Source organism: Trifolium pratense, linkage group LG3 (genome assembly GCF_020283565.1).
Source record: "Trifolium pratense cultivar HEN17-A07 linkage group LG3, ARS_RC_1.1, whole genome shotgun sequence".
Lineage (NCBI taxonomy): Eukaryota > Viridiplantae > Streptophyta > Magnoliopsida > Fabales > Fabaceae > Trifolium > Trifolium pratense.
In genome coordinates, this window is record NC_060061.1 from 43,563,816 (window position 1) to 43,707,994 (window position 144,179).

General features: G+C 32.6%; 11 protein-coding genes, 3 long non-coding RNA genes and 1 pseudogene across 25 annotated transcripts in view; 8 read left to right on the forward strand and 7 right to left on the reverse strand.

Moving 5' to 3' along the window:
- Positions 1-588, forward strand: part of LOC123912958 (cytochrome P450 71D9-like) — a 1,987-nt gene extending 1,399 nt beyond the window's left edge. Inside the window, exon 2 of the mRNA XM_045963548.1 lies at positions 1-588. This exon is cut by the window's left edge and continues 140 nt beyond it. Coding sequence (XP_045819504.1) covers positions 1-472 — 472 coding nt within the window. The 3' untranslated portion in view covers positions 473-588.
- Positions 589-3,619: 3,031 nt separating this feature from the next.
- Positions 3,620-4,174, reverse strand: LOC123912959. Its single transcript, XR_006811493.1, has 2 exons — positions 3,986-4,174; positions 3,620-3,903 (listed from the first exon to the last, which is right to left on the reverse strand). It is a non-coding gene; the product is annotated as an uncharacterized LOC123912959 (long non-coding RNA).
- A 5,414-nt stretch (positions 4,175-9,588) lies between these two features.
- LOC123912960 (cytochrome P450 71D10-like) lies at positions 9,589-18,461 on the forward strand. Its single transcript, XM_045963549.1, has 3 exons — positions 9,589-10,476; positions 16,732-16,817; positions 17,788-18,461. Exons 1-3 carry the CDS (start codon positions 9,672-9,674, stop codon positions 18,406-18,408), a joined length of 1,512 nt encoding a protein of 503 aa, XP_045819505.1. The 5' UTR covers positions 9,589-9,671; the 3' UTR covers positions 18,409-18,461.
- Positions 18,462-22,771: 4,310 nt separating this feature from the next.
- LOC123912961 (ribokinase-like) lies at positions 22,772-30,632 on the forward strand. Of its 8 annotated transcripts, none has more exons than XM_045963553.1 (13): positions 22,772-23,084; positions 23,165-23,264; positions 23,383-23,472; positions 26,024-26,101; positions 26,202-26,276; positions 27,482-27,538; positions 27,866-28,012; positions 28,161-28,271; positions 28,379-28,505; positions 28,729-28,829; positions 29,408-29,546; positions 29,822-29,874; positions 30,337-30,632. In XM_045963553.1, the coding sequence occupies exons 2-13, from the start codon at positions 23,220-23,222 to the stop codon at positions 30,418-30,420; spliced, it is 1,107 nt and encodes a 368-aa protein (XP_045819509.1). In that variant the 5' UTR covers positions 22,772-23,084; positions 23,165-23,219; the 3' UTR covers positions 30,421-30,632. The 8 variants fall into 8 exon arrangements, with proteins under 8 accessions (XP_045819509.1, XP_045819506.1, XP_045819508.1 ...); XM_045963550.1 differs by having other exon boundaries at positions 23,177-23,264; positions 27,482-27,534; positions 27,862-28,012; XM_045963552.1 differs by having other exon boundaries at positions 22,772-23,083; positions 23,158-23,264; positions 27,482-27,534; positions 27,862-28,012.
- Positions 30,633-32,523: 1,891 nt separating this feature from the next.
- LOC123915169 lies at positions 32,524-35,423 on the reverse strand. Its single transcript, XM_045966315.1, has 9 exons — positions 35,193-35,423; positions 34,529-34,783; positions 33,777-34,447; positions 33,500-33,694; positions 33,297-33,401; positions 33,129-33,195; positions 32,941-33,036; positions 32,755-32,857; positions 32,524-32,627 (listed from the first exon to the last, which is right to left on the reverse strand). Exons 2-8 carry the CDS (start codon positions 34,691-34,693, stop codon positions 32,765-32,767), a joined length of 1,392 nt encoding a protein of 463 aa, XP_045822271.1. The 5' UTR covers positions 34,694-34,783; positions 35,193-35,423; the 3' UTR covers positions 32,524-32,627; positions 32,755-32,764.
- A 579-nt stretch (positions 35,424-36,002) lies between these two features.
- Positions 36,003-40,355, reverse strand: LOC123915170. Its single transcript, XM_045966316.1, has 3 exons — positions 39,990-40,355; positions 39,442-39,596; positions 36,003-39,259 (listed from the first exon to the last, which is right to left on the reverse strand). The coding sequence occupies exon 3, from the start codon at positions 38,937-38,939 to the stop codon at positions 36,003-36,005; it is 2,937 nt and encodes a 978-aa protein (XP_045822272.1). The 5' UTR covers positions 38,940-39,259; positions 39,442-39,596; positions 39,990-40,355.
- Positions 40,356-52,723: 12,368 nt separating this feature from the next.
- LOC123912964 (cytochrome P450 71D8-like) lies at positions 52,724-53,327 on the reverse strand. Its single transcript, XM_045963559.1, has one exon. The coding sequence runs from the start codon at positions 53,241-53,243 to the stop codon at positions 52,830-52,832; it is 414 nt and encodes a 137-aa protein (XP_045819515.1). The 5' UTR covers positions 53,244-53,327; the 3' UTR covers positions 52,724-52,829.
- Positions 53,328-57,787: 4,460 nt separating this feature from the next.
- LOC123912963 lies at positions 57,788-61,196 on the reverse strand (annotated as a pseudogene).
- A 15,226-nt stretch (positions 61,197-76,422) lies between these two features.
- LOC123912965 lies at positions 76,423-78,107 on the reverse strand. The gene is made up of 4 exons (XR_006811494.1): positions 77,581-78,107; positions 77,443-77,473; positions 76,587-77,020; positions 76,423-76,540 (listed from the first exon to the last, which is right to left on the reverse strand). It is a non-coding gene; the product is annotated as an uncharacterized LOC123912965 (long non-coding RNA).
- A 2,652-nt stretch (positions 78,108-80,759) lies between these two features.
- Positions 80,760-84,616, forward strand: LOC123912966 (cytochrome P450 71D10-like). Its single transcript, XM_045963560.1, has 2 exons — positions 80,760-81,753; positions 83,703-84,616. The coding sequence occupies exons 1-2, from the start codon at positions 80,863-80,865 to the stop codon at positions 84,318-84,320; spliced, it is 1,509 nt and encodes a 502-aa protein (XP_045819516.1). The 5' UTR covers positions 80,760-80,862; the 3' UTR covers positions 84,321-84,616.
- Positions 84,617-97,386: 12,770 nt separating this feature from the next.
- LOC123915171 lies at positions 97,387-97,800 on the forward strand. The gene has a single exon (XM_045966317.1). The coding sequence runs from the start codon at positions 97,387-97,389 to the stop codon at positions 97,798-97,800; it is 414 nt and encodes a 137-aa protein (XP_045822273.1).
- A 9,492-nt stretch (positions 97,801-107,292) lies between these two features.
- On the forward strand, positions 107,293-109,262 carry LOC123912967. 3 transcript variants are annotated; one of them, XR_006811497.1, is made up of 4 exons: positions 107,293-107,585; positions 107,719-107,837; positions 107,939-108,139; positions 109,039-109,262. It is a non-coding gene; the product is annotated as an uncharacterized LOC123912967 (long non-coding RNA). The 3 variants fall into 3 exon arrangements; XR_006811495.1 differs by having other exon boundaries at positions 107,296-107,837; positions 107,935-108,139; XR_006811496.1 differs by having other exon boundaries at positions 107,299-107,837.
- A 1,492-nt stretch (positions 109,263-110,754) lies between these two features.
- LOC123912969 lies at positions 110,755-128,324 on the forward strand. The gene is made up of 5 exons (XM_045963561.1): positions 110,755-111,305; positions 111,955-112,539; positions 113,191-113,601; positions 124,711-124,965; positions 128,317-128,324. Exons 1-5 carry the CDS (start codon positions 110,837-110,839, stop codon positions 128,322-128,324), a joined length of 1,728 nt encoding a protein of 575 aa, XP_045819517.1. The 5' UTR covers positions 110,755-110,836.
- Positions 128,325-129,645: 1,321 nt separating this feature from the next.
- Positions 129,646-130,134, reverse strand: LOC123915172 (agamous-like MADS-box protein AGL80). Its single transcript, XM_045966318.1, has one exon. It carries the CDS (start codon positions 130,132-130,134, stop codon positions 129,646-129,648), a length of 489 nt encoding a protein of 162 aa, XP_045822274.1.
- A 5,153-nt stretch (positions 130,135-135,287) lies between these two features.
- On the forward strand, positions 135,288-143,446 carry LOC123912970 (ABC transporter C family member 3-like). Of its 3 annotated transcripts, XM_045963563.1 has the most exons (10): positions 135,288-137,673; positions 137,930-138,016; positions 138,098-138,736; positions 138,911-139,075; positions 139,204-139,498; positions 139,597-139,811; positions 142,305-142,518; positions 142,594-142,610; positions 142,885-143,188; positions 143,280-143,446. In XM_045963563.1, the coding sequence occupies exons 1-10, from the start codon at positions 135,331-135,333 to the stop codon at positions 143,396-143,398; spliced, it is 4,398 nt and encodes a 1,465-aa protein (XP_045819519.1). In that variant the 5' UTR covers positions 135,288-135,330; the 3' UTR covers positions 143,399-143,446. The 3 variants fall into 3 exon arrangements, with proteins under 3 accessions (XP_045819519.1, XP_045819518.1, XP_045819520.1); XM_045963562.1 differs by having other exon boundaries at positions 142,305-142,610; XM_045963564.1 differs by having other exon boundaries at positions 139,204-139,379; positions 139,730-139,811; positions 142,305-142,610.
- Positions 143,447-144,179: the final 733 nt, after the last annotated feature.

Here is a 144,179-nt window from a genome sequence, read left to right on the forward strand (position 1 = left end):
AAGTGACTTGGATAAATTAAAATATTTAAAATATGTTGTGAAAGAGACTTTGAGATTACATCCTCCGGGAGCACTTTTGCTTCCAAGAGAATGTGGACAAACATGCAAGATAAATGGTTATGACATACCTTTTAAAAGCAAAGTTATAGTGAATGCTTGGGCTATTGGAAGAGATCCAAATCATTGGGATGACCCGGACAAATTTTATCCTGAAAGATTCATTGAAAGTAGTGTAGACTATAAAGGTAATAATTTTGAGTTCATTCCATTTGGTGCTGGAAGAAGAATGTGCCCTGGGGTCACGTTTGGTTTGGTCAACGTTGAGTATCCACTTGCATTGTTGATGTATTACTTTGATTGGAAACTTTCGAATGCAAAGAAAAATGAAGATTTAGATATGAGTGAGACTTTTGGAGTAGCGGTTACTCGAAAAGATGATTTATTCCTTATTCCTATCACTTATCATCCTTAGATACCCCAAATATTAATCGGAAGTGAATAATGATAGTAATGATCATTAGTTTGATTTACGGACAATATTGTGGTGATAATGATCGTAATGCCAAAGGTATATCATTACTACACAACAAAAAAGAACCAGTTGTGTGTTTAGTTTTTTTCTTTAATCTTGATAAAAAAAAATTTTGCATTTATGTGTAAGATTTACTTATATATACATACATACATACAATATTAATGTAAAATGTTACTCATGGTTTTATCAAAAAAAAAAAATGTTACTCGTGGTGAAAACAAAAAAAATGTTTTGAAGATGTATTTAAAAATGTACGGCATATTATTTAATGAATATGATAAATCATGTGCTTTTAACTTAATAAATCATGATGTGACAACACACTACAAGAAACAAGTGTTTTAGCATCAACTAAAAATGGATGCTACAACTAAAAAATTGACGCTACCAACTACTATTTAGCGACAGCGTCAGACGCTAAAACTATTGAAATTAAACGCTAGCGTGAAGCGTCATCTTAATGTTACTTAGCGCTAGCTCTTTCATACAAATATTTTTCAGGCATATTGTCATCTTAGGGTGTGTTTGATTTGTTAAAGGGTAAGTACTGGAAAGAACAGTACAAGACAGAACAGCACAACACATGACAGAACAGTACAGAACAAACTTTTGGGATATTGAACATTTTTTTGTCTTATACGATATTTTGTTAATAAAATGGTATTTTGGCATTTTAGACAACTTGTACAGCAGACAAAAAGTTGTGCTGTGGTTTAGTGAGGTACAAAAAATTCTGTTTTTGTCCTGTCCATTGCTTCCCAGTTTGTCCAGTTCCTGAAACTGTTTTACAATCAAACACAGTACAACTACAGTTGTCCTATGCAGTCCCTTATTTTTAGCGAATCAAACGGACCCTTAATGTCACACTACATGCAAATATTGTTTAATGACACTAACGTTTACTAGCATATTTTTCTAGTCAAGCTTAAATTAATTAGTGTCAAGGTGTTGCTGACACTAGCTATTTTTGTGCTAGTGGCGGGGAGTAGCGTTTACTTTAGCGTCGACCATGTGCATGCTAATTAAAGCTAGCGTGATCAATATGTAAATGCTAATTAATTTTTCTTTTGGTATAGAGTAGGGTAACGCATCTAGTTAGGTGAAGCTAAATTTCCACAAAATCTCAATATCACAAAAGGGTAACTGACCAATAAAGGACTACAAATTGAAGCATTCAATAAAAGAACCAATTTAATTGGAAATAAGTATTAAGGTTCAAAGAAGAACTATACTCCATCTGGACATAAATATAAGCAAAAGTGTACTTTTCAGATTCATTGAATAATTAATGTATTTGGACTATAATATAGACTAGATGCACCTGTTATTCAATGAATCTAAAAGGTGCACTTTTGCTTATATTTATATCTGGAGGGAGTATATAAGTAACCAAAAAAGAAGAAAAATAAACAAAAAATATATATATATATATATATATATGGGGTTTTCTAACTTAGACCCTAGTTAGGTCTAAGTTAGCAAGGTGCACCTTTTCAATTGGACCAAAATACCCATTTTTTTTAATTAATTAACCAAAATACCCATCAATGGACGCGGATCCAGTGTCGCGCGCGTACCGAAGGACCATGGTTACAGACCGTTGATTTCCATCAGACAGTCAAGATCTGATCTCATCAAGACTGTCTGATCAATCCGACAGCCCAGATCATCCTGATCCATCAGATTCCAGCGCGTGCGCCACACTGGATTACACCTTGGAGAGAGAAAAATTTTGCTTTTTAAAAGTAGGACACGTGTCACACAATGGTTGGCTGGACGTGATTTTTGTTCATTTAATACTTTGAACTCAATTATTTCGTTGTAAATTAATTTTTTATTTTTTATTTTATACCAAAATTCATAATTTTTTTTTTCTACAAATAGAGACTTGGTTCGTTTGATTTGGACACCGAAAAAAAAATGCAATTTTTCACTACCTTAATCTCATTTTTTGTCTACTAAATACGTTACTTGTGTGTTGTAATTTAACACGCACCACTCAACCAACTCACTGAAACCATTATACCAGGAAAATAGTAGATAATATTCTAGAACTTTTGGTATATTTTATGAAATTTTTGGAGACCTGAAACTATTTTTAGTTAATTAAATGAGATAAAACGGTAATTAAAAACTAGTGTTTGCTTCTGAAACCATTTTACTGGTAGAATGGTTGCACATAGTTGTATTCTGAAACCATTTTACTGGTAGAATGGTTTCAATGAGTAATTTATTAATTGTGTTTGCTTCTGAAACCATTTATCTGGTACAATGGTTTCAGAGAGTTGTAATCTGAAACCATTTTGCTGGTAGAATGGTTTCAGTAAGTTGATTATTAGTTATTTGCTTCTGAAACCATTTAGCTTGTAGAATGGTTGCACATAGTTGTATTCTGAAACCATTTTACTGGTAGAATGGTTTCAATGAGTAATTTATTAATTGTGTTTGCTTCTGAAACCATTTATCTGGTACAATGGTTTCAGAGAGTTGTAATCTGAAACCATTTTGCTGCTAGAATGGTTTCAGTAAGTTGATGTAAGGTAGTGAAAAATGAGATTAAGGTAGTGAAAAATTGGGTTTTTTTTTCTGTGTCCAAATCAAACGAACCAAGTCTCTATTTGTAGAGAAAAAAAAATTATTAATTTTGGTATAAAAAAAAAAAAAAAAATTAATTTACAACGAAATAATTGAGTTCAAAGTATTAAATGGAAAAAAATCACGCCCAGCCGATCAGACAGCGACACGTGTCCTGCTTTTAAAAAGTAGATTCTTCTCTCTCTAGGGTGTAATCCAGTGTGGTGCACGCGCTGGAATCTGATGGATTCGGATGATCTGGACTGTCTGATTGATCAGACAGTCTTGATGAGATCAGATCTTGGCTGTCTGATGGAAATCAACGGTTTGTAACCATGGTCCTGCGGTACGCGCGCGACACTGGATCCGCGTCCATTGATGGTAATTTGGTTAATTAATTAAAAAGAATGGGTATTTTTGTCCAACTGAAAAGGTGCACCTTGCTAACTTAGACCCAACTGGGTCTAAGTTAGCAGCCCCCTATATATATATATATATTGAAGTCACACATAACCATAAAATTAGTACAAACTAAATAAACCGACAAACAACCAACATGTTGCATAAGTGGTTTTGAAATAGATCTTAGTTATATACATCTCGAGAAATTAATCCCTGCAGTTGTCCATAGTTAATACATTGGTGATTGCAAGAATTCACTCTTCAATCTAGGATCATATGGTTCTATCATTCTGTACCAATACATATACATCGGTAGTGAATACACCTCTGAACAAATTTTGGAAATCGCATATGTTTTAGACAATCAGAATCTTGATAACATTCAATAAGTACTGCAATGAAAAAAGAAAGAATGTTAATAAAGAGCATATAATATAAGATTAAGATAGAAAGTTATGATGAAAAATGACTTACTATCGTTAGCATTTGTTGCAACAAGAAATACAGAAAGAAAAATGATGATTTTATAAACAAACTTAACAATTTTAATCATATTTGTTTTCCTTATTTTGCATTCATGTTCAAAAAGGAGGTCACTTGAAAACCTCAAATATTATATGCTCATGCTGTGAAAACCTCAAATAAATAATTTTTGCACATACAAAGTTGTAAAAAATCCTTTTATTAAATTATAATCATTAATGTCTCTTAAGTATATCAATTCGTTGAACTTGTCCCTTCAACACACTTAAAAAGAGGTCACTTGAAAAACATCTCAATCATAAACTTTCATTTTCTTTTTATTAACTTTTCAGTATTTTTTAAGGGCTAGTTAATTAGTTTGGTTTTTTGTTTTCGTTTTACAACTAGTTAGTTTGGTTTGGTTTGTTGAAAAGCTATTTGTAGGAATAATGCAATATTGAGTGACAACATATTTTTGTATAAATTGAAATTAATATACGTAGAGGTGAAAAAAAATCATTTGATTAAGTTTTTGAGAGAAAATAAATTTGAACCAACGAAGAATAATTGGTTTTATTTGAATCGGTTTTTGCAGTTCTATATTAATTACGAAATCTGAATCAAATGAAACTGAAGAAGAATGAATTGGTTTGATTCAACCAAATTTTCATTTTTACAACATTAAGAAACTTATTTGAAATTCTTCAAAAAAAATATACCTTATTTGAAAAATTCAAAAAACAAAAACTTTTAATCAAACACTAGATTCTTTATACTATATAAACTTGTAAATAAGCTAAAATCATATATACTTTAAAAAAAATACATAAACAACTTATTTTTAAACCCGACATTTTTTACGGTCTGACTTGAAGTTTTTGCCTAACTCGCTTAAAAATGGGGGGAGACAGGCTTACCTGCGGGTTGTTTTAAAAACATTTTTCTTTTTCTTTTTTCATGGACTTGATATGAAAATGGAGAAAAAAATTAAACTTCACGGGCGAGTGTAATACAAAAAACATCCCTCAAATATTTATCTGTAAGGCACAAGCTCCAGACAGCTTCTTTTCTACTCAAAAGAATTACCACAATACAAACCATGTCGGTACGTGATGCTAACATGTCTAAATTTATGGGGAAGCTACACAAGTCATAAGCCCTAATTATCATTATTTTATCCTAACATTGATGTTGAAATGGTGTGTGAACGTGTTTAATATTCAATACTCATGCTTTCACCACTATCTATAAACACTTTAATTAATGTTTCTTCTTGTTAATTAAAGTTGGGATATTACAATCTACCCCCTTTAAAAAGAATTTCGTCCTCGAAATTCGGGAATCCACTTGCCAAACTAGGGTAAATTGTTCTCATTCTCATTTGAGCTCTTGAACTTTTTCTCATATTCTAGTACAGATTGCGTCTTACGAGGTCCAATATTTCTCAATTACTCTATTAATTTGCATTAAGTATTTAACTTTACTTAGTACCAAACGTCTATACACTCGAACTCGCAACTAATATGTCAGCTTTTTCATTCAACTCTTATTTGTAAGATTCTCCCAGCTAATTCCAGATAAGATCCAAATCCATCTTAGTTCAAGAGCATTGTTGATATATAGTAAGAAATCATGTAGCATCATCCTAAGTGCAATAAGAGACATCTCAACAATGGTCAGTGAGACGTGGTAACGAGACAACGAAGGAAGAAAATGTTGTAATTGGGAGGTGCATCAGGAATTTTTTCAGTAGAATTACCCTTATCCCAGGACTTGTCATGTATTCGAACTAACTCAATCACTAATCGAAGTATACTGATGAAGGAGGAACGTGATGTGGCAAATGTGAAGCGAAGAGAATTTGGAAGTGCGAGTAATGATTTAGATTGTTGTGGCGTAGACCCGTAAGATTCAAGAGAAAGAGTAAGGTATGCGGTAATGCGACTAACGTCGCGTGGTGACATAGATTCAAAAATTGAAGTGTCACAATATAATAAAAGGAGTAATGAGGTGTATAACGGAATGACTAGCAGTGTATATAACGTAATGAGAACGTGTAGCGCATGAACAAACAATATTAACTGAAGGACAAGATCTAGGAAGAGATGTATAGTTGATTTGGCAGTGACTGGAAAGGAGAATGCAAAGCAAGGGAAGGTATAATCGAACAATCATACTAGAATCAACCTAGCTAGATGGCATGGCACCACATGTTGAGAATTTGATCAACCACTTGTTGTGAAAACCAACAAGAAACAATGAAACAAATAACTATTTAATCCATTATTAATGCGTCTTAACAATAAACTCAAAATAGTTACAAGAAAATAGCTTCATGGTCCAGGTAGAGAAAACTCGATTTTTTACTATTTCGTCTTCCCAAAGAATTATAAAAGTGAGACCAAGAAATGTATCCATTGGGATCACTAAGACCATCCACAATGGTCTCAACACTCAACACCACCTTTTTCACTCCACATTATTTTCTTTTTTTTTCACCTACTCATTCAACACTCATTCAACTTTTACCCTCTCCAATAATTTTTTCATTCAACACTCTACCCCACCACTTTTTATTTAATATTCTTATTTACATTTAAATTTTTGTTTTTATGATTACATAAAATTACAATTATCGATTAAAATTAAATTAATATAATTAACACTTAACGATTTATTTTGTAGTTTTTTGTAATAAAATCAAAATTTATTTAAATAATGTATACGATACAAATCATCTTAACTTAATTTAAAATACAACACACAAGTAACGTAATTAGTGCGATACAAATAATTTAAAATGCAATCCAACACACAATCAACATAATTAGTAAGATACAAATAATTTAAAATGCAATTTAACACACAAGCAACGTAATAATTAGTAAGATACAAATTAGAAGAATTTTGGTTGTTGAAATGGTTATTGGGATCTATTTCAGCAAAAAAAAAATTCAGCCAGCCACGTGGTTGGATCTTATCAACTTCACAATCTCTCTCCGCGTGTGACACCAGCCACTCCCCCCCCCCCCCCCCCCCCCCCCCCCCCCGGTGCGTGGTGTACACGCGCCAGCTGCAAGCCAAAGAAAGCCTGCCGCGTGTCCCCTTGCGTGTCCTGCTGTTCAGTTTCAACTGTGTTGAAGATTTTCATCTTCTCTCACATCCATCTCATCTTCAACACTTAATTAAACACCCATTGGAGCATGTTTGGTAGTTGAACCCCACTTTCAACACTACCATTGCTCATGGTCTAAGAGCAATCTATAATTTATCTCATTTTCTCTCTTAACCCTTTAAACGATAATCACTATCCAAAGTATTTAGAGTGTATTTCCCAATGCCCCACTTTTTCAGCGCGGACCACTGTGTTTATTGTGTTTTTTTTTTTAACAGCCTCTATTGTGTTCTTGAACACATCATTCCAAACGTCTCACACTTTGTTGATTGAACACGATTTCGGCACGGACCACTGTCTTTATTGTGTTCTTAAACACATCACCTTTTTTCCAAACGTCTCGCACATTTTTTTTAAGCAAAAGAAAGGGGGCAGAGAAAACACCTACTGCAACACCCTCAACATAGATTAATAGAAATAAAAAGTACAAAAAGAGGGGGACTTAACCAAAACCCTCAAAGGAAAAAGAAAAGATAAAAACAGAAAAACTAGAAAAACACATAAGGAACAACTTACACCTAGATGACTAACGGTTGGAAGCACCTAAACATCTCACACTTTGTTGATTACACGAAATTATGATTTTAAGGCACATTTCACCACCATCCTCACGATAATATAATTTACTCCTTTCGGTTTTAAATATAAGCAAAAAATAATTTTTTAAGAGTTAGGATCTGTTGACTGTTAAAAAAGTTATTTTTTTCCGTCAAAAAAAAAAAGTTATTTTTTATTTATATTTAAAACTGGAGAGTATTAATCTCTAATATTTTTTAATGATAACATAATCATCATATTAGTTTTTCGAATAAATATTTGGACTTAAAGGATCTTTTGGATAAAGAAGACAAGAGATTAAAAACATAAAAGGTCACAGAAATTAACGAGGGATGTCATGGAACTAAATTAGCCATTTGGCACCCGCCACCAATATTTTGAACTTCGGATTCCTTGTATGCAATTCTTCGAAATCCATTGTGGAAAAAGACATAGTACTCCGTATTTAGTTTATTTTTCTGATCGATACCTATCAAGTGTGACAGCGTTGATATCCAACATTAACCTACAACTCAAAAAGTGGTCCAATTCTTATTTATTTTCCTTGCTTCGACACATCTTAACACTCTTTAGACATATATGCGACACGTTTACAAGGGAGAAAGACATATTAAAATTGGTCCCTGATAAAACTGTCGTAACTGGTGATCCCTAACATGTTTACTGGAGGTTGGAATGTCTCTTCAGTACGGTGATGGTGAAGAGGGAGTGTACTGCAAGAAACTTTGACCCTCAAGTTAGTAATTTCGTAGAACGAGAAGTTTAAGAGAGTAAAAATAGAATATCTTACCCTACTACATGAGAAGGGTGTATACTACCAACATGGAGCCAAAACTATTAATTTTAGGGTGTATCTTGAAGTTTCAACGTTAGTGAATGTTAGAATAATAACTGAAAAGTCATGATTGAGGTACGTTAGTGAATTGTCTATGATCCATAAGATTACATGGTGAATATTAAACCTTATGAATGATTTTCTACACCACATCCACTTGTATTTGTCATTGATGACTGGATTGGTCATAGTATCAACTGCATTCTTTGAAGTATGGACCTGTTGGGTTATGAAGGAGTTGGATTAGTTGTTTTCTCTTTAGGCCTCTCATGTATCTTTTATATCTAAAATATTTCAATTTTGTTCTTGATAAAAACTTCGGTTCGCAGAAATCAAAATTTTTTCTAGTTCAAATTCAGGAAAAATTCGGTTAACAGAAACCGAATTTTTTATTGAAGGAAACATAGTTGGATTATGGGGGATTATTCACATTGGACAAACCCCAACAATTTATCTATCAAGTGTGAATCAATCAATTTATTAGGCCCCGGAAACTTTTTATCCACATACTTTTTTTTTCCAAACTTGTAGATGATATTAAAACTTTTTCTTGGTTTTGGTTTTGGGGTCGTTTTGGCCGTAAGTCCTCTTTCTCTTTTTCTGAATGGTGTTTAAATCCTATTGTATGTCTTCAAAGCATACTATAATTTGTTTTATATTGTGAGGGATTGAGTACCCCTTTATACTCCTTTATAATATATTGTTTGCTTATAAAAAAAAAAATATACTTTTTATTGTCATAAATTATGATAAAAACATTTAATTAGTCTGTAAAATAGAAGAAAAAAAATTAAGCAAGGAAAAATAACGTTACCATACAGCGTGAATAATTTTGTGGTTCAAAAGTGACATAAATCTTGCACTATATATACAAATTTATTTTTGCACTATACAAAAATTTGTTTGCACAGTTGAATCATTAAATCCCGTTATTGAATCATATGAAAGAAAACAAACTTGTGCATGATGTAAAACTATTTTACTTCTGCACATTAAACTGAACCTTTATTTAAGTCTTTTTCTTGATATAAAAACCTTTGTGTGCCTTCCAATATTATTGGTGCCAAGATATATTCAAATAGGTTCATAATTAATTTGACATCTAAGATAGCTATTCTTCTTCAGAAATCATGGAGGTTGAACCCAAAAATATTTCATCACCTATGTTCATCATACCCTTCTTTGTATCCATAGTCTTTATCCTAATTTGGATATCAAAAAAATCAAAGCCTTCAAACTCCAAGTTACCACCAGGTCCACCAAAACTACCTCTTATAGGAAACTTACACCAACTTGGTTCATTGCTTCATCGTAGCCTAACAAAATTATCACAAAAATATGGTCCATTAATGCATATAAAACTAGGTGAAATTTCAATCATAGTTGTTTCTTCCCCTGAAATTGCCAAAGAAATAATGAAAACACATGACACAAAATTTTCAAATAGGCCACATATTCTAGCTGCTGATATTATAACCTATGGTTTAAAAGGCATGACATTTTCACCTTATGGTAGTTATTGGAGACAAATGAGAAAAATTTGCACTTTTGAACTATTAACACCAAAACGTGTTGAATCATTTAAATCAATTAGGGAACATGAGGTGTCAAATATTGTTAAGGAGATAGGTTTGAGTGAAGGGTCATCTATTAATCTTACTAAGATGATTAATTTATTTGCTTATGGCTTAACATCAAGAATTGCCTTAGGTGGAAAATCTGAAGATCAAGAAGCATTTATGGTTGCTATGAAGGATGTTTCAAGATTAGTTGGTGGTTTTTCTGTAGCTGATTTGTTTCCTTCTTTTAAAGTGCTTCATTATTTGACAGGTATAAGATCTAAAGCTGAGAAGATGCATAAAGAAATTGATAGGATTCTTGAGAAAATTCTTAGATATCATCAATTGGATACAAGTTTAGAAAAAGAAGGTGAAGACTTTGTGTTAGAATTAATTTACTAATTCATCGTATAAAACATGCTCAACAATAAAGATTAAATCCATAATCTTACTTTAGTGCGGAAGCCAAATAAACATATGAGCATGTATATAAAACAGGATCTACGACATGTTGATTTATCAAGGATTATAGGAATACCTGGATAGATGAATCCACTTAATGAACTGACCTGAAACAGAATCGGATGACGAACACCCGTTGGCTTGTGGTTCTTCCTCAACCAGGACTCCTTATGCCTTTAGGACTGTTCAGATGGGGAGAAGAGTCAATATGCAGTGTGTCCGGTATATTGGGGACCATAGCCTATATATAGTGTGATGGCCAATTAGGGTTCCCATTATTCCGAAATGGGCCATCCTGACATCCACTCATATTGAGCCCATATCCAATTAATTAATTAATTATAAATAGAAATCTAATTAGCCTTTTACTTTATTTGATCACTTAATCAATTAAGGCTCTCAATTGATAAATAGCTAATATAATTATATATAAAGATATTTGCCCACATAATATTATTGGAATATTATAAAATATTCCAACAATCTCCCACTTGGGCTACATATCGTTATAATTATATCATTGTTCCTTAGGCGCGCATCCGAATGCTATTTATCTTTAGATTTCAACCTTACAATCCGGTCCATCTCATACACCAATAATGGGACCACCGCGGCTGTCGTCACTGACGTATAACGTGACGGAACCCCGACGACCACCACATCAATGTACTTGACGACATAGATCTGATATGGATGAGTGGCATGGAAATTTCATGCAATGTGATCTCTAAATCATGCCTATTTCCAACTGGTCCAACTGAAAACTTTAGTGAGATCAAACTGAAGTTTGCAAATTCAATATTTGCACCAAAGATACATAACCGGTTATAACAATAATAACCTCAAACTTTATTTCTGCAGAAAACCTTAACAAAACATGTATCTTTATCAATACCAAAGTTAGAACATAACAAATTAGAGACTCCCACTAATCCAAGACATCCTTAGTGACAAAAATAATATGAAAGACCTTAGGTGTCACGTCTTTGATTAGTGAGTCAGCTAGCATAAACTTTATCTCTATATGTTCTATCATCCAACAACAACATTGTCCGACTAATTTGTCTTTCAAAACTTTTTACTTTATGCAACCAAGTGACATAAATACCAATAGTCATTTCTTGAGTTAGAATGTCCATTAAATATAGACATTCTAAAAGGATCGGAGTCGAACATCCTAATGATCTCCAAATTGTTAGATCTCCGATATGTGAGCACAAATTATTGTTCTCTATAACAATCTTTATGGTTGCCTCATTTTAACAATTCAAATTTTGAATTACTCAAGTATCTGCCAAATGATCTTATATACACTATTTCCGGATGCGTATAAGTAAGATCGTACATAAGTTTCTCAAAGCTGAAGCATATATGAAAATACTTTATTTTCTGAATTTTCAGATTTTTCTTTTGAACAATGATTGAGACTAGATAGTCTCCCTTTATAATTAAGGCAGTCTCTTAGCTTATTGACCTTATGTCGAATTTACTTTCAACTTTATTGATATACCTCTTTTGTGATAACCGAATGATACATTGAAAATTTCAAGTATCAAAATGCCTAATACAAAAGAGATGTGCCCAAGATCTTTTGTCACTAAACTTTTGTTAGTGATTTCTTGGTTCCGCACAATAATCGTATATCACTGTTGACTAAATAAAATAAAATCGACTCATTAAACTGTAAGAAATATAAGCATACTCCCACTGAATCTGTATAACCCACATCTCTCCAAAATATACATCTCAAAACCAAATGAGACAATCACCTTATGAGACTTTTGTGATATCAATAATGAGGCAACTTTCTTAACAAATAAATGGATTTCTTTTGTTTGCACATTATCTACTTTGTGTCTATTGACATAAAGTTTCATCTGATTGCACTTTATTGTGTTTCTTAATGTTGTCATTAAGAAACACTATCTTGATATCCATCTTATTTAGCTCCAAAAACTATAATAAGTAACAAGTGTCGTGACTGTCCTAATAGAGTTTTCAAAACAAAACGAACATGAATTCTCTTTTCAGTCAATACTTTATGACACTTCATACTTTAATTCTTGAAGGTATTGAGTTTGATCTTCATGAATTAATCTCTTAACTTAATTGAGAGAAAGAACACTAATATCCTTATGAGAACCCAATTTACTATATAAATAGTAACTATATGAATTGATTTAGAATCAATTCTTCCTCACTCAATTTTGTTCTTTTACCATATCTCTTCCCCAAACTCAATATCTTCAAGAGACTTTGCAATTTTCGTCTCATAATGTTCATTAACATGGGACCAAAGTTTATATTTCTCAAAATTTTCAACAATTCTAGATTGTCACAAGTCATAACTTAATTGACTATAATAATATTTGAATTTAAAAGACAAATTGAATCTCTCGTTTAAAATAATAATAAAAAATTTATAACATTAAAACAAAACTTAATTCACATAATGATTCACCATATTGTCTTTTAAATACAAAGTAACAACAATCTAATAAATAGTTGAAAAATCATCAATCTTCACCGACTTATTTCCCCACTAGATTGATGTGTCTTTCAACATCATTGGGCATTTGTCAGTTTAGATCACATTTTCTTATCATTCTTTACTTGCCTTTATCCTTTGAGGTATTTACATAATGAGCACTATTTTATTTTCTCTTGCTTCAACTGTTTCTTTATTGCACACTTTATGAAATGATTCTATTAAAGAATCATTTCTAACTTTAATAGTTATAAGACTAATTTGTGCAAATAGAACACTAAATACTAAACTTTCGACCAAGTGACCTGATTGTCGAAACCACAACACTTTAGCAAGATTAAGTTACATAATGTGCTCCTAATATTTTCTCTGCTTAATAATCTGAATGAAATATTATCTCTCCAATGAGAGATTATTTTTCGCCTTATTGCTTTAGAAACACTTTAATTTAAGCAAAGAAAAACATGACAAAAATTATGTCATCTCAAATAACACCTCCAATGTCACTGGAATTCGAAACTTTATAATCACACAACCTTCGTGATTCGGAGTATACTCGCCTTTTATACTGGAGTCTCACTTTAAATTCACTTTAAATTACCAAATAGTGAGAGAACTCGAGTTTCTCCATCTTTATCCAAAAAAACATAATGTTCTTATTTTATTCCTAAGAGTTAGAAAATTCTAACATGATTTTGCAGATACATAAACTATAGTAGTCTATAGAGAACAAAAAATTACTCACCAAAATACCTAGTGCACCATTGATGTCAAACTCTTAGAAAATCGCATCAATTGTTAGTGGTATTTTGTGTAAATGATCAAACACTGACGGTCAATATTGACAAACAATAAATCCTTATAATCGTCACATGTTTATCATTATAAGTGTGAATGTAATCCACTAAATACTTGTATGGATCTACACTGACACGACTTTATTAGGCATGTCAATAAATTAATATAGAGGCGTACACTTCTTTATTTGTAAATTATAAGACAAACAAGATACCAAGCGCACCATCAATCCCCAATCTTTGATTGTAAGAATTAACTGCAAGCGGTACTCTCAACGTAATGATCAAATGTTGGTAATAAGTCCTGTCAGATAATGTGCGCCTTTGACACCAACCATTATCTACATGGATAAACTTAATAATTACCACACATTTACCATCACAGGTATGTATATTATTCGGCCAAACTGCACGTCTTCCTTTTGGCCGACTGTAACAGCTCGCATGAATAATCTCATACTACATCTATTATAATTTCAATTGAATCTAGTCTACGCACCGGAGGTTGCTTTATGCAACTTTTTGTGTCGACAAACTCAATCAAAATTACTAGACAATTTAATAAATTGAATATATATGCGTGTAATTATTCGGCCGAACTGTGTCTACCTTTTGGTAGACCAAAATAGTTTGTATGAATAATTTTATACATCCTTATGTGATTCTAACTGAATCAAATCTACGCAACAGAGGTTACTTTTGCAACATGTTGTTTCAACCAACTCATTCAAAATCACCTGACAATTTATTAAATCAAATGGGAAAAGTCTAAAATTTACAAGGGACTACCCATAAAATGTAGACCATATTTCTTTATGATGTCACCTGATAATCATAAGATTAATTGACATCCCTTAATGTGAGAACAGACTCACAAGCAAATTAAGTTAGCATGAAATATATCCAAAGAGCATGATAAAAGAAAAATTATTGTGGAAGCTTAATAACAATAAACTTAAACATCATAATCATGCAATAAACCGAATATTTAATTTCAATTAAAATTAAATCCTTATATATACCAAAAAAATATTCATTCTACAATTGATTCACATATACTAAATGATTCTTTAAATAAATGAATGAAAATTCTATACTTGTGTTTTCCCAAAACAGAAGGAAACCAAAACTTTATATTCTATAAATAAACAAATAATTATAGAATCTATATTTTCCCAAAATTTTAAAGAATCAAAGCTTTAATTTATGTGCATATCAAATATGATCAAAGTATTTTGAGAATCCTTATTAATTGCTATTTAAAGGCAATTGGAAAAAAAATAATTACATATATATAAAAAACAAATATATATATTTATCAAATCTTTATATGCCTTATTTCTCAAAATACAACTTTAAGTATAAGACTAATGTGAATCAATTTATAATTTCAAATCAAATACAAATCCTTATTTTTAGACAATAAAACTTTATAAATAAGGAAAACCAAATATCTAATTTAGAAAAATTAGTCAAAAAACACTGGAAACTTTAATTTTATTTGTTAGAATAAATCAAATCAACTCTAAATCTTTATTTGCTATTATAACGTCGGCCGAATGGGTAAAACCGTATAACTATATATAGCAAGCTTTATACATAATTCAAACCGAAGTATTTGATTTGATTAAAAAAATTCACCAAAAATCACTAATGAAATCATGATGGTCACGTTTGTATTTGGACCCCAAAAAATATGTGATCAAAACAAAATTAGTGATAAAGCCAATCTATATGATTGATTTTAGGTGAATACATAGTTTGTACTTTGTATGCTGTAAGTCCCAAAACCTTATTTCTTATAACAATGGCCATATATTATAACAATATATAAGAAACTTTATAAATAAGGGCAAACTGTGGTTTGAAAACTAAACATTACCGTAATTCAAAACCCAAAATTAATGAGTAGAAAATTGAAAATCAACCGAATCAAAAATTCATACTCAGATCCGTATCCTTATTTATAAAAACAAACCTAACATGCATGTCAATCTCGTCAACTTGATTTTAACAAAATAATTAAGAACAATATCACGTTCATTGATCCAAAGGTTTTGCAAAATCATGTATAAAAAAAAAATAAAAAATTGATTGACGGACAAATAAAAAATTATTGCTATCTTAAATATACAGTGAACACATAACTCTATATGCCCTTTATCCGAATGCATACAGACCACAAATTCATGTATAACTAATATGTTAGGCTTTGTCAAATTAAACAGCAAGGAACAATCGCCAGAATTTATAAAAACATAATATATGGTTCATAAAATAGAATCCCAATAAATCAAACATGTAGACCTGCTCTGATACCACTTGTTAGAATTAATTTACTAATTCATCGTATAAAACATGCTCAACAATAAAGATTAAATCCATAATCTTACTTTAGTGCGGAAGCCAAATAAACATATGAGCATGTATATAAAACAGGATCTACGACATGTTGATTTATCAAGGATTATAGGAATACCTGGATAGATGAATCCACTTAATGAACTGACCTGAAACAGAATCGGATGACGAACACCCGTTGGCTTGTGGTTCTTCCTCAACCAGGACTCCTTATGCCTTTAGGACTGTTCAGATGGGGAGAAGAGTCAATATGCAGTGTGTCCGGTATATTGGGGACCATAGCCTATATATAGTGTGATGGCCAATTAGGGTTCCCATTATTCCGAAATGGGCCATCCTGACATCCACTCATATTGAGCCCATATCCAATTAATTAATTAATTATAAATAGAAATCTAATTAGCCTTTTACTTTATTTGATCACTTAATCAATTAAGGCTCTCAATTGATAAATAGCTAATATAATTATATATAAAGATATTTGCCCACATAATATTATTGGAATATTATAAAATATTCCAACACTTTGTTGATGTATTGTTGAGGCTTCAGAAGCAGAACAACCTTGAGCATCCTCTGTCTGATAGGATTATCAAAGCAAACATGTTGGTTAGTATTTTTTCCATTTTAAAAAAGAAATAAGTTTGGAAAAGAGAAAAATTATTGTTAACCATGTTAACCATTTTACGACCGTTCCAAATAAGTTTGAACTTCACTTATAAAGTCAAACTCTTATCGTTGAACTGATACCCTCCACTACAAGAAAACACCAATTTCGGGGGCCAAAAGCCCCCAAGAACAATCAAATTATAGTTCTCAAGAAGTAAAAACTTGTTGGCAGCCAATTGACAGCAAAAATCTGTCAACAAATAGCTTCTCGCTATATTTCTTGGCTGCTAAAGTCGCCAACAAATGAGGAAAATAATTTTTTTGAAGAAGAAATAAGAAAGAGAATTGACTACAACTTCTTGGCGGCTAAAGCCACCAATAACTTGCTGACACAATTTTGCACTTCCTAGCAAAAAAATCCGCCAACATATGGCATAAAAGTTCCTGGCGGACGAAGCCGCCAACAAATGTGGCGGGCTTGAAAAAAAAATTCCAACAAAGTGAAATCTTCTTCTCTAAACCACACAAGATGAAGATACAAATTTGTTGCAAATTCCAAAACCAAATTCTTCTATAAGCTTTAGTTTGAGTAAAAAATATTGAATTTGAATTTGCATTCTAGAATGCGAACTCTTTTTTTCATGATATTTTTCATCTAGGGGCCAACTGTTGAGTTTGACTAAAAAATATTTTCACTCGCTACTTAGAGTGCGAACAGTGCTCGCATCTAGAAAGTAATGGGGTTAGTTTGATAATTTCAGGGGGCGTGTGAAGTTTTTTGGGGGTGTGAAAAGTAAATCTCTAACAAGTTTTGTTAGGAAATTGAGTTTTTTTGTAGTGACCTTATAGACAAATATTTTGTCATACATTATGGTAACTACATAACTTTGAAAAAATAGTTCGAAGAAGACATTATCAATGATCAATATTATATTGTTGGCAATTTCTTTCATGTGAACTTCTCTTTCAGGATATCTTTAGTGCTGGAAGTGGAACGGTAGCCAAAACCTTAGAGTGGGCAATGTCAGAACTTATCAGAAACCCAAGACTGATGGAAAAAACGCAAATTGAAGTAAGAAATGTGTTTGATGCAAAAGGGCATGTCGATGAAACAAACCTTCATGAACTAAAATACTTAAAAGCAGTGATAAAAGAAACTTTGCGTTTACATGGTCCGGTTACATTGTTACTACCACGAGAATGCAGTGAAAATTGTGAAATTAATGGATATGAGATACCGGCTAAGACTAAGGTAATAGTAAACTCGTATGCGGTTGGAATGGATCCAAACTACTGGGATGAACCTGAGAAGTTTTATCCAGAAAGATTCATTGATAGCATAATTGATTACAAAGGTTTGGACTTTCAATTTATTCCGTTTGGTGCTGGAAGAAGAATGTGTCCGGGCACTACATTTGGCATTATTAATGTTGAAATCTTATTAGCAAATTTGCTTTTCCATTTTGATTGGAAAATGATTAATGGTGTGAAAGCTGAAGAACTTGACATGAGTGAGGTATTTGGTTTGTCTGTTAGAAGGAAACATGATTTGTATCTGATTCCTATTATGTATCATTCAATTGTTGAGTGATAACTAATTACTAAACTATCATTAAATAAAAGTTTGATAAGAAATCAAAATTTACAATTTTTTTTTTACTAACAAACAACAATTCATTCATTCAAATCAGTAGATTATATCGATCGAAATCATTACATATTCAAGTTCGCTAAAAACTAAAAAGGATGAATTTGCGAACAAAATCTTCATGACTGGCACCACCACCTAAATTTGTTATTTTTTTAAAAAAAACATATTTGGGCTTACCATTTGAGCTTACTCTTTGGGTTGATTTTTTTTTTTTGACACCTTTGGGTTGATTTTAAAAACTGAAAATTGAGAGGAAATTGCTTTTTAGGCCCCCTATATTACTATCAGGCCCCCGTCTTGACGATTTTGCCATTGAAACCAATTTGGGAATTATAATACGAATTTGTATGTGTACGTATTGTAACTACCGAAATCACACACTACGACATTTTCGTCCTACGGCAACACCAAACAACGTAATGTGCAAAAATCGTTCTCTTTTCCTACTTTAGTGAGCTACTTTAGAGAACACTAGAAAACCGTTGTTGTTGACTATAACATTTAAAAAAAAATAATTAGAAATTTATGGTGAGGCCCATTTCATTCATGCACATAGCTAAAAAAAAATAGACTGGTTATTTGTTGGGTAACACCTCACAAAAAGTCAATACAAATTAGAATAAATTATATAATACAATAATTCCAAAACATAAAAAGAAAACGGTCTTACACTTCCTAATGACTTGGACTGGCCTCTTCGGAGCGTTTCTTCTTCCTCGTTTTTTTCCCTTCACCCGAGTGTCTCTTCCTCTTTCGTCGCACTGAATATGTTGTGATAGGCTCCAAATCAGTGTAAGCCTTTTCGAGTACTTCTCTTACCTCTTTCAATGTAAGGTCACTATCAAGTTTTTCTCTTACCTCCTCTCTGTAAATGTCGTCAATAGCCCTCAGTCAACTTGATTGTAATTTGTCTTCAAGCGGGATCGAAGTCCACTAGCATCAACATTGTCCCAAAACCATCGTATATTAGAGGCAGGTTTCTCAAATTCGTTTATTTTTTTTCTCATTGTTCATGCACCTGAGATACCGGTCGGTACACTACAAAATTCAAATCAAACACTGCAAATTCATACTTTGCTCTACAAAAAAAAAAATACTCTAAAATTCAATATCTAAAAACATTTAGATGCTCAACTTAAAAAATATTCAATCATTTCAAAATCACTAACTATGAAAACTCCAATCACTTACAACTATAACTATTAATTCTTTTATGACCAAACCATAATCATGCTGGATCTGGATTTTCTCCATCCCCAACTCTCTCCTTCTCCAAATCTGACCCGCGAGATTAATCTAATGGATGGGAGTTACACTTGCACCAATTCAGACACAACAACTGATATTTTGCTTTGCTTCACAATAATTTTAACCACACACACAACTCAAGCAGTCTATTTTCATGGCATAAGAATCAATTAACCTACAATTTAAACTATACTAGTATACATGGCATTCAATGATAAATCATCTTAATATATGCACTCAGACTATTTTCATCACAAACATAAAGACCCTACATTCAACTAAATTTCAGACATACTCAATCTTGAACTACATTACAACAACATGTATATACACATAAATACATGTTTATCTGTAAATTTATGTTATACCCTCTCATTCAAGCATTTTCTCAAACAGTTGGTGCACATAAACCAAACTAAAAATACAAACCCTATACCCTAAATTTAATTAACATCCCAAATTCATGGAATTCAAAACCTAATCAAAACCCTTGTTCAAAACATAATCACGAAAATAATCCAAAGCAAGAAAATGAGAGATGACAGAGATTATTTTGAAATCTTACTTGTATGAGTGAAAGATTCGAAAATTTCCAACCCAAAACATTTGTTCTTGTAGCAATTTATTGAGATGAATGGATGGGAATGAATGAAACTAATTGAATGAAACCCTTGCTAACCGTTTTTGTCTGAGATTGAAACCCTAAAAATCGTCCTTCACAGTCCTAAAATTCAATTTTCTTCAAAGTGATGAAGTGTTGGGGTTTCACTAGTATAACACACCACTTCGGTTCGTAAAAACCAAAGACTATCTTTTCGTAAGGTACAATACGAAATGAAGCAAGTTCGGTTCTTAATTTACGAAGCCATGTATTTTCTTTTTTTTTTCTTTCCATTTTCGACCTCCTGTTGTGGCCATAGGACACTACTTCGGTACCTACGAAACGAACTGGAGCGTCTTGGTATCCTATAATATGAAATATTTGCGTTTTGTGATAAAAGCTCCATATTAAAAATCTTCCTCATTTGCATCCAATATGATCCATGTGGTGAAAAAGTCATGCCTTTAAATCCATAAGATATTATTTGTGGTGTAAGAAGTGGAGGTCTATTTGCAAAGTTGAGATCATGTGTTTTCATTACCTATAGCCATTTCTTGAGATGAAACAACTATGCAAGAAAGTTCACCAAGCTGCATATGCATGAGAGGTCCATATTGTTGTGCTAATTTTGCTAGGGAATGATGTGCTAAATAATTTGGAAAATGATTTTTTTGTTTTTGATTTCCATGTAATTTTGATTAGCATGAACAAGAGGAAACAAAGGATAGTTGATATGATAACTTGAAGCTCATACCCCATGGTTACTTTGGAAATGAACTCAACTCAAGTTTGTTTAAGGCTTTTATATTTGCAAGTATTTTATGCATGAGAGAGATTGAACCGTTAACCGTATATTAATTCAAGGGGTTAAATACCTTGAAACTTCAGATTCACTTCATTTCTTTAAATTCCATTTTACTCCAGAACCTTTATAGATGAATGACACGTGACAATTAAAAATTCAATAGGTGAGATTAAAACTCTCTTCATCTCAGCTATGTTCCATCTTCTCAGCTTTCATTCAACATTCAACAGTTTCTTGGTGCTAGGGGTGTACATGGGTCGGGCAAATCCGGTTGACCCGGTCAAACCCACCCAATCCAACCCAAAAAAGTGGGTTGGGTCGGGCAAGTGGGTGGGTATGGATTTCAAAAATGAAAAACCCATAAAAAAAGTTGGGTTACGGGTAAAACCGGACCCAACCCAAAAAACCCACTTACCCACTAGTGCTATGTTTTTTGAAATATTTTTTATGAAAATACTAAAGATTTTTCCATTTGATCATTAAATATTTTTTATATTGAAAATAAGTTATACTATTTTTTAAGAAAATAGAAAGATTGAATAATTTTTATAAACAAATATGATAATTTATCGCACTATTTAAAAAATAAAAAGAAAAACTTGAATAATTTTCATGAATATATATTATAATTCATCATTTAGTCATTTGATATTAAAAAAAGCAAAAAAAATTATTTGGGTAGCAAACTATCTAACCCGTAAATTAGTGGGTTTACACGAAAAATATGTGATTATTTTTTATAGTGAAAAAAGTTACACTATTTTTCAAGAAAATAATATGGTTCAGTTATTTTTATGAAAAAATAGGATGATTCGACATTTAAATATTTAATATAAAAAAATAGAAAAATAATTTGGGTAACCCACTACCCAACCCAATCCAACCCGGAAATTAGTGGATTTACCCAACCCGGCCCAATGTTATAACGGGTGGTTATTTTCCTCGACCCAATCCGGAGTATCCTATGTGGTTCGGGTTTTGGTTTTGGTCAAACCTAACCCAATCCGGCCCACGTACACCCCTACTTGGTGCCACCGTGACAGCTACCACCGCTGTGTTTTATTCTTGTCCTCTTCTTTCTCTCAAAGAGACGGCAACGGGATTAGTTAGGAATCTTGAAGCTTCTTCTTTACTTCACGTTGATTGTAAGTTCTGTTATCTGGTTACGCAATTTATAATGTTCATCCCAGATCTGATCTTTTCCGAAAACAGCGTCACCCCAATACAACGACGGATTTGGGGTGGTTCCTGACGGTGGGTTATAGATGGATGGCGGCGCTACGACGGCTGCAAAAAGGCATGGCGAAGAAGACATGAACCTTTTTTTTTACGAAGAAACCTGTTGTTAGTTCTGGTGTTGCTGTAATACTTAGATGAGATGACGTGGGTCTCTTCTAGCTTAACCAAGTCTTGGGCCTGACTTCGACATGCAGCAGTGTTAAAACTCTGCTTACTTTTAGAGAGAGTTTGTCATTCATTTGGGTCCCACAAGGCTCGATGAATTAATCTGTGCATAGAATATCTGGTTTACACCAAAAAAAAATGTCGTTGAATTAATGTTGTTAGTTCAGAATTAATCTCACCCATTGAATTTTTAATTCCCATGTGTAATTCATCTATAAAGGTACCGGAGTAAAATGGAGAATAAGAAAATCGAGTGGATCTAAACTCCACCATTATTAATAACACAGACACGGAGGTGATGTGTTGAGTCAAATCAAATCTGAAGCGAATAACACGAAACTATATTGGATTCAGAGTTCAGACAAAGTGTTTGTTCCATCCTTCCTTCCGCGTATCAAACGGGCAATTTTCACAAGTCAGTCAATTATTTCATACCAAATGACTCCTTCATAAAATAGCCTATAGCCATTGACCAATGACATACATAGTAGAAATTAACAAGTTTCTTCTTCTTCTTCTTTTATTGATTTTTTCGTCCAAATAATATACAATATTCAGGTTGGTTTGGTTTGTTGGTTTTATATATTATATATACATCAATCAATATTGAAATCATATAATTGCTTACAATTTTTCAGTTTCCCTGACAGCAACATAAACAAAAGTAGAACATACACTGAAATAGTTACCTTAATGTCTTCGGATTCTGTTCTTCCTCTGCCTGAAAATCCTGTCATTGTGAGTGTCTTCTTCTTCTTCTTCTTCTTGTTTTTTACTATACTACTGTGTTTGTGTTTTTTCTCATTGGAATTGAATGAATGAATGAAATTGTTTGGTTGGTTGGTTTTACTTACAGGTTGGATTTGGTGGGGTTGGCGTTGATCTTTTAGCAACAGTTGAATCGTTTCCAAAACCAGACACCAAGAACAGAACCACTCAATTCAAGGTTCTTTCTACTTTACTTTTTCTTGTGTTTTTATTAATTTTTTTATTATTACAATCAAGTCCCTTATAAAAATTAATGAACTCAGTCCAAAAATTTGTCAATTTTTTAAAATTACTCTTATAAGTGTTTGACTTATAATAATAATTTGAACTCCTTCCGCCAAGTCTCAAAGAGAGGCTATCACGTTTATTGGAATCGTTAATATTGAAATCAGTGATATATTAAACCGAGTTTTTCTTTATCTAATGATGACATGCTATACGATTTGAGGTTTTCAATTGAGCCAATCAAAATGATATAAACTAGTCTATCAAAATTAGCAGTTTATGTGTTTTAATTGACTATAATTAATTTTGATGGGTCTCACTAATATATAAATAATTTTTAATTTTTATCAAATTTTTTATGAATTTCAATCTAATGTGAATTTTGTAAAATTCGTATTCGTTATAGTATAATTGCTACTTTTGACACCATGCACCATTTCAAGTGATGCATGTTAGACAAAGCCTCTATCAAGACATTAATTAAATTAAAAGAGATCTTCGTCATCTCATCATTTTGCAACTGTACACTTTGCGAATAGCTAAGCTAACAAATTATTACTCCCTCCGATCATATATATAAGAAACATGTCACTTTTTAGATTAATTATGAAATTTGATGTATATAGACAATAATATAATCTAAATACATAAATTCTACAATAAATCTAGAAACTGAAATGTTTCTTATATATTTATAGTAGACTAGAGGGATTGAGAGTCACTCATCACTTTTGTGGGTCCATGGACGTTTTCAGAGGCTAACTCTTTATATCTTTAACAAATCCCTCCCTGCCTCAAAAAAAAAAAACCCATTTTTTAATTTGACACAAAAACCCCACATCAACAACTTCCTCCTTCCCAAAATAAATGACTCGATTGACCACCGTCACGTTTATCAATACATAACTTTAATCATTAATATATTAAATTAGGAGAAGGTTAACATATGCACATATATGTTAAGGAATTAAAAATAAAAATTATGCTTTAGAATTTGTGCATTTTAACTTTTCAGTCCTTAAATTTTTTGTTTCATTAAATGTTAAATTTCTATATTAAGATACCTTAACATGTGCCCTCTATGCGCATGTTAACAAAACCCATTAAATTATCTATTTATTAAAAATGACATAGTTGACCACCTTTACGTTTGTCAATACACAACTTCAACTACTCCCTCCGTCCCAAAATAAATGACTTAGTTGACTACCTTCACGTTTCTCAATACACAACTTTAGTCATTAATATATTGAATTATCTATTTATTAAAAATTATAAAAATTACTCCCCCCGGCCTTAATTATAAGCAAATATCACTTTTTAATACATTGAATAACTAATGTATATCTAGTCTAAAAAGTGGACTAAATACATTAGTTATTCAATCTATTTAAAAAGTGACATTTGCTTATAATTAAGGCCGGAGAGAGTATATATTTTGAAAATATTCTTTGAGACAAATCAAACATCTCATATGTTAATATTTGCATATACATATTAGTAGAAAAATAAAGTCAAAGAGATAATATAAATAGTAGCCAAAGTAAAAAATATGTCATTTATTTTAGGATGAAGGGAGTATTTCTTTAAGAAAATACTTATGTTAAGCATTCCTAAAAATATTTACTATTTAATTTTTTTAAAATCAAAGGTATTCTCCGTGCGCAACTGCAGAGATTAATTTTTCAAAGTAACTGAGATTCATTTAAGGAGTTAATCTCCCCCAATAAATGTTAATGTGTTTTTTTTTCTTTTCTTTTTCCGTTTAGCATTAAAATAGAGTAAAAAGTTTGTTGTCACATATTTAAAATTAAAATGATGTAATTGTAGTCAAAGTGGACCTAGCTTTTGTTTGGTTCAGATTATGGGACTAATTATTTTTTAATTGCTGTTGTTGGGCTAAATTTTTAAAAATTGCAACTCTATTTTGCGTGTCATTTTGTCCTATCCGGCAAGGGTATCTCTAATTGTGCATTCTATATTGCTTAATTTAATTGATAATGTCAAATTTATTAGATTAAAGCATTTACTCAAATTTGAATTTGGAATTGTATGTGCGAGTTTCAATAATATTTATCTTTTCGTCTAACCAAAGAAAGTTAAAGTGAGCTTCAACTTTTTACCTCACTTTAAAGAACTCATTTAGTTTTTGTTCTAATCATACAACACTTAAGAATTACCGGAAATTGTATTCAATGATATAACTCTTCAAGGACACTTTTGTGACAAGGACTTACAAAAAAAAATCCATTAAAAATATTCCAAGTGCATATATTTAAATTGACAGTGAACCATACCAATTTGTATTTTTGTCAAATGACTTTGTATTGGATTTCTCTATATTTTTATGAATTTTTGTCAAATGACTTTGTATTGGATTTCTCTATATTTTTATGTACTTTTGTCAAATGACTTTGAATTGGATTTCTCTATATTTTTAAGATCAAAATTCAAACCAACAATTTCCTAATGAATGTGTGTTTGCAATACTTGGTTCTCAATAGGTACAAGGTGGTGGAAATACCGGAAATGCTTTGACTTGTGCTGCTCGTTTGGGCTTAAAGCCTAGGATAATTTCTAAGGTATTATTTTGTTTGGCTTAATTTCTAATATAATACATTTCAACAACTTTATGGTTGGGGCTAATTTTCTAATGAATATGCAATTCGTAATGATGACTAGGTTGCCAATGACCCTCAAGGTAGGGCTTTGATGGAGGAGCTAGAAGCTGAGGGTGTAGACACTTCTTCTTTTGTGGTACGTATGTGTGTGTACATGCCAAAAAGTGTCTCAATTTTATTTTGTAAAGTCTAAAGGTATGTGAGACTTTAGCACATTTATACTATTTAATTAATAGGTTTTTATATGATAAAAATTGTTTCAATTTTCAAAGTTACTATAATATATATATATATATATATATATATATATATATATATATATATATATATATATATGATCATACCTAATTTTTTTATATCAATTATATATAAACAATTTAATATTATATTAACATCATAAATTATACTTTTGAAAAAAATAAGAATTATATGATCGTATTAGTGTTGTGGTTTTACAAATTTATGTCAAAAATAATTAAAGGCGATGGATTCTCTCCATAGAAACTATAGGAAAAAGTGAAATCTAGACCCTCCTTATTATATAGAAACAAATATAAGAGGACATTTTGTTGTTTTAAAGAACACACAATAAATCATTAGGTTTGGTCTAGTGGTGAAGAGTTTGGGTATAATACTAGAGATCATGGGTTCGATCTTTAGCTCATTGTAAACCAAAGAAAGAAAAAAAATACACAATAAATGTTGAGAAGTAGAAAATTGTGGGTTCCAACATGTGTACAATATCATACATATCAAATGTACACGATATTTTTTTTGTCAAATAGTTTACCGATCAAAATTTCACCCTTAAGGTGGAATGCTCATAGTTCGAACTCCAGCTCCGCATATAAAGTGTGATGTCCCTAACAACCGAGGTATGCTGGGATAGGAGGAAGTTTTTAATATGAAAAATAGGAGATAAAAAATTAAGATGGTATTAAAAAAAAAAAAAATCTAACTGAAGATTTTAAAATAGAATCTTTTGTATGTGTATGTGTATACCATAATGACACTCTTTTATATTTGGTCGCTTTTTTTTTTTTGGGTAAGTTAGTTGGAGGTGTTTGAAAGAGTTTATTTAAGCTCATTCCATGAAATTAGCATTTTTATTTGCATTTTACTTCACTTAGAGCATCTCCAATAAAATTATTAAAGAGAGTTTCATATGTTGATGATCCGTACTTTTTTTTTTAATAAAAATAACTTACATGCTTTTTTTTGGTACAATTCTTAGCATCCATTTTAAGTTAATATAAATAAATGTGTAAGGAAAGCAGAACCCACAATCTTAGGGTTGTCTTACATTGATGATTTGTTTCCTTTTCCATTTGTTTCTTCTAGGTTTCAAAGGAAGGGACTACTCCATTTAGCTACATTATTATTGACAACCACACGTATGTACCATTGCTTTAATGATTTTACACAAAATTTGTGTTATTTTACCTAGGTTCCTCCTAATTTCTCACTTGAGGGCTTTTTATTGAAAAGACAACTATAATTATGAAAGTTTTTGTCATTGACAATCCAAAAAATGTATGATTAACTCAATTTAAGCACTAGTACTTAAAAGGAACAACCAATACATTGTCTCTAGTGCGACATGCTCGGCCGATAATTGAATTTCTTAAGCATGTGGTTAGAGGATCGATCTCAGCTAATATGCAATCATGCACACACATATATATAATGTATAAATTAATCATATAACTTTGAATATTTAGAAAGACGCGCACTTGTATATTCACCGAAGGATATCCTCCATTGGTACCAAAAGATCTTTCGCGTACCAAATTGTTATCTGCATTGAATGGAGCTAGAGTTGCCTATTTTGATGCTAGGATGCCTGCAACTACTCTTGTCATTGCTCAAGAGGTAATTATAACATAATGCTATACATGGATCAATTCATTTTTTTGTGACTTCTATTAGTTTTCATTGTTGAAAGTAACAAAAGATCTAATTGTATTTGATATTTAAAGCGAGAACGTTAAACCAAACCAATTATATTTCGATCTTGCAGGCGTTTCGCCAGAATATATCCATCTTAGTTGATGCTGAAAGGCCAAGGGAAGGATTGAATGACCTATTGAACTTGGCTGATTATGTTGTATGCTCAGAAAAGTTTCCTCAGGCAAGTAAATTATATCATGAAGTACAATTACTAGTTATGTAAAACAAGAACATAAGTTAATTTAAGGAGAATTTCTAAAGTAACTATTTATGACAAATTTGATATAGGCATGGACAGAGGCATCATCTATACCAAGAGCATTAGTTTCAATTATTTTAAGGCTTCCAAGACTTAAATTTGTTATTGCAACTTTGGGAAAAGATGGCTGCATAATGCTTGAGAAATGTGCAGATGGTAAATGTAACTTCTTTTTTTTGTTCAAAGTAATCTAGTGGCTAAAAACACCACTTTTAAGATGGATAAATAGGTGTCCGGGGATCGAACCCCGGTCCCTACATATATAATAAAATATCCCTACCAATTGAGCTAAGCTCACGGGGACATAAATGTAACTTTAATTTATCTTTTTCATTTAATTAATATCCTTATTAAATGCAAGTGTCAATTTACTTTCTAGCAGAGGATTCTCACTTAGAAGAAGCAGACGTGGACAACTCTATGAGATCATTAACAGTGAGAAAGGATGATAGCATTGTCATGCCAACCTGCATTGCCTCGGTAATAACCTTGTACAATTTATAAACTTATGGTCTGTTTCGATTGACTTATCGACTGTTTGGGAGAGGTTATAGAAACAACTTATGACATGTTCATTAGTTGTTTTTATCATATTTCCATAAGCTCTGCAGGATAACTTATCAAAACATTTTATAAGAAAAAACTTATACATAAGCATTTATATGATAAGCACTTAATTAAGTTGTTTATCCAAACAAAGCTTGTAGCTTTTCCTTCCCAATTTTGGTTACTCTAAATTGCTACAATGACTTATTGCTATCAATAACACCATACAAGGCTTTTTTTTTTCCTTTCTAATCAAATGGTGCTAGATTTAATCAAATTGATTGATCTAGCTAATTTACTTTTTTTTTTGGTTTTCTCCCCTCCCAATCGCAGTTGTGGGGGATCGAACCATGGTCCTCCCTACCAAATTCAGTGTCAATCACCACTGAACCAACTAACAATTGGTTGATCTAGCTAATATTGTAAACATGTTTTAGGTAGATATTATCTGCAAAACATGATCTCTTGTTAAATTATACTTAAATTGATTCTTTTTTGCATAATCCTCCCAGAATGTTACAAAATTTAGAGCAGAAGGGATAGGATCTGTATGTGGGAGATTATATTTTGGAACATCTGAAAAGATTCCGCCGTCAGAGCTTATTGATACAACTGGTGCTGGGGATGCATTTGTCGGAGCAGTTTTATATGGTATGTTCTCCCTTTTTATATTCCACGCAATAAATGTGTGACATATTTATTGATCTTGATCGTCCGATCTCACATCAATAATAAATATTATTTAAAGATTGTTTAGCGAGTATTGTGAGCCAATTGATTTCAAATTGATGGCCGAGATCACTTTACAAACTATTTTTTTATCTTCTAAACTTTGATCAATTCACCAAATAACTATTTTGTGTATATTTTGTTTGATTTGATGATACAAATCATAAAATTAACAAAACCTTTTATTTTATTTGCAGCTATTTGTGCCAACTTCTCACCAGAGAAAATGTTGCCATTTGCTTCTTATGTGGTAAGTAGCATAAGATGCAACCAGAATAGTAATAAATTGTTATAATTTGGATTTATAGTCATACTAGTATACACACAAAAGATTGTTACATAAATGGACAACATTAAACTCTTAATCTTACTGTTTTTGATACCTTTCTTAAGGAAAATTTAACTAAAAGTTAGGAATAAAAATTCAATGTCATACTAAGGGTCCGTTTGACTTTGACCTAGTTTTTTTTTTGAGCTTATGCAAATAGTTTATGCAGTATAAATTAAGTTTTATGTTATTTTATAAGTTCACACTAGTGAAAATTGTAATTTTATAAGCTATTTTATCACAAACTACCTTGATAAATTTATAATAATATATAAAAATTACATAAGTTGTTTACATAAGCTCTAAATAAGAAGAAAAAAAGTCAGGTCAAACGATACATAAATATGTTTTTGTTAACAATATGCCTTTCTTGTGGTATTACAGGCAGCTACTAAATGTAGAGCTCTTGGAGCTAGGAGTGGTCTTCCATATCGCACTGATCCATCCTTAGCATCTTTTATTAACTAACATATTTCAGTTTATAAATAACTAATCATTTAGCTCAAATGCTTGTATTGCTTTCTATGTTTCTTGTTGTAAATTAAATTTCAAAGATTTTTAGTGTAATAAATTTGTAAAGCAACATAATTAATATTTTTATTTTGGTTAGTATATTTATTTTTATGTTTTACATAAAATTGCATTCACATGGAAATGATATATACACTATGTCTATTTAATCTATTACTAGCATAAAATTGCATTGTTTAGGCGGCGTATAGTATTAAATTAGTCCCGTTATAAAAATAGACATTTGTATTAATATATGAGAAGAAATATTAGTCTTTGTAGAAATTTAAAAAAAACAAAAAATGTGTATTAATTTGAGTTGAAATATAGGTCTCGTAGATTTTTTTTGTAAAAAAAAAAAAGACATGCGTATTAATATATGAATAGAAATATATATGAGTATAAATATAGGTCAGCGTAGAAATATATGAATATGAGTATAAATTTAAAATGGTTATATAATAGATAAGAAGTGAATTGTGGATTTTAAAGACATATACAATCCCGTAGAAAATATTAAAAATAAACACTTGTTTTAATATATGAGTAGATATATTGATTTTTCTTATAGGGACTAAAAACAAAATTTGAGATATCTATTTCAAAAAATATTATGAGCGATTTCTTCCATGATACACTCTTCTCTCCCCAGCAGACGCTAATTTTTTATTTTCTCAAACTCTTCTTCATTCATACTTTGAAGAGGTCGGGGTTGTTTTGGGTAATTTTTTTATCTGGAATCACCCTTCTTTATCGTTTTTTCTTCTCATATATTTAAATAAGTGTTATTGACATATATTTGAGTTATTATTTTCGGTTTTTGTCATCTATGTGCGGCGTTGTTGGTTTGTTTGTTGTCTTGTGGAACATTTTTTGGTTGTCTCGTCTTAGTGCGGTGTATTGTTTGTTCAGAGTGACGGATAAACTTTGACTAATTATAGGTTCAAACAATGATATATAAATTCAGAGGCATAAATATTATGGTTCGAGTAAGAGGCTATATATCACTAGTGCAGAAAGGGGATTCCACTACCGGCCAAATAGGGATTCCACTACTGGCCGCGGCCGGTAGTAAACACACTCGTCGTTGTAAGTCAATACTTTCCACGACGGGTCTTTTTATACCCGTCGTGGTATGTCAGGTTTCTACTGTATTATTAATTAAATTTATGAGGATTCCACGACGGTTTTTACAAATACCGGTAGTGGTATGTATGAGATTCCACTACGGGTATTTTCAATATCCGTAGTGGTATGTATGGTTTTCATTTTTTTTTTTTTAGAGTCTGGGATTCCACTACCGGTATTTGTAAATACCGGTAGTGGTATGTATAGTTTTCATTTTTTTTTTTTAGAGTCTGGGATTCCACTACCGGTATTTACAAATACCGGTAGTGGTATGTATGGTTTTCATTTTTTTTTTTTTAGAATCTGGGATTCCACTACCGGTATTTGTAAATACCGGTAGTGGTATGTATGCTATTCCATTTTTTTTTTTAGAATTGAGGATTCCACTACGGGTAATTACAAATACCCGTAGTGGTATGTTAGTTTTCACTACTGATTGTTATAAATATCAGTAGTGGTATGTTAGTTTTATTTTTTTTTTTCGTTTTTTTGTAGCATCCTGTGCCTGCATATTAGTAGTGGTGTGTAGTTTTGTAACATGACCAAATTTCATCACAGACCCCAAAGAATGAGCCATTGCTGCTAGTGCTAAAGCTATATGTTAAAAATCAGTTGCACTAGCAACCAATAACCACACAACAATTGCCTTTAAATTTCCAACATCTTGATGCAAATTAGATAAGAAAGTAGCAAGATCATTTCCATCAAACAATTCATGTGCAGTTAAACTATGCTTCTCAGCAACAGCATCATAAAATTCCATCACCTGATAAACAGTCCTAAAATACCAATTCCTAAAATACCAATCCTAAAATACCAATTCCTAAAATACCAATTCTAAAATACCAATCCTTCATAAAATACCAATTCCATCACAAAAATACCAATTCTAATACCAATTCCTTCATAAAACCATCCTAAAATAGTCCAAAATAAACAGTCCAAAATAGTGAGATGCACATCCGAGCCAAAATACCAATTCCATCACCTGATCTGCTTCCAAGACTCAAACTAAAGCTAATAACCAATTCATCACCCTGCAGAATCTCAAATTTGACAGAAACAAAGTTCAAATAAACAAGTGTAAACTAAAATTGCTGCAATGTATTGAATAGACCAATTTGCAAAAACAAAGTTCAAATAATTAACTATTCTATAACTCACCAGATAAATCTTAACCCTCCAATAACTCCAAAAAATATGTTGACCAACGTAATCGCAATTCATACATCTCCTCAGCTGTTAACTCTTTTGGGTCATTAAATACCTACAATAAGTAAATAATAATATAAAACTATTCTTGACTCGGTTATAAAAAATTATTGATGTATAAAAAATAAAAATTATTACCTCCATCCAAGAATCAGTTATCTTAGCAGTGACAATGTCCAACATATTTTTCATTACATAGTATCCACAGTCATTTGAATTATATTGTTTCCTCGCCTACAAATTATATATAGTAACATTTGATCAAAAAATACCACACTTACTTATCAAAAAAGTAAATATATATAAAGTTAGAATACCACACTTACTTGTGGATAAAGCCATACGGTATTGTTCTTTCTATTGCCATTCGCCATTTGATCAACCGTAAAAACACTAATTCATAAGAAAAAAAAGCCGCATAAAATCATATAAAATTTGTAATAATTTATGTTTATAGTATATAACCAAAACCCCTAAAGTATAAACTTAATTACCTTGAAACAATTTTCTCCATTATTGGATTAAGTTTCCAATGTAGTGAACAAATAACAACCACGGTATTTATCTTTGGACAAAGTATTATCAACTGCCAATGTCCTCTGTACGCGTGCGTGGAAGCAGTATTATATTGTTAATAACTATGAGTTATAAAAAATAAATAAGTATTAAAAAAATACACAAATTCATACAAACTTACCCATGGTTAAATGGTAATAATTGACACTCTTTCTTTTCATTTTGTAACTTATGCTGGATGTATTTCTTGCATTTACTTTGAGATATTCTCTGATCACTTTTTTTCCCAGCATCACCAACAATGTTCAGAAAAGTTGGTTCCAAAATTCCATATACATTTGTGGTGTTGTTTTCAATGCATAAACGATGAATGTACCTGAATATAATTTTAAAGTTAGGAGAGATATATAACATATTAACAGATATTGAGATAGTAGTAAATAAGAAAGTACACTTACGAGCACCAAACACTTAGAGTACTCATGTCGAGCCAAATAAAACCCACCAACAACTCTCTTATACACTTGCAAGACATGAGAAAATTAGTACACATTGAACAATGAATTAATTCTACATCCAAATGATCATCACCCCTTTTCAGAACCATCATTAACAATTTCTGAACATCGTCCATGTTATCTTGAGCCTCTGCTACCGGTGCAGGAGAACGACTTCCTTTTGCGCTTTCAGTGACAACAACCTCCTTGAGTTCATTTTGCATCTTGACCGGTGCAGGAGAACAACTCCCTTTTGCGCTTCCGGTGACAACAAGTTGTTCAGTTTGCGCTTCAGGTACCATGACTCTATTATTTGTATCAGAGGTTTGGGATAAACCCATGGACTTTAGTGTCTCCATAAGAGAATCTTGCATCATCTTACGCTCTTGCGCCAACTTTTCCTCAAACTTAGCTTCCAAATCTGCTTTAAATGCTGCTAGTTGCTCTTTGACATCTATACCTTGACTTTGACGTGAAACATTTGATCTTCCCCAGTAAGTGGTAATGTTATGTTTTTTTCCAACACCACGAACACTACCACCATGCTCAGGTGTTCCAATGGCTTCTGTTAGGACATCGTGACGTCTCGTTGGAACAAAGTCACCCTTTTTTGAGTCTTCAACAATTTTCTCCTACAACATGCACAAACAAAGTCACAATATAGTAAATAATTGTGTTACTTGAAGCAAAAGCATGATTATAATGTTACTTACAATTTTCTCAGCAACTTTTTTTACAGGCTCGGATGTGAATTCTCCCCCTTTCTTTTGTCGTGCTCTCGTCCATGTCTCATAGCGTTCCGGTGGAGATGGATGACGATCATCATCAGTTAAGCCAGAACTATCTTTCGATAAGGACAATCTCTTTTCATTGATCATCTGCTCCTCGAGCCTCTTATACCCTCCACGGGATAATACATGTGGGTAAACATTCTTTGCATGATTCTCCCTACCCTTTTGACTTTTTTCCTATTATAAACTCAAATAATTAGTAATGTAAAAATCACATTCAGCAGTTTCAGCAGTTTCAGCAGACTTAGGCAATGTTAAAGACAGTTTCAGTCAAGTTTCAGTCAAGTTTCAGTTTCAGTCAAGTTTCAGCAGACTACCAACAATGTTAAAGACAGTTTCAGTCACAGTTTCAGCAGTTTAGGCAATGTTTTAACGCAGTTTCAGCAGAATCACAGTTTTAGGCAATGTTAAAGACAGAAACAGCAGTTTCCGCGCGGTTTTAGCGCAGTTTTAGCGCGGTTTTAGCGCAGTAGCAGCAGTCAAGACATAAAAATCACAAAATCACAAATCACAAAACACAATATTTAACACAGTAGCAGCAGTAGCAGCAGTCAACACAGTTTAATGATTTTGAAATTACACTAACCTTAAAATCAGAGGTCTGTCGATACTTCACAAACTCTTCCCATATATCTTTTTTGATGTAAGGATACTTGACGTATGGAGAAACGTCATCTGGTTTGGGGTCTGTGATATAAGTTCTAGTCAACCGTGATTTAAAATCTTTCCACCGCTCCGCCGCATAGTGAAACCATATTTTCTTAAAATGATCATTCCTTTTTGCATCATCAAACTCGGGTATAACAAAAATAGCCTAAAATATTTACATTAAAAAATTTGGTGTTAGCATAAGATGTATTTGATATGATAATAAAATATAACAAAATGTTGAATTTCAAATACCTTTATATCTGTCCACATAGCATTTTTTACTCCTTCAGGTATATGTTTCCACAACTCTTTCGCAATACTGCATCTTTCTCGAGTAAGAAGTGCTACGTAACTCTTAAAATGGGAGGCATTGTTACCATAACACTCTCCAGTTTCTAGATCAAACTGGAGAGGGATCTTTATACCCGTTTTACGAACGTTTTCAATTGCTTTCAACATAGTGGGACCTCTAACACTTTTTTTATTACGTTGACTAGTTTCAGCAGAGTTGTCGGTTGAATCAGCCATATCGTATCTGTTTAAGTATTTAAACAATAATCAAAATAAAAGGAGAAAAGCAATTACATAAGCAGTAGCAGAAGTTTTTTTTTCAAAACATAAAAGCTAAAAACTAACAGTACATATTCAAAACATTACAGATGCATTACATAAACAGCACATCAAAACATAATCAAAATAAAAGGAGAAAAGCAATGATATGCTAGCATCTGCAGCTTTTTCTTCTCTAATCCCATATTCCTTCGTCATGATCTAAACGAATAGCTGCATGCACATCATCCTCTTCGTTTTCTTCAATGAAGGTAGGCACATCTGATGAGAAAGGAGGAATTTCGGAAATATCAAGCTCTTGATTTTCATAACTACCATGCACATTTTTTCCTTGTAGAACCACCGACCACCGTTCATTAGAAGGATCTTTGACATAAAACACTTGTTTTGCTTGGGATGCCATGATGAAAGGTTCGTCTTTATAAGCTAACTTGCAAAGATCAACTATTGTAAATCCTAATTCATCAATTCTCACACCATTGTTGATATCAATCCATTTACATTTGAATAAAGGCACTTTAAACACAACGTAATCAACCTCCCAGATCTCTTCAATCACCCCAAAGTAGGGTGTAGATGCCATAACCGGATTTTTATCTTTGGAACTAGAGAAGTGCATGGACTCTGCCACAATCATAACCCCACTATTTTGCATGGTACTGCGGTCATCCTTTGATTTTGTATAAAAGGAAGTTTTGTTAATATCATATGCACTCCAAGTCAATATGTTACATTTAGGCTCATAGGACAACCACTTTATTGTATCGGAAACACTATCATCTTGGCAGACCTTTTCTTTAAACCACTCTGAGAATTTCTTATTATGCTCTCTTAACACCCATTTTTCATTCATCTTATCGTGCATTTTCTTTATGATGCTTTTGTGAGCAGACAAGTAAGGTTGAACTTCATCAGTGTTATTCAATATATACAAATGCGCTTGAAGAATTATATCAATATGCATGCTCTTGACATTTAAACCTTGCGTGCCCACACCGTCACATCTTCCATCATGACGAGACTTGGGAACCCCTATAGCATCCACTTCTGACAAATAGTTTGAACAAAACTCAATAGCTTCTTCTGCAATGTACCTCTCAACAATCGAAGCTTCCGGACGGTGTGGGTTTTTTGTATACCCTTTTAGGATCTTCATGTATCGCTCTATTGGATACATCCACCGTAAATAAATTGGGCCACACAATCTAATCTCCCTTACTAGATGAACAATCAAATGAACCATAATGTCAAAAAATGAAGGAGGAAAATACATCTCCAATTGACACAAGATAACTGCAGCTTCGTTTTCCAACTCGTCTAACTTCAATGGATCAATTGCTTTACAACATATTGCATTGAAGAATAAGCACAACCTGCATATAGCTTTCCTAACATTATCGGGCAATATCCCACGAATAGCCACAGGTAGTAGTTGTTGCATCAAGACATGACAATCATGAGATTTTAAGCCGATTAATTTGAGATCTTTCATTGATACAAGGCTCTTGACATTTGACGAGTAACCATGTGGCACTTTGATACTTTGTAAACACTTGCAAAAACTTGTTTTCTCGTCTTTAGACAAAGTGTGACACGCGGGAGGCAAATATGTCTTGTCATTGATTTTTTGTGGTAATAACTCTTGTCGTATACCCATCAAATCCATATCAAGACGAGCATGTGCACCATCTTTTGTCTTGCCTTTAATGTCGAGAAGTGTTCCAATTACACTATCACATACATTTTTCTCCACGTGCATCACATCAATACAATGTCTTACATCAAGACTAGACCAATATGGAAGATCAAAGAACACTGACCTCTTTTTCCATATACTTTTCACAACAGGCTGCTTTTTCCTTTTGACACTTTCACTTTCGGCTTTTGGCACTTTCGCTTTTGGCACTCTCCCTTTTGGCTTTTGGCACTTTCCGAAGACAACATTAATGTCTCGTTGTCGTTCATAAACTTCCTCTCCAGTTAAGGGCGTTGGAGCAACACCATTCTCTTGGTCTCCGTCAAAAGCTTTTCGCAATCTACGATATGGATGATAACGATTTAGAAATTTTCGGTGGCCAAGATAAACAGTCTTCTTTCCATTTTTCAGTTGCTTATAACATGTTTTTTTTTCACATATGGGACACGCATTATGCCCTTTAACGGAATACCCAGACAAATTGCCGTATGCCGGAAAGTCGTTGATGGTGCAAAACAACATGGCACGCATGTTGAACTGTTCACCAGAATACGAATCAAAAACATCCACTCCTTCCTCCCACAACACTTTCAAATCATCAATTAGTGGACTTAGATAAACATCTATGTCATTTCCTGGTTGTCTTGGGCCTGAAATCATCATCGATAACATAATATATTTACGCTTCATGCACAACCAAGGAGATAGGTTGTAAATCATCAGGAGAACAGGCCATGAACTATGGTTAGTACTTTGATTACCAAACGGATTCATTCCATCAGTAGCAAGTCCAAGTCTAAGGTTTCTCGACTCTTTGCCAAAATTTGGAAACAAAGAGTCAATTTTCTTCCATTGCAAAGAATCAGCTACATGGCGAATTTGGCCATCACATTTTCTCTCTTCTGCATGCCATCTAAGATTCTTTGCGTCATTTGCATTAGCAAACAATCTCTTGAACCTTGAAATTATTGGTAGGTACCATACGACTTTCGCGGGAGGACCCGTTTTGGTCACCTCATCATCACTAGAATCACCATCTTTCTTTTTGTAGCGAGACGCCTTACATGTCGGACAATGATTATAGTTTACAAACTCTTTTCGGTATAATATACAATCATTAGGGCATGCATGTATCTTTTCATACTCCAAACCCATTGGACACAATACTTTTTTCGCCTCGTAATAACGATTTGGCATTACATTACCTTCTGGAAGCATTTGTATCAACAATTCAAGCAATTCAGTGAAACTTTTGTCGGTCCACCCATTTTTTGCTTTCAAATTAAACAATTTTAACACCGCAGACAAACGGGTAAAATTTGTGCATCCCGGATACAATGGTTCATCCTTGTCACTGCATAAAGTTTCATACACATGCGCCCTCTTAAACGAATCTTCTCCAATATCACGCATCATGTCTTCCAGTCGATCATCGATATCCACACTACCACTTTCTCTATGGGACACACTTGGCGTTGCAACTACTTCACCGTGTCATATCCATTGTGTATAATTTTGACAAATCCCGTCACAAATTAGATGATTCATGATTTCTTTCTTAGTACGTTTTGGTTCTTTATTTGCACAATTTATACACGGACATAGAAAAAGTGGAGGAAATTCAGGAGGAGGACGTTCTAGTTCAGCATTACTTTCCGCAAACTGTAGAAATTCCATCACTCCATGTCTGTACTCAGTACTTAATCGATTAGCTCTCATCCAACTACGGTCCATACCTACGTTTCGAAATTTATGCATTCTAAGTTAAAGGAATGACTAGGTTGTTACTATTGCGAAACATTCTCTCGCCCTATTTTAATAAAAATTCATAGCCTATAACAGAATGACTAGATTATGCATTCTATTTTAATAAAAATTCATAGCCTATAGCTTCTATGTTTTGAAATAGAATCGGTACCTGTAGATGAGACCGTGATTGAACCTTCTAACTTCAAACAAAGATGACAACACCAAAAAAGAGCAACACCAGCCCCTGCACAGCACAAGCAACACGCAGGAGCAGCAATCACCGCCTAACGCAGGAGCAGCAATCACCGCCTAACACAGCAACCCCTGCACAGCACAAGCATTACATATCATCTATGAAGTAAAAAATAATCAAAATAGCAGCAAAATAAATATCATAAACAGAAATGACCATATATCTTTTTACTTTTCATTAAATCTCATGCTAAAGTGACCTACACAGACCTACACAGACTTCCAAATCTCATGCAAATTTGTATTTTTATATTGACATTCTCATCATCAAGCCATCAAGCAGAAGAAGAATGAAAACCCACACAAAAAAACACAGACCCACACAGAAATGAACATCACAGACCCACGAAAACGACGTGAATGAAAACGAATGAAAACCCAAGCGAATGAAAACGAATGAACAAGAATGAAAATGAATGAAAACGAAAACGAATGAAATTTGGAGGAAGTTTGATTTATTCATACCTTTACCGAATAAAAACGAAGAAATTTGGAGGCGAATCAAGCATTCTAGGGTTTGGAGAATGAAACCGAATGAAATTGGAGAGATTGGAGAATGGAGAATGGAGAATGGAGAGATTGGAGAATGATTGGGAAATTGGAGTGTTTGATTTGAAGAACTTGGGACGATTTGGAAGAACTTGGGACGATTGAGAATGGAGAGTTTGCAGTGGGAGGGAGATTGAACGCGTATGAAAATTGGGAATGAAAATGACAATATGAAAAATATAATAACACTATTAGGATTCCACTACCGGTGAATCCTAGATCGGTAGTGAAAAGTGGGAATATGAAAAAAATAATAACACTATTAGGATTCCACTACCGGTGAATCCTAGATCGGTAGTGGAAGATAATTAAAACAAATTTGTACGTAATTACGACATTGCCACCGTGTCTACTTTCCACTACGGATTTAGCAAAGCCGGTAGTGAAATCCCTTGTCTCTGAACTTTCCACTACCGTTTTAAAAATATCAGTAGTGGAATCCTTTGGTCAAATGTATTTCACTACTGGTATTCACATACCGGTAGTGGTATCTCCAAACCAAAAGTCATTTTTCTACTAGTGTATGGTGGTTGTGACTAAGGTCAATTTTCTCTCAACCTCGCAAATTTCTTTTTAGTATGTGGCAAAACCAGTCATCTAGAGATCACATTTTAATAGTAGCAATTTCTCATATACGTACGTAGCCTACGAAACATAAAATTAAAAAAAAATTAATAATTTAAGCCCATTATAAATTTTTAAAGTACAATAAAGACGATTTGACATCATGAGATAAAATTTGTAGACTATAATTCATAGCATTGACGCTTATTATATCTACTTAAAGTGAGGTAAAATTACTTGTCATAATATGTTTGAAAACTATATTTGTATAATTTGGAAATAGACGGAGTAGTAATATGAATTCCTACTACATTGTACAGACTTGCAGTTATTTTAGGTATCATTGATAAATATGTGTCGTATTTAAAAATTCATATATTTTTTATATATTCCTCTTTTGATACAAATTGCCTTTAACTTGATGGAGTAAATTAGTAATTTCATTAGTATCTCATTTAACTAACTTTATTAATTATTATAACATTATTTAATTAAAATTTGGCAAAAAATATATAAAAAAGACATTGCAAAATGACACCAAACCAGAAACAATTAAAACAATAATGCAATACCACCTCACCTTCGGCACTATTGATAAATATGTGCGCAGGTACCACCTCCTCCTTCACAACGGGTACAACCGCCATCTACCAACCAACAGTGCATACCTTACCAACAACCTTATCGTGCAGATTTCAGGTCCAGATTACCTACCTTAAACATCTTCTAGAAGAGGGTATCAATTAAACTCCTCAATTTAACTAACCGGTCTTCTTCTATTCATCATTCCTTTCAAAGGCCAACCTTTTTGGTTGATATATTAGCTAAACAAGACTCAATATCCGATAAGAATTGTCCCATCAGAAATAATTTTCTTGAATAATATCTTAATTTATTTTATTGTAATTTTATTAAGAGTTTTGCTATTTAAAGCGAAATTAGATTCACGAATGCATAATTCACCAAAAAAAAATTCACGAATGCATTACGAATTAATTGTTGCCATTAGATCTTGTCCGTTTGTCAACATACATGAGGGGTTGATGAAATTAAATACTTATCTATAATATAAAGCTTCTTGTCGTGATACCGTCGTGATAAAACCATTCGTGATAAATAGCTTTTCCTTTTCTTAATGTCCTCCTTGTATTGGATTGTCAAGATTTTCTAATTCTTCATTCAAATTCAATTAGTTAATAAATGCGTAATTTATAAAATTTGTATGAATAATATGTAATGAATGTCCATTATTGTGTAGGTTTTCTTGTCCCCTAATTGTGTCCTATAAATAGGACCCTTTGTTATAATGTAATACACACCTTGAATAGAACAATACAATAGTCTATTCTCTCTTCTCTTTCTCTCCTTCATCTATTCTTCCATATTATTGTTCATGCTTAGAAATTGTTCATAACACGTTATCAGCACGATAGTCTCTCCCCTTTCAAGAAAGGTATAGCAACAAAGGGAAGTGACAATTTTATTTTATGTATGATTTTTTTTATTCTATTCTTTCAGATAATTTTTTGTCTTCTTGTTTTTTTTATATTGATTCACAAACCTTCGATCCAGAAGTATCGTGGTGAAATTTTTGAAATATGAATCCCGAAGATTCATAGTATGATAAAATTTTAAAATATGAATCTTGAAGATTCATATTATGATGAAATTTTAAAATATGAATCCTGAAGATTCATGGTGTGATAAATTTTAAAATATGAATCCTGAAGATTCATAGTATGATGAAATTTTAAAATATGAATCCTGAAGATTCATAGATATAAGTAAAATGAACATCAATCCCTGAAGGATTGGATAAATAACTGATTGAATATATATTTGATCCGTTATACAGTTCTTAAACAATTTTAAAATCAATTTGTATTACCCACGAATTCCTGAAGAATTCATTACGGATACATCTTTGAAGGATTGTACAATTAGATATATTATAATATAACGAAGAATATGGATTATTCTTATGAGGATTGCATAAAGGATTATTCTTACATTATAACAATATTATATAGTTCCTGAAGAACTTAAAAGAAAAATCAAATTATTTCTTAAGAATTCCAGAAGAATTCAATATACATATGCATCCCTAAAGGATAGTTTTACCAATTTTTATAAAATTTTGGCAATTTACAATTTTCAATGAATTTATTTATTTATTTCTATATTGTACAAAACATAAAAAATGTATATCATATGCCAATTTTGTTATCAATACGTTATATGCCAATTTATTTTAATTTTTTCAATAAGTTACTAATTAATCTTATTCATAACATAGGTTACATTATAATTATAATTAAGTTACTATTTAATTTGTATTATAAATTTTCAGTACGTTACATTACATTAGTATTAATAAAAAAAATAATTGGAATTAATTTTTGGGTAAATGATCATTTACCCCCCTACAAAATAAGCAAATTTTCGTTTACCCCCCTATGCAAATTTTTTTTCTGTTTACCCCCCTGCAAAAAATAGATTCACTCATTTTGCCCCCCGTGTGTGCAGCAGGACATGTGAATGTGCAAATCTAATGACATGGCTTGTACACGTGGAAAAAATAATTAATATTTATTTTTTAAAATTCACGTCAGATAATATATTTTTTTTAAAAAAAAAAAATTCCTACAAAATAAAAAAATGGATTTTTTTTTTCCCAAAACCAAAAAAAACCTACAAATAAATTTTTTTCCTACAAAATTTTTTAAAACAATTTCTGCAAAAAAAGTAATTTTTTTTCCTACAAAGAATTTAAAAAAATTTCCAACAAAAAAAAAATGAATTTTCTTATTTTGCTCCCAAAATAAATATTTACTCCAAAATAAAGTTTATTTTCAAAATAAAAATTTTAAAGATTTATTTTCAAATCTTTTTGAATTAAAAAAACATGATCTTTATTTTTTAAAAACAAAACATTATTTTTTTGTTAATCTCTTTGAATTAAAAAAAATAGAAAAATAAGTTTTATTCGTATTTTTCTCTTATACCAAAATCATTTGTCCTAGAACAAGAAAAATAGAAGGAAGCAGAAGACAATAACGAAGTAGAAGAAGATTCCGGTGATTGAAGAAGATGACGACGAATATGATCACGACGGTGGAAGCAAACCGGCGAAGATTCTGTTTTTTTTAAATCAAAAAGATTTGAAAATAATTTTTTAATATCTTTATTTTGAAAATAAACTTTATTTGGGAGAAAAATATGAAAATTCGTTTTTTTATTTTAGGAAAAAAATAATAATTTTGTACGAAAAAAACTATTTGTAGGAATTTTTTAAAATTTTGTAGGGAAAAAAATTTTATTTGTAGGATTTTCTTTTTATTTTGGAAAAAAATTCGTTTTATTAATTTTGTAGGAAAAAAAATAAAATTTTTTTTTTTGAAAAAAATATTATCTGACGTTGAAGTTAAAAATAAATATAAATGTTTTTTTCCACGTGTACAAGTCACGTCAGCAAATTTGCACAATCACATGTCCTGCTGTACACACAGGGGGCAAAATGAGTGAATCTATTTTTTGCAGGGGGGTAAACAGAAAAAAAATCTGCATAGGGGGTAAACGAAAATTTGCTTATTTTGCAGGGGGGTAAATGATCATTTACCCTTAATTTTTTTATTTGACCATGTTTATTTTGCTTATCTAAGTATTTGCTTAATTTTATTATTTGATGATAGTATATATCAATGATAAATGAATGAAAAATCATTCCCAGAAGTGAATGAAGTCCAACCCATTGATGTTACTCCATTCCCGGAAGTGAATGTAGCAACACACGATTACCATGGACAAAATTGTGGCCATCATTGAGGTAATAGTCATGGCCGTGTTAATTTTAAAAGTCCGGCTTCTCGCTAGAATTGAAAGAAAAAAAAGGAAAAGTAGACAAATTAGCAAAACTAATGAAAATATATGTGATATTAGCTAGTTCCCGAAGAACTAATTAAAGAATAAAAAGGGAAAACCTTAATATTGAAGCATCTTTGAATGATTTCTCAAAGAATAAAATTTTCTTGAAGAAATTATGAAGATTATTATGATCATTATATGAAGATCACTTGTGATATAGTTCTTGAAAAGCTAAAGCTTTAATATTAGCGCATCTTTGATGGATTGCTCAAAGAATATGGATTTTCTTAACCAATATTATGAAAGATTGTAAAATTGTGTTTTTCTCTAGCCATTCTGAATAGAGATTTGTTGTTGAGTTCCTGAAGAACTAATTTTTGTTTACAACATGATTAAAGTCCATATGATCTATTTGATCTTAGTATAAATTGGACCAAAATTAAAAGAACAATTATGTATGTCTCTTGAATATGCTCATGAAGTAGCAAACTTATGAAAATAATTTCAAAAAAATATTTGATTAATCATATTTTAGATTGGTACAATTTCAATAATTATCAATTGAAATGTGAAAGTTTTTACATGATAATTCGACTTTTTTCTCGATGTACAACTTAGTAAGATCTCTATCTATCTATTTTATATTTTACTATGAGGTAGACGATTATTATTCCCTATGAAATATATGCCTAAGAAAAAAGTTACATTTAGCTTTTTATACATTAAACTTTTTTTTTTTTCAAATTATAATTTTTATATATATATACGAACGATAATTACACTTGAATGGAAGGCAAACGGGCAACAAGCTGCGCCGCTAACCCTTTTTGAATGGCAAAACCATTAATTGTTAATTACTGGTGATTATGTTAATTACTGGCAACAAGCTGCACCATTAAACTTTGAATTTATTTTATGGTGATTATGTTTTCTTAAGCTTTGAATACAATTATTTTCTTAATTACTTATAATTATAATTCGGTTACAGTTTGTAAATATAAACTGATTTTAATTATTCCGGTTACATATTTAAATCAATTGATTGATTTTAATTTTAAAATCTTTTAATTGTTACTATATTTTAATTTCTAATTCTACTGAAATCCACATAAAAAATTTTTTGTTATACTTTATTTTTACTCTTTTAATTCTCATACAAATAAATTATTACTATTTTTTTATTGTGTTCCACCGAAAAGATTTTTTACTCTTATTTTTTACTCTTTTAATTCTACTGATATCTTTTTTATTGCGTCAATGCATTCTCATATTTGTTTAGCTTGAAAATATTCATCGATACTACTATTCATGAAAAATTAAATTTTATATTTGGTAGTACGAAAATTATTGAAGACTCCAGAAGAGTCAATGCATTGTTATATCGAGAAACAAAGTTGCACTTTGCTAATGTATTTTATATTTTAAGTCTTAAAGAAATTTGTTACCGAAGGATATTCACATAAATGAATATCATATTGAAACAAGAAACGACGGAGATATTTTATCTCTATATTACGAGACATATTATCAACTTTTATCTCTAGTTTGTGGTGTACTTATGATATTAGTGCAACTTAAGCACATGTTTAAGTAAACCAGAAGTTTACAATTTAAATTATATTAAGTTTGTAATTGGCATGATCGGATGGGTCATCCCGTATCTATTATGATGTGAAATATAAAATAATTTTATATGAATTGAAGGGCCTGAAATTTCTTCAATCTAATAATTTTTATGTGTTACTAGTTCCCGAATAAAGTTGATAAATTAAGTAAATGAACATCTTTTATTTTTTAGAATATATATAAGGTGATATTTGTAAATCAATACACCGATCATGTGGACCGATTAGATTCCTAAAATTTTAATTGATGCATCAACTAAATGGTCACATGTATGTTTGTTATAAACTCACAACCAGAAGTTTGTGAGATTATTTTTAAGAGATCGTTTTATATATATTATTCTAGAAAATATTTGATAAATATCATATGTTAATTGAAATTTATACCAAACATCTTGTGAAATATGTTCATACAAACAAAACAATAATGGACCTGAAGATTCATTCTAAGTTATAGTTGGGAACACTCAAACATGTATGTTGAGATATTGAATAGCATCATGCCAACAAATTATTATATACATAAGCTCTCCCCTAATTTATTTGAATTTTAGTTTATAAACCTATTTTCCCATATAATTAAACATTTTTGGATGTGTTGGGTACGTTTCAATTGCTCCAATATAATGCATTTAAATGGGTAGTAAAAGAATATTGGGAAAATAATTTTTATATGAATCTCCAAAGTGAGCCAATAATTGGAGATCTTTTTACAGCTTTATGGGCTGATTATCAATTGGTGAATTAGTTTTCCCAATATTAGGGGGAGATAATAAGCATCTAAAAATATGAACTAGAAGTTCAATTGAAATGTTTTGAAATAAATTAATAATTGTTATTTTGATCCTCTTAGAAATCAATATGAACCAGAAGTTCAAAAGATAACTCATTTGCAAAGTTTATGAAATCAATCAACAGCTGCTAATGCTCCAATAAAAATGAATGTCCCTGTTGGACAATCTAATATTGCAAATGATTCCTAACCACGCGTGAAGCATGGTAAGCAAATCGGTTCCAAAGATAAAAATCCTCAAACAAGAAAATGAGCTAAAAACAAAGATGACCCGAGTGACGATATGAAAATAGTATTTGACATAATCAGTTCCAAAAGAACTTATCAGGTACCTGTAATTTAAGAAAATATAGAGATCTCGACAAACTATGTCATGAATGGAATACGATGGAACCGAGATGAAGTCAACGTTGACAATATTTTTGCACATAATAAAGCGCTATATATGTGATAAATGAAAATGAGGATCATAAATCAAAGTCTATTAAAGATTATAGACAATGAAATGATTGACTAAATAAGATAGACGCAATGGATACAAAATTAAACTAGCTTTGCAAATCGAAATGTTTTTGGACCAGTAGTCCATTTCATCTGCAGATGGAGATAAATCGATATGAATAAGTTTTCAAGAGAAAAATAATAAAAACAAAATGTTTAGAGTTTGAATTGTTATTCAAGTATATTGATAAATGTCAATCATTGATTTCAAGAAGCATATTCACCTGAAGTGAATTCAAAAAATTAATTAAGTTGAGTAGCATCTGAAATACTCAATTCATTTGAAATATGTGTTTTAACGTATTTTACTGGCTCACTTGATAATGATGATCCCTGAAGGATTTAGTTATATTTGACAATGAATTATTTATATCTGAGGCTTAAATTAATGATAAAATATCATCTAGACTCCCGAAGAGCTTATGAGATATTCTCATTTAAATTTATAATTTAAATAAGATTATATAGCAAAAGTATTAAAACAGTTTGACATTGACAAATCTAATTTGTTGTATACTAAAAATGGTTGCAATGTCATTTGATGTGTCATGCCTCAAGAAAATGATGAACAATTTGAATTGGTCCTGAAGTACCATATCTTAATTCAATTAAGCTCACTAATATATTTGCTATAATTTCGTAGTATTTTATTTTTGCCTATTCATCCAACCCAAATATTGAAGTAAAGCAAAACATAGAATTATTTATACTTTAAAGAAACAACAATATCATCCAATCATGTGAAGATTTTAGCATTACATCAAGCAAGCTGAGAAGATGTTTTTGTTGAGGATTGTAATTCAACACATACAAGAAATTCGTTGTTTTATTACAAAATGATGGTTCCTGCAACAACTCAACATGAAGATAATTTCAGACGCAGTGCTAATTTAGAGAAGAGTATAATAAAGAAGATATGACAAAATTTTCTACAGAGTCAACTTTTAGTAAAACTTTGGAGCAGTTAGTACAGAAGATTATTTGATTTTTCATCTCATGTATAATAATTGTCTTTATGAGGGGGAGATATAAATATGTTCTGCACTCTTTTTCCCTTCACCGTGGTTTTGTCCCACTGGGTTTTCCTGGTAAGGTTTTTAATGAAGCAGTTCACACACAAATGATGATGTACTCTTTTTCCTTCACTAGGGTTTTTTTTTTTTAGAGAAAGAATACCCTTCATGGACATTCAAGGGGGAGTGTTATGAATAATATGTAATGAATGTCCATTATTGTGTAGGTTTTCTTGTCCCCTAATTGTGTCCTATAAATAGGACCCCTTTGTTACAATGTAATACACACCTTGAATAGAACAATACAATAGTCTATTCTCTCTTCTCTTTCTCTCCTTCATCTATTCTTCCATATTATTGTTCATGCTTAGAAATTGTTCATAACAGCCTATAGATTATCATCTTGTTTTTGCATGATACTCATTAAAATCACTATTATTAAACTAATAAATATATTAAATCTTTTACAATTTATTCATATATATCAGATGAAAACCATATTACAAAAGTATGAAAACTAACAAGAATTATTACATGTAAAGAAAAGTACACCTCAATCTACCTAATTGGTATTCTTCTATCATCACGGCTTTCTAGACAACTCTTTTTGGTGATATTTTAGCTAAACAATGTATTGGCAAGAATTTTTCCTACCAAAAATTCTAATTCTTCCGAATAATTTTCTTTAGGAAAAACTCATTAATCACTTGAACTCGGTGTCTTGATTTGTTTGATTGTAATTTTCTTAATGCCCTCCTTGTGTTGGATCGTCAAGGTTTTATCATTTTTCATTTAATTAGTTAATACTCCATCCGTCTCAAAATTATTGTCACAATTTGACTATGTCCACTATTCATACATGCTACTTTGACTTATATTTTTTTATTAATGTATAAAGATAAATATTAGCATATCAAATCTTGTTAGATTTGTCTTGACGAGTACTATCAAAATATCAATTTTTCAAAAATTTTAATAATACACAATTAAAAATATTAATGATAATGTGCAGTAGTAAAATGTGACAATTATTTTGGGATGGAGGGAGCCTCTGATTATATAAAAAACAAAAAGTTAAGGGAATAAATGCGTAATAATTTATAAAATTTAGCCTATAGATTATCATCTTAATTGTTTTTGCATGTTACACATTAAAATCACTATTAAATTTTGCATTTGTATTAAACTAAGAAATCTACTAAATCTTTTACAATTTATTCATATATCAGATGAAATGCATATAATAAAAGTATGAAAACTAACAAGAATTAATTATTTCACGATAACAAGGATTCTAAGCTTGGTGCGAGATAAATGTCTTTAACCTAGCTACACATCCACCCGATTTTCATGGGTTATATCCGTCAAAATAGGAGTTGTTGTTCAAATCAAGTTTAGATATAAATAAACTTGATTAGTTATGTTTCAAGGTCTATGTCTTAACAGTGACATAGCTTCTTCAATATTAGGCATGAAATCTTTTTCACCATGTCTCTTGAATCAAAACCTTGTGACATGTTTTGAGAGATTGTATTCAAGACTCTGGTCTTGAAATGTGATCCAGAAGCGTTGCACACCACTGACTTTTCATGGTCAATCCTATACTCTGTTATTTATTTATATCTAAACTTGATTTGAACAACAACTCCTATTTTGACGTATAGGAATGACCATGAAAAGCCAGAGTTATGCAACGCTTGTGGATCACAAATTTCAAGTTCAAGAGTAACTCTTGAACACAATCTCTCGAAACATGTCACATGCAAGATTTGGATTCAAGAGGCATGGTGAAAAAGATTTCATACCTAATATTGAAGAAGCTATGTCACCGTTAAGACATAGACCTTGAAAAATAACTAATCAAAGAAATCACGGTTGCTGAAATAATAAAAATTTCATGGACGGATTTATCAAACATATATGCACTAATGGCATATTGAGATTGAGTTGTTGCTGGGCTCATCGATTCATGCAAAAAAGAGCAGCTTTTGGCTACATGGAATTCAAAGGAATGTGAAGAGTATTTGTTCAAAATGTGAATGGAATGGTTGCGGCTAATGGTTGCGGCTAATGAAAGGGTTGTAGTTCTTAAACCCTAGTTGAAAAAATAGTGTATATATAGGAGTGGAGTGTCGAGTAGTTGAATTGGATGATAATGAATGAGTCAGCAACACATAAGCATCTGAATCATGGTCAATTCCACATTTAATGCTTTGGTCTTATCCAATATTTCATCTCGTACTACAATAAATCGTTTTGACCATGTTATACAAATTAAAAAATATACTTCCTTTGTCCCATTTTATAATAATCATTTTAACTAAATGTACTATTCATATGTCTTGTTTTCAACGTGCTTTTCTAAAAAAGTATAAATGTAGATATAATTATATAAAATGTTGTTTGATTTGTTTCGATGAATATTTTTAAAATATCAAATTTCTTTTTTTTTTGACACAATAAAATATCACATTTCTATAATTTTTACTAATAAAGAATTAAAGATATTCGTAATCAAAATTATGCATTGATATACGTGCAATGACAAATAAGTTCTTATATTTTGGGATGAAGGGAGTAATTAATATCGTTTGTAAAAAATTTAAGATCCTCTTCAATTTTTCTTTGTTCTTTTTAGAAGATTTTTTTAAATTTTGAAGGGAATTAATTATTTTTTTTACAATCAAGTCCCTAACTAAAGCGCATCTTTTTTTACAATCTGTAAAAAAATACTGTAGGAAAAATTATAATTCATTCTCTCTCTTGAATTGTAAAAATAACACCGATCGTCAACAAATTTAATACCACAACTCACTTTCTTAATCTCTATAATTTTCTCAATGGGGTGTTATATTTGGCGACAGAGGTAGTGGTTTACAAAATTATCCTTCATTTATTGTATGGAAAATGATAAATTAATGAATTAAAAGTATAGAGTAATAAATAGTTAATGATATAATAGAAAAAAATATCATTAACCAACATAGTGTGGCACAAGTGGTAGATACTTGGGTCCCTTAACCATTTTGGTCCTGGGTTCGATCCCCGGCCGGTGTGTATGGAGAAGTATTTGTTGGGACTGCAGTTGCGCGCGGAGGATACCTTTGGTTTACCAAAAAAAAAATCATTAATGTAAAATGTTTCATCTATAATGTAAAATGACTTATAATTTGATACAATTTTTTTTATCAAAGAGACTTATAATTAATTTGATACTTAAGGAGTAAATTTGTACTCCCTCCATCCCAAATTATAAGGGGAAAAATTCACTTTTTTTTCCTCAAATTATAGGGAAAAACACAAACATTTATCTTTTTCAAGATTTGTTTCTGCTTATTCTCATGAAATTAAATGCAAACTACAGTTAATTTACGCTCTCTCTTATCATTTTCATAACCAATAAAAATTGTTTTTATATCTTTCCATGCAACTATTTTCAAGAAAAATACAAAGAAACATATTTCAAATTATTATATTTTAGTTTTTCTTAATAAGTGTGTTTTTTATTTTTTGCATTATAATTTGGGACCGAGGAAATATTCAATTCTGATAATTATGAAATGAGTCAGCTACACGTAAGCATCTAGATCTGGGTCAAATTCACATTTATTGCTAAGATTTTATCTAAAAAATTTCTATTTAATTGTTTAATTAATTTCTAATTTTTTTCAATAAAGGTTTTTTATTTTTTTTCTTTTATTTTAATCCTCAATATTTTTCCTATTTTAATTTTTTTTTAACTTGACAAAAGTATATTATTCAATTATTTTCAAAAAAAATATAAAGAAACATATTTCGAATTATTATGTTTTAGTTTTTCTTAATAAGTATATTTTTTTTCTTAAGATGGAGGGAGTATTTAATTGTGATAATTATTAATTATGAATGAGTCAGCCACATATAAGCATCAGATCACATTTATTGCTATGGTTCATTTTATTTTTTGACAGCTTTAATTTCTAATCTCCTTAATATTTTTTCCTATTTTAATTTTTTTTTAACTTGACATAAATATATTAACAATCTATATATTTATATTACTATTTTTTTTTTCAATGTTGTCAATGAGGATCTAACGTAAAACTTCATGCATGTTACCCAAACTCCTCACCACTAGACCAAACCTAGTGGTTTATATATATTACTACTTAAAAGAACACAATTCGACTCCTAATAACAACAAAATATTAATTTATAGATATTACGATTGCCTTGAATATTTTTTACCATTTATTTAATGTGTTGCATTACAAAATATAATAATTAAACACAATATAATAATTTGTTGATAATATAGATAACCAGTAACAATCATGTGTAGTGTAATATAGAGGGAATCAACACAAGTGTTTATGTTGTTAAGTACTTATAACAAGGAACTTTTAACATATTATTCTTAACTAGATTGATAAGTGGTGGGAACCAACCACAAATCATGTTTTCTTCTAACAGTCAACCCAAAAGATTCTTTCATGTCAAGTTCTTCAGCCTTGTATCCATTAGGCATATTCCAATTAAAATGGAAAAGCAAATTTGCACTTGAAATTTCTAAGTTAGCAATACCAAATGATATGCCAGGACAAGTCCTTCTCCCAGCACCAAATGGTATAATCTGAAAATCAGCACCTTTGTAATCAACTGAACTATCAATGAACCTTTCTGGATAAAATTTCTCAGCATTAATCCAATATCTTGAATCTCTGCATATTGACCATGCATTATCACTTGAACTCGGTGTCTTGGTTTGTTTGATTGTAATTTTCTTAATGCCCTCCTTGTGTTGGATCGTCAAGGTTTTATCATTTTTCATTTAATTAGTTAATACTCCCTCCGTCTCAAAATTATTGTCACAATTTGACTATGTCCACTATTCATACATGCTACTTTGACTTATATTTTTTTTTTTTTTTTTTTTTTGTAGAGTTGACTTATATTTTTTTTATTAATGTATAAAGATAAATATTAACATATCAAATCTTGTTAGATTTGTCTCGATGAGTACTATCAAAATATAGTAAAATGTGACAATTATTTTGGGATGGAGGGAGTACAAGCCTCTAATTATATAAAAAAACAAAAAATTAAGGGAAAAAATGCGTAATAATTTATAAAATTTAGCCTATAGATTATCATCTTAATTGTTTTTGCATGTTACACATTAAAATCACTATTAATTTTTGCATTTGTATTAAACTAATAAATCTACTAAATCTTTTACAATTTATTCATATATCAGATGAAATGCATATAATAAAAGTATGAAAACTAACAAGAATTAATTATTTCACGATAACAAGGATTCTAAGCTTGGTGCGAGATAACTGTCTTTAACCTAGCTACACATCCACCCGATTTTCATGGGTTATATCCGTCAAAATAGGAGTTGTTGTTCAAATCAAGTTTAGATATAAATAAACTTGATTAGTTATGTTTCAAGGTCTATGTCGGTGACATAGCTTCTTCAATATTAGGCATGAAATCTTATCTTTTTCACCATGTCTCTTGAATCAAAAACTTGTGACATGTTTCGAGAGATTGTATTCAAGACTCTGGTCTTGAAATGTGATCCAGAAGCGTTGCACACCACTGACTTTTCATGGTCAATCCTATACTCTTTTATTTATTTATATCTAAACTTGATTTGAACAACAACTCCTATTTTGACGTATAGGAATGACCATGAAAAGCCAGAGTTGTGCAACGCTTGTGGATCACATATTTCAAGTTCAAGAGTAACTCTTGAACACAATCTCTTGAAACATGTCACATGCAAGGTTTTGATTCAAGAGGCATGGTGAAAAAGATTTCATGCCTAATATTGAAGAAGCTATGTCACCGTTAAGACATAGACCTTGAAACACAACTAATCAAAGAAATCACGGTTGCTGAAATAATAAAAATTTCATGGACGGATCTATCAAACATATATGCACTAATGGCACATTGAGTTGTTGCTGGGCTCATCGATTCAAGCAAAAAAGAGCAGCTTTTGGCTACATGGAATTCAAAGGAATGTGAAGAGTATTTGTTCAAAATGTGAATGGAATGGTTGCGGCTAATGAAAGGGTTGTAGTTCTTAAACCCTAGGTGAAAAAATAGTGTATATATAGGAGTGGAGTGTCGAGTAGTTGAATTGCGATGATAATGAATGAGTCAGCAACACATAAGCATCTAAATCATGGTCAATTCCACATTTAATGCTTTGGTCTTATCCAATATTTCATCTCGTACTACGATAAGTCGTTTTGACCATGTTATACAAATTAAAAAATATATTTCCTCCGTCCCATTTTATAATAACCATTTTAACTAAATGTACTATTCATATGTCTTATTTTCACCGTGCTTTTCTAAAAAAAGTATAAATGTAGATATAATTATATAAAATGTTGTAGTTTGATTTGTTTCGATGAATATTTTTAAAATATCAATTTTTTTTTTTACACAATAAAATATCACATTTCTATAATTTTTACTAATAGAGAATTAAAGATATTCGTAATCAAAATTATGCATTGATATACGTGCAATGACAAATAAGTTCTTATATTTTGGGATGAAGGGAGTAATTAATATCGTTTGTAAAAAATTTAAGATCCTCTTCAATTTTTCTTTGTCCTTTTTAGAAGATTTTTTAAATTTTCAAGGGAATTAATTATTGTTTTTACAATTAAGTCCTTAACTAAAGCGCATCTTTTTTTACGATCCGTAAACAATACTGTAGGAAAAATTATAATTCATTCTCTCTCTTGAATTGTAAAAATAACACCGATCGTCAACAAATTTAATACCACAACTCACTTTCTTAATCTCTATAATTTTCTCAATGGGGTGTTATATTTGGCGACAGAGGTAGTGGTTTACAAAATTATCCTTCATTTATTGTATGGAAAATGATAAATTAATGAATTAAAAATATAGAGTAATAAATAGTTAATGATATAATAGAAAAAATACCATTAACCAACATAGTGTGGCACAAGTGGTAGATACTTGAGTCCTTAACCATTTTGGTCCTAGGTTCGATCCCCGACCGGTGTGTATGGAGAAGTATTTGTTGGGACTGCAGTTGCGCGCGGAGGATACTTTTGGTTTACAAAAAAAAAATCATTAATGTGTGTGAAGTTATTTTGCACATGCGTCCAATAAAAAACCGACACATCATGTATGGTCATTAAAAACACATGATGTGTCACATTCATTAAATGACGTGGCAACGCGTCATTGGATGTATGTGTAAAAATAATTTACACCGACGGTGCACAACAATTAAACTCTAATGTAAAATGACTTATAATTTGATACAATTTTTTTTTATCAAAGCGACTTACAATTAATTTGATACTTAAGGAGTAAATTTATACTCCCTCCATCCCAAATTATAAGGGGGAAAATTCACTTTTTTTTCCTCAAATTATAGGGAAAAACACAAACATTTATCTTTTTCAAGATTTGTTTCTGCTTATTCTCATGAAATTAAATGCAAACCACATTTAATTTACGCTCTCTCTTATCATTTTCATAACCAATAAAAATTGTTTTTATATCTTTCCATGCAACTATTTTCAAGAAAAATACAAAGAAACATATTTCAAATTATTATATTTTAGTTTTTCTTAATAAGTGTGTTTTTTATTTTTTACATTATAATTTGGGACCGAGGAAATATTCAATTGTGATAATTATGAAATGAGTCAGCTACACGTAAGCATCTAGATCTGGGTCAAATTCACATTTATTGCTAAGATTTTATCTAAAAAATTTCTATTTAATTGTTTAATTAATTTCTAATTTTTTTTCAATAAAGGTTTTTTATTTTTTTTCTTTTATTTTAATCCTCAATATTTTTCCTATTTTAATTTTTTTTTAACTTGACAAAAGTATATTATTCAATTATTTTCAAAAAAAATATAAAGAAACATATTTCGAATTATTATGTTTTAGTTTTTCTTAATAAGTATATTTTTTTCCTTAAGATGGAGGGAGTATTCAATTGTGATAATTATGAATGAGTCAGCCACATATAAGCATCAAATCTGGGTCAAATTCACATTAATTGCTATGGTTCATTTTATTTTTTGACAGCTTTAATTTCTTATTTCCTCAATATTTTTTCCTATTTTAATTTTTTTAACTTTACATAAATATATTAACAATCTATATATTTATATTACTATTTTTTTTTCAATTTTGTCAATGAGGATCGAACGTAAAACTTCATGCATGTTACCCAAACTCCTCGCCACTAGACCAAACCTAGTGGTTTATATATATTACTACTTAAAAGAACACAATTCGACTCCTAATAACAACAAAATATTAATTTATAGATATTACGATTGCCTTGAATATTTTTTACCATTTATTTAATGTGTTGCATTACAAAATATAATAATTAAAAACAATATGTATATTAGGATTGCCAAGAATTTTATACGCATAGGACACTTACTTAATATTGTTGATAGTATGGGATATTCATCCTCTAGAAGCATTGTGATATAATTTGTTGATAATATAAATAGAGGAAGGTTATATTGACTCCAAGAGTAACTTTAAAGAGTTACTTCATATCTCCACCCTTGATTTTGTTTAAATCTAATGGACTAAAAGTAATTCTCATTAATAATGACGGACTTCATCTTCCTCAATTATTTCTCATCATATTTATGATTTTTTTTTTACAGTTTTATAGTTTCCTTTTATTATACTCAATATTCATTCTTTCCTTAATCATAATTTTTATACCACAATTAATAATTGTTAAAATAAGAAAAAAAGAAGCAATATCCACATATTCTTTCGAATCTCATATGCATTGTGCAAGAATGATTTCTTAACCATGAAAGCAAAAAGAATGTGTCAAGTGACATTACATCTCTCTATAAATAACAAGTTGAATTTGTTGATTTTTTTAACAGATTGAATTTGTTGATGATTTTATATAGGGACATGTAAACATTATCAAGAATGTCAAGTGTCATTCCTTAAGATTAATTGTAATCTTATATATGTTAAACCTAACCCTAAAGAAGAATATGTCAAGAACCTTTCTCTTCTTCTTCCTGACGATTTTGATCTAGGGACCTATATGTTGTTCTTTAATTGATAGAATAAAAAAAAAGTATTAATTTTGACAAAGAGGGAATCATAATGTTGTGAAGAATAATTAGAGAAGATGAGGTCTATGATTATTATTGAGAATTAAATTTACTCCATTAGATCTAAACAAAATCAAGGGTGGGGATGTGGAGTAACTCTTTAAAGTTACTCTTGGAGTCAATATAACCCTCCTCATATAAATAACCAGTAACAATAATGTGTAGTGTAATATAGAGGGAATCAACACAAGTGTTTATGTTGTTAAGTACTTATAACAAGGAACTTTAACATATTATTCTTAACTAGATTCATAAGTGGTGGGAACCAACCACAAATCATGTTTTCTTCTAACAGTCAACCCAAAAGATTCTGTCATGTCAAGTTCATTAGCCTTGTATCCATTAGGCATATTCCAATTAAAATGGAAAAGCAAATTTGCAAGTGAAATTTCTAAGTTAGCAATACCAAATGATATGCCAGGACACGTCCTTCTCCCAGCACCAAATGGTATAATCTGAAAATCAGCACCTTTGTAATCAAGTGAACTATCAATGAACCTTTCTGGATAAAATTTCTCAGCATTAATCCAATATCTTGAATCTCTGCATATTGACCATGCATTAACAATTACCTTGCTTTTGGCTGGTATTTCATATCCATTAATTTCACATTTTTCACTACATATTCTTGGAAGTAACAATGGACCTGGTGCATGTAGACGTAGTGTTTCTTTAATAACTGATCTCAAGTATTTCAGCTTGTGAAGACTTATTTCATCCACATTGCCTTTTTCGTTATACACACTTCTTACTTCAGCTTGAGCTTTCTTCATTACAAGTTGATTTTTAATTAATTCTGACATTGTCCATTCTAGAATTGTGAATGTAGTGTCGCTTCCAGCACCGAAAATATCCTGATCATAATTAATTAACATATTATACTAAATATGCATCTTTTATGCAGAAAAAAAAAGCAAGAGAGTGGAATTATTGTTTTTACAATTAATGATTATAATTAATTCATTCTCTTCTATTTAAATTATGTTTTGATAATTTTCCAATACAATAAAAAAATAAGTCTCACTTTGTGTTTTATGATCAAAATTAATGAATATTAAAATTAAAGGTCATAATTTGGAGTAGCTTTTATAATTTATTCTTGAAGTCAATATAACCCTCCTCATATATATCCGTGGACAAGGGCGGATCTTCTTGAGAACCCGTGAGGTGTCGCGGAGCCGTCTAAATTATTTTTTATTTCATAAATATAGGTATTTTCATGTAGTAGCAAAATTAACGTTTGTATATATATTATTTGATTCCAAAATATAGCAAAGTTCGCGGAGTAGGCTGGTGGTATTTAGTACTTATGGCAATGGGGCGGGGCGGGGACGGGTTTTGTCCTCCCAAACTCATAAAGTTCGGGTATTCCCCAAACTCATCCCAAATTCGAGCGGTGATAAAAAGGATAACCCAAACTCATACCCAACGGGGATCGGGTATCCCCAACGGGTTTCGGGCATCCCCGTTACGCTTCTTTTCACATGAATTTAGATTGTATTTTAGCTTTTTTTATTTTAAAAAAAAAGTTAAATGTCCAAAATTATTTTCTCTCAACAATATTTTTTTAAATAAAGAAAAAAATAGAGAAAATAGTTTGTTTAATACTCAAATAAAAAATAAATAAAAAATATATGAATGTAATTTAAGAGATTGTTTAACCGTTTTTAATTTAAAAGATGTGTAATCTATTTTTTAGTATAAATGGAGCGGGTCGGGGATGGGTTCGGCGTGGGTATCAATGTACCCATTACCCGCCCCAATCCCATCTTTTGAAATCGGGAAAAACCCAAACCCAAACTCAAACTCAGTCAACTCGGATTTTCCCCGTCAAAATAGATATGGTTTGGGCGGGTACCCATGGGTATGAGTTTATTGTCATGCCTAGTGGTATTATGCCCTATCCACAACCTTTGGATCTTGGGTTGAACACCCTCTGGTTCCATTTTTTTATTTTATTATTCTATTTTTTCACTGCACTCCCTAACATTTTAAGTAAGATCAGCCACAGCACGTGGAGGGATCAAATTAATAACTCAATATTAAACACTCTTTATAATGAAAAAAATTTAAATTAAATTAAAGTTGGGGGACTAAAATGACAAGAGAGTGAATATTCTAAACTAAAACCACCCCAAATTAACACCTAAATCAATCCCACTCTTCTCCCTCTTATCCTTGAATTGTAATCAATTGAAGAAAGATTGAAGATGAATGCAGTTCCTCTATTTTCTCAACCTTCAACTACCCATGGTTTGTTTTTCAAAGATTCGGTAAGCTAAGTGTCCGGAAAATATTAGATACACAATGGAGAAGTGAGACTCAATAAGTTAACTACGGTACATGACTACATGTCAACAAGAATAAACGGTTTCGTGATTAAAGATAACCTCAGAGACCACTTTGACTAACGAAAACTCGATTCAAGGACTTTAAAATGCTTTTTATTTTTAATGATTCCTGGAATACTATGACAGATAACGACACTTTCAAGTTTCAAGAACGAAAATGATTGTTCACTCAATACTAACAATATTAACATTTACCATTGAAAAAAAATTTAACATAGTACTTACCAAAATTGTTGCTTTCACAACGTTGTCTGATAAGGGATGTTCCAAATCACCATCCTTTTGCAGCTTCAAAAGAACATCAACAAGATCCTCACCTGTTTCTTCCTCAGCCTTTGTTTCTAAATTCTTTTCTCTATGACTTCTTATAATGTTCTCTAGTATCTTATCTGTTTCTCTATGAATCTTCTCGATTTTTCGCCTTAATCCTGTAAGAACTGGAAGAATTCCAATTGAAGGATACAAATCAGCCAAAGAAAACCCTGCAGCTATCTTTGAAAGATCCTTCATAAGTTTCCTAAACTTTTCTTTATCTTCAACTTTTGCACCAAAAGCTTCTCTTGATGTTAATCCATAAGCCAATGAATCAAGCTTCTCACTAAGATTTATAGATGACCCTTCACACAAAATTATATCTTTAACAAAATTTGCCAATTCTTCTTCCCTTTGTAATCGAAAAGATTCAACCCGCTTTTGTGATAAGTAATAGCTCCATAGTGCAAATCTTCCTCATCTGCCTCCAATATGATCCATGTGGTGAAAAAGTCATACCTTTAAAGCCATAAGATATTATTTCAGCTGCAAGAAGTGGTGGCCTATTTGCAAAGTTGAGATCATGTGTTTTCATTACCTCTATAGCCATTTCTTGAGATGAAAAAACTATGCAAGAAAGTTCACCAAGCTGCATATGCATGAGAGGTCCATATTGTTGTGCTAATTTTCCTAGGGATTGATGAGGTAAGGCTCCAAGCTGGTGGATGTTCCCTATGAGAGGAAGCTTTCTTGGTCCTGGTGGTAATTTGGAGTTTGTTTTCTTGGTTGTTGATTTCCATGTAATTTTTATTAGTATGAACAAGAGGAAACCAAGGATAGATGATATGATAACTTGAAGCTCATACCCCATGGTTACTTTGGAAATTAACTCAAATTAAGTTTGTTTAAGGTTTTGGTGACTACTTATAAAGAAAAGTTTTATGGGTGCACCTAGCAGGACCTTGACGGAGTAACTGCGTCACGCAGTTACTCATCTTAGTTGTTCAATCTAAAATTAAATATCGAGATTGATTACAGTTAATTTTGTTAATATGTAATCTGAACCGTCTGGTCTAAAATTCAAGACTGCGATTTAAAACCGTGTTGTACTGTATGCTGCTTTTACAACAATCGATAATATTCCAAACATGAACAAGAGATTAATCTTACGAGTTACGACGATTTATTTTATGAAGGACCACTATCAACCGATAATATTTCTTATACACTATCATGAAATTGAGTACAACAATTATTATATTAAATTTTGAGTAATCACACAATAGAAATAAAAAATTAACAAAATTATATTAAGTCATTTATATTATTTATTTGTAACAGTACCCTCATTTATTTTATTTTATTTTTTATTTAAATTGATATATATATATATATATATATATATATATATATGGGGGCTGCTAACTTAGACCAGTTGGGTCTAAGTTAGCAAGGTGCACCTTTTCAGTTGGACAAAAATACCCATTCTATTTAATTAATTAACCAAATTACCATCAATGGACGCGGATCCAGTGTCGCGCGCGTACCGCGGGACCATGGTTACAAACCGTTGATTTCCATCAGACAGCCAAGATCTGATCTCATCATGACTGTCTGATCAATCAGACAGCCCAGATCATCCGAATCCATCAGATACCAGCGCGTGCACCACACTGGATTACACCCTGGAGAGAGAAGAATCTACTTTTTAAAAGCAGGACACGTGTCGCTGTCTGATCGGCTGGGCGTGATTTTTTTCCATTTAATACTTTGAACTCAATTATTTCGTTGTAAATTAATTTATTTTTTTTTATACCAAAATTCATAATTTTTTTTTCTCTACAAATAGAGACTTGTTTCGTTTGATTTGGACACAGAAAAAAAAACCCAATTTTTCACTACCTTAATCTCATTTTTCACTACCTTACATCAACTCACTGAAACCATTCTACCAGCAAAATGGTTTCAGATTACAACTCTCTGAAACCATTGTACCAGATAAATGGTTTCAGAAGCAAACACAATTAATAAATTACTCACTGAAACCATTCTACCAGTAAAATGGTTTCAGAATACAACTATGTGCAACCATTCTACAAGCTAAATGGTTTCAGAAGCAAATAACTAATAATCAACTTACTAAAACTATTCTACCAGCAAAATGGTTTCAGATTACAACTCTCTGAAACCATTGTACCAGATAAATGGTTTCAGAAGCAAACACAATTAATAAATTACTCATTGAAACCATTCTACCAGTAAAATGGTTTCAGAATACAACTATGTGCAACCATTCTACCAGTAAAATGGTTTCAGAAGCAAACACTAGTTTTTAATTACCGTTTTATCTCATTTAATTAACTAAAAATAGTTTCAGGTCTCCAAAAATTTTATAAAATATACCAAAAGTTCCAGAATATTATCTACTATTTTCCTGGTATAATGGTTTCAGTGAGTTGGTTGAGTGGTGCGTGTTAAATTACAACACACAAGTAACGTATTTAGTAGACAAAAAATGAGATTAAGGTAGTGAAAAATTGCATTTTTTTTTCGGTGTCCAAATCAAACGAACCAAGTCTCTATTTGTAGAAAAAAAAATTATGAATTTTGGTATAAAAAAAAAAATAAAAAATTAATTTACAACGAAATAATTGAGTTCAAAGTATTAAATGAACAAAAATCACGTCCAGCCAACCATTGTGTGACACGTGTCCTACTTTTAAAAAGCAAATTTTTCTCTCTCCAGGGTGTAATCCAGTGTGGTGCACGCGCTGGTATCTGATGGATCAGGATGATCTGGGCTGTCGGATTGATCAGACAGTCTTGATGAGATCAGATCTTGGCTGTCTGATGGAAATCAACGGTCTGTAACCATGGTCCTTCGGTACGCGCGCGACACTGGATCCGCGTCCATTGATGGGTATTTTGGTTAATTAATTAAAAAGAATGGGTATTTTGGTCCAATTGAAAATGTGCACCTTGCTAACTTAGACCTAACTAGGGTCTAAGTTAGAAAACCCCTATATATATATATATATATATATATATATATATATATATATATATAATTTTTTAAATTTTGTTAAAAAAATACTGATGTAGCAAGTAATACATGTAGTCTTTAAATTTACCCCAAAATTTTAATAAATTTTATTATTATATATTATTCAACGTCCACTTTTATTTAATATAAGACTTTTATAGACAAGTATTTTATGTATGACCGTATATTAATTCAACCGGTTAAATTTTATTATTATATATTATTCAACATCCACTTTTATTTAATATAAGACTTTTATTGACAAGTATTTTATGTATGACCGTATATCAATCACGTTAATTGGTATTCCTTCGGTCCTTAATTTAAGAGAAAATTTATTTTTTTTAGATTTGTTGAGAATCTAATATATCTAGTTCATATTATTACTAAATACATTAGATTCTCAATTAATTTAAATAATAAGGCTTCACTTATATTAAAGACCGGAGAAGAAGGAAGTACATTTTATAAAGTAAAAACATAAAAATATCTATCGATCGTTAGTTGGTTCAGTAGTGATTGACGCTGAACTTGGTAGGGAGGACCGTGATTAAAATCTCCCGCAACTGCAAACGAGAGGGGGCTGGAACCACTTGATGTCAAAACTGACCTCCGAACCAAATTCAACTGGTTGTTAAAAAAAGGCTTAATTACTTAAATGGTCCCTTAAAGACATTTTAGGTTTCACAATGGTCCCTTAAAGGAAAAAAAAAAGATCGGATTGGTCCCTTAAAGATATTTCCGTTAGTCATTTTGGTCCTTTCCGTTAGTTTTTAACACCAAATGTATTAAGTGGACCAACATTGTATATGGTCCACCATAGATCTCACTAAATGTTTTAATTTAAGTCGTTTGATCTTATTGAAAAAAAATAGCCATTAGATTGTGAATGACCACTCTATCTAATAGTATACCATTATCAACTAATTTTATTTTCTATTCCTTCATCATCTTCCTAACTTCTTTTCCAGATTCATCATCATCTTCATCACACCTTCAAACAAAACTCATAAACTCCAAAATAAAATCCAGAAGAAGAAAAAAATTTAACCCAAAAAATTTAAAAATCTCAATAAAAAGGATTCCTTGAAAATATTCATCAACATCATCATAAATTACAACAACATCTTCATAAAATCACCAACAAACTCACACTCTCACCAAAATAACCAACACATAACACAACAAAGAAATAGAACAAATAGGAAAAGTAGAAAAAGGAAAAAAACGCAGGAACAAGCATTTCATCTTTCTTTGCAAATCATCATCAACCACCACTGCACACCACCAGCCGCTCCCCCTCCGCTACCTCCATCTCTGTCGACAGCCGCACGCAACCTCCACTCCATCGTCGTTCTCTCTCTCTCTCTCATGGTTTCATTGTGATATGTTCTGTGATCCACTAGATCTGATATGTTCTTGGATTGAAGCTTTTCTTTTTCTAGTAGGTTTTGAGATTTGAGATTTGAACTTTATTTTTGTGATATTTTTGTTTACAGATCATAATGGATTTGTTGTTTGATTTGGATTTGATCTAGTTTTTTTTTTTTTTTTTTCTGGATTTTTTCTTTCCTAACTGTTTTATTTTTCTTCTTTCTTTTCTGGATTTCTGGACATGTATTTGTTTAATTTATGTGGTTTTGGATTTTAATTCTCTGGGTTGAAGTGTCTATTTTGAATTTGTTTAAAGATTTCGAATTTTTTTGTTGAAGTTTATGTAAATGTTCATGAAAATGAAGGAGAAGATGAAGGAGAAGATGAAGGAGAAGATAAAATTGAATGTTGGTGGTACACCATTAGTAACAGTGGACCCGTGGAAAACTAACATTTTTTTTAAAAAATTAACGGAAAGGACCAAAATAACTAACAGAAAAATCTTTAAGGGATCAATTTGGACATTTTTTTCTTTAATGGACCATTGTGAAATTTAAAATGTCTTTAAGGGACATTTAAGTAATTAAACCTAAAAAAAAAGCATAAAAATATCTGGAATGAAAAACAATGTCAACTACATGTGTTGCATGCTGCGAATTCTTGTATTTAATTGTTGTTTGCGGCCACGTCCTTCTGTTATATTTGTCGCACATCACATCACATAATAATTCAATTTTTTGTTTTTGGAGTTACCATAACATAGGTATAGAGTTCATTTCGTTTTTCTTTTTTTTTTCATAGGTATAGAGTTTCTATGGATTTGGATCCTCTAATTCAGAAAATCGATCATGTGCAATCAAAAGCTTAATGCAGTTGATTTATAGCCGTCCGATCACAATCGAACGGTTTAAATAAATTCAGTTAACAAATACAGTTTTAAATCATAACCGTCCGATCTTGATCAGACGGCTATAAATGAAATGACTGCACGACTGCACTCAAAAATCGAATGCATGGAATCCTGGTCCCTCTTATTCACTCTCATTTTCATCTCTCTCAATCATCTCTATCTCTCTCTTAAACTCACTATCTCTCATTATTATTTTAAAATTTTTTATTGAAGAGAGAGATTGAAATTAAGAGAGAAATAAAGAGAATTGAGATAAATGGAAAGCAGAGTGAAGGAGATGATCCAATCACGTTTTTATAGGCACATAAAAATGAATTCTCCTCTCCTATATCCAAATTCTTATGAATCTGCTCTTTTGAATAACGAGAATATTAAAAACCGTCCAAAATTAGTGTATTGATACTAGTATTAAAAGAGGAAGAAAAAAGTCACCTAATTTTCCAATTTGGTTTTAGAATGTGCTTCTATATTGGCCTACCAGTCTGAAAATAAAAAATTTACAGGTTGGAAGTAGAAACCAAAACTCCTTAATAGCATTCAATAGTTGAATGATACTCTCTCTCCGTCTCAAAATTATCGTCACAATTTGACTGTGTGCACTATTCATACAAGTTACTTTGACCATATTTTTTTTAGTAATGTTTAAAGATAAATATTAGCATGTGAGATCATGTTAGATTTGTCTAGATGAGTACAATCAAAATATCAATTTTTCATAATTTTTAATAATACACAACTAAAAATATTAATGATCAAAATTGTGTATCAGCAAGTGTACAGTAGTAAAATGTGACAATTATTTTGGGACGGAGGAAGTACATAATAGGAATCATATACAAATGACAAATCATGCTTTCTCCTCACAACCAAACCAAATGACTCGCTCATGTTAAGTTCTTCGGCCTTTATTCCATTAACCATTTTCCAATCAAAATGGAAAAGCAAATTTGCTAATAAGATTTCAACATTTACAATGCCAAATGTAATACCAGGACACATTATTTTCCCAGCACCAATGGAATAAATTGAAAATTCAAACCTTTGTAATCAATTGAGCTATCAATGAACCTTTCTGGAAAAAACTTCTTAGGTTCATCCCAGTAGTATGGATCCATTCCAATTGCATAAGCATTTACTATGACCTTAGTCTTGGCCGATATCTCATATCCATTAATTTCACAATTTTCACCGCAAGAAAAAGCCATTTTAGTGGCCACTACAAGAATGGTCGGGCCCCTCAAAGTGGGAAAAACGGTCACAAAGTTGAAAAATCAGCGAACTTACCAACGTCAATGATCGGCCGCAAAAATGGTCGCTGGAAATACTTACCGGAGGCTTAATCGGCCGCAAACTTATGGCACAGGTCTGACACAAACTTACCGGCGGCCAGGACCGCCGCAAACTTATGGCACATGACTGACACAAACAGACAAACTTACCGGCAGCCAGGACCGCCGCAAACTATCAGAACAAGCACAGACTCACTTACCGGCGGCCTAGACCGCCGCAAAATACTAGTTAAATACAATTATTTATTTTGACTTAGCGGCGCCTTGGACCGTCGCAAACTTAAATATATATTTTTTTAAAAAAAATTATTTATATTAATTATTTTGTTTATTAATTTAGAAAATATAATTATTAAAAAACTTAAAAAAAACGTATTTTTATTTAAATAAATAATAAAAAGAAAATTTAATATATAATAAAAAACATAAATTAGAAATAAAATATTCAATAACAAAATACACGATAATTGTCATACATTACAAACGAAATATACGATAATAGTTATAAATGACAAACCAAATACGAAATACGCGATAAATGTCATAAGTTACAAACCAAATACGAAATACGCGATAATTGTCATAAGTTACAAACCAAACGCCACCATAGTTCCACAAATCTAGAAGAACAAACACTAGAAGAAATTTGGAGAAAAAACTTAGAGAGAAGTAGGAGAAAATTGTAGAGAGAAATCGAAATGGTGGAAATGAAATGAGAAGGAAAGAACGAGTATAAAACAAAACAAAATTACATCACATCGCAAATTTAAAGTAGTGTTTTTTTTTGTCTCCCCGTCCTTTTGTTATCATGTCATGTCACACATCACAAATTTATTTTTATTGTTTTCTCTTCAATTATTTTCTTCTGATCCTTTATACGCTATCTTGTGAGTGAAACTGACATTTTGTTTTTGAAATTATTGGCTCGCCCCTTTCTCTCACTATTCCGAGTGGAAAACAACAGCATACTCAACAATCTTTGAGCACCTTTTAAGCTCTAAAATTTGTTGCTTCTACGATTTCTTTACTATTTTGTTCTTGTTTCTGTTCTTATTGTTTTAATTTAAAAGAGTCTGATTCTTATAAACTTGCTCCATATGTAAATAAAATAATGAGAAAACATTGGAAGAAAAAAAAATGTTGAAATCTAATAAAAAAAAGAATATAATATTTGATTTATTGTTATGCTTGGAATGAGATAGGAAAGGTCAATGGTGGGAGGAAGAGGGAGAGATAGTTTTACAAGATGAAGCTCTTTCCTTACCTTCACAACAATGGAGATTTGTGAGAAAAGTTGGATGGAGGATGAAGTTTCTCTCTCTTTGTTTTTCGTTGCCAATTTTCTCTCATATATGAGGTGTCATGTTTTGATTGGTTGACCAAATATCATTTTTTGGTCACGGGACCATAGAAGATTATCTCACAAATGCATTTTTTTTTCAGCAGTGCTATATGGCACGACAGCCAATAGCACGACAACTGCACGAGTATGTGTTTTGTTTCTTTACCATCCACGCAAAACTTTCTTTTCTAATGTCTTTTTAAAAATAAAATAAAACATAAAAAGAAGAGAAAATCTCGGATAGTTTTCGCCGTCTGCAAAACTTTGTTTACTTCGTTGTACACTTGTAGTTGTCGCTGCACCCTTCACCCATGTAGTTCTAGTTGCACAACTAACACCGTTTGTGTATCTCTCACTACTCTCTACCTCACTCCCTGCAGATCTGAAAATAAGATGAAGCAAAACCACTATCTTTGTCAAAGCACTCTCCTGACTCATGGAGAAGTACCTCAATCAAAAGGGGACACGCTTAGCACCAGCAACGGAGGGGTAAAACAAATATCAATTTCCTTGTAAATTAAATTACAAACATGGAAGCATTTTTTTTTCTAAAAAAACCAGAGAGAGATGAAGATAAGGGAGGAAACGAATTTGATTGGTGCGTCGTCGTCAACATTGATGTTGTTGCCGCACAACTACCATGGTTTGCTACCACGTTGTTGTCATTGTCTTCATAGTCACCGCTAAAATTGTCATTTTGTCATCGCCATCGGTAAAGTTGTTGTTGCTGTCACCGTTGGCTCTTACTGTCCGGCGAATAGTTGCAGGTGAGGGAGTAAGAGAGTTTCATGATGCCTTGCAACGTTTAATGGAGATGCGATTTTAGAAAGAAAAAAAAATTAATTGTATTGAAGGTGCCGCGTCATGTCGTCGGATATACACGAGAAAATCAGTCGTGCACTTGAGCATTATCCTTTTTTTTTCCATAGTTTCACTTTCATTAGAACAGCATAATAAAGATCGGTGATAAATATAAGAGAAATTTATTTTTTAAATTAATTAAGAATCTAATGTATCTGGTTGATAATATGGTTCAGATACATTAAATTTTTAATAAATTTAAAAAGTAAATTTTCTCTTATATTTAGAACCGAAGGGAGTAATATCTTAAGGACATTTTGAATTAGTTGGAAAATTGTTTTTTTAGTTCTTCTTTAAAATAGACAATTGAGATGTTTAGTGGAACACCTCCAATGAAGGTGCACCGGTGGGAATTCATTTTTCCATATTTTGGTTTTCAATTTTTCTTCTTTGTTCTATAAATAATTAATTATAAAGGAGTCTCACATATCCTAACTCAACTAATAAAAATATCAAAATTGTTAGGTCGGACGTCATGATATAGATTCGAATCCCGATTCCTTCACTTTATATGTGCGAGTTTCTATCTACCTTTTGAATTCATTTCATCTATCTAAAAAATAATTAAGGAGATGCATGGAAAACCAATTTTTTGATTATCAATATCTTTTGAATGAAAGTTTGTTAAAACTTAGTTAATTATTTGATTAAATTATTTCTTTTAAGACGATTGCTAGCTCTTCGCCCTTCAAATTTTCAAAAATGCCCCTAAAAGTACCTCCTTTCGAGTCTTTTCGATTACAAAGGGAAGAAGAAATAGAAAATCTTGTCAAAGATACAACTATGAGTGAAGGATCACCTATAAATATTAGTGAAATGGTTGATTCATTGGCATATGGATTAAGAGCAGCTGTTGGTGCACAAATTGAAAGTAAAGAAAAGTATAGGTAAACTTATGAAAGATGTGTCAAAGATTGCTGGAGAATGTTATAAGAAATCATGAACAATAGAATTTGAAAACATGGGACAAGGAAGAAACAGGGGAAGATCTTGTTGATGTTCTTTTGAAGCTGCAAAAGGACAGTGATTTGGAACATCCCTTATCAGACAGCATTATTAAAGCATCAATTTTGGTTAGTACTATGTTACAATTAAATGTTGGAAAATGAATAATTTGAATTATTAGTAATAGATTGCATCAATAAGAAGAAAATATGTCTAAGAATCCCTTTCGTTAGCATGTTAAACTTTTGAATAAAAATTACAATAATGTAGGCTTCGAATGCTGACATTCGAAAGAAAGATGTTTTATGGACTTGAGCTATTTTCATTTAAGCATGAAGTTTCAGGTGAAGTAGTAGTTGGATTCGAAGGGCAGTTTGGTTCGGAAGACAGTTACTCGCCCAAGACTGAAGAAGGATCGTGGGATTGTGCGCTTATAGCTGGCGAAGCACGTTTGTACGTAGGTAGTTACTTATTTCTATGTCTATAAATATAAATTTCTTCAGTTGGAATAGGCGTCACAATTCAGATACAGAAAATTCACAAAACTTAAAGTATTCATGTCTTCGAGAGAAAATTGTGCAGTGAAGAAAATGTATGAATTTGTGAACCATTTCTTTTCATTGTAAAACTTTTACATTTCAATGCAATTTTAACCTTTTCATTGCAATTTATCTTTTGAAGTTTTAAATGGTTCTCTCATTCGAGTGAACTTCTTGTTCAATTTACATTTTATGTGCAATTTACGCTTTTAAAACTCTTTTTCAATCGTCTTTATTTACCTTTTTCCCGCAATTAATCTCAGTAAATGTTTATTTCAATAATGAACATTCAATCTTTTTCATAATCAATGCACAAAACATGTCTTAGGATTTACTAGTTGATCCTGCAAGTAATTAATTTAAGCTAGCGGTTGTTTACCAAAAACCAATGTAAACAGAAATAGAGAAGGTTGATAGATTAAACACACATAAGAGGAAGACTCATTGTACTAAATATATCATTTTATTAATTTAATATCTCATTTTTAAGTTGATTTGTTTTTGTCTATATAATAGTGATTTTTTCCCACTAGTATCCGGCCCACTGGATCACCTAATGGTTCGGTGGTCAGTTCTGACATCAAGTGGTTTCAGCCCTCTTTGATAGCAGTTGCAAGGGATAATAGTGACTTTTTAAAGTATTCTCTCTCATTTACAATAATTATTAAAATAATAAACTAATTTCTATTCTAATGAAAAAATTATATTTTTAGACTAGAAATTGTTTAAAAGCCTAAAGAAACACAAATAAAACTATTAAAAATGTTGATTTTTCTCTCAAATATTATGTAACAAACACACTTTATAAATGTTAATTTAGTGAATTGAGCAGATAAAAAATAAATTAATATGGAGAATTCCATTTTTCCATTACTCTTGATATTTGGTCATACATAAAAAATGAAGGTAATAACAAATACAATTACTAATAAAATAAAGAAGGATTAAGAAATGAAAATAATATCGACAAAGATTAAAAATTGCATACACAATATAAACTTTGAAAGATAAATAAAGATTAATTTTGGCATATAAAAATTAATTTAATAATAACATATAATTAATTTAATAATAATAATATATAAATTAAAAAATAATTTTGATGAACGATGATAGAATATGGTGTGGACACTTTATTATAGTCTATAGTAGACCTTTGTAATGGTGAAAATTTGTTTCTCATAATAAGAGACCTACATGTCTTTCCCATGCTAGACTCGTCCGTGTTACAATTTGGGAAGGTAAATCTTCCAATCACACCTTATTGGGCTCAAACAGTACAAAATGGACCACAAAGTGGGCTACAATATTATTTCTACGGTTTATATGATGAATCCTACTTCTCGCACCCGCTGAGAGTCATGACCATCCCCTCAAAACCCCATTTTACCCCTCTCTACTTACGATGTGAGTGTGTAAATAGAAAAATTGGGAGGGAAAAAGTTCGCTTTTTAGATAGCAAACTGCAGTTGAGTTCGCACTATACATAGCGAGTGGTAATATTTTATATTCAAACGCGACGTATGCGCCTCCTATGAATGAAAAAATTATGAAAAAAAAAGAGTTAGCTTTCTAGATAGCAAACTCTAGTTGAGTTCACATTCTAGATAGATACCAAACTGCAGCCGACGTTCGCTTTCTAGATAGCAAACTGCAAACTGAGTTTGCTTTCTAGAATGCAGACTCATTTTTTCATGATTTTTTCATTCTAGGGGGTGGATATGTTGGGTTTGAGCTAAAAATATTGTCACTCGCTACTTAGAGTGTGAAAAAGTGCTCGCATCCTAGAAAACGAGAGGGTTAGTTTGGTCATTTCATGGGGTGACTGAGGGAATCCAATGGGTGTGAAAAGATGGATTCTTTGATGATAGCTTCTCTTTCGGGATCCCATGTTTCTTTTATATCCCAAAAATTCCACTTTGCCCTTGAAAAAATTCGGAAGACAGAAACCAAAGATTTTTTCAAGGCAAAAAAAAATTCGGTAAATAAAAACCGAAGTTTTTATTGAAGGGCAAAAAAGGAAATTCATGGAGGAAAAAAGAAACATGGAGGGCCAGAAGAGAAGCTATTGGTTTATATATCTAAACCTATACAATTATATAACAAAAAACCTAAGTTGTTGTCTTATTCTTAGAACAATGTTACCGGTGTAAGTTCTAGGCAAAAGGGTTCTTCTGTTTCGGAAGCAGCAATCTTTGGCCAGAACGATCGTATAGTACAATGCATACGCCTCCGCAGTGAGGGGATCGGAGAAACTGTCAAACTTCCATGTAGCCACCGCCATAGCTGCACGTTCATCATTGAGAATGATGGCTCCCATACCCGAAGAACCATCTTGACTCAAATTAATTAGCATCATAGTTGGCTTTTAGCACTCATAGAGGTTTCTGCCATTTGAAATTGTGTTGCCGGGTTCCGTTAGAATTAGGGATATAATTTGAAATTGTTGTTAATATTGTGCTCATGTGTGTTGGGTAGGGGTGGCAAAATAGATCGGGCAGTCGGGTCAGGCCGTTTAATCCGTTGTTTTTAGCAGGTTAATCTGCTTTAAAAATGGGGCGGGAGAGTTGGCCCACATGCATTTTAAAAATAAATTGTTCCATTTTTTTTTCTTTCTAGATTTGAGATAGATGAAAAAATTGAGAAAAAGTTTAAACTTCACTGGTTAATTGATCGTTGTTGTACGTGGTCAAAATGATTAAACAAAATAAAGAACGTAGTAACAATGCAGTTGGTCGTCTCTCAAGGACCTCTGAATTATCAATAGCAAAAAATAAGAACTTAAATAAAATCAAAATTGGGGATTTTGGTTGGTAATAGAAATTTGTTAATTAAGAGAAGAAAACTTAATTACTTTATTTTTTACGGAGATAAGTTAATTACTTAAAACGACCAATTCACTAGTTACGATTATTTTTCATTCAGATCTATCCTAGATTTCAAAATATTATTTTCTCATGATTCTATTCTGAATTCTGATTCATCACATGTTTAATATTTCTAAATTTTAGTAAATGAAAATTTTGTAAAGTGTTAATCATGCTTGAAGAAAATTCATTCAAATATTTAAGAGTTTAAGGTTAATTAAACAAATTTGATATTAGCAAGGATTAAAAATTTCGTTTAGCGAATTTTTGTAAAACTAAAAATATTATAAAAATTAAGGATTAAAGGTCTTCATTTTATAAAAACTCAAAATATATTTAACACAATTTTTAATTATTAACACAAGATGAGAACGTCATTGGCTTTGGCCACTTCATCATCCCTGTTATATTTGTATTATTGAGGCAAAAGTGAGTAAGATTATTTCGCAATTTTATATTTTGCATTATGGTGTGTACCACATCAAAAGTCAGTTACTTGGGGGGCACGTTTTGTGGGCGTTTACTCTTTATAATGCTGTTCTCATGAAAGTGAGAGGATTGGGCGTTTACTCCCTCTAATCTTTTACTACTATAAACAAGGTTGTCAGAACCGGACCGGTCATCGAACCGGCGAGCTCACCAGGTTCAAGGTTTAATTGGTCGGACCGGGTTCAATCGGGGTCGAACCGTTTTTAAATAAAGATATATTTTAATTAATATATAAATAAATATATATGAATAATTGCTCAATATTTCATAATTTCACACAAAAAAAAGATAAAATATCGCAAGTTAAAATAAAATAAAATTTATAATTCAAACCAAATGAAAAATAGATTAAAAACAAAAACCTTTTCGGCTTTCCTATTCCTACGACGTCGTTGTTTTGTTTCATATTTTTTTTAAAAAAAAAAATTAAAACGACGTCGTTTTGCCCTATTTTTTTTTTAAAAAAAATAAAAATCTGCAAAACCGCTTGAACCGCCCGGCCGGTTCGCCGGTTCGACCCGGTCTAACCCCGGTTCACACATTTTTTTTGCCGGTCGGTTTCCTATCCATTTTTTGCTCAAAACCGAACCGTTTTCATGATCGGTTCACGGTCCGACCGGTCCGACTGACTGGTCCGGTTTTGATAACCTTGATTATAAATATAATAATTTGCTTTTGAAATTTATGTAATAGTTGATATTTCTGTTCTATATTTTAATCAAATATATCAATTATTTTATGAATTTAAAATTTTTAAATTTTTTATATTAAAAACTAGAGGGAGTAATAGAAGTAGATTATTTGTTTTGCTAATTTTAATTGTTAATGAAAGATAAGTTATTGTGAAAAAAAAAATGAAAAAGATGCTCTAATTATTAGTGACGGAGTTAGAAAATTTATAAAATTTGAACAAAATCTTAGTTTTAAATAAAAATTTCAATTTTATTATAAATTAACCCTTAAAAAGAGAAAAGATAGATATAGAAAGAAAAAAGTGAGAGGAAAAGATTAGAATCGTGATGTGTGATATGATTTCAAAAGGATGAGGGAAGAAAAAGTAAAACTAGAATCAGCAAGAAACACATGTTGTGTTTAGTTCTATCATAAATGACTTTTCTCAATTATAAAAAAAAAAAAAATGACTTTTCTCATTCTTTATGCTTTAACATGTTCATATAAACGTGATTGACACGGTTGGGAGATGATTAGAGATGGTAATTGAAATCATACATTTATTGGAGAGTTGATCCTCGCTTCCTTGCATTTGCATATGCGTTCGTCAAGTCAACTTAGCTTTTTTGAAAGTTAAATTGTGCTCGTCAACCTTCAATTAACTTTTTTTCATTTTTTTAAACTTAAATATTATTTTATATTCATAATTCAATGGTCTAGATTCTAGATACCACATTATTTTCTCAAAAAAAAAATTTCCACATGAGAGAATCGAGTTACTTAAATATTTGAGTAATATATCCAATATTTATTTCATTTTTGTTAAACTCATGAAAATGCTCCTCTTTTTAATTCAATTTTTTGGACTTTGTTTATAAATTTGTTGTAAATTTGATCTCTGCCAATATTTTTCCACTAGCTATATTAAAATGGTATTTTCTTATTAAAAAAAATTGATTTATTTTTTCAATACTAAAATTAATGATAAGACATCGCAGTTTTTATGATAAAAGGCATGAGTTGAGACAAAAATTCCAATAAATGTAATAATAGAGAGGATAAAAAAGTTCAACTTAAAAATAGTAGCCCTAAAATAAAGATTCATAATATTAACTTTATATATATTATAATTTTTTTAATATTTTATTGTTTTAAAACGAGACAACTTCAAAGAAACTACTTTGTTCCAAATTAACCATGTATAAGTCAAATCATCATTGACCGCTGTCCGATTCAACAAATGTTAATTTTGTTAAAATAATATTATATTTTTATTTAAAAAAGAGGGGTAAAGAACAAAGAAGTTTGGATTCCAAAAAGTATGTTTAGGCAGTTCTTTTGCTGAGCACAACAGAATGAAGAGGAATTTGAATCATTTTCTGGCATTCATATTTAAATAGCGGACGTTATAAAAATGAGAAATTTGACACTTCTATAATTCTTTACTTAAGTAGCGGACATGTAAAAAATTGAAATTTTCAGAATTTTACATTGTACTCTATTTAAGTAGAGAACTGCGTTAGCTACTTGACTAGCTAATACCTCATATTCATATAAAGTTCATCGCACGTGTCCATCTAATACAAACAAGGGCATACCCATAATATAAAGATCATAATCTCACAAATTCACACATATTGGACAACAATTGTATCAAGTACTTATTAAAGATCATCGTTTAAGCATAGAAGAATTGGATAACCAGACAAGTCACACATGATATCAGACATTAAGCATATTTTTCATTGACCAACAAGACTTCAATTTAACTCTACTTAACGTTGTGCAACTTGAGGGATGAGATGAACGAACACACACGAATAGAGTACTTGATCTATTTATATGAGGTGTTAGCTAGTCAAGTAGCCACTACAAGAATCCTCTACATTACCTACAAAAAATTTCGTGGGAATAGTGCCCATTTTCGTAGGAAATGTAACATTTCCGACGACATTTCCTACCAAGAGCTTTGTAGGCAAAAACCTGACTATTCCTACAACATTTCCGACGAACTTTGTAGGAAACGCATTTGTGTCAGTGGTCAGCATGAGTCAGTACATTACCTACGAAATTTTCGTAGGAAACGTATTTGTGTCAGCTGCCACTTTAGTCAGCATGTGTCAGCACATTACCTACGAAATTTTCGTAGGAACTGTATTTAATATTTAAAAAAAATAAAAATAGCTATTTTCAGCAAAATTAAAATAAAATATTTTAATTGAAAATGAAAAAATTAAATTAAATTGAAAATAAAATAAAATATGTAAAATTATGTAATGGATTTTATCGTAATATTCAAGATATAATTCAAAAAAAATAAATTAATATTTAAATTGTAGTTTGAAATAAGATGGGCTTTACAAATATTATCACTAAAATATTTACACAAAAATAAAATGCAAGTGTCCCGTGAAAGGTTGTTCCTCCTTCTTATCAAAGCTTGTTGAAGTAGCTCTTGCACATTGTTATAGTTGATCTGTTTGCATCTCCCTCTGAACAATTTCAAAATCATATATTAGTCACCACACACATTATATAATTCTATGTAATATAACTATCGATAAGCTCCTAATTTTAGTAGAATTCAACAAGCTTTATTGCCTAATTAAATTTTGCTTTCATATTATATTTCTAAGATGCATGATGCATAGAGTCCTAGACACTTGGTTAAATAGATCCAAATCTTGTTTCCCAGCGACATGAGCAAACTTAAAAATATAAAATATATATGATATAATATTTATGTGGTATTAGCCTCACCCATGAAGCCATACAACACCAACCAAGCCAGATTCAATGATATATCTATTATGTATTAATTATACATATCTCTCTACATATAGATTGTCCTATCAAATACTAATAATATCTAAATTTCAAGAACAACAACAACAATAACTTGGATTTTTCATACCTGAAAACAAACTTTTAACTTGATTTCATTTCTGCAATCGAAAAAAATAAATCAGAAAGAACATAAGTGACTAAGACAGTGCCAAATTAAACAAATGAGAAGAAAGATAAGAGAAAACAAGAGAGGGAAATAACCCACTTCACTACATCGCTGGTAAATCATCACCATTGAGTTTCTTTTCCGCGACCCACACTGAAAACACGAAGCCATATTTCAAAATCTCAATCATTTTGCGATTTTCCGGTGTGGTGGTTGTGTTTTCCGGCGCGGCTGTCACTGGCGAAGGTGTTCCAATCTTGATTTTTTTCTTTGTGGGTTTTGTAGAGGAGAAGGAGTAGAGTATTTATATGGTGTTGGTTTTTTAAAAGACAGTCTTTCGTGATCTAGATCTAACCATGAAGATGACGGTTGAGAAATTTCAAAATATCTCCGATCTAAAACTAAACTTGACGGGAAATATATGAGAAGGAGAAAAGAAAGATGGTGAAGGTTGAACAGAAATAGACGAGATTGTGAGAGTTGTGGTGGTGGTAGCGGCGGCGGCTAGGTTTGTTGAGAGGATGAGATATAGCTTCTCAAATCTTCTTTGGTAAAGAGAGAGAAAGAAAATAAAAACTGAATTATTTTGTTAAAAAAATTTACAAATAGACCCCTTGTTGGGTCTGTAAACGAGAGAGAGGAACTGATATTGTGTTTTTTTGTTGTATTTTTTTTACTCTTTCATTCTCTCAATCAAATTACTCCTACATGACATATAAAAAATTCTACTGTCAAAATGTTTTGTATCATATGTTTTGATTTTTTAGACAGTCGCTTCTAATTTATTAATTCTATTTTGAAAATGCTGTCTAGCAAATTTTGATTTTTTAGACCGGTTTTAATTTATTCGATGCTTTTAAATAATAATAGTCCTTTTTAATTTATCCAATATAATTTTATTTTTCATGATTTTACTTGATATTATCGATTACTATTACTATTACAAGTTATTACTGATAAAAATTTACTACCGATTTTGACAGGAGATTTTGAATTTTATCAATCTGACCGTTCAATATCACCTAATTGGACAAACAAACAAATTAAAAAAATAATTTTGATCATCGGACTCCGGATGTATAGACAGATCGTAATAACAGTCTCATTGAAAAACTAGTTTTAATGAAAGAGTTTTGAAGTTTGACTAAAACTACCGATTTTGACTGAAGATTTCGAATTTTATCAATCAGACCGTTCAATATAACCTAATTGGACTAACAAACAAATGAGAAAAAGAATTTTGATCATCGGATTCCGGATGTATAGACAGATCGTAATAACAGTCTCACTGAAAAGCTAGTTTTAATGAAAGAGTCATGAAGTTTGACTAAAACTACCGATTTTGACTGGAGATTTCGAATTTTATTAATCAGACCGTTCAATATAACCTAATTGGACTAACAAACAAATGAGAAAAAGAATTTTGATCATCGGATTCCGGATGTATAGACAAATCGTAATAACAATCTCATTGAAAAACAAGTTTTAATGAAAGAGTAATGAAGTTTGACTAAAACTACCGATTTTGACTGGAGATTTCGAATTTTATCAATCAGACCGTTCAATATAACCTAATTGGACTAACAAACAAATTAGAAAAAGAATTTTGATCATCGGACTCCGGATGTATAGACGATCGTAATAACAGTCTCATTGAAAAGCTAGTTTTAATGAAAGAGTCATGAAGTTTGACTAAAACTACCGATTTTGACTGGAGATTTTGAATTTTATCAATTTGACCGTTCAATATCACCTAATTGGACAAACAAACAAATTAAAAAAATAATTTTGATTATCGGACTCCGGATGTATAGACAGATCGTAATAACAGTCTCATTGGAAAACTAGTTTTAATGAAAGAGTCTTGAAGTTTGACTAAAACTACCGATTTTGACTGGAGATTTCGAATTTTATCAATCAGACCGTTCAATATAACCTAATTGGACTAACAAACAAATGAGAAAAAGAATTTTGATCATCGGATTCCGGATGTATAGACAGATCGTAATAACAGTCTCACTGAAAAGCTAGTTTTAATGAAAGAGTCATGAAGTTTGACTAAAACTACCGATTTTGACTGTAGATTTCGAATTTTATTAATCAGACCGTTCAATATAACCTAATTGGACTAACAAACAAATGAGAAAAAGAATTTTGATCATCGGATTCCGGATGTATAGACAGATCGTAATAACAGTCTCATTGAAAAGCTAGTTTTAATGAAAGAGTCATGAAGTTTGACTAAAACTACCGATTTTGACTGGAGATTTCGAATCTTATCAATCCGACCGTTCAATATCACCTAATTGGATTAACAAACAAATGAGAATTCTTTTTTTGATAATCGGACTCTGAATATATAGACAGATCGTAATAATATTCTAATGGGAAACTTAGTTTTAACTTATTGATAGTAATTAATGTTATTATTATATTAGAAGTAGATAGAAGTAGATCAAATATTTTTTTTGTTTTCACCACCAGTTTAATCTGGTTCTGACATCAAGTGGTACCAACCCCTTTCGAATAGATTAAGTATTATATTTTCTTTATAAGATGATGTAAAAAAAAAAGTTGAAATATGGAAATAAAACAATTTTTTGCGTTACCAATTTTTATTTTTTTAAAATAAAACAATTCCGACGAAGCATTGGTAGGTAATGTTTCTAGGAATCCGTGTGTCATATAAACAATTTTTATTTTTTTAAAATAAAACAATTCCGACGAAGCATTGGTAGGTAATGTTTCTAGGAATCTGTGTGTCATATAAACAATTCTTTCTTTTTCTGTTAAAAAGCACGTGACTGTTACAATATATTTTTATTTTTTTAAATAAAACAATTCCGACGAAATTATTCGTAGGAAACGTTTCTTGGAAATAACAATACTCATAAAGTACATTTCCTACGAAAAACTTGTAGGAAATGTTCCTTGAAAGCCGCACCCATCAAAAAAATGCTCATAAATGGTACTGTTCACCTACAAATTCAATTTTGGTAGGAAATGTTCGTCGGAATCGCAAGGAATTCTTGTAGTGAGCTAACTTAGTCCTCTACTTAAGTAGAAAAATGTAAAATTCTGAAAATTTCAAGATTTTATATATTTGATGCTTAAGTAGAGAATTGAGTTCGATACTTAAATAGAGAATTGCATGGGGTGTCAAATTTCTTATTTCTCAATTTTATAACATCCACTACTTAAATAACAAAAGGATAAAAAATAGAAATTAACCAGACACGCAAGAAACACAGAAGGAAATTCTCTCTATATTTGGGGAATATGCTTGGTGCATGCACCCAAGAAAACTTCTCTTTATATATAGTCACAAATGCCTTAAACTAATTAACTTGAGTTGATTGAGAGTTCATTTCCAAAGTAACCATGGGGTTGGAGCTTCATATTCTCATATCAACCCTTGGTTTTCTCTTGTTCATAGTAATCAAAATTACATGGAAATCAAAAGCTAAGAAAACAAATTCCAAATTGCCACCAGGACCAAGAAAACTTCCACTCATAGGGAACATCCATCAACTTGGAGCCTTACCTCATCAATCCCTAGCAAAATTAGCACAACAATATGGACCTCTCATGCACATGAAGCTTGGTGAACTTTCTTGCATAGTTGTTTCATCTCAAGAAATGGCTAAAGAAGTGATGAAAACACATGATCTCAACTTTGCAAATAGGCCTCCACTTCTTGCAGCAGAAATAATCACTTATGGATATAAAGGAATGACTTTTTCTCCACATGGATCCTATTGGAGACAAATGAGGAAGATTTGTACTATGGAGCTTTTATCACAAAAGCGCGTCGAATCTCTTCGATCACTAAGGGAAGAAGAAATAGCAAATCTTGTCAAAGATATAACTTTGAGTGAAGGGTCACCTATAAATATTAGTGAGAAGCTTGATTCATTTGCTTATGGATTAACTTCAAGAACAGCTTTTGGTGCACAAATTGAAGGTAAAGAAAAGTATAGGAAACTTATGAAAGATGTATCGAAGATGGCTGGAGGGTTTTCTCTAGCAGATTTGTTTCCTTCAATTGGAATTCTTCAAGTTCTTACAGGATTAAGGCAAGGAATTGAGAAGCTTCATAAGGAAATGGATGAGATACTAGAGAATGTTGTAAGAAATCATAAACAAAAGAATTTGGAAACTAAGGACAAGGAAGAAACAGGGGAGGATCTTGTTGATGTTCTTTTGAAGCTGCAAAAGGACAGTGATTTGGAACATCCCTTATCAGACAACGTTGTCAAAGCAACAATTCTGGTTAGTACTATGTTACTACAGTATTAAAAGTCTATGAATAATATTGGAATAATTTTGGTTAGTAACATATTTCATCGTGAGTTAAGTAATTTAACCGGTTGAACTAGTTGAGTTAAGGATTAAAATAGTTGAAGTATGAACTTCAAGTTCTGATGACAAGGTGTAAAAAACAAAAAACTAACCTAACGATTAACATAGTAACAATTTGGCATTTAAAAAAAAAATCATCTATAAAAAAAAAAAAATATGTTTCATATGATTTTTTATTTTGTGTTTTGTCTCATACTCACGGACGGAACTAGATATAAGCTAAAAGGGGAGACCGCCACCCTTATAATTAGTAGGAATATACTAACCTTCTAGTTCTACGTATGTATATGGTTCGCCACCCCACCCATATGGCTCTATGTAAAAAAGACTTGAATCAGATACCTTTTTATCATATAATAATAAATTAATAAGCACTATTTTCCATACTATATAGTACTTCTTCCGTCTTAAAATATAAGAACTAATTTGATTACTGTACGTATGGCAACGTACAATTTTGATTATTAATATCTTTAATTGTTTATTAGTAAAAATTATAAAAACTTGATATTTTGAAAATAGTCTTCAAAACAAATCAAACAAGATCTTATATGTTAATATTTATAGTTATATATTATTAAAAAAATATGGTCAAAATAAGATAAGTGAATAGTATCATTTAGTCAAATGAGCTCTTATAAAATGGGACGGAGGGAGTATACTATTTATATTTTATATATTTGAATTAATAAACCACCAATTTAGTCAACAACAATGAATTGATCAAGTAATAAGGGTCTTGGTTCCCTTAAACATATGGTCAGGAGTTCGATTTCTGATCATGTGTATGGAAAAAATTCGGTTGGGAAGGGAGAATCCATCTTGTGTACCCCACAAGTTTCCTGACGGAGATTATTCATCGCTTAAAAAAAAAACTCACAAATTTAGTCTTATAAAAATTGTAATTTAAATTGTAATATCATGATAAAAAAAATTCCTCTCCCTTTTTTATTTAGTTACTGAAATCTTTCATTTGAATATTGTGATTTCACCGGAGAGACTCTCATAAAAGAAAATTCACTCTCTATTAATAATCTTATATTTTCGTCACTTGAACTAGATTCACTCTCTATTCCTCCATCCCTGCTGCTCATACGGTACTTGAACTAGATTTTTTGAAGTATTTGTGAAACAATCCCCTGGTTTGCTTTTGGATAATGGCCATAATTGAGTCAAACCGTAGATTTTTGCTAGCAAGTTACTTATAGAAACTTTTTGATTAATTCATCATAACTAAATTATTTTAGTTGTCTATAGGTTGGTCTACTACTTTTTTTCTTTTCATAGCAAATCTCCACATGGTCCTTTCAAATCTTTTAATGACACCATATCTAATGTACTTTCCTTAAGAAATATAACAAAATCATATTGGGCCTTTTGGATGACAAAAATGATAAGAAAGAAAAGTTTGTTCTTGAAATTGTGAGCATGTTGGAATATATAGTTTCTGAATGTTACAAATTGCCTAGTATATTTCAAAATTTACTAAGTTTTAATAAGAATGGAAATTTCATAAATTTCTAGTATTAAAGGCTATGATGTTGCATGTTAAATGTGTCATTTTACGTGGATCTCACAACAATACCACAATATTATTAAAATTTGTTTGCATGGGATAGTAAATTATGGATTTTTTTTTAATGGTAAAGATATGTATATAATTTATGGATTTGATGTAATTATGATTTAGACACGACTTCATAACAGTATGCTATTCATATAACTTAATTCAAATAATATAGTTTGAGATGTCATAGTTCATAGTTAAGTTCTTGCACACCATTCTTTGTATAAAAAACATAGTTGTGAATTTAAAAAAATATATTTAATATTATAATTTATGTCATGTTCTTTTTTAGGATATCTTTAGTGCCGGAAGCGACACCACATTTACCATTTTAGAATGGGCAATGTCAGAATTGATTAAAAATCCACAAGTGATGCATAAAGCACATGTTGAAGTAAGAGGTGTCTATAATGAAAAGGGGTATGTTGATGAACCAAATCTCCACAAGCTCATATACCTGAAATCAGTTATAAAAGAAACGATGCGTTTACATGCACCAGTTCCATTGTTACTTCCAAGACAATGCAGTGAAAAATGTAAAATTAATGGATATGAAATACCAGTCAAAAGTAAAGTCATTGTTAATGCATGGTCAATAGCTAGAGATTCAAGATTTTGGATCGAAGGTGAGAAATTTGTTCCAGAAAGATTCATTGATAGCTCAGTTGATTACAAAGGTGTGGATTTTCAGTTTATTCCATTTGGTGCTGGAAGAAGAATTTGTCCTGGTATGATGTTTGGTATTGCTAACTTGGAAATCTCACTTGCAAATTTACTTTACCATTTTGATTGGAAAATGCCAAATGGGGATAAGGCTGATGAACTCGACATGACTGAATCGTTTGGATTAACCGTAAGAAGAAAACATGATTTGTGGTTGGTTCCCACTATTTACCATAGCTCATGTTAAGGGCTCGTTTGACCCAGCTTTTTTTAGAGTTTATACAATTTTTATATATTATTATAAGTTTGTCAAGGTAGTTTATGATAAAATATTTTATAAAATTACAATTTTCACTAGTGTGAACTTATAAAATAGTATAAAACCTAATTTATATTGCATAAGCTATTTGTATAAGCTCTAAAAAAAGCTGGGTCAAACACATCATAAGCCTTAAGAACATAAGTAATATAATGTTAGTGAAAAATAATACAGTATATGTAGTGTTCTTTTACCGTAAAAATAATATATGTATAGTGTTAATGTTATTTTTGTTAAGTGTACTTTAATCACTCCCTGTGAATTTCAACGCTAGGTGTTATTCTTAGTTGACAGTACTTAAGAAAGGCTTAGGATCAAAATGATTAATATGTAGAAAGACTTAAGAAAGGCTTAGTATAAAACCATTAAAATATGTAGATATAAAATTAATTAATATGTAATAATATGTCATTAAATAGTACTAGCATAATTAACCTTTGGAGAATCAAAATGATTCAAAGACTACATGTATATATACACACTTGAGACTATGAAGTAAGGCAGGTCAATATTCTAACAGTGTGGAAGAATTGGATGGAGATATAGTTGGATGAATGGGTCGTGAATGAGTCGGTTTCGTTTTAGTGCGTTAAGAATATAGATAGTTAGGGAGTTAGTTACTCCAAATAGGTTCTATAAATAAGCTATTTCATTGTAATTTTTACTCATTTTTTTATCAATCTACATTCATTCAATATGAATGTTTATGGGTATTTTCCTCATGAATACTCTTATCCATTCTATCTTGCTGACATCTATGATCTTTATCCTTCGATTCTATGATTCTTAATATAGTGATTGCAATATTTAATAATCAATTGTATTGATAAAAAATACAACCTTAATCAATTATTTAATGAGGAACATATATGACTCTGTGCATATAACTGTGTTGATAGGAATATTGTAATAATATCACCACAAGAAAATCTCATTTTGTTAATTAATATTGTTGGGAGCTAAAAGCCCTCAACAAGTTAGAAAAATCGTCAATAAATATATTGCAATTAAAATTTAAGTTTAAAAGAACTTCTTGATGGCTAGGGGCCGCCAACAAATGATGCTCGTTTGAAAAAAAATTGACCAGGACTTCTAGGTAGTTTTTTTTTTTTGAAGGAGACTTCTAGGTAGTTGTGGACCGCCAATAAGTGGAACGATTTCTTTTATTTAAAAAAGCGGGATTAAAAAGAAAGTGGACCGCCAGATGTTTTCTCTTCCCCCCTCCCATGAATCTTTTATACCCCCCAATATTCCAATTTTGTCCTTGCAGAAAAATTCGGTTCGCAGAAACCGAATTTTTTCTAGTGCAAATTCAGAGTAAATTTCGGTTTTTAGAAACTGAAATTTGTTTTCAAGGCAAAAAAAAATTTCGGTTTCTACGAACCGAAGTTTTTTCAAGGGCAAAATTGGAAATTCAAGGGGAATAAAAGATTCATGGGGGGTGGGAAGAGAAAACATCAAGAAAGTGAGCATATCACTTCTTGTCGGTTTGGGCTGCCAACAATTTTCCAGGCCCATCAACTAGTCTTGACCGTTGAACACTTCCTGGCAGTCATTGGCCACCAATAAAGGAAATTGCTTTTTAGGCCCACCTATTATGCTCCCAGCCCCCCCATGTTCACCATTTTGCCCTTATAACCAGTTTGGTACCTGCAACCCGAAACCACATATCTTCCTTAAATTGGCTTCGGTAGTTAGAAACCGAACTGACAAAAATTCATGGAATTCAAAACAAAATCAAATTCCTTGTTCAACATCATAATCACACCAACAGAAGATGGAGCAAGAAAACAAGAGAGAATAGTTTGAAATCTTACTCCACCTTCAATTTCATCTCTAACTCCAGCTTCAATTTTTGAATCTCATCAATTTTATCTCTAATCTCACCTTCAATTTTTCACTTCATCAATCTGTTTGGGTATGAAAAGATTTAGATCTGAAACTTTGTTTGGAAGAAGAAAACGAGAATGAAAAACTAACTTATGCAGTACGAGAGAATCGATAGGTTTGGAAACCATAGATTTCCTTCTTCTGCCATGCCAGGACCATTGATGTCCCTTCTTCTTCCTGGTGTTTCGGTTCGTAATTACCGAATCATAGCGATTTTGGTTCGTAATTACCGAACCAGAGCGATTTCGGTTCGTAATTCCCGAATCATAGCGATTTCGGTTCGTAATTACCGAATCATAGCGATTTTGGTTCGTAATTACCGAACCAGAGCGATTTCGGTTCGTAATTACCGAATCAGAGCGATTTCGGTTTGTGATTACCGAACCAACAGACATGCCTCTGCTATCTTGTTTGCAGTTTGCTGGACTGGTTTTCCTTGCAGTTTGGGATTTCGGTTTGTTTGCAGTTTGCAGTTATGGGAAGTAAAAGTTGTGGGTTAATCAAGATGATTCAGATAAAGATGCAAGAGGATATGCAAAGAAAGAGCAACAGAGTGAAAAAGAAGAAGAACGATGGTTGAAATTGGAGGGTTAGTGAGTCATTGTGGTTGGAACACTGTTGTTGAAAGTGTGAATGTTGGATTACAAACAATGACATGGCCTTTGTTTGCGGAACATTTTTTTAATGAGAATATTGTGGTTGCTGTGTTGAAAATTGGTGTTCTTGTTGGGGGCATGATTTCGGTTTCTACACTACGAACAAAAGTGAATTCGGGTTGTAGAACCCAAACTGAACTGAGACCTAAATTTAGGGGCATTTTGGGATTTTTGGGGGGTTTCAGAGCAACTAGGGGGGCCTAAAAAGCAATTTTCACCAATAAATGTCTCAAAAATTAAAATGACTAGCTTCTCCCTCTTTCTCTATATTCATCCCACTTCAAATTCATTTCATATATTCATTCTCTCTCTAAATTTTATCTCACTTCTCTCTAAAATTTTCAAACTTCTCTCACACTTCTATATCTTTCAAACTTACTCTCAATTTTTTTTCATTTCTCCATCTAAAAACTTGTAAGTGCTTATACATTTAAATTTTGAAAAAGTTTAGCTTATTGATTTATTATTTAAATAAAATATGTATATATTTCAATACTATTTTCTTACAATTTTTTTTTTTGGGTACAATCTTACAATTTTTATTTAGGAAGTGTTGATTCAATTCTAGTGTTCATCCAAGTAATAAAGTCAGAGACTACTCAGCGAACCAAATAAGTAATGTAATTTTAATTTAAAATAATATTTTTTATTTACACTTTAAAACTTAGTAATATTTTTTAATACTTGGTAATTTTTACTAACTTTTTATTAGTAACTAGTGTAACTAAGTTTAGTAAAGTTAGACACTAAGTTTAATTTATTAGTGTTATGGATCGGCTAAAGCCCAGCTTACGAGAAGGCCCATCGAAATAGGACAAAACTATGCGCGTGGCAAACGACCACAGAAAGGACACAAACGGGCATGAACTAAAGGTGAAGAGCTTATAACTGTCCTCAATTGCCCGTACGAAAGGACCCCACGGTATTGTAAGCCCTAATATTCTCCCATATAAATATGTTCATACATCAATCCCTAGGTATGACATTCTACACCTCCATTTACACTATTTTAGAACCTCTTTCATATACTGACTTGAGCGTCGGAGTGCCAACATGATTGCAGGTACCATTCCCCTTCCAATACAAAGGCCGGAATCGTCAAGCTTACCACCATCATCGACACTCTACCGCTAGCTGAGACATCACCGTTCAGAATTCGACGTTGTCAGCTCACATCCCTTCTGAGCAACCAGTTCAATTAGTAACTTTTTTTTACAAAGAATTTATTAGTAAGTTAGTAATAGTCATATTTAAGTTTAATTTTTTTTACTTCACAAAAAAAGTTTGATTTTTTAGTATTAAATAAAAAAATAAAAAATCCTTATTGTTATTATTTTTTTTATTATTGTTATTATTATTATTATTATTATTATTATTATTATTATTATTATTATTGTTGTTGTTGTTGTTGTTGTTTTTTATGCAAATTATTATTGTTATTATTATTATTATTAGTATTATTTTATATACAAAAATCATAATTGTATAGAATTGAAAGGTCTCATCATTTGTTATTACTACTAGTTTATCAAACTTTCTCAATTCCTTAATCATTTAAACCTGACAATTTCTCATAAATCCCTCAATAGTTCTTCTTCTTCTTCTCATAAATCCTAAGTTCCAACTTCATCAATGTTATGGCTATGTATGAATTTTTATTTTAAATTAAATAAGTGTGTTTTATACAATTTAAGTGTAAAAAATGTGTCACAATTGTGTTGAATTGTATTAAAAAAAATTTAGATTTCTTTAAAAAATGTAATCTTTTTTATCAAAAAATTATTTTTAATTTTATGAACAATCCGTGACCCGTTAATAACGGGTTAACTACCCCACCGTCAACATGAACCCTAATTTCCTTTCTCTCTAACATCCGAAGCTTTCATCTCCGTTATCTTCACCTTTTCAAATTGCAAACACCTCAATTACTTTCTCAAGTTGAATTGCTCTGTCTCCCACCGTTGTTCACGTCTTGTTTTGAGGAAATACGCATAGCAGGATTAGCAGCAACAAATATTTTTCTTCTTCAATAACCCCACCGCCGCACAAGGCTGAACAGATGCATCCCGTACAAGACAACAAAAGATGAACCGTCACCGCCGCCGCCGCCGCTGCAATCTGTAACCCCCACCGTCTGGTTCAGTTTTCTTCTCACACTGTCGTCAGTTATCTAGTTCAATGCCTGTCGCCGATTACATTATTCACCCCGCCACTGCCGTCGCTGTGAAATTGTTCCCTATTTCCGCTGGTGTCATCGTGTTCTCCCCTAGGGTATATGCTTCTCTCCCTTGTGGGTGCTTTGATTTTCAATCGTTTAGGTTAGGCCTAATCTGATTGCTTGTGTTACTGGTTGTTATGACTCTCCCTGATGCTTAGAGTTGAGGCTGATTTATTTATCCTTGCTGCACTGATCATATTTCACTGTTTATGCTTGATCCTTTGATTGTATCCATCTACACTATTATGTGCTTTTCTCTCTAGGCATGGCTGATGTGTATGATTAGTTTCCCTCTGATACTAAAAATAAGGCTAAATGAGTGTCATTAGTTGGAATTGCCGGGGATTGGGTAACCCGAGTGCAGTTCTTCATTTGAAATACCTCATCCGTAGATATAAACCGGATGTAATGATATTGTATGAGACTTTGGTCAACTCAAATAAAATAACTGATTTGCGTTATGAGTTGAGTTTTGATTCTTATCTTGCTGTTGATCGTGAAGGAAGAGGAGGGGGAGTGGCTGTTTTTTGGAATAATCATATAAATTGTAATATCACCAATTATTCTTCCAATCATGTTGATATTGAGGTGGCTGATTCAGGTAAGGGGAATTGGAGATTAACAGGTTTTTATGGTTATCCGGAAGGTAGTCGTAGAAGAGACTCTTGGAATTTACTCCGACAACTTTCACAACGATCTAATTTACCTTGGTGTGTCATTGGTGACTTCAATGATATATTGTCTTCAGATGAAAAGAAAGGTAGAGCTGACAGAGCAAATTGGTTGATAAATGGTTTTAGAGAAGCGGTGGGAGATGCTGGTTTATTTGATCTGTTTATGCATGGTTATCAATTCACTTGGTTTAAAAGCTTGGGAACAAATCGTGCGGTTGAAGAAAAATTGGACAGAGCTTTAGCAAATGATTCATGGAGTCAAAATTTTCCTAATGCTAGATTGGAGTGCTTGACAGCTACCTCATCTGACCATTATCCATTGTGGCTTGTCTGTGAGCCGATTCAGCCCACTTCTTATGCACCGAGACATTTTAAATTTGAGATGGCTTGGATGGAAGATCCAGAAATTGCTAACTTTGTTCGCAATAGGTGGAGCACATACAACGCAAATGATATTACACATAAGCTCGATGCTTGCGCAGCAGACTTGTCACACTGGAGCAAGGATCATTTCCATAATTTGCGTAAGCAAATTGACACCTATCACAAGAAACTGGAGCAGACTCGTGGTCATGTAGATGAGACCAATATCAATTACTTCAATGCTCTAAAAAAAAGATTAAATGTTTTACTTTCTCAGGAGGATCATTTTTGGAAACAAAGAGCCAAAACTTTCTGGTACAAGGATGGAGATTTAAACACCAAATTTTTCCATGCTGCTGCTTCTACAAGAAAGAAGGTGAATCGAATTGAAGTCTTGACCGATAACAACAATGTTGAGTGCCGATCTTAGGAAGGCATGGTTGTTATTGCTAGAGAGTATTTTTTAAATCTGTTTCAGAAGCAAAACAGTGCACGTGATGAAGTTCTTAATGCTATCACACCTTCGATAACAGTTGAGGACAACAACCAACTTTCAGCGCCTTTCATGTTTGAAGAGTTTCGTGAAGCAATTTTTTCCATGGAAGCCGACAAGTGTCCAGGTCCGGACGGTTTCAATCCGGGTTTTTATCAACAGTTTTGGGATATTTGTGGTCAAGAAGTCTTTAGTGCTAGTTGTTCTTGGCTTAATTCCAGTGTTTTTCCTCCTAGCTTGAATTCTACTAACATCGCTTTAATTCCTAAAGGTGATGTTCAAACTACTATGAAGGATTGGAGACCAATTGCTTTGTGTAACGTTCTCTATAAATTGGTAGCTAAGGTTCTTGCTAACAGATTAAAAGGTGTGCTTAATAAATGTATTTCTGATAATCAGTCTGCTTTTGTTCCTGGAAGATCAATTCTCGATAATGCTATGGCTGCAATTGAATTAGTGCATTATATGAAAGCAAAGACTAGAGGCAAGCAAGGAGATGTTGCTCTTAAACTTGATATTAGTAAAGCATATGACAGGATAGATTGGGATTATCTCAAAGATGTTATGAAAACTATGGGTTTCTCTCACAATTGGATATCTTGGATTATGCTTTGTGTTGAGACAGTTGATTACTCAGTGATCCTCAATGGCAACATAGCTGGACCTATCATCCCGGGCAGAGGCTTACGACAAGGGGACCCTCTGTCCCCCTATCTGTTTATTATTTGTGCCGAAGGTTTGTCGGCACTTATTAGAAAAGCAGAATGCAGAGGTGATATCCACAGGGTTAAAATTTGCAGAAATGCCCCCATTATTTCACATCTTCTTTTTGCAGATGATTGTTTCCTTTTCTTTCGAGCATCTGACAGTGAAGCTGTAATCATGAAGAATATTCTCTCTACTTACGAAGCTGCATCAGGCCAAGCAACTAACCTGCAAAAATCTGAAATTTATTGTAGCAGAAATGTCTCTCCGGCCATTCAAAACTCTGTCTCTAATATTCTAGGGGTGCAGCAGGTTCTTGGTACTGGAAAATACCTCGGATTGCCTTCTATGGTTGGGAGAAGTAGAAAAGCCACTCTCAGGTTTATTAAAGATCGAATTTGGAAAAAAATAAATTCTTGGAGCAGCAGATGTCTCTCTCAAGCAGGACGAGAAATTATGATTAAATCGGTTCTTCAATCTATACCTTCATATATCATGAGTATTTTTTTTATTCCGTCCTCTCTTTGCGACGAAATTGAAAAGATGATGAATTCATTTTGGTGGGGTCATAATAAAGAACAGTCTAAAGGAATCCATTGGCTATCTTGGGAGCGGTTAGCTATGCACAAAAATGCAGGTGGCTTGGGTTTTAAAAGTATTCAAGCTTTTAATTATGCGATGCTTGGTAAGCAGGCCTGGAAGTTACAAGCTAATTCGGGTAATTTAATCACTAGATTATTCAAAGCTAAATATTTTCCTAGAAGCGACTTCCTTAGCTCAAGCATTGGGCACAACCCAAGTTACGTGTGGCGAAGCATTTGGAGTGCAAAATTTATTGTTCGTGGTGCCTATAAGTGGAGTATTGGAACGGGTTATGATATACCGGTTTGGGATAATAGATGGGTGTCTGATGGTTCAGTTTTTACAAGACCCTTGCAACTGGATCCAATGTTAAGCTATTTGAATGTATCCGACTTGTTAATGGCAAATGCAAAAAAGTGGAATATGCCTCTTATTTGCTCTATTTTTGATAACAGTAGTGCAACAAAAATTTCGCAAACTCCTTTATTAGAGTCGGTTGTTGAAGATAAATTGATTTGGAGACTTGAGAAAAAGGGACACTACTCTGTTAAGAGTGCATATCGTTACTGCATCAATGAAGCAATTGACACAACTGGTTTGCAAATCCCGGGTCAATGGAATAAAATTTGGAGAGCTGAAGTTCCGCCAAAAATTAAGAATTTTATTTAGCGATTATGTCGAAATTGTATTCCGACTCGTGCTCGCCTTATTCAAAAAGGCGTTAACTGTCCTGATATTTGTGCTCTCTGTGAAAATGAACAGGAAAATAATTTACACATATTCCTCTTGTGTAACAATGCAAAAGAAATTTGGAAAAGTGTTGGATGGTGGAATACTTTGCAAACTCACTTGCAGCATAATAATATTGCAGACATTATCTTCTCTGTGTTACAGGTTTTCAATTCAGATCAAGTGTCACTTTTCATGGTTTTGTTATGGAGTATTTGGCAACAAAGAAATGACAAGGTTTGGAGAGACAAGGTTGAACCGTTTCAACATGTACGTGCACGTGCTATCAACTTGCTTACAGATTGGAAAGGTGCGCAGAATCACAAGAACTTGCACTCCCAGCAACGACAACATAATACTGCAATTTGTTGGTCAAAACCTCCAACTGGTCGGTACAAATGCAATATAGATGCATCATTCTCCAAACAGCAGAACAAAGTTGGAATAGGTATGTGCATCCGAGATGATCAAGGAAGATTTGTTTTGGCCAAAACAGAATGGCTATCGCCCATTACTGATGTCGATATAGGAGAAGCTCTTGGCTTACTCAGTGCTCTCAATTGGGTCCATGACTTGCAGCTGGAAAATGTTGATTTTGAACTTGATTCAGGAAATGTTGTCACTAGTTTCCATAGTAAGCATCCTAACACGTCTGAGCTCGGAGATATTATTAAGGATTGCGTACGTGTCTATAACACTTATTTTAGAAACTCTCGTATCGAGTTTATTAGGAGACAAGCCAATGAGGTTGCTCATGCCTTAGCAAGGGTGGCCACATCTCTAGCTAGTTTCCACCTCTTTATTGATGTACCCATATGTATTGGTAACATAGTTAATAATGAAATGCTATAAGTCTTTTTCCTTCAAAAAAATAAATAAATAAATAACGGGTTGGTCCGGTTTGAACATGATATATTGAAAAAGCAGGTTTAATGATGAATGAATCCAACCCAATAAATATTGTACAGATTGGGTAACAGGTTAGGCCAAATACTGAGTTTTCAAAAATAAACAAAAAAAGGCAAGGCCGAATTCGACCCAACCTAACCCACATGCACCCATAAGTTGAACCGTGCATCAAATTGCATTGAACCTGGAACCAAACACACCCTTTCTTTGAAATTCAATAAGTGCCTTATTACTTTTTATAATATCGATTGCATATAACATCAACATTATTTATGAAGTGAAAATATCAGTAAAGTTGTATGAATGTACGAGTATTTTATTAGAAAAAATAAAATAATGGTAAGAGTTCCAAAAAATAATAAAAATAAAAAGAGCAGTGTCATCAATAGTGTTCCATTTACTTTTTGTTAGAAAAAGAAAATTTTAGAATTTACTTTTTGTAGAATTATTCTAAATGCACACACTTTCTATATAAACAAATTTATTGAATAAATACTATTATATTTGGTCAATAAGTTAAACTAAATACAACAATAATTCAATGAATCTGTATAAAAAAAAAATAATTCAATGAATTTAGATAACTGATATTTCAAACTTTATTGAGAAAAATCCTTTCTAAAATAGTAATTTTTTATTTTTTTTCTCTTTTTTAAAAAATAAATATTTTATTTACTCTTAAAAAGAAAAATCTTTAATCTTACCAAAAAATAAATAAAAATCTTTGACTACTCATTTTGTTCCGTTGCTTGGTAACAATATTAATCGACGTCACATTTTGTACTTACTCACTTTTCCGATTTTTTTCTTCCCATTCCCAATTTCCCTCTCATTTCTCAGTACCATTACCACCTTTCGCTTCAACCCTTGCTTCACGATCATGGAACCGCGATCTAAATATGAACCCGATTACGGTTGGCGAAACTGGAGCAACTTGAACACCATGAGCATTTCCGAGCTATTTTCGAAGCTCAAAGGCACGTTCATAAAAAGTGATTTTGATTTAGTTGAGAAAACCCTAGTTTCTAGAGAAGAAATGTTGAAGGAAGAGATTGAAGAGAAGAAGAGAGAAATGGAGTTGTTAGAAGAGAGAATGAAATTTGAGATGTTGGAAAGGGTTACCGTTGAGTTCAAGCTGGAGAGGATTCAAGAAGAAATGAATAAGAAGGTGTTGATGAAGAAAGGTAATGAAAGGGGTGATGTTGTTGCGGCGAAAGATCGCCTTGTTGGTGATGGTGTTGCTAGTCTTGTTGATGAAATGGGAATGAATGAGGTGTTGAAGGAGAGTGGTAATGTTGAGAAATGTGGAATAGAGTTTGAAAGTGATGGTGATGCAGTGAAGAATCGCGTTGTTGGTGATGGTGATGGTGCTGCTAGTGCTGCTGATGCTGAAAAAACTGGTGAAAATGTTAGGGTTTTGATGAAAGCGAAGCAAGGGGTACTTGATGAGCAAAGCAAAAAAGATGGTCTAGGTGCTTCAGGTATGGAGATTCTAATTTTTAAAAGCTTGTTTGATAATTTTGTATACAATATTGCATGAGTAAATAAGCAATTTCGTCTCTGAATTTTTAATCGTCAATCAAATTTGTCCCTGAATTTTTCGAAATAGCTAAAAGGTTCTCGAATTTGTGAGTGTTACAGCAAATCAGTCCCTCAGTCAAGTTGGATAGTTAACGGTGCTGATGTGGTCGTTAACCGCTTTCACGTCAACAAACACATCCAGAACCAATTTGAAGGATTTTGAAATTCAAATGTCAAAAAATTTCACTATTTCTATAAAACGGCTATGTCAAATTGGTCCCTAAATTTTTACACTTATAATCTAATTGATCCCTGAATATTTATACTCATATATTTACAAGTAGATATCAAATTAGCCCTTAGAATTATGTCGTTAATTAGAAATTTAAACTAAAAGCCACTTAATAAAAGGCAACAAGTCACTTTCTGCATAAGCATGATTCTGATGCACTCATTTCATGTATACTAAATGTACATGCATACATAATCAGTGCATACGGAATCTAACCACCAAGTAATCTTCTTTGTCATCTACGTATATTCACGATATTTGCTAACCACTGCTTGCGATCCTAACAACTCCATCACTCTTTTAAGTTTGTTGAGTTTCTTTTACACGAAACTTCTATTATCTTTTATGGTCGAAATCTACTCTAAACTAACTTCGAACAAGAGGTTAGTACACATTTGTTCGCATTTGGTTGATTTGATTTGATTTTTCTGTGTTTGTTTTTGTAACTGGTATAATCCACTACTTAAGTTATTGAAATTGTTCTATTGTTTCATATTTGTTATGAAATTATTGTTCTGATGTTATTTGATATTTTTTCTTAACTTATTGAAATCGTTCTGATGTTTTTAAAATTGTTATGGTTCAGATATGGAGGAACCCCCTTTGAAGCGTGTTAGAGGAAAGAGAGGTTCATCTACCACCGCGTCTTCATGGCGGGAAAGGGAAATAACACGCCAAAAGGAGGGTGGTCAAAGTGTTTGGCTTGTTCAACGTCAACCTGAGGTTGATGAAAAGGAGGAGGATGAAAATTTGATGGATGCTGGTGGGGATGAGGAGGATGAGCGGGTGGTTCAGGTGGCAAAGATTAATGCCGCGACCTTTACATACCCTGAGCCTGAGCCGACTGAATTTCCAGGAGGGCCGTCAGACAAAGGTGTGCTCTCCTTGTACGCGAGCCATATTGCCCGACATATATTTGACGGTCAGGTAAGTTACAAATTTAATTTTTACAATTTGATAATTTTTGTTGTTGTTTGATTCTTTATAATTCTATTTGTATTTTTTTTTCTTTGTAGGTTCGTGAAGTTCTCACCGTTGTCAGCCACGGGAGAAAGGTCCAAAAGTTTGATACTCCTGACGAAGATTGGTTTCATATCAAAATGGCGCGCACAGGATTGGCATACTTATCCACCACCGGTTACGAGTTTCTTGATCCAGCCTTGATCAGTGCCTTTGTTGAGAGGTGGCACGAGGAGACCTCAAGCTTTCACCTACCGGCAGGGGAAATTACAGTGACACTAGATGACGTGTCTTGTCTGCTGCATCTCCCCATTGAGGGGAGTCTGTTAGACCACAATAACACCTTGAACAAAGATGAAGTTGCTATGATGATGGTGTCCCTTCTTGGAGCGAAACCATTTGATGCTAAGACGCAGGTCAGAGTCACCAAAGGGGCCCATGCGAAGATAACCTATTTGAAGGAGCTTTTTGCAAGTCATGTGCAGAGTGTGGCTGATTATACTAAGGAGTCGAATCTTGAGGAGGCCAACAAGTTCCAGGACTTCGCCATTAGGGTTTATTTGCTCATCCTGGTTGGCTGGACTATTTTTGCCGACACGAGCAAGAATACTGTCCAACTCACCTATCTCAAGTACTTCAAGGACCTTGAGATAGTAGACAACTATGCTTGGGGTGCTGCTGCATTGACACACCTGTACAAAGGTCTTAGTGCTGCCACCGTACCAAAGGTGAAGATTGTTGCAGGTTATATGACACTACTTCAGGTAACCAAATTAATATAATTCTCTAGTTAATTGTTAATAAATGATTTTTATGTAATTGTTACTTACTTAGTTAATTATTAATAATTGTTACCTCAAGGCTTGGATAATTCAGCACTTCCCGAGTTTGTGCGGACAAGTTGAGAATGAGAGGTACATTGAAGCACAACCCGCTGCAAATAAATTTCTTCCAAAAAAAGGACAAAATAATGTAGAGGGATATAGATCGGCGCTTGACCGAATGTTGACATTTGATATTCATTGGAACCCATATGACAACCACCGGGTGACACGACCATTCGAGGAGATCTCCTTCTACTCCGGCTGGATTAGATGTGGACCGATGATTGTGAGGTACCTGCCTGAGCGAGTCCTTCGTCAGTTCGGTCGTGTGCAGACCATTCCTCGCCATCCATCTCATTCTGCAAATCCGCTCACTCCTCGGCTACAGATTTCCCAACAGTACGCCCAATATATGGACTGGGTATTGACTCCAGAGGAGAGAGGCGATCTTCCTTTACATTCGTGGAACGTTGCACCTGGGTACATGAGGTGGTATTTCCGGATCTCACATCCCTACATGATTCCTCTGCCACCAGGAGATCCACCTAGGCCATTTGAGATGGAGGCCCTTATAGAGGAGGATGCTCACTGAGATGGCTCAATTGCTTCTGACATGGTCATTGCTAATAGTGGGTTCCTACAGTTTGCGGCTTCACTGTTAAGGAGTGGGGAATTAACGGAGGGCTCACGTGTCAGGGTTGTTGTGGCTGAAATGTATTCGGTTCTAAATTATGCATTTTGTTACCGAAAGAGGGGTGTTGGAGGGGGGCTGTTGCTCAGTAGTCCAGTTGATATTTGTAATTTTATGATATTTTTTGTTTGGATAATATTGGTATTATGATAATATTTAAATAATTGTAGGTTACTTTTGTTATGTTAATATATTGGTGTTAATTGTTATCACGACCCAATCTCAGATCATGACCGGCGCACAGACTAACACTAACTAACCCTGTATTTAGCCTGGCAAGCCTAATACACTATAACTATTTAGATTATAGTCACTGAAATTATAGCTCGACAAGGAAGATCTCTGGTCCTACGTATCCCTAAACGATTAGGGAATCAGAGCCACGTAGTTCTCTAAGTGTTGGTTAACTACCAACAAAGTATATAAAAAAAACTATCTCATTTCATTATCTACACATAGACCACATTATCTCTTCGTTGTGGTGAACGGATACCACCTTATCTCTTCGTAGTGGCGAACGGATACCTATACCACATTATCTCTTCGTTGTGGCAAACGGATACCACATTATCTCTTCGTTGTGGCGAACGGATACCACCTTATCTCTTCGTAGTGGCGAACGGATACTTATACCACATTATCTCTTCGTTGTGGCAAACGGATACCTATACCACATTATCTCTTCGTTGTGGTGAACGGATACCTATACCACATTATCTCTTCGTTGTGGCAAACGGATACCACCTTATCTCTTCGTAGTGGCGAACGGATATCTACTTAAAAATATACTATGAACAATTGTTCATAGGCTGCATTCTCTCTTCGTTGCAGCAAACGGCTTCAATTTAAATTTCAAATCGCAGTCCATATCTTTATTTTTATGTTTTTCACCACAAATATTTCACAAACACCAAATTGTTCACTAAATTATACGCTCAAGGAAGAAAACTAACAAAATAAGTGTTGAAGGATCAAAACAATTTAAAATCAACATGTTACTCTCATATGAAAAAAAATCTACACAATAGTATCCACTCAATAAATTCTCTACCGTAAAAGGCTCAACTCCAATCATGTAATCATTGATTTTTTTTTTTTTTTTGACTCTTCTAATTTAAGAGTTGAACTACTGCTTATGAAAATCACAATGGGATTTCTATTTCTAAATTACATTAAATCTTAAATTCTAATTTGACTACTTCTAAAAGATTCATAACCTAATTTAGGAAACTCACCGGTAATTTGATCACCAAACAAGAAATTGATGGAATTAGTGAGAATTTTGAGATTCTTCAATTTCCCCAAAACCTTCCTAAACCCTTGCTTCGTGTCTTTATTATTTCACTGAAATTTGAGTCTTCTTCTAATTGAATAAGATGAATATAAGTGAGGAACTATGTATACAAAACTTCTAAAATGGTAGAAATGAAAGAAGAAAATGTTTTGAGCGGATGTTATCATGATTTTTGCGTGGCAGAGTATGGGAATAGAGAAGAAGATTTTGTTTTTCTTTTGTTACCTTCCAAAAGTTGCCTCACCTGATACTTCTAGAGGGGGCATTAGTGTCTAATTTATTATTATTATTTTTAATTTATATAATACAATAGAATAATAATTTAAAATACACCCACACACATATAGACTTAAAAATTAACCATATTACTTTAACAGTTTATTAATAAAATAAATAAAAATTAGAGGGTATTACATTCTTCCCCCCTTTAAAAATTTTGTCCTCAAAATTTAGCTTGCTAACTCCAAATGAAAGTTTGTTTGTAAAAATACATGAAACTCTATATCTATACATAAAACATTTCATCTTTAGCTGCTTTATATGCTTTCTATATGACATCGATCACTTGCTATTTAAGCGATTTCACACAACTCTCGTTTATAAGCACTAAACATAATATGAAGGGAAAACAAATAACCAATTTAAGAAATAGTCATGAAGGCCATTCTAACTTAAGAATGTCAAGGGAACAGATTCAAGTTTTGTTCAAATCACTATCACACAAGCTACTCAAAATGTTTTACCATTGGCCCCATATCACTTGCAGTTTTGCTATAACTAACTCAAAAATAAAGGTATCAAACCTAAATTATATCTTGAGCACTATCAAACCAACATATTGCACATGGAAAGTACACAGTACAAGTGAAAGCAATGCTTAAATCCAAATAGAGGAACCCTTGGATAGAAACAACAAATTTCTTTTAACTTACCTCTTACATGCAAAATTAATAGCTGCACTTAATTAAATGGTTTCTTCTTAATATTATGGTGTACTCATTCAGTTTATTGCTATGAAAATTAACTCTGCAACATTACTACATTAAGCTAAAACCACCTTTCAACTCTGATCTGTTTTAATTCACATTAATTTCTCACATACAATCTCATCTAAAATACTCACATTTTATGTATTCATATCTATTAACATATTCAAATCTATAAGAGCACTTGTTCTAATCAAGGATAAGATTTAGGCATGAATCATATATTTCTAAAAAGTCCTGATAAGAAACCACATAAGTGTCTTACTAGTTTCCAAGTTTGGTACCAATCCAATCTCACATGTATGTTAGCTAAGAGGGCATTTGCGTCCACTGACAGCCATATGGGGTGAAGGAATGTAATTTTGATACAAACAAGAGTAGAAAATATATACAGTGCAAAGAAGTGTATATGGTTAAATGAGCGATTACCACCAAAAGGAAAAATGTGATGCACAACTGTATAAAGGAGTGTTCATTGGCCTCTTGAAGTTCTTAAACTACAAGCTGTGAAATCAACCAACAACCAATGGAAACTGTGGAAGCACCCTTCTTTCTTTTATTATCACAGAAAAAGACCAAGGCATCATAATAATGATGGATCATCTAACTTGGAACAAAAATGCAATATTGGAGAATGATCAAACATCATCTATTTAACTATAATTGATTGTTGCAGCATATCAAACATCTCCATTACACAATATCCGTATAGGATAACAGCTTCATATACATTTGCTACACAACCCACATAGACCCTAACCTGCTTTTCAATATCATGTTCAAATTCAAAGCAGTTCATCTACTGCCGCAACCCAAAATAAAGTCAATCGTCAATTGCATTTTTATTTTTCTTCCACTCAACACACGTTTCCGTTGCGCAACTCTGATTTATTTAGTAAGTAGCTTATTGACCATAATCCATAATACCCACATATTTTACTCTCTAAAGTTTCAAGTTATCAACTCATGGTCTAATAACCCAAGAAAGATATACCAATTAAGAAGTATTGAGAGGTTAAAATTGGTCTATATGACCGACATCACAACTAAAATTTATAGCTTCCTTCTTATGATTTAATCCCTGACTTTATCTCTTCAAGAGCTCATAAATAGCAATACTTGTTTCATTCATTCTATAAGTTAATCACCTTGAATAACTATCACTGGGCATCATTCTATTATTACCTTTATTCATTCTTTAGTGAATTGCCCAACAAAATGTACACTTACAGTATAGTGATAATGTATTCATGTTATATAAAGCACCTATTTGATTTTCTTATTTAAATCTTAGTAGTCTACCAACCAAACCTAGATATAACCAATCTAAATGTATTTCTAAAACATAGAGTCTTACATTTCAAGTCTAATAATATCCTTATCAAGGCTTAAATTTCCGCCGACAACACTATCAATAGCCTAGAAGCTACTTATGAATTCACAAGATAGAATTTGTGAATCATAACAAGGTCTCGAATCTTGATTGTGAGAATGCCCAGGTTCATACCGCGATCTCAACTTTATAAAATATACCTTGCCTCAATTATATATTAACTCAAGACCTTCTAAACAACACCAATATATGATTGAATTGCTAGTAAGCATATTGTACATACAACCAGAAATCCAATTTATACTATAATTTAATTTCCTCAACTCACATTGAACTATTTTCTCCAATTTATATCCTATATATTTTATTCTAACTCAATCTACACCGGTTTATTTTGATTCCTAAAAGTCATAACAAAATGCTTTCTACAAATATTTTCTTCTTTCAGTTTATCCTTGATAAACCATCCCTCGGACTTATATATAGAGATAAAGAAAAAGAGTACTCACAAGCTTGTTTGATCCTAAATTCCAATTTAACCTGCACACTCAAAATAATCAATGTAAGCCTAACTTCATAAAAAAAAAAAAAAACCAATTTAACTCCAAGGCTACCTTTCATAATAGGTTTTTTTTTTTTCTAATTTAAAGTCTAAATTCTCGTTTTCCAAGAGAAAGGTCTTAACGGATGAATTGTAAATCATCGATCAATCTAAAAAAACGTCCATAACAGAGGTAGTATTGATTTTCACCAACCTATTGTAAAATATGCCAAAACAAGTTGTAGTTGCATTGAAGTTTCTGATTAGATATTACTCCAAGTAAATAGAGCATGATGACTTTACATACACACATTTTTAGAAATTTCAAATATTATATACATATCAGTTCTTTCAAGCACATGGTGCTAGCTTTGTTTGATAGAATTATAAATATTTTGTTCATGTCTAAAGCTCAATTTCACTAAAAGTGATAACAGACTAGTATAATCAGCCACAAGATAAGATTGTGATCTTTGATTTATTGCAAGAATAATGTATATACATCCTTGGAAGATCAATATATATGGAAATCAGAATAAAAACACACCACCTTGGTTTAAGTCATGCATGCATAACAACTACCCCTCTTCTAGTTTGCAAGCAATCTAAAATACTTCAGTTTTGGGGTTACCAACTCTTATTGTTTGTCAAAGACTCAACAATATAGAGTTTTCCAGGACATTCTAATATTATGCTACACAATGAATTAAATGGAGGTAAATCGTAAAAAGTTTCTTTTATCATGCCAATAGTTTACTCACTTTACTCTAGTAGTCAAACTAACCTAAAGTATCAAATAGACTCCTGATTTATATTCTACATATTTCTGCATGCTTATCAATTTCTATTAACCATTTTCTTTCTTTTTTTCTTTTTTACTCACAAAAACAACTATAAAAAAAATCATTTGGCTCTGCAACCGGGCTCTGATACCAACTTTATCACAACCCAATCTCAGATCATGACCGGCGCACAGACTAACACTAACTAACCCTGTATTTAGCCTGGCAAGCCTAATACACTATAACTATTTAGATTATAGTTACTGAAATTATAGCTCGACAAGGAAGATCCCTGGTCCTACGTATCCCTAAACGATTAGGGAATCAGAGCCACGTAGTTCTCTAAGTGTTGGTTAACTACCAACAAAATATATAAAAAAAAACTATCTCATTTCATTATCTACACATAGACCACATTATCTCTTCGTTGTGGTGAACGGATACCACCTTATCTCTTCGTAGTGGCGAACGGATACCTATACCACATTATCTCTTCGTTGTGGCGAACGGATACCACCTTATCTCTTCGTAGTGGCGAACGGATACCTATACCACATTATCTCTTCGTTGTGGCAAACGGATACCTATACCACATTATCTCTTCGTTGTGGTGAACGGATACCTATACCACATTATCTCTTCGTTGTGGCAAACGGATACCACCTTATCTCTTCGTAGTGGCGAACGGATATCTACTTAAAAATATACTATGAACAATTGTTCATAGGCTGCATTCTCTCTTCGTTGCAGCAAACGGCTTCAATTTAAATTTCAAATCACAGTCCATATCTTTATTTTTATGTTTTTCACCACAAATATTTCACAAACACCAAATTGTTCACTAAATTATACGCTCAAGGAAGAAAACTAACAAAATAAGTGTTGAAGGATCAAAACAATTTAAAATCAACATGTTACTCTCATATGAAAAAAAATCTACACAATAGTATCCACTCAATAAATTCTCTACCGTAAAAGGCTCAACTCCAATCTTGTAATCATTGATTTTTTTTTTTTTTTTTTTTTTGACTCTTCTAATTTAAGAGTTGAACTACTGCTTATGAAAATCACAATGGGATTTCTATTTCTAAATTACATTAAATCTTAAATTCTAATTTGACTACTTCTAAAAGATTCATAACCTAATTTAGGAAACTCACCGGTAATTTGATCACCAAACAAGAAATTGATGGAATTAGTGAGAATTTTGAGATTCTTCAATTTCCCCAAAACCTTCCTAAACCCTTGCTTCGTGTCTTTATTATTTCACTGAAATTTGAGTCTTCTTCTAATTGAATAAGATGAATATAAGTGAGGAACTATGTATACAAAACTTCTAAAATGGTAGAAATGAAAGAAGAAAATGTTTTGAGCGGATGTTATCATGATTTTTGCGTGGCAGAGTATGGGAATAGAGAAGAAGATTTTGTTTTTCTTTTGTTACCTTCCAAAAGTTGCCTCACCTGATACTTCTAGAGGGGGCATTAGTGTCTAATTTATTATTATTATTTTTAATTTATATAATACAATAGAATAATAATTTAAAATACACCCACACACATATAGACTTAAAAATTAACCATATTACTTTAACAGTTTATTAATAAAATAAATAAAAATTAGAGGGTATTACAATTGTATACCACCTTATTTTATTGTTTCAAGGGGAAAATATGCTTTTAGGTAATTTTAGCCAATTTAAACTATATCCTAAAATAACAAATCCTTTTTTGTCCCTGTAAAATTTAAACCAATAGGTTTTCATCCTTAATGAGATTTGTCACCATTTTAGATCAAGACTTCGCATGGGTTCAGTGACATAAGTGACTCATTAAAATTCAAAGTAAACAAAAAGAGATTTTTACGGGACTAAAATCAAAAGGGGGGAAAACATTTTCAGAGAGAGAGGGACAGAAAGATAGAAACCTTTCATCTTTCAAACCATTTCTCAACATTTCACAAAATACCATTGAAGTAGAACAACAACACTGAACTCGCGACCAGGCGAAGAAGAAGAGATTCTACGTTCATGTGCGTTTTCGATGAATACACCTGTACGTTTTCGTCATCTTTCTCCTTTGTTTTCATATTTTGGTTCACTCGTTTTTCTCCTTCGTGTTCATCCTAATGCTTGATTCGTCTAAAAAAATAACAACGAATGCATCTCTAAGTCCTGTTGTAAAGAAGCATGCATGTGCAAAACTTGTAGCAAAAAAAAGTCTAAAAAAGATGCATTTGTAAGCAAGAAAAATCCTATGGATGATGAAGTATTGGGGTTGCTGCTGCGATGCGAGAAGAAGGAGGAAGAAGATGGAAACATTGCAATTGCTACATCAGTCTTTTTTTGTTTTTTTGCTGATTCAATCAACTAATCCACGTGTCAGATACCACATCACCTCAAACCCATGCCACATCACATTCTAAAATGGTGACATATCTTATTAAGGATGAAAACATATGGGGTTTAAATTTTATTGGGGTGAAACGGAAAGATTTTTTTTAGAGACCAAAACCAAATTTGCAAACTTTACAGAGACTAAAAACAAATTTTGCTCTTGTTTTAACGTAACGATAATTTCGCGTGTTAATAAATATAAGTCGTGAAAAGGTTCTATTGTCGAAACATAACATCCTTGTCTTGGAAACGCATTGTTTGCCAGGTATCCATTACTAAAGTAGCGGACTTGTGATAGAAAACACAAATTGAAATAGGAGCAAAAACATAATATCAAAAAAAAAATATTAGACAAAAAAATTACATCAATTTGAAAATTACATCAAGTGTCTCAACTTCAAAGTTAATATAACAATAGAAGCCTAAATGGAATCTTCCCTTGATTGATTTTCAGCTGGTAAGTGAAAGAGTTTGGCCAACAAGTCCCACTTCTGAGTTTCTTAAAACAGGCTCACACTTAAGTGGGAAATCTTTTGTTTTCGGTCCTACAACCCTCTTATCTATTCCAACCCGTTCCGTTAGTCATAAAGTTCTTAATTTGGCCACGACAAGTCCCTCCTTGATTACCATAATATTCCCAACCATGATGATTAAAGAACACTGGTATAAATGATATAAATAACTGACGACGGATTATACGGTCGTCTACATACGAAAAACAAAAAACTAATCAAAACTAAACAGACTAAACTAATTAAAAATGAAGAAAATATTTAAAACAGAAGAAAAGAAAGAAGGAGAGGTGAAGAGAAGAGGTGAGTGAGGAGGGTTTTTATTGGTTTCTGGTGCCTCATGACTGGCCAAAAGTCATGTCATGGCCGCACAAGTGGCCAATCAAATTTGGGCACTTGATATGCCTTTGACTAGTGCAGAAGACTTAACCACTAATCACTCCGTTACTTAAATAGTGGACACTATCTACAAGACAAGTATCAGATGATGATTTTCAAAATTTCAGCAAAATTTCTCGTTTTTAATACATCTAATACATAAATAGTGGAATGGTAAATTTAAAAAAATAGCACGAAGCGCGAGAACCACGAGAAGCGCCAAAAAGAAATTTATGAAGTTTTCACGTAGCAAGGCAAATGCCCATTCCCAATAATGAAATATTCTCATCCTTCTTTCGTGGTAATAAAAATATGGAGATCGTAGGTTAATACTTTTTTAGGTTAAGAACTAAAGTGAGTTTTAGTATATGTATCAAATAATATTTCATTTCCATTTTAGATGTTTATTGAAATTTTTATTAAATTAAAAAATAATATAAATTTATAATATTTAATCTTATTTTATATTATGTAAGAAACATATTTTATTAGAATTTTGTTAAAGAAACTCTTTATTTTATACAAAAACAGTTTTTTCTTCATTATATCTTATTTTCATGAAATTTATAATACATTTTTAAATAATAAATATGAACATTATATAATGTTTTAGTAAAAAACAATAATGTTGTTGCACTGTTTGTTTTCAATTTTTACAAGATATAATTGGTGTACTAATCTATTAAAAAAGATTAAAAGACGTTTGTTTGGTTGAGTGGAAAGAAAGATGGAGGAAATAAAATCACGGAAACCAATGAATAAACTTGGACTAAAGTTAGTCTAAATTCATTCATTGGTATCCGTAATTTTCTTTCTTCTCACTTTCTTTCCACTCAACCAAACGGACATGCATATAAAATATAGTATGCAACATTGCTTTACACCCCCTTAAGAAAAAGAGTACAAAAGAAGGTGGTGTGGGGGTGGGGCATAACCAATGTAACATCCCTACTTTAATTAATGGAGAAATATTAATCAGATATAATTATTGGAAACTAAATGGAAATAAGTGAATAGGTATGAAAGAATAATTAGATAACACAAGTACATTTTGGTAGTAAGTGGAAGCATGACAAAATAGTAATAATAGTAAAGGTGAAGGGTAATTATCTTGTTGTGGCTATCTAAGACACTTGGACAACTCACTTTCATATTCATTGATCCATTTTCAGTAAAGAAAAGACATTCCTTTTACATCTTTCTCTCTCTCATGCCTTTTGCATGTGAACACCTCTTGCATAAATCATGAAGTTAGATTGTGAAGACAACAACCCATGAAAATAAAAGACATTTTGATTTCTCTCTTCCTTTTTGTTTGGCCGCAAACCCTTTTCCATGGTGTCTAAACCCAAATTCAATTTCTTCATCATCTATGAGAAAACATGCATGTATGGTGGTCATCACTTCCCTCATGAACTGTTAGTACTTAGTACTTGGATTGAGTTGTTGTTGTGCAGAAAGTAAGGTACAGAACTCACTCTTCATTCACAAAAGTATACATGAGTTTTCTCTTGTTGAATCCAAACATTTAATCTTAACCCCACACATGAATAGATGTTTACCTCTTCATTTACTTTGATTTCATGTGATGGATTGAGTAATTGCAAACTGTGGATGTTTGGAAAATCAAGTTGAGATTATTATAAAGAATCATTGTTGGTTGAGGAATGAATGGAAGGCTGTGGAAACAGAATTGGAGAAAGTTAGAATTAGAAAGGTAAGAAATTCTGCATAATTTTCGTAGGACCTGTGTTCAGTAATTAATCTGTATCTGTCAAACCGTAACTTGATTTTAATGGTATTTACATGTCTAGAAAGCTGACAGAATTACCTTCGTTATGGTGTCAAATTCGTGGAATTTGACTGAGAATTGAGATTTGGAGACCAGTTTGAAGTTGAGGGTCTGATATGGAAATTGTGCTGAAAATTCTGTTTACCGGTTTAAACTGCTTTTGCTGCAAATTCTGCATTTCGGCGAGTTCCAGAAATATCGGTTGTATTGTTCAAGCGTCAACTCAGGTGGGTTCCCTTAGAGCCTTAAACTCTAGTTAGTTTAGCTCCATTAGTTTTCCCAAAATTTATGCATGATAACATTAGTCTAAATAGGATAATAGTATCCCCAATGTATGATAAAAAGTAAGATAACATTAAGGTTTAGGATGAATCAGTGTATGAGAAGAGCTTAATCCTAAAGTTCTTCTCCATTTTAATCATTTAATCCATTATAGTGTGCACAACTATTAGAAAGAGGGATTGTAGGTGAATTTATGCATTGTTTATATAAAACAGAGTGTTGAATTGGTATCCTCGCTAAGCGAGAATAGCAAATCAGTATCTTGCACAATCTTTTAAAATGTGATGCTTTCACTCTTTTTAGATCCCTGACCCTTCTAGATATTTTCTGAGGATACTGTAAGTACATTAAATAATTAGAATGTTAATTACACGTTAGGTACATAATAATCAGGAAATCAGGACAAGTTAGTATTACCCTAGGAGGGAATTCATGGGCAGGATAACAATCAAGATTATTAAGTTAAGTCAAGAAAGTCAATCAATTATGGTGGTTACTTATGTACCACGTTATGGGATTCGTTAGAATCCAATCATGTTATGATTGTGAGCTTCGGCCGTGTCGATGTACATTATTATCGTAGACGGATATGTCAGGCCTCTGAGATTGGCTCACCTCAGAGTGTCTTTGTTATGAATAAAACGAACAAGATTAATAATTTGTGTTACACCTTTATGTATTATGTTATGAAATTATGTTATGTAAATCATTTTTAGAGATTGACTATCAGGATCAAGGAACATTAGTTCATCAGTTGCCCCCGATGTAGACACCAATAGTAATTGGGTAGTAGGAATCCACTGAGGCGAAGTGACTGTCTCATCCCCCACTTATTTGATTTCAGATAAATAGGTTGATCGAGATATCATGGTCTGCAAGCATGGAGTTCGGATGCTTGGATTATGCTAGTTGAGCTGACGTCACGTTATCTTATATTGTGAATTAGATTTAGTTTCTTCATGTTTTCAGTTGTTAGCTCAATTTAGTATTAATCACTTAGATTTTTGTAATCCTATTTATGTATTCGGACGATATGTAATGAAAATTTAATGTTTTCCGATTCAGTTATGTACACTTTTATCGATATTCTAGATAAATTGACATGGGATGTTATAACCAAACCCTTCAAGAAAATTTAAAACAAGGAAACCATACCTATTATATATGATTATAAACTTCTAAAGTTGGACTATGAATGATGACATCAAACCAAGTAAAACCAGAAGAGGAAAAAACAATTAAATTTGAAGCTAGCTTGTCAGCCACACTATTACCCTATCTGTAAATATGGTTAATGATAAAATTCATAATCTTTCAATAAAACCATGCAATTAGACCATCTAGTTAATTTTAAACGGCTAGGGAATCATTGACGAAGCTTTGAAAGAAAGGGTAGCCAAGGAAGAGTCAATTTCAAGCCAAAGATTTCACCAACTATTACGATGAGCAATCTCAATAGCTTGCATAAATCCCATAAGTTCTGCATGAAAATCAGTTGCTTGGTCGATAGTCAGAGTGAAACAACCCATAAACAGAGCAAGATGATTTCTAAAAATTCCAGTGCAAGTAGCCTTACCAGGACAACCCAAAGCTGCACCATCAATGTTACATTGAGTCCAGAACGGCAAGGGATGAGACCAAATCACTTCGTTAATATTAACACTGAAGGGTTTAAGCACCAAGGAATCAGACATAGAGGAGGAGGAGATGAACTTGGTAGAATTACTTAAAGTAGTCATGTGACTAATAATAAAAGCTTTAACTGATCTCAAGCAAGGACAGACATGATTAAATCTAGCTCGATTTTTTTTTTGGTACATGAAGAGGGATCTAGCTCGATTTTATTGTGTCAAATAGAATTGAAATCTAGCTTTACACCCACTTTAAAATCTACTATTTGTAGCTTTAAATAGACTTAAAATTTGGTCACCACAAATTCTTGCTTAAAAAAAATAACTAAACAGAAGAAACGTGCATCCAATTGCATTAAACGTTTAATCAAACACACAATTTTTATGAAATTCAATAGATGTTTTACTCCTTTTTATAAATATCGATCTTATATAACATAATTATTTATGAAGTGAAAATTTATAAAGTAGTGCGAATTTTTTGGTATCTTGTTAGAAAAAATAAAACAACTGGAGTATTTCAAAAAAGAATAAAAATAAAGAGACAGTGTTATTAAATAGTATTTATTTACTTTTTGTTAGAAAAAGATAATTTTATAATTTACTTTTTGAAGGATTATTCTAGATGCACACATTTTCTGTTTAATTTAAAAAAAAGAAATTTTCAATGAACATAGAAAAAAAATATTTTCAACTTTATTCAGAAAATCCTTTCCAACCTTTCAAAAAAAGAAAAATCCTTTCCAAAATATTTGCCTTTTTTCACTTAAAAATATTTGCCTTATATTTTTATTCTTAAAACGAAAAATCTTGGCACTCAATTCCTCATTCATTTTGTGGTTCCGTTACGTGCTATTGCGTGTCAACATTAAACGACGTCGCATTTAGTACTTAATCACTTTCTCTCTGATTTATTTCTTCACATTCCCAATTTCCCTCTCATTTCTCTCGCTTTCTACCACCTTTCGCTTTCAACCTTCTCTCAAATTTCCGAAACCTACATTCAAGATCATGGGATCCAGAAACGAACGCCGTTCAACCTCATTTTCCGGACCGGTAGACTGGCGTAACCGGCGCAACCTAATGAGCATTTCCGAGTTGTTTTCGAAGCTCAAAGACGCGTTCAAGAAAAGCGATTTTAGTTTAGTTGAAGAAACCCTAATTGCTAGGGAAGAGATGTTGAAAGAAGAAATTGAAAAGATGAAGAGAGAATCGGAGTTGTCAGCTGAGAGAATGAAGTTTGAGAAGCTTGAAAGGGTTACTCTTGAGTTCAAGCTGGAGAAGATTCAAGAAGAGATGAAACAGAAGGCGTTGATGAAGAATGGTAATGATAGGGGTCATGTTGTTCCCGTGAAGAATCGCCGTGTTGCTGATGGTAATGGTGTTGCTAGTAGTGCTGATGCTGTTGCTGGTGAAAATGTTGGGGTTTTGGTCAAAGATAATAAAAGGGTTGATGAACAAAGTAAGAAAGATCGTCTAGGTATGGAGATTCTAACTTATAAAAACTTGTTTGAATGTTGCTATTAAAGAAGTTCCACGTCGTTTGCGATATGGCCTGAATAAGTGTTTATAAAGTAGAGACAATGATCACCTTAAAAAGTCGGTTTTGTAAGGATGAGAGGCCCAATACTCAATTTTAAGATGGTATGACAGCCTATCCACTCTGGGCCACTTCGTCGGGCCGCATGCCATCGGGTTTTTGATCGGGCCCTCCACCATCCACCATATATATATATATATATATATATATATATATCCGCGCAACAAGCCCAACAGTGCTGAGCGCGAGGGGATGTGTTAAAGAAGTCCCACATCGCTTGCGATATGGCCTGAATAAGTGTTTATAAAGTAGAGGCAATCTTCACCTTAAAAAGCCGATTTTGTAAGGATGAGTTAGGCCCAATACTCAATTTTAAGAGTTGCTTATGCACTGTTTGGCAATGACATATTTATAGTTTATGACTTACAACTTATAGCTCATAAGCTCTAACGAAATAATGTGTTTGGTAACCTTTTTGTTTTATGAACTTATAACTTATTTTTACTAGCTTATAGTTTATTTTGATAGGCTAATTTATTAGTTTATAACTTTTAGCTCATCATTTTTTTTCTCTCAATTTTAACCCTAGTGTTTAGGAAAAAAACGTTGAAGGAAGCAGTTGAAGAGAAGGTAGTGGGGAAACTACAAGAAAATAATGAATTCAAGAGTTGGGGAAGGATCAATGTTGATATTGAGGTGAAGGCTGACACGGGAGAAAGGCGTGGAGAGGAGTTAGTGAAGGTTGAGGAGGCTCCTGCTACTGAACTTGTATGTGAAAAGGTCGACATTTTGGCTGAGAGCCTAGTGGTTAGGAAAAGGATGCTGAAGTCAGCAGTTAAAGAGATGGTGGGGGAACTAGAAGAGAATAATCACTTCAAGAGTTTGGGAAGGATCAATTATGAGATTGAGGTGAAGACGGTCACGGGAGAGAGGTGTGGAAAGGAGTTCATGAAGGTTGGGGAGAATGGTAATGGATTTGGTTTAGATGATGGTAAGGTTGTGAAAGCTGGAGTGGGGCATGAAAAAGGAAAATTTGAGGTGTTGAAGAATAGAGGGGTTGGTGATGGGGAGGCTCCTGCACCTGCTGAACAGGTGGGCGAAAAGGTCAAGGTTTTGGCTGAAAAGAAAAGATTCATTGGTGAACCAGGCAAGAAAGGTTGCCTAGGTGCTTCTGGTATGGCGATTCTAACTGCTTGTTTGATGACTATGTATGCATTCTTTAATGTTACTTGAAGAAACAAAAAGAAAAATTGCAATATGTTTTATTAGTAATGGGATCATGATAATTTGTTTAGGCTATATAGGACTATAGTTTTATTATTTGCGGAGTCAAGAAAAATTGTTGAATGGATGGTGATTAACTGTGTCAGATGGTGCGTGCAGTGAATTTGATGAAAAACGTGGTGAATATTTTGGTATAAAACTTTGTTGCACAAAACTCATGAATGTGGTTACATTTGCTTCAATGTGAAAGAGCGTCTTTTAGTAACTAACATTGTGTGGCATGTCGATTTCCACATTGCTCTACCTGTGCCTTTTTAGATTGTTTAGATAATGCCATGTAGTTATTGGCAGGTTATCCTTGACTTATATCTTTTCAAATTCATTTGATGTAATTAGTAAATATAAGGTTCAACTTTCTGTTTTGGCATTTTTATTTGTGAAATTTAGTAGAATTCTGAGTCCTTGTTGATGGCCACTAAATTTTCATGAATGCAGGAAAGTTATAGCAATGTTCTATGAGGATTATAGACTCTACTTCACATAATTTCCTAAGCTTCTTCTTGAATTATTTTGTTGACTAATCTATCCTATGTTGTTGCAGATACTGAGCGGAAAAGTTCATCAGGAGCTGTCCAAAAAAACCTTGATGGAAGATTAGCTAAACCCATTGCAATACCACCTGATGATGCAATGCGGAAAGCAGCAATTGCAGAGAAAATAATGTTACTTCAAAGGAAGAATCATTTTAAGAGCTCAGGAAGACTCAATTTTGATGGTGAGGGGGAGACGGTCAATGGAGAAAGCTGTGGTGAGAAGTTCGTTAAGGATGGGAAGGTTGTGAATGCTAAATTGGGGCATGAAAGATGCAAACTTGAGGTATTGAAGAATAGTGGGGTTGGTGATGGGGAGGCTTCTGCTGTTGCTAAACTCAAAGATCAAAAGGTTGAGGTTTTGGCTGAAAAGAAAAGATTGGCTGGTGAACCAAGCAAAAAAGATGATCTGGGTTCTTCTGGTATGGAAATTCTAACCGCTTCTTTGCTAACTATATGAATTCTTTTAGTGCGCATGTTTGCTAACAATATATGCATTCTTGGAAAAACTATTGAAGTTATGGGTTTGAGATAAAAGAAGAAAAAAAAAGAGAAATAATAAAGATTTTGAATATGATAGTGTTGTAATATAATTGATAATGACCTTATACAAAAAACTAAACACTGGATACAAAAAACTAAACACTGACATCCATTTGTAGAGATGCTAGACTTCTAGTAACTTCCTTAATAAATAGAGAAATAAAAAACGAACCATGATAATAACTAGGATATATGCAAACTAGTCATAGGAGATAATCTATAATACTTAGATAAACTATTATACTTAACAAAATATGTTGGAAAATATTTAGTTTCATAGTTTGTTATTTCTAGGAGATTCTAAGCTTATCTATTATTTCCTTTTATGTTTGTACTCTTCCTATTTAAACCAGCATTGAGCTGAGGAATAACATATAACAGTATTCACTTATTATTTTCTACATGGTATCGAGAGCTCCCGATTTTGGGGGTCTCGCTTCCGCAAAACCCTAGCCGCCGTCGTGTTTACAATCTGACCACGTCAACTGATTTTGTGTGCAGCACTGTTCATTCGCTGGTACTGTTCATACGAACTGTTCATCCACTGGTACTGTTCACGAGTACTGTTCATACGTACTGTTTTATTTGCTGGTACTGTTCACGCGTACTGTTCATGTGATTGTTGTTCACGAGTACTGTTCACCAGTTTTAATTTTTCTTTGCTACTTCCGGCACTACTTGGCTAAAATTATTAATTATGACGTTTTTTTATTCTCGACGACGATCATCCACTTTCAAATATCGTCGTGAATGCAAATATTGTCATCGTTTGGGACATACTATTTTTCAATGTTGGAAATTACATGGTCTTCCGCGACCTTCAAATCAGAAGAACAAAGGTGGAGGTGAGGGTCATACATTCCAAGCCAGTAATTCTGATCAAGAGCATCAGTCTTCTTCAATTCAGCTTTCATTCACGATGGAACAACTAGACAGACTGTACAAAATTCTTGAATCTAACACTCTTTCTGGCTCTGTTGCCCCCAAAGGTACTTCTGCCCTTTTTAGTGTCAGTCCCAGTCGTGCTTGGATAGTAGATTCGGGTGCAAGTGATCACATGACAGGTGATTCTACTCTGTTTTCTTCTTATAGTCCATGTGCAGGTAACCATAAAATAAAAATTGCGGATGGATCCTTTTCAGCCATTGCGGGTAAAGGTTCGGTTGTGTTGTCTCCAAGTCTAACCCTTAAAGATGTTCTTCATGTCCCAAATCTATCTTGTAGTCTCATGTCTGTCAGTAAATTAGCCCAAGATAGAAATTGTCAAACTAATTTTTTTCGTACTCATTGTGTTTTTCAGGATTTGAACTCGGGGAAGATGATTGGTAGTGCTAAGGAGAGTGGAGGACTCTACTACTTCGACATTGAACCTGAATCACAACTACCTTCCAAACCAATAAGTTCATGCTTTGAATCTTTTTTAGTTCTGAATAATAATAATGATGATGTTATGTTATGGCATTCACGATTAGGTCATCCTAGTTTTCCTTATTTAAAACACTTATTTCCTGAGTTATTTCGTAATAAGGATTTATCTTTGTTTAAATGTGAAGCATGTGAATTTGCAAAACATCATCGTTCTCATTTTCCATTACAGCCCTACAAACCATCAAAACCTTTTTCTGTTATTCACAGTGATGTTTGGGGCCCTAACCGAACGAGTACACTTTCTCATAAAAAATGGTTTATCACATTTATAGATGATCACTCAAGAGTTTGTTGGGTGTACTTGTTAAAGGGGAAATCTGACGTTTGTCAGGCCGTAAAAGATTTTGTTAAAATGGTGCAAAATCAATTTCAAACAAATATTCAAGTATTTAGAAGTGATAACGGCAAAGAATATTTTAACACAATGTTGAGTGATTTTTTTCGTGAAAATGGAATTGTGCATCAAAGTTCATGTCCTAACACTCCCCAACAAAATGGAGTTGCAGAAAGAAAAAATAGGCACTTGTTGGAGGTGGCTAGAGCTTTACTTTTCGCAAGTAAAGTACCAAATCATTTGTGGGGTGAAGCAGTTTTAACTGCTGCATACTTAATTAACAGAGTGCCCTCCAAAGTTCTTAATTTTAAAACTCCAATTCATATTTTCAAAGAATGTTTTCCTAATGATCGTGTTTCAAACGATTTGACCTTAAAAATCTTTGGTTGCACTGCATTTGTTCATGAACATAAGAATATTGGCAAACTTGAACCGCGTGCTATAAAATGTGTTTTTGTTGGGTATTCTCCAACCCAGAAGGGATATAAATGTTTTGATCCAAAAAATCATAAAATGTTTGTCACCATGGATGTTACATTCTTTGAAAACAAACCTTTTTTTGACACGCATCTTCAGGGGGGAAATTTAAATGAAGATTCGTCTCAAACTGAGGACATGAGTTTTTTTAACTCGTTTCAAACTGAGGACATGAGTTTTTTTAATAATTTATCTTTGCCGGTATCACAAAGTTCTAAGACTTATACTTCTGCACCAACGAAAAATGGCCATGATTCTTTATCTAATCCTACTCCTGTTATGAGTAGTGAACTTGGTGAATCCGAGCCTAAATTTTCTCATGAAGAAAACAATGAGAATCTTGAAAACGATGATAATGGTGATCTAATTGAAATGCCACAAAATAATGAGTCATATAAAGATAATAGGTTTGAAGCAGGAAACAAGACTTGGAAAGGAAAGGTTTTTGTGAGAAAGAATCACAAAGAAAGTGATGAGTCCACATCTCAACACTGTCATGAATCTGAACCGGGGGATGATCAACTTCCTAAAAAAAGAAAAGGTAAGTCTATCTCTGTTTCTGAGAGTCGTATTTTGTATCCTGATATCGATGATCCTGTGGCTGTTAGAAAACCTGTTAGATCTTGCACTAAATACCCATTGTCCAATTTTATATCATATTCAAATTTGTCTTCGTCTTTTTCTGCCTTCACCTCAAAATTGTCTAGTGTAGAGATTCCAAAAAATGTACAGGTTGCTCTAGAAGTTCCAAAGTGGAGGGAAGCTATACTTGAGGAGATGAAAGCTCTTGAAAAGAACAAAACCTGGAGTGTTATGACACTACCGGATGGCAAGAAGACGGTTGGATGCAAATGGGTGTTTACTGTGAAGTATAATTCAGATGGGTCAATCGAAAGGTACAAGGCTCGATTGGTGGCTAAGGGTTTTACTCAAACCTATGGTATAGACTACTCAGAGACTTTTGCTCCTGTTGCAAAATTGAACACTGTCAGAATTCTCTTGTCTCTTGCTGCTAACTTAGATTGGCCCCTACATCAGTTGGATGTTAAGAATGCTTTTCTTAATGGTGATTTAGAAGAAGAAGTATATATGGACATTCCTCCTGGCTTTGAAGACAAGTTTGGATCAAATGTATGCAAACTAAATAAGTCTTTGTATGGATTAAAGCAGTCTCCTAGAGCTTGGTTTGAAAAATTCACTTATTCCATGAAGAAACAAGGGTACATTCAAGGACAAGCTGACCACACCTTGTTCACAAAGTTCTCCCAAGATGGAAAAATTGCTGTCCTAATTGTTTATGTTGATGATATCGTCCTTACTGGAGATGATATAGTTGAAATGGCAAGAGTAAAAGAGAAATTAGCATTAGACTTTGAAATCAAGGACCTGGGATCCATGAGATATTTTCTTGGTATGGAGGTTGCTCGATCAAAAGATGGTATTGTAGTTTCCCAACAAAAATACATTCTAGATTTATTGAAAGAAACAGGAATGAGTGGATGTCGACCAACAGATACTCCCATGGATCCTAATGCAAAACTTTGGGAAGAAGGTAGTGTTCCTGTTGATACTGGAAGGTACCAGAGATTGGTTGGGAAACTGATTTATTTGTCACACACTAGACCTGACATTGCTTTCTCGGTTAGTGTAGTAAGTCAGTTTATGCATTCTCCTTTTGAGGAACATCTTGAGGCAGTCTATAGGATACTGCGATATTTGAAAGCAAATCCTGGAAAGGGATTATTTTTTAAGAAAACTAGTGAAAGAAATGTGTCTATTTTTACCGATGCTGATTGGGCGGGTTCGATTACTGATAGAAGATCAACCTCTGGATATTGTGCCTATGTTTGGGGTAATCTTGTGACATGGAGGAGCAAGAAACAAGGAGTTGTAGCAAGAAGTAGTGCAGAAGCTGAGTTTAGAGCTATGGCTCAAGGTATATGTGAAGGATTATGGATCCACAGAGTCCTAGAAGAGCTTAAGATGAAAATTGAGCTTCCATTGAAATTATACTCTGACAGTAAAGCCGCTATTAGCATAGCTCATAATCCAGTTCAACATGACAGATCCAAGCATATTGAGATCGATCGACATTTCATAAAAGAGAAGTTAGATGCCGGAATCATATGTCTACCTTTTGTAACTTCGAGTCAGCAAACTGCAGATATCTTAACCAAAAGTTTGGCAAGACCCACCTTTGAGCATTTGATCGGCAAGTTGGGCATGACAGATATCTATGCACCAACTTGAGGGGGGGTGTTGGAAAATATTTAGTTTCATAGTTTGTTATTTCTAGGAGATTCTAAGCTTATCTATTATTTCCTTTTATGTTTGTACTCTTCCTATTTAAACCAGCATTGAGCTGAGGAATAACATATAACAGTATTCACTTATTATTTTCTACAAAATATTAAGATACTCTAAGTTTTGTTTTATATTCTGAATTCTAACACTTCTTTCAAGCTAAAGCTTTGTTAGCGTTAAGCTTGTTATAAATATACCTTAGTAGAAAAACATAGCACCCAACATAATCAAATCCAAAAAGAGATTTTTGATAAACCAATTGTGAACACAAGAACAATTATTAGTCAATAAGTTTGTGCCCAGAACAAACCACTGAACAAACAGTAGCTGACGCACGAACTGGAACAATTATTAGTCAATAAAGTTTGTGCCCAACAGTGGCTGAAGCATGAACTGGAAGATGTCACAACTTCAAACAAAATCAAGACGACTTTCAGGCCAATGTTAGTGTAGAAAAAATAGGGTGCATGCTATGTTTTATTCGTCAGTCTAGAGAATGCTTATATCTGGATTACATTAATTCTGGATGAGAATTTTAGGAAATAAAAATAGACGGACAATAAATAGAATGATATGCATTGACTAAAACAATTATGTGGATCCTTTTAGAAAACACACATTCTAGAACACACGTGTTCCAACACCCCCCCTCAAGTTGGTGCATAGATATCCATTATGACCAACTTGCTTATCAAATGCTCAAAGATGGGTCTTGCCTAGTTTTTGGTTAAAATATTCGCAGCCTATTGACTAGAGGTCACAAAATATAGACATATGATTCCGGCATCTAACTTCATCTTTATGAAATGATGGTCAATCTCAATATGCTTGATCCTGTCATGTTGAACCAGGTTGTCAGTTATGAAAATTACAGCTTTACTGTCAAAATATAACTTAATTGGAAGCTCAATTTTCATCTTAAGTTCCTCCATGACTCTTTGAATCCATAGGCCTTCACAAATACCCCGAGCCATAGCTCTAAACTTGGCTTCTACACTACTTTTTGCTACAACTCCTTGTTTTTTTTATTCTCCAGGTCACAAGGTTATCCCTTGCATATGTACAATCCAGAGGTTGATCTTCTGTCTGTGACTGAACCTGCCCAGTCTGCATCAGTGAATATAAACATATTTCTTTCACTAGACTTCTTAAAAAATACTCCCTCCGTCCCAATATATAAGAAATTTGACTGATTCTAGTAAGGGCACAATTGGTTTTTTACATGTCCTTTGTTGTTAACACACTTAACCGTCATTCTCAACATCATATTCTCTCACCTTTTCACCGATCCTCCACTTCACCATCATCAAAGCTTTGAGTCTTCGTCTCTTCGACCACTTCCAAGGCCGATGGGGATTATGTTGAAGAAGATGAGTTTGAGGATGATTTTTAGACTTAGGACCCGTTTGGCCCTACTTATTTTCCACTTTTTTTCTTCTCCTTAAAAGTAATAAATAAGTAAAAAATTGTGTTTGAACTTCTCCTTATTTTCTACTTCTTTACTTTATTTCTCTAATTCTTTTAAGGAGAAATAGGACCAAATACAATTTTCTACTTCTCTATTTCTTTTAAGGAGAAGTAGAAAAGTAGAAAATAAGTAGGGAGACTCATCAAAGTGACTAAGTTCATCATCAAAGTGACTGAGACGGAGACTCATTGCACTGACTGAGACGGTGATGTCAGGTGTAGTGTGAGACAAGTAAATTAGCTTACCCACCAACCTCTGGTATCTTCCGGTGTCAACAGGAACATTTCCTTCTCCCCAAAGTTTTGCATTAGGATCCATGAGGGTGTAAGCTGGTTGACAACAATTCAGTCTCGTTTCTTGCAAAAGATTGAAAATGTATTTCTGTTGTGAAACCATAATTCCTTTCTCCAATTGAGTAACCTCCATACCAAGAAAGTATCTCAAGGATCGTAAGTCCTTAATTTCAAAGTCTGCAGTTAGTCTTTCTTTTACTCTTTCTCATTTCAACAATATCATCTTCAGTTAGGACAATATCATCTACATAAACAATCAATGCAACAAATTTATCATCAGAGGAGAATTTGGTGAATAAGGTGTGATCAACTTGTCTTTGAATGTACCCTTGGTTCTTCATGTACTCAGTAAACCTTTCAAACCAACCTCTCAAAGATTGCTTTAAGCCATAAAGAAACTCATTCAACTTGCATATCTTTGATCTGAATTTGTCTTTAAAATCAGGACCATCCGTGTATGTTTCTTCTAGTTGACCATTGTGTAAACATTTTTAACATTCAACTGATGTAGAGGCCAATTTAGGTTGGCAGCAACAAATAAAAGTATTCCGACGGTGTTCAATTTTGCAACATGATCAAATGTCTCTGAGCAGTTTATGCCATAGGTCTGAGTGAATCCCTTAGCCACCATGTGAGCTATATATCTTTCAATTGATCCATCTGAATTGTACGTTACAGTAGACACCCATTTACATCCGACGGTCTTCTTGCCATTGGTAGTGTCATATCACTCCAAATTTTGTTCTTTTGAAGAGCTTTCATCTCTTAAAGTACAACTTCCCTCCGCTTGGAACTTCTAGAGCATCCTGTTCATTCTTTGAAATCTCTACACTAGACAATTGGGAGGTGAAGGAAAAAAATATGAAGATAAGTGTTAAGAAGTTTCACATCGGATGTGAGTTGCCTTGGACAAGGGTTTATAAGTAAGAGACAATCCTCACCTTACAAGCCGGTTTAAGTTTGAGTTAGGCCCAACACCCAATTTTAAGATGGTATCAGAGCCTCACCAAGATCCGTTGGGCCACCCGCTATCGGGATCAACCACCATTTATATCCACGCACCAAGCCCAATGGTTCACTAATATCATTATCAAATTTCACATTGTTTTCTTCATGAGAAAATGTAGGCTCAGATTCATCAAGTTCCTTACTCATAGCAGGAGTAGGTTCAGGTAGTCAATCATGGCCATTTTTTGTTGGTGTAGGAGTTCAAGTCTTAGAATTCCTTGATAGAGACAAGGAAAAATCATTTAAAAAACTTATTGTCTCTGTTTGAAACGAGTCTTCCTTTAAGTTTCCCCCTTGAAGATGAGTATCATAAAAAAAAGATTTATTTTCAACGAATGTGACATCCATAGCGACAAACATTTTCCTGTTTTATTGAGTCAAAACATTTATATCCCTTATGGGTTGGAGAGTACCCAACAAAAGCACATTTTATAGCATGAGGTTCAAGTGGGTAATGAGCTCCTGACTAATCGTTCGGAAGAACCCGAGTTCGATTCCTGATGGTAACAATTTTTTGTTAGACTTTACTTATCTCGTGGCCGAACTCTAGATTACCGGGGCCCCTTCCCCTGTGAACCAAAGTGTTAATACAAATAAAAAAGATGTATTACCAAAGATTTCTAATTTGAAAAACGGACAATAGCAAAACATTCTTTGATAATATGAATTGGAGTTTAAAAATTGAGAACTTTAGAGGGCATTCTATTTAGGCATGTGAAGGTGGTTCTGCAAGTGCACAAAATCGCTACCAAGTAATAAAGTGATAAGTTATCGTTCTCCACAAGGATTGTGCCAAGGTTACTAGTTTCGCTTAGGAATATAGATAGTTGCCTTCGCTTTGTGTATTTAAGAAGGTATCTTTGCGGGTACTTTAGTAAAATACAGGAAATAAATGACAGAAAATAAATAGCGGAAAATAAAAGGTGTGCGTGACCACCCAAGGTGGTTAAGTGTGGTCGGATCCCTCCCTTACTCCTGCTTGGTGGCTTAATTATTTCTCTCTTTAAGGATTTAGACTTCTGAAAATAGGTATGAAGGATTTTTCTGTCCTATTTCGATTACAAGTTGTTACAAGGCCTAGTTTAAGGTTGCCATATCTTTATTTAGACACCATGATCCATAACTCCACTTTTTAGTTTAAACTTTGGGCTCATCGCCCTGAGGACCCCTAAATTATAAGCCGTCACGTATGCCCTGAACTATTCACAAACCCTGCAAGGTAGAAATTATCGTTCTTTCCAGAATTTAATGGTCTCATGTAGGCCCTAATATGTCATCCTTCGGTCAGGATTACTAGCTTTGTTTCCTATGCGATATCCACTAGGTCCTTATATTTTATTCTAATGTGATCAATATTAAAATAACTAAAACCGGACAACAAAAAAGTTTGAATAGAAATAACTAAAATTCATAAACATTATAAATACTACAACCAATCATTCGTCAGGGAGTTTCTCGACTCCACCTAACCTAGGAAAAATAAATTACAAAGACAGAAAGAAAAGAACCTTGTTGGCCTTGGAGTTCCTTGACCTCCTTGCCTCCTCCTTAGAGTTCTCCTAACTCTCTTGTGAATATTCAATGCTCTGAATATTGTGGAATGAATAATTGTGAAGGAGGAAGACTCTATTTATAGTTTTACAGCTGAGTTTGGGCTTTTTCTGCGCATTTATCGCACCCATCGTGGCCACGATGACGTGTAATTTTGCCTCATAGTAGCCACGATGGATCCTATCGTGGTACGATGGAAGATTTACTCGGGATTTTCTGCTTATTTTTCAAGTCATCATCGTGCCACGATGACAAGTCATCGTGCCACAATAGTAAAGATTTTTAGCAGATTTTCTTCAATTTTATCAGTCTTCTCATCGCGCCACGTTGAACCTCATCGTGGGTACGATGGTGCGCTGCTTTATTCCATTTTTGCTCGTTTTTGCTGCTTTTTCTACTTTTATTGCTTCTGGTCCTTGTGTCTTCACTTTTCCCGATATTTGCTTGCTTTTGGTTTTTATTTACTATAAAAACTATACTAATCTACTACTAAAAACATCATATAATTGGCTGTCATTGGCAACAGAGCGGGACGAAGACAAATTTTGTCTTCCCTAAATCCATAAAGTTAGGATATCCTGATACCCGTCTCAATTTTCAACGTGGATGAAAAGTAGAATTTGAAACTCATACCTAACAGAGTTTGGGTATTCCCGATTGCATTCGGGCATCCTCGTCTATCCCTATCCCCACATGAACTTAGGGTTGCATTTTGATATGTTTTTATTAAATATGGAAACTAATCCTACAAGATAGTCTATGACCCTGTTACTATATTAAATAATATCAAAATATTACAAATACTTAAATTCTAATAAAAACAAAAAAAATAAAATAATGAGTTTCAGAGAATATTGGAATGAATATATTAAGCTGTTAAATCTACTACTATGTAGGACTTACATATCTCTTTTAGGCTAGCAGAACATAGATTAGAACATAGATTGAGAATAAGATTTGTTACTGATATAGGAGATAATGATTAAGATGAAGTTAATTTATCAGCAATATTGCATATAAAAGAGACTATTTCATGTGTTATTATATATACTACGCACCAATGTTCACTAGGGGCAATTTAGAAAAACCTTGCAACTTTTTGGATTGCTCCTGATCAACTTTGGAGCTTAGCATATGTAATAACACATGAATGTAGTCTTTTTTCTATGAAATTTTTCTTGTGAATTATCTCATCTTCGTCATTGTCTTCTCTATGAAATTTTTCTTGTAAAATATGCTAGTTGCAGGCCCAATAAAAGTATAGTATTCTAGCCTAGCTTAATTGTATGTTGTATTTGAATAAATGGAATAGGAGAAGGAAAAGGGTGGTGTCAGGTTAATTAGTTAATGGTTTGTGAGAGACTAGGCTCTCTAATTCCTAACGGTTACAGGCAGTTACATTCCTTCCCAAACTCTCTCTGTATTTCCTTTATTTTATTTGTAACAAAGCTCTGTAGGAAGATTATTCCCAATGTTTGATCTATAAATTCATAAGTATTATTTAGTAAAAATATAGGAAACAGACCAGTTCTGTCAACATGCCCGGTAGGAGACACTGTTGAAGTTCCAATAGTTGTTCCCTAATCTAATCGAATTCTTTGTGCATGTTTCTGTTTTTTCATCTACTCATCTCTCCAAATCTCTCCCCCCATCCACACTCGCAAACTGGTAGGAAAAAAACTCGGTATCCGGCTCTAGGACAAACTAATCCGAGGGGACCAATCCCACCGCCCACTTGCGGGGGCACCATTTAAAGTCAGAGTTTTTTTTTGCTCTGTATGGACTACCCCACCAAAATTGGCACCAGAGAGAATCGAATCTGAGACCTTGAGAGGAGCATACTCCAAGGATCCAATCCAACACTACTAGACCAATTCAAGTGAGTTTTAACTTTTAAAAGACGGAGAAGAGACGGATAATGAGGACATTGATTGAAATTTACAAGTCCTACTAAATTTATGTAGGACTTGCATGGTTTAGTGGAATCCATTTGAATTTTAACTAATTAAAGAGTGTGTTGTTAGCACTCATCAATCTACTATTTCATGTTTGGTTTGCGGTGAAGACAAGTGTAATTCACAAGCAACATTGAATAAAAAAGAGACTAATTCATGTGTTATTGTAGGTAAAATGCAGAAAAAATCATCCGGAGCGGTTCAGGAAAACCTTGCAACAAAGCCGGTTGAATCCATTGGAATTAAGAGAGATCTTGCAAATTGTATTTTGGACTTAGATAGTAGTGATAGCTCCTCTTCTAGTTCAAGTTCTTCATCTGACGGATTTGATATGGACATTCCTCCTTTGATGTCCTTAAGCAATAAGAAGTTGAGAACCAATGGCAGCCAGTCTACAAATGAACTCTTTACTAAGTTGAACAAAGGTAAATAGATAAATAGAATAGGAAAACATACTTGGCACATACTTTTGGTTGTTTGGACCACAAAGAGAAATGACAGCTAAGGTATACAGCAGAACATAATAGAAAGGTGGGGATGAGAGAGGAATGGTAAACAAAATTATGGTTTTGTTTTTTTTTGTGGTCATGTTAAGGTAAACTTCGTTGTAAATTCTCATTGCCTCATGAAATGGCAAACGTTTTGCTCTGAGATCTCAGTATTCAAAATCAAAAGTTATATTACAAAACCATTACTTCTTTCCCTTTACTATAGGAGATTTACTTTTGGCACCCTATCAGGTTCTCGCGCGTCCTACGCATTTCCCGTTTTACTCTTCCGCTACTTAAGTAGCGGATGTTATAAAGGTAAGGTGTTTTTGGGGTGTCTGGTACCTAAATAGAAGACGGGAGTATTTTAGTAAATTTGTAGGGCGCGTGAGAAAATGTACAGGGTGGTAAAAGTAAATATCTTATTATATGACCACCTACAAAAAATTATAGATATTGAGAAAGGTTGATGCCTAAATATATTTTGAAAATTTTCGAATGAAATATAATTTAAATTTATATTTAAAATAAAATAATATTATTTTTTATATTTAAAATTATGATTTAAAATTTATATTTTTGTTTAGAATTTTTAGGATTTGTTTGTTTTTTAAAGATATGATAATATGATATAGAAATTTGTAGCTCTATATATATAATTTAGCTATGAATTGCCCTTGCAAAAAACTTCGGTTTGTGGAAATCGAAGTTTTTTTTTTGCCTTGAAAACAAATTTCGGTTTATAAAAACCGAAATCTACTGTGAAATTGCACTAGAAAAAATTCGGTTTCTGCGAACCGAAGTTTTTTGCAAGGGTAAAATTGGAAAATTGGGGGTATAAAAGAATCACGGGGGGTCTGTAGAGAAAACATCCCAAAATGTTAGGCCCCCTTGCTTTTATTTCTTTCTAATCCCAAGCCCCATATTATTTGAATTTTGCTTTTTAGGCCCCATGTTGCTCTTAAACCCCCCAAAATCTCAAAATACCCTTGGATTTGAGTCTAGGATCTTATGGATTCTAAAATCTGAAATCCATTTTGGTTTGTAAGCTAGAATACGATTTTGGCTTGTAAGCTAGGATACGAAATAGCTTAATTTCGGAATGTTCGTGCCGAAACCATATTATATTGCCGTCGGGGACTTGGTGTTTCTTTAATTGTGGGGTGCGATTTCAAGGTTAGTGACGGGGAAAATCTTTAATTGTGGGGAAATTATTTTATTTATGTTATATTTATAAATCTTGACGTTTTTTAGAATTATTTTTTTTTTGGTAGTAAAAGAGGGCTAACGCCCAAAAAGAAAAGAACTATAGAGTTACATGAAAATTTCTAGGCATGCAAGTCCCAGAAAAGTCATCAAAAAGAAGACTCGAAACCTCATTTGGAGGAGTCTCCATAACATGAATATTAAAAGAATTCAGAGAAAAACTGAAATTAGCCAGCCAATCAGCACTTCTATTTCCCTCTCGCCAAGTATGATTGAATTGCACCTGCCAATCCAACTTTATAAGCTCTTGTATACGACGCACCAAGGTAGGCGGATTGCCATTGAATTTAACTTTCCCCGTGATCATATCAACCAGATTTTTTGAGTCACTTTCCACCTGAAGATGGCAGAAACCTTGTCTCCAACCAAGTTGCATTCCCAAGTACATTCCCCACATTTCAGCGGAGAGAGCGTCACAAGTTCCTATTTTGCGCCAGTATCCTTTAATCCATCTGCCATCTGAATTTCGAAAGAGTCCACCACAACCAGCTAAACCCAAAGAATCCTTGTAGGCTCCATCACAGTTAAGCTTAATCCACCCTTCTCGGGGTTTTTTCCATCCAATGAAAATAGTGCCACATTGACGAATATTCAGAGGATGGTGGATGCACTTGTCTATGTCTTCAGCCATCTTGATAATCATGTAGGTTGGGTCAGTCGGACGTTGAAAGTCATCTTCAAAAATCGTTTGGTTTCTCCACTTCCACATGTGCCAGCACGCCACCATAAAAATTGTTTTCCACTTCCTATTCTGGATATCTTGCAGTTGAAGGTTGATGTTTTTGAAGATCCATTCACTGCAATTAGAAGAAGAAAAAAAATTAGTGATTTGATTTGAAGGGACTAACCTTATCCAGGTTTGGGTTGCAACAGGGCAATCCCTCAAAACATGAATAAGTGTTTCATTGACTCTGTCACATCTAGAGCATGTGGGAGAAGCTCCAACACCCCATTTGCTCCTACGAAAGTTAGTGAGCAACCGATCATGAGCCGCCATCCACATAAAAGTTTGAATTCTATGAGGTCCTTTCCAACTCCACACGGCCTTCCAATCTCCCTCAATAGGTTGATCTCTAATGTTTTGATTCTCATAAGCACTTTTAACTGTGAAATTCCTAGTGTTGGTCCCTCCCCAACCAATTGTGTCTTTCCCGTCTATGTCCATAGGTGCTGGGATAGCAAGAACCTGAAAAGAAAAATTAGATGGTAAATTAGAAGTAAGGAAATCAAAATCCCACTCTCCTGAGGGGGTAAGCACATCCCTCACAGAAAGAGTCGTGTCAATAATAATTTGATTAGTAACAGAGAGCAAAGAAGTTCCACTCGGGGTCCATTTATCCAGCCAAAAGTTGATATTGTTTCCATCTCCCAACTGCCACACAATATTCTGCTGGAATTTTTCCCAAATACCTGTCAAAGCTTTCCACAAAGGAGAGTCATAGGGTTGAGAGCTTATTGTTACTCTCAAGTCCTTATTTCTTCCATACTTATTATAAAGAACCTTACACCAAAGGTCATCTGGTTTGTTGATCAGATTCCAAAGCATTTTCATAAGAAAAGCGTCATTTATATGTTGAGGTCTCTTAATGCCTAGACCACCCTCATTCTTTGGGAGACAACAAATGTCCCATCCAACTAGATGGGGTTTACGAGATTGGTCAGTATCTCCCCATAAAAAACTCCTTTGAATTTTTTCCATCTCATTACAGAGGTTTTTTGGGAGCTTGGCATACTGCATATGATAGTATGGTATAGAGCTCAAAACTGATTTAGATAGAGTAAGTCTGCCTGCAAAGCTCAAACATTGTTGCTTCCATCCACTCAACTTGTTTTGTATTTTGTCAATGATGTTATTAAACTTTCCCCTAGAAGCTCTGCCTGGACTAATATTTGCCCCCAAATACCTGTCCATGTTATTGATTTGTTTATAACCCGTGTGATGTAAAATGTCCTCCCTGACCTGTTGATCGACATTTTTAGAGAAGTAGATTTCTGTATTTTGACTATTGATTTTTTGTCCAGAAGCTTGACAAAAAATATCAAGGCAATGCATAATACAATGTGCTTGCTCGATAGAAGCCTCTGCAAACAAAAGAAGATCATCAGCAAAAAGAAGATGAGATATTTGAGGGCCATACCTACCTGCACGCATTGGTTTCCAATACTGGGCATCCACCTGATCAGCTATAATATGAGACAGTCGTTCCATACAAATGACGAAAAGGTAAGGAGACAGAGGGTCTCCTTGTCTAATGCCTCTCGAAGGAGTAAACATATCTGTTTTCTCACCATTCCATAAAATTTTAAAAGAGGGGGAAGAAATACAATGTTGAATAATGTTAATGAGGTTAGGCGGAAACTTACATTCATTCAGACAATTTTCCACAAATTTCCAATTTAGACGATCATATCATGTAATTTTTACCTATGTTTAAGGTTGATGTAGAATATGATAAACTACCTTTTTTTATTTTTTATTTGCAAATCATATCATGTAATTTATCATTCCTTGGACAATTGCGGTTGCGGAAGACATAATTGTCGGATAACTAGGCCTCAGATTTTTACCTAGTAAGTACTATCGTGTAATTTTTGCATTTTACGTGTTTTTGCTAATGTCAAGTTTCGAACCAAGTACCTCTAGGCAGGGACGGATTCAAGGGGTGGCAAGGGTGGACTTTGGCCCCTCCCTCCCATCCCTAATGTTGTATATATTATATATTTAAAGTTGTTATTTTACACATAATTATTATTAATAGACTATAATTTTTATGTATAATCATAGTGTAAATTAATTCTGATAAATAAATCAATGTAAAATAGTTTTATATCGGTATAATTTGATCTCTATTTATATAAATTACAATTAAATTTTATGTAATATTTATTAAAAAAATGGTCAGCCCCCCGTTTGGTTAATTTTTGGATCCGTCCTTGCCTCTAGGTTGAAAAGTGATTCCTCAAATCAAGCGGCTACCCGGAAAATCCAAAATTATTAGTATTTTGTTTTTATTTCTTCAAAATTTTATACATCACCATCCCCATAATCAACATGATCGACTATGTATGATTCAAATACAGTGTTGAAATTATTTGACATTATTCTACAAGTACTCTCATATGAATTTATCTTAGTCATTTAACTAACCAACAACTTTGGTTATAAAAAAAAAAAAAACCAACCAACAACTTCGAAAAGTAAATATTCTTAAAATCATTCAAAAAGTGCATACAAAATCATAATGATTTATCATTACATCTGAGAATTGAGACAAAACTTAACACAAAATAACAAAAGAGAATTCCATAGAACACAAAAAAAAAAAAAAAAATTTAAGGTAATTAAAATCTCTAACGGGTTGCATTTGTGTCAAGTTCATTTGCTTTTGAAGCAATTTCCTCCAACTTCCCATTAATTTCACATGCTATAACATTCAAAACATCTGAATTCAGAGTCTTGATGAAACTTTCTTGGAGAAGACATTGATACAATGTCAAGGACTTCTGCATTTCCAAATTGTTCTTCTCTAGTTTCACCAATTGCACTTTCGACTTTGTAACCCTCTGCGTCAAATAGGTTTCATGGCTTAGCTTCTTCTTATTACCTTGTTCAAATTCAAAATGATTTTTGAATTTGTTGATAATCCTTTGGACCTCTGATGGAGAAGGCCAAACCTCTGGCTCTGAATGAAATTCACTATAAATTATACCGCAAGCATCAATTCCACAAAGGGTAGTGATTTCAGCCATACTTTTGTTGAGACTCTTTTTTCGCTTATTGTAGGTTATCTTTCTCGCTGACTCATTGACCATGAATGCAAGTTTCAACTTCTTTTTCATGGTGGATGTGAAAAGTTTTTTGTTGTGTGATTTATAGAACATTGAGTCATTTTATATAGCCTAGGCGCTCAAATTTCCTTTTGCGCATAAGCATTCATATACCTAAAATATGGAAAAATTTGGTACGTATTTGGGAATATCATAGCTGTACAAAAACATTTATATATGATAAGGACGTTTTTGGAAAGTTATAAATTATTAAAAAATAGTTATTTGTTTAATTTGGAAAGTTTTATTAAGAAGGTGCATCAAAAGTAGTAGTTACTTTTTATCATAATAATTAATGAAAACATACATTTCATCTAGCTATATTATATATTTGTTTTATGGTGAAATCCAGCTATATTATATATATTATTATACTATATAGATAAATTTTCCTTATTAAATTGATGTGTGTATATGGAAACCGTTTAAGTGGGAATATTTTTTTTTGTTCATCAAAAGTAGTTAATCAAAACATACATTTCATCTGGCTATATTATATTATATTAGTATCCGGATTCGTGCCAAGCTTCGGGTAAAATAATATTATTATATTATATAGATAGATAAATTTTCCTTGCTAAATTGATGTATGTATATGGAAATGGTTTAAGTTGGAATATTATCCATTTTGTTGTTTTTTATACGAAGTTGGAATATTGTTTTGATGTCACGCCGAAACCACTTAGAGCATCTTTAAGGGTGATATCACTTTGGATATCATGTCATTACTAATAAGTGGTTTCTACAATGTCATGTAATAGTTATACAACTCATATATATTTTGTTCTAATGAGAAAAGATCGGTCCTTCTCCTGTGAGAGACTCCAAAGTGGTGATACCACTTTGGGTATCATACATTATTAACAAGTGATATCTATTGTTTTAATTTTTTTACTTAAATTGATGATATTAAATTGACGATATGATACTTTAAATAAGGTACCGTATCATCAATTTTGAATATCCTCTATGCAACGTTATGAAACTCCAATGATAAAAAAAAAAATAAGATATGAATTATTAGTTTATGAAACTCTCTAAGATACTTTTATTGAAGATGCTCTTAAACACATCTTGAATACAATTTGTATGGTTTTAATGTGCATTATTAATGCAAATTTTCTTTTTCGTTTCCTTTTATGTATTGCCATTTAAAGACAATCTAGATAGAGTTGTTAAAATGGGCTATTGGGTCTGTTTTGGCCGGCCCGAGTAACCTTCGGATTACAGAAATTTTTTTTTTCTACCCCAACATTTATCCCTTTACCCCAACATTTTTTAAAATATTCCCATTTTACCCTAAGTATATTTTATCATTTTTTCCAGTATTTTAAATTTTACCGGAACACTTACAAAAATGTTCCAGTTTATATAAATAAATTGCAGAAAACGTGTGTCACCGGAACACTTTGAACGTATATGAAATTTTTAATATACCGGAACACTTGTTTACCCAACTAGCAAAACGTGTCACATGACAGTATCCTTCTTTATCATCCAAAGTCCAAACACCACTCCCTCTCTGTTTTCTTTCTGATATATCTTTTTCTTCATTTTTTCGGAAAATTAACTCATAACCATTAGGTTACTCTGTAATCCATTTCTTAAGGTTTCGTAATTTATTTTCCCCTACTCTCTAATATATCAAACTATATGCCTTTTCTTTTAGCGTTTCTTCTTCATAACCATAACCTAATGCTTTTTAGGTAAATTCCCAAAAGACAAAATCATTTTTTAAAATTATTATTTTGCAGTATTAATATATATATTTGGTTAGTTCACTTAATTGTTTTGGTGTGTAAGCATAGGTTTTCTTAGTTATATATATGTGTATGTTATTGTTTATTTGTTTAAATTTCCAGATATTGAATAAGTATATTTTTTTTTGACTCCACTGTTATAGAAGCTGCAAGTTTACTGTGGAATTTCACCTTAGATTCAAAGTGTAAACAAGTGTTCCGGTGACCCATTTTCTGCAATTTATACAAACCTGAACACTTTTATAAGTGTTCCGGTAAAAAGTGAACAATATCTGGAAAATTTTGCAAACCGAAACACTTATTTAAAGTGTCTGTTCCGGTAAAAAGTGAACAATATCTGGAAAATTTTGCAAACCGGAACACTTATTTAAAGTGTTCCGGTAATATGAACGACAAATATTACTGAAAATTTTTCATACCGGAACACTTTCTTATGAGTTTTCCGGTATGTTATGCGTACCGGAAACCTCATACGGTAACAATTTCAAACCGGAACACTTATATGAAAGTGTTCCGGTATGCAAAACGGCACTTACTCTCTCTTTTTCTTCTTCTCACACCGGAACACTTTTTCTAAAGTGGGTAGAAAATGATTTTTTTTTGCTGTTTTAATTTATATATGAGGGTGTATTCGTCCATTCACATTCTATTGTTGGGGTAAAGGGATAAATGTTGGGGTAGAAAAAAAATTTTCCCGGATTACATCGAATGGGGCTAAAAAGCCCGGATGGGAAATGGGCTGGAAAAAGTATGGCCCGACCCTATACGGGCTTCAGGCTAACTCACATTTTTTTTTAGTTTTTCCAAAAAAAATTATTAAAAATGGAAAAAAATTATTATTTTTTGTCAAGTAACCTGGTGGCTAGAAATTCCACCTTAAGATGATAAGTGGAATAACCGGAGTTCGAACCTGGATCCCCTGCATATATAATGCAATATCTGTCAACTGAGCTAAGCTCACGGGACATTACATTACATTATAGGACATTACATTATATATGCGGGGGGCCGGAGGTTCGAATTTCGGTCATCCCACTTACCCACCTATAAGAGTGAAATTTCTAGCTAGTAGACTACGACAAAATAAATAAATAAATAAAATGTTGGGTTCTAATTAATTAAAATAGAGGGTTTTTTTTTTTAAGAAATTAAAATAGAGGGTTACATAATGCGTATCGAGTGTGTAAAATAGCAAAAGGTAAGAAAAAATAGTTCGCTACTTAAGTAGCGAACCTTATAAAAAAAATTGTTTTGTACCACTCACCTCCAATGAATGTTTGTGAATAAAACACCGTTTGCAAGTTAAGGTGCCATTAAAAAATGGAAAAAAGTTTCAATATATAGAATTTTATAGTGTGTGCGTGCATGTGTGCGCGCGTGTGTGTGGAATCCATTTTAGTCTTTTTTTAGTCTTTATTAATAATCCACAAACTAAGTTCGCAACTTAAGTAACGAGCGAGGTATTTTGATAATTTAGAAGGACACACAAGAAACTATAGGAGACACGAAGAAATACTTTAGATATATACCTCCCAAAAATCTCATTTTGCCTCTTGCGATTTTAAAAAATTTGGCCAACTTATTTCGGTTTCTACGAACCAAAATTTTTAAACATGGAAAAAAAAATTCGGTTTATAAAAACCGAAATAACATAAATGTTAAGAAAAGAAGAAAGATTTATGTGAAAATTGGTGTAGAGATACCTGTGGTAAATTTAGCATATCTCTCTGAATATAAGTCGTATACTAATGATTTTTAATCTATTGTAAAGAAGACAAAATTTACTACAAGATTGACACCGGAATTGTTAAATTTCATTAAGTATAGTATGAGAAACTCTACCTAAGTTTGAGAAAAGTTTTTGATCTGATTCTGTACCAGTACCCATTATTTGGTCAAACTGAACCAATTGGATAGTTAACCCTCAAAACAAAAGTTATATTTGTATTCTTGACAAGCTTTCCAACGAGTGATCGTTTACTCAAATCGGACATCGTTTAGTATTTCAAATAAATTGTGGAAGTTGAGGGTCTCATGTAGAATTTATGCAGAAAATTTGAAAAAAATTTGCAACACAATATTTCGGCTAATATTAACCGAAATTTTTTAGCATGACAAAAAAATTCGGTTCGTACAAACCGAAATACCCCAAGGGCATAAATGGAAATTCAGGGGTTGAAAAGAAAGGCGGGGTCGGGTGAGAAAACATCTAATTTGACTTTAAGAATGGTGGAGGGCTTTTAATTACCTATGGCTCCCGTTTGTTTAGTTCATTAAGTTTCAAATATTTCATAGAGAGATGATAAATTGAATAAAGAAAGCATAATTCTCATTGATGAACTTAGCTTAATTACTAAATCACTAGTACTTACTTTCACACTATGCTGCAACTAACTGAAATGGGAAAAATCAACACAGATAATTAACAAACTCAAGATAATAAATTCTAACTTAGAAATTCAATCTTATCTGACAAATGCTGTAGTTACATGACATTTTATATTTAGATATGATGAGGTCAACTTCTTGGAGTTTAAGTCTAATAATTAATAAAATGCAGTAAACGTGTTTCCTCAATCAAAAAAGTAAAAGTGCAGAAGCATGGCATTATAAAATTTAAGACAGGATATGACATGCTATAAGTAAGGATTGAATTGGAAGGAACATGACTGCATGCAATATGGAATTCAAAAAAATGGTGTTAGACTATTTTATTATATTCTAATATTATTTTTTTTGAAGAAGTTAAATTAGCCCACCCAAATTGGCACTAGAGAGAATTGAACCCTAGACCTCAACAGGAGCACACTCCCAGGTCCTAAGCCAATACCAATGCACCAACCCAAGTGAGTTTATATTCTAATATTATTATGTGGATATGTATTTTTATTTAAATATATTATCTATTTATTAATAATTTTTATTTAAAATGTGAAAGTATACAAGAGTTTGATTAAAACTAGGGACCAAAAGTTGTGATAGAAAAATTTTCAGGGACCAAAAAGTGCGAAATTTTTTTTTGGGACTAAAAAGGAAATTATGGAAAACTATAGGACCATTTACTTATTTAATCTTAAGTAATTAATAAGACTAATTAAATTTTAATTGGGTAATTATATATATAATAATGATCCATTTCGGATGATAATCTTCTAATTGGTCATCATTCGCCTTCTAGTATCGTGTAGAAGATACTATTTTAGTATCGGACACACATCGATATCGGCACGTAATTATATTGAATTGTCATTTTCATAAATTATTATCAGTATCAACGTGTCAATGTTTGTCTTTTAGATGAGTACTTAGCTCCTTCTTCCTTTCTTGTCTCTAAGGCCATAACTTGTATATAACCAAAAATCTTCATTTCATTCACCACCCCATTTCATAGAATAACACAAGTTCTGAAACTTGTTAATCAATTCTCATTCAACAATTCAAGTACAATATGTCGTTTTTCTTCCCATTCCATTTTCTTGCACACAAAGCAACTATTTTTCTTACTTTTTTCATCAATGTGAAACCAGTTTTCTTGCATGGCTTATCTGGTTTCCTCAATCTACTTCTGTTAGTGGCCTTATTAGTGTCATGGTTGTGGAAGAAACTTGCTGCTATAGAATCCAGAAAGAGAATACAAAAGACCCTTTTCACAAGGACACTTTTTTGTTCTTTTTCTGCTTTCAATCTTCTGCTTTGTTTCTTTGATTACTTCAGTTGGTATAGAAATGGTTTTTCTAAAGAAAAACTTGTGACCCTTTTAGATTTGGCTCTCAAAACCATTGCTTGGGGTGGTTTTTGTGTTTGTCTTGAAAGGACACTCATCTGTTCATTGTTCTTCAGAACTTGGTGTCTTTTTGACCTCTTTGTTTCATGTTGTTGCTTTACATTGGACATTGTTCTTCATGAAAAGCAAGCTCTTTTGCCAATTCCATACTTGGTTTCTGATGGTTTTTCTGTTTGTGTGGGGTTACTTATCTGTTGCTTATGTTTTCTTGTGAAAAATGAGGATGGAATAAAAGATAGAACTCTTCAAGAACCTCTTTTGAATGGCGATACAAAAGAAGCCAAAGGGTTTGACACTGTTACTCCATACTCAAATGCTGGTTTTTTCAGTATTCTTACATTCTCTTGGATTTTTCCACTGATTGTTGTAGGAAAGAACAAAACTTTAGACCTTGAAGATGTTCCTCAACTCGACAGAAGAGATAACTTATTTGGCGCTTTTCCGAATTTCAAGAATAAGCTTGAAGCATATTGTAGTGGTAATACTAATGACATCAACAAAGTGACCACATTTAAGCTAGTAAAGTCATTAGCATTCACATCTTGGAAAGAGATTCTTTTGACAGCTATTTTTGCATTTGTAAACACATTGGCTTCTTATGTAGGTCCTTATCTTATAAATGATTTTGTTCAATATCTTAATGGACAAAGAAAATTTGAAAATGAAGGACTTGTTTTGGTGTCTGCATTTTTTGTAGCAAAGCTTCTTGAGTGTATAACAAAGAGACAATGGTTTTTCAGGTTGCAGCAAGTTGGAATTAGAATCCAAGCACTTCTTGTAACAATCATCTATAATAAAACTTTGACACTTTCATCTCAATCAAAGCAAGGCCACACTAGCTGCAAAATAATCAATTTCATGACTGTTGATGCAGAAAGAGTTGGCGACTTCAGTTACCATTTGCATGATCTTTGGTTGGTAGTTCTACAAATTTTAGTAGCTTTGTTTGTTTTGTATAAAAATCTCGGACTCGCATCGATTTCCGGGTTTGTTGCAACTATCATTGTAATGTTGGCAAATGTTCCTTTAGGATCAATCCAAGAGAAGTTTCAAGGCAAGTTGATGGTGTCAAGAGACAAAAGAATGAAGGCCACATCAGAGATTTTAAGGAACATGAGGATTCTTAAACTACAAGGATGGGAAATGAAGTTTCTGTCTAAGATAACTGAGCTCAGAAAGAATGAAGAATTCTGGTTAAAGAAACTTTTATACACTTTATCTGTGATCATATTTGTATTTTGGAGTGCACCGGCATTTGTGTCTGTGGTTACTTTTGGTACTTGTTTGCTTATAGGGGTACCACTTGAATCAGGAAAGATCTTATCTTCACTTGCAACATTTCAGATTCTACAAGAACCAATTTATAACCTTCCCGAAACGATTTCAATGATGGCACAGGCTAAGGTTTCTCTCGACAGGATTGCATCTTTTCTTTGTCAAGATGACATGAAGTCTGATATTGTTGAGAAGCTTCCAAAGGGTAGTACTAGTAATAGTTCTGATATAGCAATTGAAGTAGTTGATGGAAATTTCTCTTGGGATTTACCTTTTTCAAATTTAGTATTGAAAAACATAAATCTTAAGATTTTTCACGGAACGAAAGTTGCTATTTGTGGTACTGTTGGATCAGGTAAATCTACTTTACTTTCATGTATATTAGGAGAAGTACCAAAAATATCAGGGGTAGTAAAGGTTTGTGGAATAAAGGCCTATGTAGCTCAGTCACCATGGATACAAAGTAGCAAGATAGAGGATAATATATTGTTTGGGAAGGATATGGAAAGGGAAAGATATGAGAAGGTTCTTGAAGCATGCTCACTAAAGAAGGATCTTGAGATTTTGTCATTTGGAGATCAAACAATGATAGGGGAGAGGGGAATAAATTTGAGTGGTGGACAGAAACAACGGATACAGATTGCCCGTGCTTTGTATCAAGACGCTGATATATATCTATTCGATGATCCGTTTAGTGCTTTGGATGCTCATACCGGAACTCATCTATTTAAGGTAACTCATTTTATTTTTTTACTGTTTTCAGCATAGACTTTAGGCATTACATTTCTTTACAAACATGACCATTACACCGACATGAAGTTATTGAATGTAACCACATTTATCAGTGTCCTTGTCAAACATTGACACCATTCGAAATTTGTACCCGTCTTCAATATGAAATGTTGGTTCTGAAATGTGGCTCTTCTTATAGCACGTCCTTTGTGTTATTATTTTGGTAAATGATCATTTTCTTTTGATCATATGGTAGGAATGCTTGTTGGGATTTTTAAGTTCAAAGACTGTGATTTATGTCACGCATCAAGTCGAGTTCTTACCTGCTGCTGACCTTATCTTGGTAAGAAATTCTTATATCGTTTAAGTCAAGAGATTTTGCTTATTTTATTTCTTACTTATCAAATTATGCATTGTTTGTAAGGTTATGAAAGATGGAGAAATAACTCAATGTGGAAAGTACAATGATCTACTCAACTCAGGCACTGATTTTATGAAACTAGTTGGTGCTCATAGAGAAGCTTTGTCTGCACTTGATTCATCAAATGGAGATACAACAATATCTGATAAAATAAGTACATCACAAGATTCTCTAGGTATCGCTCTTTCACACGAAGTCGACAAAATAGTACAGAATGCTGAAATAGATGACAAGTTTGAGGCAAAAGGCCAGATTGTTCAAGAAGAAGAAAGAGAGAAAGGTAAAGTTGGGTTTTCAGTGTATTGGAAATATATCACAATAGCATATGGAGGAGCTCTTATACCATTCATATTGATAGCTGAAATCATGTTTCAACTTCTTCAAATTGGAAGCAACTATTGGATGGCTTCATCAACTCCTATTTCAAAAGATGTGAAGCCAACTGTTGGAGGAAGTAAACTCCTAGTTGTCTATGCAGCTTTGTCCATAGGAAGTTCTTTATGTGTCCTAGCTAGAGCAATACTTGTTGTCACAGCTGGTTATAAGACTGCTACTCTACTCTTCACTAAAATGCATCTTTGCATTTTCCATGCTCCAATGTCATTTTTTGATGCCACTCCAAGTGGAAGAATCCTTAATAGGGTATGTGATACTGTGGATTTTACATTCTCTATATATTTTTTAGATTGAATATGTAACTAGATCCTTGAAATTATATGCATTGATCAAAATAGTCACATTCATCTTGTTAGTTGTTTCATTGTATATATGTTAAGTAATTGTTTTGACAAATTTCATTTTCTTGTTCTTTTGAAGGCTTCTACTGACCAAAGTGCAGTGGATATAAACATTCCTTTTCAAACTGCATTAGTTGCTTGTTCTGTGATCCATCTTCTTGGAATTATAGCGGTGATGTGTCAAGTTGCATGGCAAGTTATCATTGTCTTTGTTCCTATGACAGCAATCTGCATTTGGTATCAGGTATTTCATATGCAGCACACATTGTACTTGCGATACTTTTTTTTTTTTTTACCGCAATTGTACTTGCGATACTTATTCACAATGTTATGTGTTAAAAGATGACATCTTACAAACTTATAATTGTGCAGAAATATTATATACCATCAGGCCGCGAACTATCTCGTTTAGTCGGAGTATGCAAAGCTCCTGTCATCCAACACTTTGCTGAAACAATTTCAGGTACATCAACTATCAGAAGCTTTGATCAGGTATCAAGATTTGAAGAAACAAATATGAAATTAACAGATGGATATTCACGCCCCAAATTCAATATTGCTGGTGCTATGGAATGGTTGTGTTTTCGATTAGACATGGTGTCATCTATCACATTTGCCTTTTGCTTGGTAGTCCTGATAGCGGTTCCACAAGGAGTCATAAATTCAGGTAAGAAACTAAATTCTGATATATTTTCCTGTCATAAGTACTATATGTTTGTTTATGTATAACATAATAACCGGTCCCCCTATTTGTTGATTTCGAAGATGTTGCTGGTTTAGCCGTGACATATGGCCTTAATCTGAACATTATACAAGCATGGATGATATGGGAACTTAGCAACTTAGAGACCAAAATTATATCAGTAGAAAGAATACTTCAATATACTTCTATTCCTAGTGAGCCTCCTCTTGTTGTCGAGGAAAACCGGCCACAAGCTTCTTGGCCATTATATGGCACAATTGATATTCACAACTTGCAGGTAGTGCCAGTTATTACTTTTTTATCTTTTGTTCTGTTGTTGAATAGATTACTTGCAGGAATGCATGCGTAAAATAACTTTACATCGACGGTGTTACATAGATTGAAGTTGGTTTTGAAAACATGAAAATCTGTACTAAAGTTATTTTACACATGCATCTAATAATGTGAATTTAATTAATTATTTTACACCATTGGTGTAAAGTTATATTACACATGCATCCAATAATGTGAGTTTAATTAATTATTTTACACCGTCGGTGTAAAGTTATTTTACACATGCATCATCCAATAATGTGAGTTTAATTAATTATTTTACACCGTCGGTGTAAAGTTATTTTACACATGCATCATCCAATAATGTGAGTTTAATTAATTATTTTACACCGTCGGTGTAAAGTTATTTTACACATGCATTAATTATTTTACACCGTCGGTGTAAAGTTATTTTACACATGCATTAATTATTTTACACCGTCGGTGTAAAGTTATTTTACACATGATCCATTCATGTGAGTTTAATTAATTATTTTACACCGTCGGTGTAAAGTTATTTTACACATGCATTAATTATTTTACACCGTCGGTGTAAAGTTATTTTACACATGCATCATCCAATAATGTGAGTTTAATTAATTATTTTACACCGTCGGTGTAAAGTTATTTTACACATGCATTAATTATTTTACACCGTCGGTGTAAAATTATTTTACACATGCATCATCCAATAATGTGAGTTTAATTAATTATTTTACACCGTCGGTGTAAAGTTATTTTACACATGCATTAATTATTTTACACCGTCGGTGTAAAATTATTTTACACATGCATCATCCAATAATGTGAGTTTAATTAATTATTTTACACCGTCGGTGTAAAGTTATTTTACACATGCATCATCCAATAATGTGAGTTTAATTAATTATTTTACACCGTCGGTGTAAAGTTATTTTACACATGCATTAATTATTTTACACCGTCGGTGTAAAGTTATTTTACACATGCATTAATTATTTTACACCGTCGGTGTAAAGTTATTTTACACATGATCCATTAATGTGAGTTTAATTAATTATTTTACACCGTCGGTGTAAAGTTATTTTACACATGCATTAATTATTTTACACCGTCGGTGTAAAGTTATTTTACACATGCATTAATTATTTTACACCGTCGGTGTAAAGTTATTTTACACATGATCCATTAATGTGAGTTTAATTAATTATTTTACACCGTCGGTGTAAAGTTATTTTACACATGCATTAATTATTTTACACCGTCGGTGTAAAGTTATTTTACACATGATCCATTAATGTGAGTTTAATTAATTATTTTACACCGTCGGTGTAAAGTTATTTTACACATGCATTAATTATTTTACACCGTCGGTGTAAAGTTATTTTACACATGCGTTAATTATTTTACACCGTCGGTGTAGGTGTAAAATAATTAATGCAATACATAGTTTTTCATATTCAATACACTAACTCAAGCAAATCTCTTTCATATAAATATAGTGTGATAAAAAACTAAACCATGAAAGTTCATAAACTTGACCCCTCAATTTGATCATGATCAGTGTCTTCATTCTCTCAATTCAAATAAGCTATTTCAAAATAAAGTAAGCTAAAAATATGATGGATCTTACAAAGTGCCAAAGTTTATGAACAAATATCTCAACTTCAGAAATCAATAACCATCACTGGACCTTTATCATCATACACTAAACACTGACATCAATAGTTTCTTTCTAACTTATTGTTCTTTCCAATAAAAGTGTGAAGTAAAAAAACATATGCATAAATGAAACCAATTTACATGTACAATCATCACAAAAAAAAAATAATTCAACCACTACATGTGCCTCTTTGCTTACCATGCGAAAGACTATCCAACATCAATTATTTGAAACATTATATCACTTTCAACCCCTTCATGCAACCATTTACTGATGATTTTGTTCTTTTCTTTTTCATATGAGAAGTATCACATTTTTTTTCTCTTTCCTTATGCTTATTTTTTTTCCTTAGTTATTATACATTATGTGGTGAGAGCATATAAAAAACTGAAATTGACACTAAGTTAACCATAACTTGTTTCAACTTGCATCCAGGGACTAAATCCTAAAGAGCTTTCATCCTTTCACCAATCTTAATCTTTCAGCCAAAATCTTAATCTTAATTCAAAATAGCCGTTACTCCGCGTATCTAACTGAAAACAGAAAAACAATCAAATTCATTTGAAACAACAATAAGAGGGTTTCAGAAGGTGAAAAACATTTTTGTTTTCTCTAACCTGATTGACGCGATTCATTCTTTAGGGTTTCAGAATATAAATTTTACCTATAAAACAGAATGAAAAAAGAAAGAAACAGAAAGAGGATTAGAAAATTCAATCGAAGAAAATTTGGGCTTGATTTTTGTTTAACTTTGTATTTGATGAAGGTATGTCATAGTTTGTGCTTGATTTTTGTTTAACTTTGTATTTGATGAAGGTGCGTTATGCTCCACATATGCCGCTAGTTTTACGTGGCCTTACATGCACATTTGATGGAGGACTGAAAACTGGAATTGTTGGAAGAACTGGAAGTGGTAAATCAACTCTCATACAAGCTCTATTTCGAATAGTTGAGCCTTCTTTTGGGACAATTATGATTGATGGTATCAACATATCTTCCATTGGACTTCATGATTTGAGGTCAAAACTGAGTATTATTCCTCAGGATCCAACCATGTTTGAAGGGAATGTGAGGAGTAATTTGGATCCATTGGAAGAGTACACAGATGAACAAATTTGGGAGGTGAGTTAGTTTTATCCTATTTCTCCCATGCACGCGGCACACCCACATGCTGACACACACAAACACACACTATCATGATGCTCAATATTGTGAAAAGAATCATTGTGAAATGTGGATTATGCAGTCTTAATCGCAGCCACATTGTAGTCGAGATAGTATAAAAAAACTTGACATAGCATTACAGATTGCATTTACAAATCTTTTCATTAAAAAACTCTACATATAGTCATTCTTCAAAATAGTACCGCATTCGGTTTAACATTCTTTTATATAGGCACTAGATAAATGTCAACTTGGAGACGAAGTTAGAAGGAAAGACGGAAGGTTAGACTCGGCAGTGAGCGAGAATGGTGAGAATTGGAGTATGGGTCAGAGGCAGTTGGTCTGTCTTAGTAGAGTGCTGCTCAAGAAAAGTAAAGTCTTGGTACTAGATGAAGCTACTGCATCAGTCGACACGGCTACCGATACTTTTATACAGCAAACTCTTAAGCAACATTTCTCTGATTGCACAGTAATTACAATTGCACATAGAATAACTTCTGTTATTGACAGTGATATGGTTCTACTACTTAATCAAGGTGAGAAAATATGTTGTATTACATTCTTCTTTGAACTTGAAATTTATTTGTTATGCACTTTTTCATATGATATAATTGGAAACAAATGCAGGACTAATTGAGGAGTATGATTCTCCAACAAGATTGCTAGAGAACAAGTTGTCATCTTTTGCTCAACTTGTTGCTGAGTATACCACAAGGTCCAACTTCAGTTTTCATCCACAAAAATAGTGTTTATATTTTAATGATAACAAATTTATGGAAGTATACTCTACAAGATTATGGAAGTATGCTGTACAAATTTATCTATCAATTCTATTATAGAGAAATTAAATGACACAATTAATGCAGGAGCTCAGACTATGATATCTTAGTACCTATGTTCTCTGCACCTATCAATTCAAAACAAGTTCTCATTATACAGCATTTCAAAAATATTAGACAATTATAATCAATCAAAGTTGTTCTTCAAGGAGTAAGTCTAGATTAAAATATAACAATAACAATAAACCATAGACAAAAAGATAAGTAAATGTACCCATAAAGATGATAAGAAATATTTGCATTCTCAACCAGTCACTCAAATGAGTCGATATGTGATCAACAGGCAAGATACAGAATCAAGCTAAGCTAGCTTTTGTTTCTAACAAAAATGATGAATCTGATTCCTGCCACTAAGGTCCTTTTACATTGTATATCATCATTCAAATAGCTTTGTCAACATCCATAGCATGCTCACTAGTAGTGCTGCTGGACCACAGCTTTATGGTGTGATCATGAGAGACGGTAACAATATACCCACCATCTCCAAGAACATCCAGATGATAGTGTCTTAACAGGCTTAAAGTCGCGGCCTGACCAAACCTTGGCTGTCATGTCATATGAGGCAGTTACCAAAAAGTAACCCTCATGCGGCTCAAATTTGACTTGTGATTGATATTGGATTAGAGTGAGCGGGAATGGTGTACAGGGATTTCTTTTTACGCATGTCCCAAATGCAACAAGTGTTATT

Coding starts and splice junctions, on each gene's coding strand:
- LOC123912960 (XM_045963549.1), top strand. CDS start 9,672: ATGGAGGTTGAACCCAAAAATATTTCATCACCTATGTTCATCATACCC. Junction 10,477..16,731: donor TTTAGAAAAAGAAGGTGAAG/ACTTTGTGTTAG, acceptor AAATATTCCAAC/ACTTTGTTGATGTATTGTTG. Junction 16,818..17,787: donor TTATCAAAGCAAACATGTTG/GTTAGTATTTTT, acceptor CTTCTCTTTCAG/GATATCTTTAGTGCTGGAAG.
- LOC123912961 (XM_045963553.1), top strand. CDS start 23,220: ATGTCTTCGGATTCTGTTCTTCCTCTGCCTGAAAATCCTGTCATT. Junction 28,272..28,378: donor GCTCAGAAAAGTTTCCTCAG/GCAAGTAAATTA, acceptor AATTTGATATAG/GCATGGACAGAGGCATCATC. Junction 28,830..29,407: donor TGCCAACCTGCATTGCCTCG/GTAATAACCTTG, acceptor TAATCCTCCCAG/AATGTTACAAAATTTAGAGC.
- LOC123915169 (XM_045966315.1), bottom strand. CDS start 34,693: ATGATCAATGAAAAGAGATTGTCCTTATCGAAAGATAGTTCTGGCTTA. Junction 34,448..34,528: donor AAAAAGTTGCTGAGAAAATT/GTAAGTAACATT, acceptor TGCATGTTGTAG/GAGAAAATTGTTGAAGACTC. Junction 33,196..33,296: donor ATGGAGAAAATTGTTTCAAG/GTAATTAAGTTT, acceptor CTTATGAATTAG/TGTTTTTACGGTTGATCAAA.
- LOC123915170 (XM_045966316.1), bottom strand. CDS start 38,939: ATGATGCGTGATATTGGAGAAGATTCGTTTAAGAGGGCGCATGTGTAT.
- LOC123912964 (XM_045963559.1), bottom strand. CDS start 53,243: ATGAAAAATGATAAAACCTTGACGATCCAACACAAGGAGGGCATTAAG.
- LOC123912966 (XM_045963560.1), top strand. CDS start 80,863: ATGGGGTTGGAGCTTCATATTCTCATATCAACCCTTGGTTTTCTCTTG. Junction 81,754..83,702: donor TTGTCAAAGCAACAATTCTG/GTTAGTACTATG, acceptor GTTCTTTTTTAG/GATATCTTTAGTGCCGGAAG.
- LOC123915171 (XM_045966317.1), top strand. CDS start 97,387: ATGTTGACATTTGATATTCATTGGAACCCATATGACAACCACCGGGTG.
- LOC123912969 (XM_045963561.1), top strand. CDS start 110,837: ATGGGATCCAGAAACGAACGCCGTTCAACCTCATTTTCCGGACCGGTA. Junction 111,306..111,954: donor AAGTAAGAAAGATCGTCTAG/GTATGGAGATTC, acceptor TTTTAACCCTAG/TGTTTAGGAAAAAAACGTTG. Junction 113,602..124,710: donor AGATGATCTGGGTTCTTCTG/GTATGGAAATTC, acceptor GTGTTATTGTAG/GTAAAATGCAGAAAAAATCA.
- LOC123915172 (XM_045966318.1), bottom strand. CDS start 130,134: ATGAAAAAGAAGTTGAAACTTGCATTCATGGTCAATGAGTCAGCGAGA.
- LOC123912970 (XM_045963562.1), top strand. CDS start 135,331: ATGTCGTTTTTCTTCCCATTCCATTTTCTTGCACACAAAGCAACTATT. Junction 138,737..138,910: donor GTGGAAGAATCCTTAATAGG/GTATGTGATACT, acceptor GTTCTTTTGAAG/GCTTCTACTGACCAAAGTGC. Junction 143,189..143,279: donor GGTTCTACTACTTAATCAAG/GTGAGAAAATAT, acceptor AAACAAATGCAG/GACTAATTGAGGAGTATGAT.